Genomic DNA, 144,179 nt, shown 5'->3' with positions numbered 1-144,179 from the left:
TTTCATTGTAATAGGTTCATGTCACCATGCTATATGGAGATACAGAAGAACTTTCTGTGGTAAATATGCTCTGGAGGAGGAGAGGACCTCTGGGCTTAAGAATCATAGGATGTAGACCAGAGACAAGAACATGCAGGAGGAAGTACATTTAAGAAGGATTTTCAGCATGATTCTATACACAATTGCTTTTAAGTGTCTGTTCAGTGAGAGAGAGAGTGTTTTATTTGTGTGTGTTGGCCCTGCAGAGCTGTGGGTGACAGCACACCGGAGGGGGTGACAAGGGAGTGTATGCAGTGGGAGGGCTGGAAAGCATGTGAGTTGGGTTGGGTTTAAGACGGCTGCCCATCTTCTGGGGAGGTACCTGACTAAAGTGACCCCAAAGATTTTAAACCAGCATGCAAATGAGAGTTAATTAAGGAGCACAAACACTGTATGTCTGCTCAAGTCATATTACTTAAACTCAAGGTTACAAGCACTGAGGCATTTAAAGAAAAACAATTATTTAACAGATTTTATACCAACATGAGAAGCTCAGGCAATAAACAAGAGGAATTTCACACACCCATTTGTGAAAAGAAATTGGATATCATCAGGAGTAGCGAGAGCTGGTTGGAAGACCAAGATAGCGGGAGAGTCCAAATCACTGGCCATAGTCTCTGCAGGAATTTAAATTGGGAAGCCGGGCTGTGTGTATTTTGGGTGCTGTGGTAGGCTGGGAGGAACTCTCTGCATCAAAGTTTTAATTTGCACCCCACAGTGATTTATTTCTGAAAGGCTAAGAGCCTTTCAAAAGTGTTGTTGAAATGTGAGTGATCAAACTCAATTGCATTTGCTGATCCTAACTGGAAGACAGATATATCCAGCAATCTCTCTTCCTCTCTGCTCTAAAAAAGGATAATTCTCCAAAGACAAAATCATAATGAGAAAAACTGAAACACCAGAGTACAAACAGTAATAGAAAACTCTTCAAGAAAGGTTTATTAAATTTTAAGCCCCTGCAATTCAGCAATTGGGAAAAAACAGGCTACAACCTGCTGCAGATTAGAAGCGAGAACAGCGATTATATGTGAAACATGTATAAATGTTCGTGCACATCCCCATATAGCAAACTGGAATGTAAGCCTCCTAAACTTATCAGAAAATTTATAAAATAGGTGAAGACAGTGCTGAACAGCCTAAACCTCTTTGTTTTAAAGGGATTCTTTAAATATATGAGGAACAGATGAAACCTTAGCATTGGTACATGGAGAGTCATAGACAAGGATGATAAAATTACCAGCCTTGATACTAAAAACCTGGAATTTTTGTCACAATGATGCTGTTGAAGCCATGATATTTTGAAGATTTAGGTAAAGTAAATTTTGCAGGGAGTGATAAACTCTTTTATCAGACTTGCTGTCAGTATGATCAAAACTATCCATTAGCCTAATAAAGATATTATGTCTCCCTGAAAGCTTTGCCTCAGGTTGGTTCAATAATTGTTTGTTCTGTGGTCAGAAAGAAGCAGAATGATCGTTTCATGTCTAAGCGTGGTAATAAACACTTTCTCTTCTGTTCTTAATTAGGGAGGATGTTAAACAGCAACTATTGAATTGAAACATTTTAAAATCTCAGGACTATAGTACTTGTATCCAGAAGCATTGAAAGGATTGCCTGAGGATATTTATGAACTGCTTGCACTGATTTCTAGCAAGTCTTGGGGCACAAGGGCTGAAAAATGCCAGAGCTAATATTATGCCACAATTTAAAAGGGTAAACTGAATGACCCACCCAATTATAGACCAATTAATCTAGCAACTCTCTGGAGGAGACATCATGTAAAAACAGAAGAGGATCCATAAGTAATGAATTAAAAATAATAGCAGAAACGTTGCTATAGGTTAATGAAAAATCAGTATACTCAGCTTAATGATGTCAACACAATATATTTTGATTTCTGCAAAACAGTTGAAATCTGCCATCATGATGAAAACATTAGCAGTCTGCAAATATCATGGTGGGCCCTTACTAGGTGGATCATATGCCAATTAATCCACTAACTTGCAAAATGTAACGGTGAATGGAAAACTGGTATCAAAAGGAGGGGTCTCCACAAGAACTCACTCCAGTACCAGTTTAACACTTTAGCAACTACCAATCTAGTACTATTCAGCAATTTTATGAATGATTTGAGATAATCATCATTTACAGAGCTTGCAGTAGTGGGAAACCAGTGGAATGGTGAATAACGTTGGAGGGAAGACTAGCAGGCATGTGTCTAGGTGTTGTGTTAAGAGGGTTAATTTAGCAGAAGTTAAGCTCCCTTGCATCCCAGCTTGTCTTCAGTGTCTCACTGTGATGCCTGGTGCAGCTGAGCTGAACACCTGAGGGATGCCAAATTACATCAGATGACCTAAGTCACCACTACAAGTCCTATCATGCTCAACAGCCAGTCCAGTGTTATGTTGAATTCACATGATTTACGGATTCACTAACAGTGCAGGATAGTCGTGGCCATTGAATTTATGTGCCTCCACAGATTCATGAATACTATAATATATACTTGAAGTCTGAGCACATCCAGTGAGAAATTCTCACAACTAGATCCACAAATAATGAGGCTTATTAAAGCAATAGGTACATGTTCTTTCAGATTGCCATTGATAATACACATTGTATGCAGAAACACACTTTATTTGCAAAAATACACGTTAGTTGCAACAAATACGTATTCGTACCAAATATATCTAAGTTCTAAGATGACTATATAGTGCTACTACTATAATTACAAATACAAGCTTGAAATCTAAGTGTCCTGGGGAAACACTTGGTATAATTAAGTGCGCAAATCTTACCCAAAAGTGTCCTGATCCTCGAAGTCTGTTATGCTGTTCCCTTGACTTCTTAGTGATTCCCTATTGTTAGGGTATTTTATACTATTTTCTACGTTTCGGTGGAGCTTGACTGACTCTAGTCATACATATCTCTGTTGTTGATTTGTGTAAAAACTCTCACTTCCATTTTTAAGGTAAAAACTTCTCTGCGCTTGCTCACGAGTAATGGGTGTGTGCTGGAGATGTACAACTTTTGAGATGGAGGTGTGATTTGGTATTATAATGATATTACAATGAGCAAAGTTCATCCACAGGGCAAATTTTGACGCATATTCTGGCTCAAAACTAACATTTTGGATGGAATTGAATGTTTATATTTTTTAATTGACAGCAGCTATACCATCTAGTTCCTGTACCTGCTTTGCCCACAGGGCCTGGCTGTGGTATCTCCACACTGCTCCACTCCCCTGTACTCCTCAATGCCAGCACACTGGGCTCCCCCCATACTCTACCATCCAGGCCAGGTGGGAGCGTATCCTTGGTAATTAGTTTCAATAATTTGCCCCCTTGGTAATCATTCCATGCTAGGGAGGAAGTATGACGGGCATCTCATTAACAGCATTGCAACTTCCAATGAAATAACACCGAGATCTCGTCAGGACTTGTGGTGGAAGGTGCGTTGAACACGTGTGCCAGCCAGGCTGTTGGGGCAGAGCAGGTGGATGTGGTGCTTATGTGCAGGGAGGAGAGTCTGTTACGTGTGGATGGGGATGCAGCAGCAGTTCTCTGTGGAGCTGCAGCAATGTGGTTAACACTGCACTGCACCGCACCCTGTCCTGATATCCTGACTGCAAAGCACTGAGATATTGGAGAGGGTTAGGAAAAGAGCAACTAGATCACATGCAAGTCTGAAAACATGCCCTGAAGGTAGTAAACCTGCAGTGCAAGTGAGCTTCTAATCAGAAGGGCCCAATCAACTGCCATTAAACTTTTTTAAAAAAGAGGGATTAAAGTGTGGGTTTAAAAATTTATTTATTTTTAATTTTTCTTTTTATTAGGGTGTGTCTAGTTTATCTAAGCTAAAGATATGAACTGTTCTTTGCATAGGTCTACCCAAAGGAGAAGATGATGCTGGAAAAGACAGCTTTGTAATGCAGCAGGAAAAAAGAACAAGAATACAGATGGGAGAGATATTAAGAATGGACATAAATATATAAATAAGAACCCATGTAGGCGTCTTATGTTGGGGTCACTACACTGCTTGGACTTCTAACCACACTCAGTTACCTTTCCAGTGGACTCAGCACGAGTGCAACAGGACTGTAAGTTTGCTGCAGATGATGCTGGGTGAGCCTGTGCCGTGCAGACACCCCTGTCAGAATTGCCTTTCCTGGCCTTAAAATCTCAGAGGTGAGGGATGTCTCACTGGTTTGAATGAGCTGGGGCTTCAGCCTGAAGAGGTGAGTAAGCTCAGTTGGCAAAATAGTGGGAATCTGCTGGAAGGTTTGGGTTTAAGGGTGTCTGTACAGTGAAGGATTGGGCTCTTCCGAAGAAGCAGTTCATTTGTACTGCTGTTTGCAATGACAGAATCAATTCAATTGTTTTTTCCTCCAGAATTCTAATGATCCTGTACAGATTTGACTTTGACATTATGGGAAAGTGGTTCTTTCTTATGAACACAGTGCTCAGCTTGGAAATCTCAAACCACCTTTACAATCTCCATCTCTGCAATAAAAGTCTCCGGATGGCAAAACTGCAGAGCACCCATCTAGATTTTATGAAATCAAACCCTTAGGCAAAACTCATTAAAAAAAGGAGTTGGAAAGGCATGATTTTATTTTGAAGTACTTTCTGTTTTGCTATGCATTAAAATATATTTTGCTCTAATCTATTCCTATTTTTGCAAGTAGAATCTAAAAGGAGATAATATCATGCAAAGAGTGCAGTGACCCGATACATTTACTATTACCTTTTACTCATAGAAGCCAAATGAAATGAGAGTGTTTTCAATTCCATGTAAATAAATATGTATTTTAATAACAGTTAATGTCAGTTCATAAAGGGAAGCACACTAGGAGGGCTTTTTAAGAGAAGATTACACTCTTGGTGCAAAATTCTTTCCTAGAAAGTGATTGAAAAGATATATGAACTTACAAAATATCATCTCCAACACAGGAAAATCTCAGTTCCATTTTGTTCTTCCTCCCTTAGGAAAGTGAAAAGGCATTATTAGGGCATATCAATCAATTTTGGTAGCACCTTTATTGCCTAGTGTTATCACTGTGTACATACGGATAATTTCTCCGTATATTTTTGTTACATAGTACATCTTACCAGTCTCTGCTTCCTCCATGTAGAAGTTATCACAAAAAGTGCAGGTTTTGAATCATGCATGAGCACAAAGCCCTCAGTGATGCTTTAACATTATCCACCACTAGCAGAATCTGCAAGAAATATAAAGAGAAGGTCCCTTTCTTTTGGGTAGCATAACCACATAACATTAGTCCTAGTCAGTACTTCTCATTGGCTTTGCCTTCAAATTGTGTAAGTCTCTTTCAGGAGAAGCATGTCGTGCAGTGGTACACAAAGAGAAAAGTACAGGTGTAACTAGAAATTAAAAAACCCCTGTACATTATCACAGATCTGCTATCAGACACCTGTTTGAGCCAGAGTTCAGTACTGTTTGGATCTTGGGTTTTACCTCAGTTCATGACAGATGTAAAGTCAAGGTCTAAACTATGAGTGGTTGTCCCAGCATCTCCTTCAGCGCTCACATTTAATGCTTACTTAGCCTGAAATAACCTTGAGTGAGTCAATGCTACCATACAGGAAGGTGGGACTGCAAGGAACCAGCTGTGTCTTTACGACTGGTCCTTCACCAACGCAGACAACCATATTTTAGGCACTTTATTATAAAGAAATACTGAACACCTTTTGCATGTACCGTTCCTTTTCTCACCAGCTACAAAACTAACTGCAGAAATGTGGTAAGAGACTAAAATCTCCAAATGCAGTGCACCATAGGACAGTCGAGGATGCTTTCAGTGTCCCAAGTCTTGCAAAAGTGAAGTTTTAGTTGGAAAAACTCCCAGATTGTCATGAAGTAGCCCAGACCAAGAAAAAGATGTGAAACAAGGAAGCTAAAAGCAGTTAGCTGGGAAACAATGGTCATCGCAAACTGATCTGGAGAAACTTCACCCCTGCTCCGAAAGCAAAAGGAACTTTTAGGCTAATGGACCACTATGGTCACGCACACACCCCTTGGTTGACAGATAGGGGCTGTGACCAGTGAGATGCCTTGGTATGGACCACTACCATAAATGACCACAGCTCAGACTCAATTATGGTATAAATGGAGCCACCAGACACCCCTATTGAGCTTGTCTTCCTTGGAACAGGGGGTCTGCAGTTGGAGACTCTCCTCCTTAGTCTGGCCATCTAAGGAACATTCCCTGGGGGCTGAGACAGCATGCTGATCAGGTAAGCAATCATCTGGGTACCCTCAAGAGTTTTCAATTTGAAACAGAGTGGGAAGATGCACATTCTGAATCATCACTCTGGAGTTTTGGGATTTGATCCCCTTGAGTCTGAGTCAGCTGTGTAGTAATTGAGTGCTAGCCAGTATCCAAACCTGTGTTGTGAAATGTTACCAAAGTGCTGAATAATTTTGGATAAACCACATTTGTAGTCGATTTTCTGCTAAACAGTTCTAGTTAGAGTCAAGTTTGTTTGGAACTTGTTGCCTAAATTGACTTTTGGGGTGCCTCCATGACATGAATTTAAGCCTGAATGGATGAGGGAAATGCACCAGCTGGACACCTGGGACATTTTAGTATCACTGAGCACATGCTACATCATCTACGGTGGACAAGCTCTTATGTTTCAGTAGAAGGTAGAAAAAGCCCAGCTCTTCAGGAGCAAAAGACTCCCACATCCCATGTCCTAGTACTCTCAGAGTTGTGACATGTGTAAGTGCAGGACAAATGAAGCATGAGCAAGCACTGTTAACAAGCAAGCTCTGATCAGCTCCGAGCCCTGCAGATACTGGGAAATTGGAGGTCTCAGGACTGATACAACAATCCTATGTTTTAATCCCTTCTTTGTACAATCCCTTCCATAAATTTATCACCCTTATTTTTAAACAATTGGAGGTCAAAGCTCCCCCTATCTGCTTCAGTTTCATTTTTTGGTTAATCAGAATGAGTTCTCCAATTTCCATTCTAAATTTGTTCTTAATTCACTCATATCCATTTGATTTCATATCAGTATTATTCTTAATTATTCTTTCCTTGGTATGTAGTTTCAAATCCATTTATAAATAGTCATGATAATGGTGATGTCACCATGAAAACTCTACTGTCGAAGAATGGAATTGGGACAGCCCACATCTTTTGGCAATCAGTAGTAACTGTTGACTGACTGTGACTACTTCTGGAACTTAGATTTTTTGGCTAGTACTGCTGAAACACTCAAACCATCTCAACACAAACCTCCTGCAAGTTAGAGGTGAGAAGATGATATAAATAGGGCCAGGATTAGCATTTTGGAGACCTGGACTACATGCATAATCACAGTATCACAGTATGTTTGGGATTGGAAGGGACCTCAAAAGATCATCTAGTCCAATCCCCCTGCTGGAGCAGGAACGCCTAGGTGAGGTCGCACAGGAACATGTCCAGGTGGGTTTTGAATGTCTCCAGAGAAGGAGACTCCACAACCTCCCTGGGCAGCCTGTTCCAGTGCTCTGGCACCCTCACTGAGAAGAAGTTTTTTCTCAAATTTAAGTGGAACCTCTTGTGTTCCAGCTTGATCCCATTACCCCTTGTCCTATCATTGTTTGTCACCGAGAAGAGCCTGGCTCCATCCTCGTGGCACTCACTCTTTATGTATTTATAAACATTAATAAGGTCACCCCTCAGTCTCCTCTTCTCCAAACTAAAGAGACCCAGCTCCCTCAGCCTTTCTTCATAAGGGAGGTGCTCCACTCCCTTAATCATCTTTGTTGCCCTACGCTGGACCCTCTCCAGCAGTTCCCTGTCCTTCTGGGACTGAGAGGCCCAGAACTGGACACAATATTCCAGAAGTGGTCTCACCAGGGCGGAGTAGAGGGGAAGGAGAATCTCTCTTGATCTACTAACCACCCCCCTTCTAATACACCCCAGGATGCCATTGGCCTTCCTGGCCACAAGGGCACAGTGCTGGCTCATGGTCATCCTGTTGTCCACCATAATATCTGCATTAGCGTTTTAGAGCAGAGCCAGAACGTGTTCTGAAATTAATTTCCTGACCATCAATCCTCACTCCACTTTTGGTTACCACTGTGGAGTAGTCTTGGACCATGTGGACTTTTAAGAGCAAATTAGAGACATGCACCTAATGCCCTCTTCTAATATGGGTAGACTACCATGGGACCAGACTAGAAACAAATAATAGCAGAGACTATCCATGTGAATGTTGTGAACTGCATGTAAATATCATGGACCTCTGCTCTTTAAATATTCCTACTTTCAATTCCACTTCTCCTGTGCCGTGCTACCCGATAAGCCTGAGGTGTCCTGCATGACCACAGCAAAGGGTTTCAAGGATCTGTGCCCCACCCTTGCCATCTGTAAGACAGGGCTAACTTGTGTTTTTTCTTGAGGTTGTTAGAATTATCAGTGACTTCTGCTTCACACTTGCAACGGTGATCATAGAAATTCTTATATCCTCTTCCTTTTTGTGACAGCAGAAATTTGCCATTGCTGTTAATTAGCAACCAGCTGAGCAGAGGAAGGAAGAAAATTGCTGACAATTAATTTACTGACAAAACGATGATTTTTAAGAATTAAAACCAATTAAATGCTTGGTTTAACTTTATTAACTATTTTTTAAATGAAACAGTTTGTTTCAATATTTTATATTACTTGTAAAAATTTCCACAAGGCATGTTATTTTTCATATGAAATTAATACAATTTTTGTTTTTAAATGTAAACCTTGTTGTATAACAGAAGTGTATATCCAGAGCATTTGTTTTTAGGTCAAATGTGTATATATATATATATATATATATATATTTTTTTTTTTTTTTTACTTCAGCCAGTATGTATATTTTCTAGAGTTTTTCTTTATTGTTTTTCATATACAAGTGTAAATTCTGACCTGACCTGAAACAAATTTCTTAAAAGTTTTCAGATCAATCAAGAAATCAAGAAGAAGAAAAAAAGTCTATTTCCCAAGCTATCCAACAAAACACTGAAAACCAGCCAAATAAGCAAAGAGGGAGATTGCTTTAAACAGAAAAAATCCCCACATAACCTCAGTATGAGCCTCAGTATGTGTGAGCCTCCTGTGGTTACACTACATCACTGGAGTGCAGCTTTGCATCCTAGAACAACAGTCCTTGGTGCACTAATACATCATTAATGTGTCTGCTTTTGCCTCTGAGCTGGCAGAGCATCTCTGCTTGAGACCATGAGATGTACCCACTGGGGGAAGAGGGTTTGCAGCTTAATGCAACCCTGGCTTGGGTGAGTATCTGTCCTTCCCCAGCAGTCACCGTAAACAACCGGGTCTCACATGCAGATGTGCTGAATACATTCACACTTCTAAAGCATTCATCTTTGCACTGACTTAGACTTAGTTAACAACTTTAATGAACTCTCTTAGCACAGTTTGACAATAGTTCCAAATTAGGCCTTTTTTTTTTTTCCCCCCTTTCTGTCTCCTGGTGTTATGAAGCAAAGACTCTACATTTTTTTTTTTTTATTCTTATGTTTGTAACTTGAAATAATTAAATTCAGTAACTCCTCTCTACCCAGCAGTGAGAAAGACTTTCCATCAAACTCAAAAGTCATGTGAAAATCAACTGGTTTCTGGTTCCTGACTAGCTCCAGCAGGACTGTTTTTGAGATCTATTAGAGACTGCAAATCTTCAGCAGGAATTGAAAATGGAATAATTTAGCTGCCTCCAGAGCAGCACAAATTTCTGATGTCAGAATCTCATTGATTTGTTTCAAGATCATCAATAAAAGTCACATGGAAAGTATTCTAGGCTTGCATTTGTCTGAGCTTGCATGCAGGAGTTGGTGGAAATAGTCTTGATGCCAGTCCCTGTTAGATATTTTTTTATGTACCGGATTCTTTATTTCCTTGCAGTTTTTAGGCTCTCAGTGAGCTGAATGTAAAAGGCTGCCCAGATCTGGAAACCACAATTCCCCAACCTGCCTACAGGAATGGACACACTGATTAATCGTAGGGAGACAATTACTTAATACAAGATTTGATGCCATAGAGCATATATTCCAATAAGGACAGGCCAGTCACTTCACATTCTAGAAGAAATGCAATAATGTAATGTGTAGCAATATTTCCAAAATAAGACAATTTTTTTTTCCTGTGACCCTCCAATCAAACGGATCATAGAGAAGAGAGAGTTTTTTCAAAATTGTTTGGGCTCGGTATAGCCAGGGGGGACAGTGCTGGGTGGAGCTGGATGGCTCTCACTGCTATACTGCTTTGTGCCAGCATCAGTTATTTTTGTGCTTGTCCTTGAGGCAGCAAAACAGCTGAGGAGCCTTAAGGTAGCCCTGAGAAGAATATAATCTTTTAGTAACCTGGAAAGCATTATGTGCATACCTAACGGACAACGGGATTGTTTTGTCCTGATTTACACCAGGATTTAGGCAATGAGTTGCATAGATTTATTCCTTTGCAGGGTTAAGATTAACCCCCTACACGGATCATGTTGCCAGTGTGATACTCTGTATGTTCATATGATAAATCCTGTGTATCATGAAAGCTTTAATGATGAAGGATGTGAGGTAGGATGTCTTCATTGCTCTCACAAGATCAGTGTCAAAGGAAGAAAATATTGAGGGATAAACCCACATATGCTAAAAGTACATGAACAAAGCACACTTTACGTTGTAGGTATTTCTTCTCTCATTTAATGAAATGTGGCCACTGCTATTGCAATGAATCATTAGTCTATTGCAGGAAAGGCAACAAAATACAGTCATTCCATTTTGCACCCAGATTTTCCTATTACACAACAAAAGCCAGTTCATTCCTCAAAAAGCTTGTATGCTCTGTAACACTGCTTCTGAGAAGAAAGAAGTGTTTCCCAGGGCAGAGCCTCTGCTTACAGTTCTGGAGATGAGAGCTACAGCTCTGATGGGAGAAACCAGTCCATGGGAGCCCCCTCTTCCTCAGGGACTGACTTTTCCTTCTGTGGCCGTATTTTGCTGCTGCAGGCAACCTGGCTGCACATTTTTCTTGGAGCCTGATGGTTCATTGTTGTGGATCTGGTATGTTTGGTGCAAAAGAGATATTCTCCTGGCACCTTTCCCTTCTGGGTGTCAAAATGCACTGAAGAGTTGTGTAATTTGTTTTGCAGTGTATCTCCATTTTGGAACATATTATTACTTTTAATCTAGCAGTGTGGTGGGTGTTTGGGGTTCATGCTGAGCAGAATGCTTGCATACATGCTCTCCCTGAGATTTCACACAAATATGTCAACCTTTCCAAGAATAGCTCCGGGAACATGGTGGTGTTTAAAGTTTCATTTTGTGGGAGTTTTCCTGATGGTGGTTTAGTTTTCAGATTTTTTTTTCAAATTTTTCAAAGAAAGCATCTCTTTATATCATTGTCATTCATAAATAAAGTGTGAACTTGTCAGGGCAATATATGACACTAAAATGCTTGGTATTTTACTAGATAACGGTGGTACAGCTAGCAATTCAGAAATTTTATTTCTTTGATTATTACTTTTTCAAAATATAAACTTGTTTTCTTATTAAAGAAGATATGATACCAATTTCTCAGCATAATCGCTATATCTGATATCATTAAATCAATCAAGAGTAAATCTTCAGTGAACATCATTACTGCAGCTCTTTTAAACTGTTTACAAAACTCGTAACCTGGGCATCCACATTTGTCCAAGGACATATGAAAAAATACTTATTTCCTTGGTCTTCTGAAGGCAACTCTGAGGATCATCTTCCTCCAGAGGAGGAACTTAAGCTGTAGAGCATTTTGTAGGAGACACTGAGAACCTCAGAGAGCTGGCACCTAGACAGGAGTCATTGCCCCAGTATATCGCACTTGATCCCTCTATGCACATCATTGTCTTTTTATTGATATAAGTAGTTTCTTGTCCGCTAAATAGAAAAATCTGGAAATACATTAAAAAATCCTTGAAAACATACTGTAAATATTTACCAATGCACACAGAGAGAGGTGAAAGCACATCTATTACAGAGCTGGAAATAAACTAACCTATTTTTCTGAATTTCCTTCTTCATGAAATTCTTATTTGAGAGGGAGGAGAAAGAGCACAAAATCACATATTTGCAGCAGCAGGTGACAGATGATATATCAAGACAAATGTCTGCTTTTTTGCTGCAAGCAAATCTCTTCTGTAAGACTCCCATAAAGGTTCACTCGTGTGCAGCACTGTCTCCAGCTTCTCACCTAGTGTTAAGTACGTCCTCACTCCTGTCAGCCTCAACAGCATGGACAGTAGAAATGAAATCTGGGGGTCTTTAGCATAGCACTGGAGAAACTACAGCCCCAGTTGTGGTCAGTGATCTGGGTCTGCCTGTTTATGGCTTGCTTTTTTTTTTTCCCTATGCATCTTTCAGATGTTGTTGACATGCAGAGAGCAGCCAGTGCTGAGCACTGTGCTGGTAGATGGGATAAAATCAGTATCGCCTGCCTGTGCTGAGGTCCTCTAATGGGCTAGCAGGGCTGGCCATGAGTCAGGGCCAACCCCATGAGCATCCCCTGCAGTCCCCTCCCAGCCTTCCATGTCAAAATTGAATATACACTGTAGATACTGGGCATCTCAGTGCTTTCATGCAGGTGGGACCACAAAACTTCCCTTGCATACCCCATCCTCTCTCTAATGAGTTATGTCCCATGAGTGAGGAGCACAAGAGCAGCATGGAGAACATCACAGGCACCAGGGTGGAAGGAGCTGGCCTCTCTTATCCCTACCTGCATTTTTATCATGCTTTTTGAGATAAGCTTTCTGCTGTTGTCCTTAAGAAAGGAGTATTTCTCAGTATAGGCATGATGTAATGCTCCTTTTTCACCTCAGAAAGAAAATAGACATTACAGTCTGTACTTCAATAATATCTGTGCAGTTAAATAGCTCATTCAGCAGCTGTGTGTGGGAGCACGCTGCAGTGTCAGTCTCGGGGCAACTCATTTTTCAGGTGCAGCAGTGCTGAGGAGGAGACTCCCTGGCAGAGGGTTGACCTTGGATGGGGGGAGCAGCCAGCAGACAGTGCCATGCCTCAGGCTGCTTTGCCTGCTGTTTGCCATCTGGGAGCGGTGGCTGACTCAGGCAAAACCTCCCCCCAAAGCGTACTGTCAACTGAGGCAGAACCACACGTTGTGGCTCTGGGTCCCTGTGCTGGCCCGGTCTAGTGAGGCTCATTCCTCCTGCCTTGGGCTGTGTGGTTCTCTCCTGAACCTGAATATGCAGCAGGAGGGAGCTGTTGTCCCTGGCAGCTTGTGCCCTCTGCGGGGCATTTCAGACATCTCCCGAGGATGAAGCGGGTTGCAAAATGGTGGAGGGTGCCCTTCTCACCACCTTGCGACACTGAGGTACACGAAACACGGGCTGGAAACTTCAGCATCTCTCTGGGCAATGGGCATCACTGATAAGGTAAAATTTACCTTGATGTTCAGCAGCTTGAAACATTCTCATTGGCATCAGTGGCACGTTTTCTGTACACCAGGGCATGGATGAGCTGCCCATGCACCCTGATATTTCCAAGCAGGCTGGACATGCCCTTTGGGGTGCTGCTCGCACACCTCTTTGGGACTGTGCACCTCTGCCGTTTATGTATGGATTGCACCACGAGTCTGACGTTGCCACAGGGCAGGCCCATCATTTGTATGCCAGCGTTCCTGGCTGCAAGCTCTGCTGTATTCCCATAGGCAAAGTGTCTGATTTTGAGATTGTTCAGAAGTTTTCAGTCACTCAGAAACTTCTGTCAGCTCCTGCTGCTCAGCCCTGGTTTTCACGTCCTTCTCTGAGCCCAAGCCTCCAGCATAAAAGCCCATTGTATTGCCACAAAGCAAGACCAGAATTTATTAGTATTTTTATTATTTTACTAGCATGAAATGACTGTTGTGAAAGCCCATCACAATAAATTCCTCTGGGATGTGATGGCCTGAATCTGATCAAAGACGTTAGTGAAGCAGAGTGATGTACACGTATGCCAGGAGTGCTGCCGTCCCTGAGGACTGAAGTGGAGGAGAAAAAGAGGTGACCAGCAGTGTCCTGACACCAGCCAGCATGTGAGCGTTGCTACGGAAAAGTGATTGTGTTTCCTTTTTTTTTTTAATTTTTATTTTTTAAATGCCATACCTAAAAGCTTTGTAAGGTCAGAAGTTCTCCAGCATAATGAGCACATTTTTCTGAGGTGTGAAAGCATGAGATCTCCTAATCCATAGTGTTTTTTCCAACTGAACTGGTTAGCAACCAAAGAACTCCCTCCAGGTTCATGGTACCTTACTTTCCAAGAAGGAAGAATAAGACAGAGCTCAAAAGGGATGCCTGGCCTGAGCAGCTGCATAACCCACTAGGTCTTACTTCACAACCATCTCTAATGTGTCAGGACCTTAAGCCTCCGCAGAAAAATTTATTCTGTTTGTCCAAAACGGTTCAATGGTCAAGAGAAGCTCGACTGAACTTATGGAATGTATGTTGCAATGTGAAGACTATTGCCCTCGAAACTGAAAGCAATAAGTCAGGTGTATTTTTTTTTTTTTTAAAGTACCATGTGCACATTTTCATTAGGCTACAGAAAAATCTCACATTCTTCTATTAGATAAGCCAGAAAAAGCTAAGAGCAGAACAATTTTGGTCAAATTACTCTAAGGAAAGAAGCTTGGAGGAAGAGGAGAACAGTTTCTTCACCCTCAGTCATGGCAAGAGAAAGGGTTAACCAAGCAGTCCAGAAAAGCTTGGTGAAGCTGCAGGTGTGGGAAAGGAGAGAGCAGAAAGCAATACTCACTGCTCCAAGAAGAAAGCCTGAATTCCATTCCTGCCAGATGCATGGGTCAAGTCTAGCAAGCAGAGTGATGATGTTATAAATAACGCTGAAAGGTACAACAGAAACAGATATCAAGCAGCCATAGTAGCTAATGTCATCCCATTCATATGCTAAGCACTGGATGCTGTAGGAATCCAGGACAGCTGCTTTCTACTTTCAGAGAAAAGGGAAGCTTCTGAATTATTAATATGGATGGGTTGAGACTGGATATTCTATGCAACTGCAAGTTAATCACATTAAAAGGAATGGCTAAGAAACTGTGATAAAACATCACAAGTGCAAAAATAGCACATGGTCACAAAACCATGGTGCTGGGCTAGTGCAAGTGCATTGCACAAGCTCACCCTGTCCTGTGTCCCCACCAAGGCCAGCTGGCAAGACCCATTGAGCAGCAGGGACAGACCAGTGCCAGATCCACATCTCTGCCTGCAGGGCTTTCCTGGTAGAGAGAAAATATGCAAAGAGCTGGGGAATGTGCAAAGGGAAAAAATGCGTGTTCACAGCAATTACCCAGCAATTGGCATTTCTGCTTTCTGGAGCGGCTGCTTGGCGCTAGGAGCTTGGCTGGGCCACCTGTGGAGCACAGGGCACACATATCCAGCCTGTCTGGCCAGCTTGATTTTTTCTGATAGGGCTTTTAAAGCACAGAAGCTTTCTTTACGCTGGTATTGCTCTTATTAGCTGGTAAATGTCAGCCAATATCCTCTAAATAATGTGACAATCAGTTTTCTTAATTGCTAGCGTCTATACCTCTAAACCTAGCTCTTCTGCAGGTTTTAGTCTGTTTTTGCAAAAGTCCACCCCAAATCAGGACACAAATGCTTTCAGGGATCCTTTGGGCTTGGCTAAGGCTGCTTTTTCGAGTTCTTCATTTGATTCTCTCAAACAAATTGTCCCATCCGTCAGCCTCTTGCACACCCTCGAGAATGCTGACCAAGCTCAGGCTGAGTCCCTCGAACCTTCCTGCTAAGTTGTTGATGTGCTTGAGGAGTGCAGGCTGTTCCCATTAGAAGTGAAACATCTGCCCTAGAGCTGCGCTCTTAGAAAGGGAAAGAAAACCAGAGTGTGTTTGTATGTGCAGGGGAAGAGGGGAGGGAAATGCATATGTAGAAGGGAGGAAGACAATGTTGAAATGCTTCCTCTGATGAAAAGTCATCTCTGAAGTAAATGAAAACTGTCAGTATCTCTTTCACAGTGCCTCTCGTTTTTGAAGAGAATTTTATTGATTGCAATGTTTTTCTGTTTCAGACATTACTTTGTAACTCCCTAACTGGTGTCCCTTACAGGCAAGAAAAGTGCTGAGGTAAGAGTGAGATGGAAAGCATTGGTTCGAAGAGGTGTAACAGGGAGGGAAAGAGCAGAAGCAGAAAAGCAGATAAGGGGACATGTATGCCTTGAGAGGTGGTGGAGGAAAACAGGTAACTTGATTACAGAAGAGAAATGTGCTGCAGCTTGGGGAATGGGGAAAGAGGCACGACAAAACAGATCTGTAATGATGGCAGAGCTGTAGGCACACAGGTGCTGCCTGCTCCTTGTAACTGGCTGCTTTCTCCTGCTCTGAGCAAGTGCATGCTTTAACTTTTAAAATGCTACACATAGACAATACGTAGGCTTGGGATGGAAGTGGAGGTGCTATTCCCCCTCCTCCCAAAAAGCCAGGGTCAGCCCTCAAGAAGCTGTGAGGTTCAACTTGCTCCTGCAGAGCCCACAGATCACACCGTTGGGTAGTTACTGGTGTTCAAGCATCTTATTTTTGTGTCTTGGCTCTTAACAAGTAGCAAGAACAATGCGGTAGCAAAGCACAACATAAGTTTATTTCCCCAGCTCCATTCTTGCTCCCTTGCTCATCATACATATTTACATCAAACCTGCTGGGAAATTTTGCACCAGGATGAAGGAGCTCTGTGAAATGCCAGCTGGCTGCCCGCTCTCCTCCATGCAGCCCCCACTGTCTGCTCTGCTTTTACATCCCCGCAGTAGGTGGGACAATATATGCTCAATTATTTCACATGCTTTTCTCTGCAATTTACTCTCGTGTGGCACATGATCAAAAGCAATTCTGCAAAAGCGCTGAGGGCTTGCTCTCGTTTTGCAGCTCCTAACGTGCTGCCTGGGGAAAGTATGCCTTGCATATACATGTGTAAGTTTGTCACGCTGTGCAGCTCCAATGACCTCCAAGGAGTTAAGAAGAGGCTCGAGACACTCCACAGACACTGCTGTCATTGTTGATTTTGATGCTATTGCCCAGGAAGTAACAAGGGATGGAGTCCCAGCACGCCTGTTGCTGCAGACATGAGGTTAGAAAAGAGTTTACTCTCTTGCTAGTAGAAACATTTGTACTCTTTGTAGGCACAGGAACACCATGACAGTTGGCAAATGGAATGCTCATTGCAGACACGCTTTCTGGCAGTAGGAAGGGCTTGGTTAGAAATGGATCAGTTTCATGAAAACTGAAGGCAAAGATGGAGATAAATCCTGGAAGTGATGAGGCAGTGGGAGATTTGCATTAAACAATGGTGAAAGTGATGTTGGTGACGAAACAAGTTTTCTTATTGTATGTGCATAAATTTGGCTATAATTCAGCAGAGGAGCTCATATGGTTTGTTTCTAGGTAAGAATACAGATAAATCCCTGCCAGAAGTGATGACCAGCCCAGCTCCTTGGCTTTTGAGAGGACAGAAGATTTTGTGGGGTCTCTCCTGCCCTCTCGCTGCCTTTCAGCCCTTAAACTACCCTCTGCAGAGGGGAGGGTGCTTGCTTGGAGAGGCTGGGAACTGGGACACCCAGTTCGAATGCATCTTCCCTTTGCTCAGGCTTGCTTTCCTCTGATTTTTTCCATACTGTTAGAGGAGACAGAATCTCAGGTGCTCCTGTAGCCTGTTTGTCTCCTTTTTGGGACTTTGAGCTCAAAAAAGAATGTCTCAATCTCAGGTATTAAGCAGGAGTCTTCTGTCTTCTGGGGAAGAATTTTACGATACTTTTTTTTTTTTTTAATAGAATGTAGTTCTGGTGCTATTTTGTGATGCAGACCCTCAGACCCAAAAGGGCATATAAACAAATGTGTGTTAGGAATGGCTGGGGGTGATGGGGCAGGTGTGGGCAATTTTTCACAGGCGAACGGCAAGCATTCCCTCCTCAACATGCAATTCGCTGCAGTGCAGAGGGCCAGCACAACACTTACACATCATGTCAGCCCCGCTCTAAAGGTCATTTATTGTGGAAATAGTCCTTGTGGTGGTTCTCTGAAAAGGTATGAATATTAGCCTTGGTGCAGAGTGTTGCTTGCAGAAGACCCAGCTTAGAAAAATTAAATAATGTTTTTTTATGAGGCTTCTCAGTGCAATTCTTTTCAGTCTCCTCATAAGAATAATTTGTATAGTCTTATTATAAGTAAAAGAAATCTCATTCTTCCTGTTTTCCCCCTCCTTCCTCGACACTGTTTCTTCAGAGTTTGCCAGCATTAAAAAACGGATAAAGCCTTTGAAAGCCTCACTAGGACTGTCTCAGACAGCCATCTTCTCTTTGCTGCATGAAGAGCACAGCACATGGAACATTATGCTCCAATACCACCTGGTTTCTGCATGCAACCTTAATAAAATTGCTCTATTTCTGACATATAGCAAAAATTCTTGTTAGGTGCTCCATCTTCTTTTCCTGGGCTCCATCCATTCGTCTCTCCATCTCCCGCTTCCTCCTTTTCTCCCTCCTTCCCCCCCACTTTACTTTCATTTGTGATTCTCCCCACTCTGTTAGCAGTGAGTGCTTCTCCAGGCTTCCCTTCAAAAGCCTTTTTATTAATCTGGTCTTTGGGGGCGGGGGGGTGGGTGGAAAACCATGAGGGTAAGAAGGGCATTGCTGGGGCCTCATCTTTGTGTAAGTAAGTATTATTAGTAATTAAAATAGGGCAGAGGATCATATTGTCTCGTGCAAAAATAAACCCCTTCCCTGAAAGAGTTTTCTGATACTAAAGCAATGCTAAAACTCAAGCCTTCAAGGGAAGTCTCCCTGTGAATGTCCATGAATCCTGGCTACCTAATTCCTTAGGAAGATCTCTCTTTACATTCTTCACTATTGTAAACATGAAACTGTTAATTGGAACTTTGCAAGAGTGAGGAAAGTCCAAAAACTCGATGAGGAAGGAAACATGCTTTGTGTGCACAGCCTCAGCTCACTCACAGCCTTAAGCGTCACCATCTGTGTCTGCCAGGCAAGAGGACGCCAGACAGAGCACTGGCTTTGTCTCTTGCATATTGGAAAAGTGACACAGAATCTTTAATTATGAAAGAAGTAACCAGGAGCCACCTGGGCTACGACTCGCATGGGACCACTCACAGAAATAAAATAAAATAAATACATTTGTTAATGAATTATTCCTGAAGAGGAAACAAACTAAAAGATTCCTGTATTTTCCAGAAATTAGGTCAGACATAATTAGCTGCATAGTTAGTTGCCTGATTACTTAACTAGTTAACTGTTATTGACCTTTTTAAACTTGTGGTGACCAACGCATGCATGCCTCACAGGAGAGGTTCCACAGTGCTTTACTGACTGCAGCTCTGATGTGGTAAGTTCTGGGACACAGCTTAGCAATGATGATGCTGCCCTGTGATGCTACGTGGTACATGGAGGTTTACTTGAAGCAAGAAGGAAAGAGGCCAAATTGTAACCGCATATGTTGTGATTTGGCTGCCCTTCAAGGGCTCTTTGAGGTCTCTGAGCAACGATAAGGCTGTTCTGAACACAGGTTGCTTGTTTCCTCCCCAGTTTCACAAGACTTTACAGATGACTCTCTTCATGGACAAAAGCAGATCTCCTGCTGGCACTGGTGAACATCAAAACAGGACTAGCATCTACAATCAGGGCAGTCAAAACGAGAAGTCACTTTGGAGGGGCTGAGAAGGACAATGCTTGTGTGGTTCACACAGGTGCAGAAGGGACAGCAGAACCAAGACAAACACACTGCCATGCTGGTACCTTCATTAGCAGTGTGCTGTAGGACAGCACTGAAGCTGAGCATTAGTTATGACGGTGTCAAATGCATAGAAAAATTCTATAGACAGAATGATACCATGAGGTAAACAACACCTTTAATGTGAAAAAATAGAATACTGACTTGTTGAAAGCTTTTCCAGTGACTAATGAGGGTTTCAGTTGTGACTCCAGTGGAGTCATGCAAAAAGATGACACTGTCCATGGGAGGAAGGAAAACTGATACTAAAAGTGGTGGTGTGGGCGGTGGCAGTTGTTGAAGGAGGACAGAACAAGTCATCCAGGAGAAAGGTAATGTTGGGTAGCAGGAGATGCTGAAGTCACTGGAAAAAACCCCTAACCTTGGTGAAATCAATGTAGTGCAAATGCAGTGCCATGGATATGCCACTTCTAGAAGAAAGTCTAGTTCAACTCATTTGGTTTTTTAAAAAATTTTTATGTAAAAATCAGATTTTTTTTTTTCTCCAAAAAAGTCCAGGGAAGGTGCAGAAGGCATGGAGAGGGATCTGTGCATTTCATTCTAATTTATTGAAGTCAGCTGGCTCAAACATTGACTGTTTCAAAACAGAATGTTCTAAGCTTGGGAAAGGGCCAGTTATCCTCACAGCAGTCATTCAAACAAGTAACTAAAACAGGAGATAGATAGAAACTGGAAGGCAGCGTAAGAAGACATGGGCACCCTAGTACACAGAGAGCAACAAGCAGACTTCTGATCTTCCAACTGCTGGTTCATCAGGAAATATTTCTAAGGGATGGGGAATCTGTTCATATATGACTGCAGGTAAAAGCAGAGCATTTCTAAGCACAGGCAGCATGAACCATTATCAGGGAAAGGACCAAGATGGGGCAAAGCTGAGGCAATGAAGAAACAAGAATATATAAGTCCAATGGGCACATGCCTGTCTGTGCAGCATAGGCAAGAAAGAAGAAACTGGGAGCATATAAAGGTAATTAGGCATTTGTAGCTCACAACCAACACACAGAATTGCAATGCAAAGGTGACTGGTGATGGTGCAGTGTGGACATTGGATGTCCCCTGAAGAAGCTGCTGTCTCTTTTTCTGGAGATGGCATATGCACACTATTTCTATCAGTCTTCTGCTTTTTTGCTTTAACATAGTTCTTTAAAAATGAAATAAAAACCTGTGACTTGAACTTCCTTTTGAGTTTCTCCTGCCACAGGATTTTGCCATGGAAATTTCCATTGCTTGTTATCTGGGAACTGTACTTCAGCAAAAATGGCCCTTTTAATGCAGAATTTTTTCTCTGCATATTTCAATGACTCAACAAAAAGGCCCATATTGCTCCGTCCTGCCCTGCAATCTTCCACCCACTTATAAATACAGCATATGCCCATCTGTGCTCTGCTCTCGTTGTGATCTTGTTAATTTTTCCTGTTCTTTTTTGGTGTGGGTAAATTTTGCTGCAGGTGTCCTGGCTGGGGCAACAAAGATCCAGGTAACACATGGCAAAGCCTGCATGAGACAGAAAAAAGAAAATACAATATTTTAGTTACAACAAGGTTAAGTGAAGCATTCATCTGATGTGTTGGACCTGGAAACATATTTTTTGCCTCGCCCAGCATCATTTCTCTTGGAAAACCAATGCTTTACAACAGGTTTTTGATGGGTTTGTGGGGAGGGCGGGTATGGGGGGCAAAGAGTCCTCTGCAGTTTCTTAATGATTGAAATCCATTCCTGAGTACTTTCATCCCTAATTACAGGTCACCTACTGGCTCAAGAACAACTGTTAATGAAGAGTTTAATTATCTAGATGACAGCTATAAAATCTTGCTCCTGTGCTTGAATATTTTAAAGTAACAAGGCCCAGATTTTCGAATACGTGCTTGCAACCAATACTTAGACCAAAAACTCACTCTGAAGAAGAATGTGTATGTGCGATTCACATTTGCATGCACAATGGGAGATTACACATACCCATATTAAAGATGCAAATCTATGAGGAAGTTTCTATGTGCTTAATTGACCATTTGAACCAGACCCACCTTTCTTTTCTTTTTTTTTTTTCATTCAGGGAGGGGGAGGGATGGTTAAATTATTCCTTGAGGATAAATCATTTTGCATTATTAACTCTTCTTAACAACAAAGCTGCATAAATTAAATGTAAGATTATCTACTGTGTCCTCAGTGGAATGATTAGGATGGAATCAACAGGAAAGAAATGTGGTCAAATGATTTGAAGACTTGCTAAATGAGATGCAAAGCCTCATCTTGCATTCTTAACAAGCTCAAATGTAGATCTGCCTTCTAATGAGCAAAACCTGCTTGGCATATCTGTGCAACCCCAGAGCAATGTTGTAAAGAACATGACTTGGGGTTAATTTTCTCTTCTGAGTCAGGTTTTTACTTGTATTGATACTTTTGACCAGCTGCTCCCATTACTTTTACCTGTGGTGGCAATTTTCCTGAAGTGGCCTTTGTTCCACCAAGCCAAAGTGGCCCCATTTCTCACTTCCCATCACAACACCAGACAGGTATTTCTCGGGGAGGTCAGGTATGGGTTCCCCACAGGTACACGCCTGAAGGAGTGATGCAGATGAAGAAGTTATCATGTCCGCAAAGGCAGCAAATTCTGCCAGCACCGTCTCTTCATGTCACTCTGATGGTGTCACTGTAAGGGTGAAGACTGCTATAACTCTTTAACTGGGCATTTTTGGGGCTTGGTGGAGATCAAAATGCAAGGGCCCTGTAAGGGTAGGGAGGGAAACCAGAAGGCATTACAATATTGTTAAGTGTCAGATCGTCTCTGGAGTGAGCAAGCAATGGGCTGGCTCCAAGTTAGACTAACTCCAGGGTTTTTCCTGTGAGTCAGGGCTGTGCTTTGACTTGGTTTCCTTGTTACCTGTGGCCTTTCTCTCCCCAACACATGCGCACACACAGACACACACTTCTTTGTCTGAACAGAAAACTCAACAAAAGAGAGCTTCCAAGGCCTGCTATAAAAAAAGAAGACAATTAGGGTGCATCACATAAGAAGAGCCATTTATATATATATTAAAAAGGAGAAAAACTATAAAAGTTCTGTCAGTGGTTTATATCTTATTTAATTAGAAATGTGAATTGATAGAACAGCTTGGTTAAAACAAAGACAGGTCAGTGCTGCTACATTACCTGTTTAAGAGGTTTCAAACACAGCATTCTGTGCTTTGTTAACTCTCCAGGAGGCTACAGGAGGTTTTTCTTTGCAGAGTCTCTCATCAGTCGAGTTTCATCTGTAGGTCACAGTGACCTGACTGTGGAGGCTGTGCCGCATAAATGGAGCTCTCCAGATAAGCAGTAACATTTATTGCATACTTCGTCAGCATATCTCTGGCCATACACTTGTTCTCAAGGCACTTTGTTTTGATATTGGCTTTATTAGAATAGATTTCAGAAAGGGTAACGTAAAATAGTTTAAAGATTACACACACAAACATGTTGTTCGGTGCTGAGAAAATCCACACCAGACACAGGCGGCCTTTGTTACACTACAAGCATGAATAAAATGTATCCTGCATTTTTTTTTGTCTTATACTGTTTTCTTCAAAGAAAAAACACGGCTTTAAAAAATTGCTATAAATAGACTGATGTCCCACACAGGGAAAGATACAGGTCCTACAGTGCCCCTCACAACTTGGAAAATGCTTGAAATTAAAATCCAAAGAAGAGTGAAAGCCAAGGAGATCTGAGGACTACAAGAAGGAGTTTTTTTTGTTTTGGCATCAACATGGTCAGCCCCCCAGCTTTGGAGCTGCTGCCACCAGAGCTCCTGTGCAGCATGTGTGGGCAGGGTGACGTGTGCCTCATGGACTTCTGTGCTGTCCTTCTGCTAGGGTTGAGGTGAAGTGTAAGCTGTACTTGCTCTTCAATTATCACTCCTTGCCTCCTCTGGAGGAAGAGCCATGGGCTAGATGGCTTCATCCCCTGGACCCTGGTCTGACTCTGGCTACAAGACACAACCCTGCAAGCTCTCCTTTCATGGGTGTTTATTTGTCAAGCATATTTAACTGGGTCCTGATTCAGTGAATGTCTGGGCAATGATTTAGTATGACGTAGATGAGCTGGACCAAACTCATGTCCCTGACTTAGGTGTCAGAGAACTTACAAGACTGGCTTCTAGGCTATGCCTGAACTTTCCTGAACTGCCAGGTCTCATCCTATTGCCTTTGCAAATGGTCAGGACCCAGGCAAAAAAGGGGATTTGGCCTATTTATCAACCAAAATGGGCTGGTATTTGCCACAGAATGCCCCTCATTTTTGGCTCAAGAAGAGAATCAAGCTTTTTTTAAATGCAACTAGAATATTTGTCATTTTGGAACATCATCTTTCAGACACTTCCATCAGGATGTGTTTTAATGTCTGTACATCAGTACACTGTATATGACATAAAACATTTGTGAAGAAGTGATTCCTCTGAGCAGTCAGAACAGCTTCCCAGAGATGAACTGTGTCTCCTGTTTTGCTGTTTCATTATTCCTTCTTCTGGATCTCGGAGGGAGTGTTACTTGTGTTGAGTGATGAAATTTCCCCCCCAAAACCCTGTTTTATGCACTAGGAAGCTGGTACTTCCTTCCCTGGTTAGGACAAAACGAATAATCATCTCCTGTAGTTATTCACATTAGATTCAGATGTTGAAATGTGAAGCTGATGGCAGGAGAAATTATGGGTAGAAGCTTCAAGAATTATTACTGAAGTTTTAGGAGTTGCAGGCAGGAAATATCCAAAGCACATCACAATTAAATGTGAAGACTTCAAAGATTTATAAAATCTCATAGGGCAAACCTGTGAATTGTTTGTGAGGTGGGAATGAAGCCCAGGCTCCTGTATTGCTGTTTTCTTTATGCTCACATAAGGATTTTTTTCTTTTTTGTTATTTCAGCATATGCAGTATATGATTTTTTTCAGGTCTTTCAATCTAGACCATCTTCTGATGACATGCACGTGAAGGTTTTTTTTTAGAAGAGAAGGGGAAAGACAACTTTTGGGATTTTGGAAAACCTTTTGTTCATGTTTTCAGAAGCCATATCTGGATCCATTGTTCCTTACATAGCCCAGACAGAGCAATGCACTATTACTGCTGTATAGCAAACCTGCCTCATGTATCACGTTATGGCAGCCCATTGGCCCATCTTTCCATACTCAAGGGACCCAGCCACACAAAAGCGATTTTGACTCATCTTTGTGAGACCAACTTGAGAAAACATCCCTATTATTTTTAAGGGTTTCTCCTGCTCTTGGTCTTGCTATTTCTCACCTTGAAAACAGACCCCAAGCCAAACTCCTTGTTCTAAACCCAGATTAAATCTGGTTCTCTGAGCCTGCCAGTCTAGATGAACACAAATCCTATGCAAAATGACACTTTTGTGCAGAGTAAGACAAGTCCACGCAGTGTGGAACAGCAATTATCAACATAGCTGGAGTTGCCTCCTGCCCCTCTGCTGTGGTCAACAGAAATGGAAACAACACAAGATATTCTCGTTCTTGGTATGTCTGTGCTGAAGGAGGGCTTTAAGTTGGCCTTCTGTCTCCTGTAACCCCAGGGGATATGATTAATGAAAAGAGCTGATTATCTGTCATTGCTATAACATGCTTCACAGACAAAAAAATTAATTCCACTTATTTTTGTTTTCAACTGCATATAACCACTACTTAGTTCTCAATAAGCAGCTAACATCTTCCTAGAATGAAGGGAATCTCTGTCTGTATGGTGGGAATTACCAGTTTATGATCTTATTCATTTCTTGAGACAATTCGACAAGGACACTTTGGCACATACTGAAGTTTGGTTCTTTGTCCTTCAAGAACTGATGATGTATCATCTCTGATGGATGCTCATTGAACAAAAATAACAAAGCAGAAATATTTTTTTTTCTCATAAAAATAAGTTTACATATTATGCTAAAGTCATTATTCAAATTCACAGTTGAAAGTGATTATCACACTGCCTCAGACACAAATTCATGCAAGAATTTCAGTTCAAGTGATTCAGAGGAACCGATGAATAAATAGTCCCATCACTGTTTTTTGATGCAGGAGGGCAATGGCCATTTCTTGTGTGGAAATTATGAGCTGATGAGGACGTCTCTGTTCTGTAAATCTGGGCTTGCATTTCGCAGCAACCAAACTTGCTCAACAGAATGAAGAAATCCCTGCGGAAAGTCTTGGTGAAAATGGCATAGAGGAAAGGGTTAGCACAGGAATTGATGGGGTAAAACAAAACCAGAAGGATCTTGGATTTGGACACTGTGATGAGAGGAACCTTGAGTGAGGCTGATATTGCAAAAAAAGATATTGGTGCCATGCAGAGGAAGTCTGTAAAGATCAGTATGGCCATGCGCTTCGCAATCTTGGTGTCGCTGTTTGAAGAGATGACATTAGGGTTTCTTACAGTAAAGTAGATGCAGATGTAGCAGCCACATATGACCACAAATGCGAGTACATTCAACACTAAAAGAAATATAACATAAGCCTGAGAAAATGGTGTTTCTATATCCATGGGCAAACAGATGCTGACCTTCATGTAGCTACTGACACCAAATATAGGAAGAAGTGCCACTGTGAAAGCAAGCATCCAGCCAAAAATCATTATAATCACAGCATGACGAAATCGAACCTTGCGGTCCAGTTGCATGGCATAGGTGATGGTGTGCCACCTTTCCAGAGTTATCACAGTCAACGTGTAGACTGAGAGTTCACTTGCAAACACTGTGAAAAATCCTGCAGCATTGCATCCTGCCCCAGTTTGCCAGTCTATGGCATAGTTATAATACTGGCTTTTGGTCTGGATATCTACAGATGCAATAAACATGAGATATATACCTATGCAGAGGTCTGCAAATGCAAGATTGCACATTAGAAAACGAGGTACGGTGAGTTTGTATTGACTGCTTATTAAAATAATTAGGACAACAATGTTCCCAGTGATAGCTAAAATGCTGATAAACCATATCAGGACTCTCAGAATGTTGTATCCCATGATATCTTCACATGGATTGAAAGCATCGGGTTTAGGTGAACAAGCTACATTAACTATTTCATTGCATAAACCATAGTCAAATTCGCTGTCTGCTGGGTCAAATCCTATGCCATAGTTGGAAATATAATCGTCAGCTGCAGATCGTCTGTGTATCTTGTCGCCAGGCTGCTCATCGAGGTCTTGCTTGGCCTGAGATATGCTACATATTGGATGTAATTCAGTGCTGAAATAGTAAAAAGAGCAGCGTTGGAAACTAAGAGACATGGCACAAGGCATACAACAAACACAAAATCATTCCGTTTCCGTTAACAGCTCAATTTTTCTGTTTAGGTTAATACATGGACTGCCTCACAGCTTGAAGTTAATAGTCTGGCTGGTCCCTATTTATAAAATTTTACATGAAAGTGTAAATGATTTGGAAACATCATAAAATGTGATGGAAAGGAAAGCCTGATGTTTACTTCATTAGTAATAATGACACAGTCATCCACCTGGACATGTGCAGTCTGTAAGAATCTGTCCTTATTTCAACAAAATTTCTCACATAACCTGTCAGTGATAAGCTGATTCTTGCATGGAAGAAACATGTGATGATGAATTCCTACATAAGACTGAACTTTGAAGAATGAGTCAATTCAGCTGTGCCCGTAAGGAGTCTGTATAATCATAGTAATGCAACTGTCCCTTAGTATTACTCTCAAATTCCTTTTTTCCTAAAGTTTTTGGCAGTCAGTGTGCCATATTCAATCTTGTAACTCCTTCAGGGCACAGAACAGCTTCAGTTTGTGCCATCCATTTTGAGTATCTCGTATCATATTGCTAACTAGCCATTAACACAAATAAACAGCATAAACAAGTTCATGCAGTCTTCCAGTTAATTTCTAGAAGCCAGATGCCAACACACACACAAACACAAGGCATGGTAGAACATTTTGCTTAAAAGCTGTTTTTCAAAGAAAATAGATTTGAAACCAAGTGAAGTGAAGCAAAGCCAAAACAAATGAAATCACACCACACCGAACCAACCCAATATTTCTGTAGAATCAGTAGTTGCTTTTGTTTCTGTCAGAAAGTATTTTTTAAACATTTTGCATATTTTAGAAAAGGTAGATAAAGGAAATAAATGAAAAGAGTTTAAAGAAAAAAATGTCTTTGAAAGTGAAATTAATATTTTTTGCCAGTTTTGTGTTTATTTCCTAGAGGATTAACTCTATGCCCTTCTTCATGCATACACCAAAGTAAGAAACAGATGTTTTGGCTGAGAAGGATGATCAGCTCCATCAAATCAATAGATATCAAGGTGTGTTAACAAAATATAAATGATCAGACTTTATGAACTGCTTCTCCTAGGTCTCCTTTGAAAATAGGTGTCCCGGAAACTTGCATCTATAGCTTTACATAAAACGGATCCAAACCTAGTCCAAATTAGGGAATGAAACAGTTGACAATGTGTTGCAAAACCAGCATGATTCAGCTCTGTCTACTTTCATCTGCAGCCTAGACAGGAATTTAGTTGTATAACTTCTAGAATGGGACCCCAGCTTATCTTCCACCCTGACTTGTAGTACAGTTGAGAGAAGAGCTTTCTAGGCAAGTTAGGCTGAAATTGTTAAACAATTGGCAGCAGCTTAAAAGGGAAAATTCTTTCTCGTAACCTAATTTTACCCTTTGACTTTGTGCACTCACTACATCTTCCAAAAATCGAGTTTAAAAGGTCTGCAAGAAAGGAAAACTAATGAAGGCCCAGCACCAGAAGGTGAGGGACATTTCCTATGAGGTTCTGAGCATCCTCTGCTATTATCAATATTTTTTATCTTGCCTGTCAACTGAGGCAGAAAACTGATTTTCTGTGAGGTCATATATGCTCTATGGAGGTCACAATAGCAATAACAAGGCATTACATTTTACTCCCCTGTGTTCTGCTCACATAAGGATGAGTGAGGGGTCCAGTGTATTGATCAATATATCAACACTTTTCTAACTGAAAGGGAATATATGCTTCCAAGGAGCAATAATAGGAGTATAAGTCCCTTAATTTTGAGTGCAACAGACACGTGAAGGCACTGAAAGCTATTGTAATTGGTGATTCTTCTTTAATGAACTGAGAGAAATATTTTTATCTGGTCATTTCTCAGCCGTGAGTTAAAAATAAACCTTTTCCCAAATTACGGATGCGCTGCCTGGAGCTAAATCTGTCCCCTGATAAGACTGCTATGTAAGTCAAATTAGGTGTTTCCGATTATTACAATTTATTCATTCTTAAATTATTTTACAGCCAGCGGTCCCAAATAAATTCAGGTTCCCACAGAGCTGGCCGATCTGTTTTTCTCTGAGGATGGGTGGTGAGGAGTCTTCTGGCTGGTTACCTGTACCACGAGCAGATAAGATGGACAGCTGCAAACTCCAGAGGGAAAGAAGAGCCATCCTTTGGTACTGACTGCTTACCAGTTCTTTGCCTTGGGATATTTGCCCTTAGGGTTGTATAGTACATTCAGAACAACAAGTTAAAATATTTTTGGCAATGGATGCTTGCTTCCTTTTGAGAGAGTAGGTAGCATAGTTCATTTATTCAGTGTGTTTGTAACCCTCTGTTACCATTTAAAAGTGCTTTGCTGAAGTAAATCCTCTAAAAAACAAACCAGAGAAGGGACAATTTGAAGAATATCATTAAAATAGGCAGAGTGTTCTGAAAAAATTAGACAAAAATTACTACCTTCATACAAGAGGTTATTTTATGTTCTTTGTCTGGCTCTGGTGACAGCAAGATCTTATGTGAGAAACAGGCTCAGCAGGATAAACAGTCCTAATGTAGGTTCTGTATTGAGCCCTATCTCAAACCAATCATCCTCACTGAAAAGTGACTTCAAGTGAGTTGTGAGCAACTCATATTATGTTCTCATGAGACAAGGCCCAAATACAACTCCTGCTGATGCCACTTTTTTTTAAAAAATAGGATTTCAAGTGACAGCTCCTCCAAAGAATAATGATCAACTGGAAGGACAGAGTCATATCAATGTCATTCTTTTAGGCAGAAAGTGATCTTTATGTCAAAGAAAGCCAAAAGCTTGCTGGAGTTCATAATGGTCTCTGTCAAGGTGAAGGTTTTAACATCTAGCCTCTGCCCTACCCACACTTCAAGGATATTATTTTCCAGTCACAGAAAAACGTGAGTGAAGTTCAATCTACTGCACTGGGCTTGTCCTAAGAAATAAGTTTATCATCTGTAAGGCCAGCACCACAATATTCCAGTGTAATAAAACTACAGATCAATATTTATCATATAATCCTTCTTGGAATGGGAAACCAAACATTGTCTAAGCTTCAGTTTGTGTCTCAGTCTGGCAGAGCTGTGGTTGATGCAACATCCTCCAAAATTTAGGAAGCACTGTTGCTGTAACAGGCTTAAGCTTCCTATTATCACAACAGAGACTGTTTGCTGATGCAGATGGAAATTGGAGAGTTTATTGAGCATGATCCACTGTGTCAACTTATTTCACCTAAGGTTTTCAAGTGCTGCAAAAGTCTCCAGTGGGGGAAATCTTACATAAACAGGGCAACCACATAGGGGCCACACATCCTTCTATTAATTCCTTCCCAAATTTCCCACGTGAACGTAAACCGCTGCTGTGATACTTAGAAATGTGATTCTGAGAGTGAGAAGACATACTTTTCATCATCCCTGGATTACCTGGAAGTATTCTGAGACCCAAACAGGCATGGGAGAATGGCCCTCTCCTGTGGACGTGCATGGCAGGTGAGGTCACATCAGGCTTACCACCACAAGTAATGCCTGCTGCTCTGAACCGAGCACAGCTCTCACAGCTCTCACCAAAGAGATAATGCACATCATGTGATCAAGCACTGCAAAGTATTAATAACTCTTAAACAACCTGAGAAGTCTTCAATGCACATACAGCTTGTGCCAGCTGTCAAGAAAACTGCTTTGAAATGAAAGTGGGTGTAGCTACTGTATGTGTGACTAATCTCTGCTGAAGTATATGGTAATGCATTTGATATTCAAACTGAACTAAAATGCATCCATTTTCTTGCTTTAAGCTAGAGGCAGGACATTACTCTCCCACTAATTGCAGTACAAGACACATGACTGTATGAAAGAAATTGCCATTTTTAATTACATTTTAAAGCAGTTAACAGGAAGAGTTGATATAGATAATAGATTCTAATAGTTTTGCATTTATGCTTAATATTTTTAAAAGATGTGTCTGGTAAGTATTAAAGAAATTATAAATACATCCAAATTTGTTCTGTTGACCAGGATGATACAGTTCACATGCACATGTATTTCAGTAGTCATACATAATGTATCATAAAGAAGAGTATCTCCAACTTGCATTCTATTTCCTAGCCTTGCATCACACCTGATACTATAGGAGACTGTGAAATTGTGACCAGACTTGCTCCAGAAGCAGCCCCACTGCTGTGTGGTGCTCCAGCCCAGCTCGCTGGCCCTTGGTACTTGGGTTATGTGAGCTCTACACAGTTAATTGACATTTCTTTTCAAATTTGCACTTGTCCAGGCAGTGGAAAGAGCTAGCAGTGTCCTCCTTGGGTTCTTACCTGCTAGAGCAGAGGCATCCAAAAGTAGGGCTATACTAAGGGGCAGGGGAGTCCTGTGGGCTTTGGTTCCCTGAGCCAAGTATGATGTGAAAGTTATTTAAAGTCCAAATGAGGTGACTAGATACTCAGAGCTTACAGAACAGTAAGGGCCATTTCCTCTTTTACCTTTCCTTCAATAGCAACTCTTTCTCTGTTTTTGAAAAGTCCAGTTGCCTAATTTCTGGGATTTGGGTCTTGATTTGGCCCAAGGAGCTCAGAAGCCAAGTACCTTCAAAAATACAAACCATAATGATATCATGGTCCATTTGCAGATTCAGGGCTAAGCATTCTCCCATTGGACTCTTAAGCAAACACCGCTTTTCCACCAGTGCTGGAAGAACTGGATCCATTTCTACTTGGCAAGCTATCAAGCACTGCACCTGCATAAGCCTGCAGAAGTATGTGAAAATGTCTCTGGCTGATAAACTGTCCTATCAAAACTTTTAGCATTTTGGATCAAAAAGGGACAATGGGGGATGTATTCTGTCAGATACTTTCCTGCACTTTCCACCATCAGACTTGCACTCTTTCCACAGTTAATTTTGCAAACTCATGTAGGTGCTATTTATTAGCTATCAGCACAAGCAAGATCGCTTATCTTTCATAGCCTGGTAACAATACAATGCTAAAAGTAACATAAATGGCTATTATAACTATTCAAATAGAAGTAGTTTATGCTTTCTCTGCATAGTTCTGCTTTTCTTTGAAGTTTTAGGCAACTTCTGAAGACAACGTCTTGAATTATAACAATGATCTGCATTTTTTTTTTCTGCCATGGCAAATTCCAAGTCTTTGAGGACATCCAGTAAACGAAGAACTTCAAACAATAACCAGGGTTTCCGCAGGTACTGGTTCCTCATGTTTTCCAGTGGCACAAATTCAGAAGGTTCATTAGCTTGTTCATGTGTACATTTAAAGTCTATCTGAGCAGCCCAAAATACCCAATGAGAATCACTGATACCTGAAATCTCACAGCAACTTGCTAATGAAAAATAAACACAAGCATGAAAATTTATTTTGAGAGTCTAAAAAGACAGTCCACCCTCCCACCCCCTGCTGTTTATTTGGGTAAAAGGGTTAACCATTTCAGAAATCATGTCCAAAAACTTTTGTGTATGTAGACTGCACAGACCACGTGTCCGTAGCGCTTGGTTGGACAGTGTTCCAACATCAGTGTGGCTTTGTGAGAGAAGAGTTTAAGATCACTCAGCAGTCCTGTTACCCTCCTGAATTGACAGCCAAGGATTAACCAGCTTCTCTGCAAACACAGCTTTCCCTCCTGAAAGTTATCAGACTTTTCCTGTTGAAAGTCTTCAGTGTGGCTTCAGGATGATCCAGCATGACAGGTCCAAATGAAAGATGGACCTATGACAGGTAGGGGCTAGAGCTGGAGCTGGGAAAATTGCTGATGCTAACACAGTTATCAAAATATATTACTCCTGTGTGGCATGCATAAACCTGTATGTGTTATAAATTTATTTATTTATATCCATTTACTTACCTGCACTGAAGAGACCTTTTTCTATGCAGATTTTGAGGAACTTTAATTCACTATCAATTGTTGAGAAGCAGCAAAAAGAAAAAGAAATGAAATCACTTACTTTTGTCTTCTCCAGTTTGTAAATGCACAGCAATGGCTAGGATATGTGAAGTTTGCCTCAATCAGAGATCTAAACTTGCTTAAATCAGGAAGCTTTTTTAAATTGTATGTGGACCTTGCTCTTAGCTTCTTAATGAGTTCTAATCCATGACTTGGCAGGAAACTGATTCTCGTCCTTGAAATATCCCTTTAAGAAAACATATGAAAATCTCAGTTAAAAGAAACTTTACTGCTGCCAGATGGTGGACATGTGTTTTAGACTGTCCTGCTCCTTTTCAGAGTAGTGACTGGACAGAGATCAGCTGGAAATCAATGCTGAAAAGAGGTTTCAGGGATAAATTAGGTGTTCCTCCAGGAAACCTGATGTAATATTAATTGCAAACAACAATCAAGTGATGTTAGTTTGGTCAGAGAAAAAAGAAAAAAACCCCATAATTCTCTGGGTAAGAATTAGCAGGGACATAAACCATTAGTGCCATATGATTCTGGGTATAGTATTATAAATACCCGGTAATGCAACAGTCATCCCAGAACACTGTTACTACAGAACTGCTAAAAAGGCTGATGAAATCACAACAGAACTCTGCTATGTGAACATCACATCATGGAAAGGCTGCAGTGGAAAAGGCAGAGAGAAGCTCACAGGGCGGGTACAGATGTGAGGAGAGGTTTGGGATATCAGGTTTTGTACTCATTAGGAAGAAAAAGATTAAAGAGAGACAGGGGTGACATGGTTCAAACTGTGAGGAACAAAAATAACAAAACATTTCCAGAGGTAAAAAAACCAAAGAGAGCACAGACTGAAGTGAAGAAAGGGGCAAGATTACAGGAGGTTAGGAGAGAAGTATTTCTGTAGAAGGCAATTACTGTGTGGGACAGGCTATCAAAGGCAACGACGGAAGCAGCAGCTACTAATGTATTAAAGAGAGTATTAGCGGGGTTTTTAAAAGGAAACACATTGTGCAAACACTAAATCTTGACTTATGTCATGCAGGTGGGGAAAGGGAAGAGCCAAATGTGCTTCATCACAAGGCTAAGATATATTTAGGAACCCATCCCCATGGCTCCAAGGTGTAACAGCTGGGGCAAAATGTTCCCACATTTCCCTCACTGGGGCACAAACTGTGTCCTTCAGACTGTGAGAGCAGGAGCGCTCACTCCTTTCTCTTAAGAGCAATAGTAAAAATGAACTGCACAAAATCATCCTGTCCCCTCCCTTAGTCCCTGCGCTCTTATGGCCTGAGGTTTATACAGGATGCAGTGTTTGCTGAGGTTGCTCTGCTCTTTATTTGCTGACAAAATAAAGGAATTTTCCCTAATCAAGAAACAGGACTGACAATATTTGTCATTTTCTCCATGCTCCCTCCAAGGTACGGTTTCCAATTCATCTATAACAGTATGATGTCAGGACAACATGTTATTTGCTGTCTATTACCCAACATGCACAAATCGTTTTCATTATTGTATTAATACAGTATAGTGATACTATGTGAAGGGGAGACCAGGTTTTACCCATATGCAATAAAGTTGAGGCAGTTGCTGCATATCATATGCACATTTGCACCTCTGTTCTCCGTTCTAAGAAAAAAAATTAATACCACGAAATGACCCTGTTTGAACTCATGGCCTTTAGCTTAGAGTGGCCCAATCTAACAATTCATAGGCAGCTAATAAAGCAGTTGGTAGTGGGTAAAGATGACCTTCGTGTCCATTCTGTGCCCATCCTGTGCCCACAGCTGAGGCTTTGCATCCAGCCTCTGGAGGAATGTACCACCTTCAAAAACTGGACCGTGAACTGTGGCAGCAGAGGAGCAAACACAGATCCCACTCTGCTACCTGACTTCTACTGGAAGGGCAAGACAGACCAATGGAGTCAGAAATGCTTTGAACATCTGCAGGTCAGGCTGAGAGAAGCCATGCTGTGGTCCTGAGGTTGTTCTGGGCCTCAGCTGTTGCAGGAGCTAAAAAAAGCAGCCAGTGAAAAATTTTAGGCTACCGTTTTCTGACTTAGACACTCGAAGAGGTAATTAGGTTGCAGTGAGTAACCTTGATTGTTCCGTGGACTGACTATTGACCTTAGCATACTACCTAATGAAAACTGTCACCTAGAGTATCTACTCGTGACTGAACAACTAAAGAGCAATTTTTGGCCTAAGTCCACAGAAAGCATCACTCATGGCATCATTAAGACCCTGTGAAACTTCACAAGAGCTCATAATTCTGAACAAGAGCATGCAAAATGTTTTATTTGGCTTGTTAGATAAAATATTTACCAAGTCCAAACTGTTATTACATTCAGTGAAAATAACAAGTAAACAGGAATAGGAACATCACTTAAAAATTGCTAAAATCTTACTGGATCTCTGGGAATCTCCAAATAATTTCATTAATATTAAATATTTTTCCATGAAAATATTTTCTTTTTTTTTTTTTTGTTCTTTTTGTGCTCTTTATTGCACATAACAGAAGCAAATTAGGGAAAGTGCTTTGCATTTTTCTGCAGGGTTTTTTGCTATGTCTGGTAGGGATAGTTATCAATACACCACTGACTAGGTCCTGAACAGCAAACACAGACATTGTGCAGGTGGTTTAGTAACTTACTCCACTGAGTCGCCGCATGCAGACATCAGCGCAGAGGTTCTTTGGGCCATTGCTCTCAAGTTAGAGGCTTGATAAATTAAATAAGCACGATGAACAAGATGATAAAGTGGCACTAGAAAATCAAACCAGAAAGCATTGGTGACTGGAATACATGGTCTCATACTATTATTGCTTGGATGCTAGTCATCAGCCTTGACAGCAGCCAGTGCAGGAATAGGAAAAAGGAACCTGACTTCTCTTCCAGTCACTTCCCTTTCCCACTGGGAGGCTCTGTTGGATTAGTAAAAATGCTGGTCAGCTGATGGAGTTTGAAAGGTACACACAGAAATGGCAAGAAATGGCTGGAGGAGCAGCAATCAGAGAGGGGCAGACTGACTGGTGAGAACAATTTTCTCCTTTTATCTAAACGGATCTCTGGCTGCGCTTCAGGGACTCAGCTGTCAAGCTGGGGATCTACTGGAGTTCTCCTGTGGCCCCTATGTGTGGGTTTCCTGTTGAAGCCAAATTGCAAGGATAGGATGGACCAGAGCCATACCTCGCCCTGCATCCAAGTCAGGACATAGCCAGAGAACTCCTAAGGACTTCAGTAAAAACTGGTGCAAGCCACTACAGGTCTGCCAGCACCAGAAAATGATTAAATGAAACAATATGGCTGAAAACTGAAGCTATGAACCTCCAGGTTGGAAATACAGTGCATTTCTGTATAGAAGGGATGTTTATAAGTGTGGGAGTAAATAACCATTTGATTTAGTTGCCTACTGTCAGCACTGAAATCCTTTAACTCAAAACTTGAAGTCTTTCCAAAAGAGATATTTTAATTCTGCCAAGAGTTGTAAGCCTCAGAGAGGAAATGATTTGTGAAACTGTAGCCTGTACAAGGGCTAAGATTGCTGCTTTCTGACATTATAATTTGTGTTTGTGTTTCTTTCACATTATTGTAATATGCTGAGTTATAAAATAGAAGTTGTGTTAATTGACTCTAGAACATTGGTTCAGGAAGACCAAGAGTTAAAACATCCTGACATTCATTCTAATAAAATATTGAAGTCTGCAACACAGATTATATTGCAACAACACTATTTGTCCCATATGATTATGGGTCAATCATTTCCACAAGTGAAAGTGCATTCCTGGTGTACACTACAGTGATGGATGAGTGAGAAAGCTCTTCTTTCTTGACCTCAGTCAGGATAAAAAGGTAATTTCCCATCCATAAAATAATGGATGTATTGGTAATGGAACAGAAAACTTCTCACACAGATAAACTATCAAATGAACCTGAATTCAAGCCAAAGCAATTTGATAAACCTCCAGAATATTATTGTATCAGCTACAGCTTGCAGAGAAAATGAATTTACTTTTTGCTACAGGAAATAATGCTTTTTCAAAGAAACATCAATGATATTACTGCTGAAAAGATGCTCCACTGGCAGTCTTTTCTAAAGAAGGAAGACACTTTGAAGGAGTGATGGAAGAGCAGCAGAATGCAGTAACCCATACCATAGCTCTTCATATCACAGGTGCACTGTCCATCACAATGTGGAAAAAAGGCCTTCGGAAGAGCTCTCATCTGAACTCAAGGTTAACTCAAGTCATTTTTCTCCCTCTTTTTCAGATTTCTAACTAACATCTGTGTAAAATGTTCCTACATCTCCAATGACCTGTTTTCACCCTTTGTGGGTGACTCCTAGCCCTCTGTGGACATCCAGAGTAGATGGGAAGAGAAAAAGGCTCTAAAGAATTGGTAAGACAAAAAATTATTCCTGTGTGTCTGTTGCAGCTCTTATGTGTTGTGGTTTGTGTTCAGAAACACAAGCAGTTGTGCTCACTCACAGACATTTCCAGACTTCATGGCAAACCATGGTTTGAGGTAATGGTGACTGAGATTCAGGAGCGTCCTACTGCTGAATTATCTACTGCTGAGTTCTCCCTTTCCAGCTTATCACCCACCAAAAACATCCTGCTGTAGCTGCGTAATACATCTCACACTTTTCTCTACAGGTTATGGGACATCCCAGTCCCTGTCCCTGTAGGGTAGGGATTTTATCTTCAGAATTAAGCTCTAGAGATGCAGCAGCAGATCTTCAGTGGTAAGCAACTCAGATATAAGCACTGAGGATCCACTCAGCTATTCTTGATTTTGTTCAAACAAAAAACTAACAGCGTTTTTCTCCGGAAAATATGAAGCAGAATTACTCTCTTAAAGAGCTTAGCTGCAGAGAGAAATCTAGATCTAAATCTCTGGACAAAAATGCTCCCAAAAATTTGAGGAAAAAGTGAAAATGTGGATCTAGGCCGAAATTTCAGATATAGTTTCCAGTCTTTCTTTTTTTTTTTTTTTTTTTTTTTTTTAATATTTAGAAAAACACCTCCAGTTTTGAAATCCAAGATTTGTGAGATGTTGAAATCCAGACTGGCATTCACATGTTCCTCTTTGTTCTTTTCAAGGGGATTATTAATGATAAAATAATATCTGAATATTACTTACAAAACAACAGGCCCATTGGCTCCTTGGAAGACTTCATTTGGTAATTTTTCGAGGTTGTGATTATCACTTAGATTTCTGAAAGACACAACGATATCAATGCTAAAACAAAACGGGATTAAAAAAAATAGCTTGCAACCATTGCTACCTTGTAATAATTGCTTTTCAGAATAGTAAACAACAGAAATAGTTACAGCTCGTCCAGGTAGGTTCCATTAAATGCATGGTTTTCGATTTCCCGAATCCCATTTTTATTTAGCCATCTGCAATACAGAAAAAAAAAGAAAAAAAAACAACAACTTTGTTCTTATTCATGCTTCATAACTAAAATGTATGTAATTCAACAAATATAATTATTAAATGGGTATTAAAATGAATACCAGCTGGTAAGATCCCAATAGTTGGAGGAAGGCTTTGGAGAATACAGATGTGAATAGAGCACATGAGTGCTACCATCAGAGATGACATCTAGAGTGAGTTTCTGAAGCAAGGGCAGAGCTGATGCAGACACTGGTGCTGTTCATGTCCCCCCTGGGAAGGCTGCAGCAGAGTCAGTGAGGTTTTTCCAGGTTAATCCCAGGAGGGGTGAGACCAGAATCTTTCCTGCTGGTGCTGTCAGTGCTGATTAGGTTTACTTTTTTCAAGATGCTTAACCTTTGTCAGTTATTAGAGAAAAAGACCTCTCGCTGCCTGTGGTGGTGTCACGTCCTCATCAGGGCAGGCAGAGGAGGGAGGGTGACCATCCTCAAGTTGGGCAGGAAGGGGGTGGCAGTGATGCCAAACTGTCCAGGAAGCAGCTGATTCCTCCTGCATCTGCTACCTCGACAAATTCTGCTCCCTGTCTGCCCTGCTGCCCCAGCCTCACCTTCCTGGGATCTGTCCCCTGAGAGGAGACATGGGTAGTGAACCTGGGAATTGAAGCTCCTGAGGCTTTCTGCCAAGTTTTTATGCTGGTGCATTAACTAATTAATGTTTAACATCTTTCTCTCTCTTCCCTTCACAGTCCTAAAAATTTACATTTGGGTCAGTTATATTTATCATCTTTATGGTGCAATCTTTCATCTTGCTTTAGGTGTCATTTTGCATCTCGTGCCCTCTCCAACAGGCAACGGCAGGTCTGATTGATGACAAAAATGGCATGATTTAATTAAACTGTCAGCAAAACTGGATGTTTTGTTTCTAATTCACACTGAAAATTGAGCATGCAAGTGACCCACTTATCTAAGGTCTGAGGTGGTGAGATAAGGTCAGCATGGAAATCAGCTATGGGTCTGGTTGAAATGATTATGCTTTTGACCAATATAGGCAGATGTACATAGCTCCGTGTCTATAATGTCTGTCAGGTCGGATCAGGAGAACTGTCACCATCCCTTTCACTTGCAAGCACTATTAGACAGGAATGAGCAGGCACAGAGAGACATGTCCCTGCTTGCTGCATTTAAAACAGTTATTATCTCACATTGATCTTATCCATCCATACCTACCAGGCTGATACATATGCTTTTAATCACAGTATTAGCACTTACTGCATTCTCTCAATGAACATGATGCTAATGCAATGAGATACTAAGGTCATAAAATCAGAATCACTGATTTTCAGAGCCATACAGGGTAGACTTACACTCCTGACAACTGGTTATTCACATTCAAGTGGTAAGAAGAGCAAACAAAATTTTACCTAAATCCCAAGACCTCATTATATTTTATATAGACAAGTTTCTACTGAGACAAATTGTCCCCTCACTTCAACCAGCATCCTTACTGAAAATGGAGGCAGAGATCCAGAACCTGGACATATGGGCTTTTTACTCCCTATTTGGTGGCTGTAGTGGTATTTTTAAAACACGTTTTAAAATTCATGTGGCGCAGGACGCCACTGCCCCTGAAGTACTATTTACACCCTATTTCGGGGCAGAAAAGCTCTATCTTAGGCTCTAAGTGGCATGTTGACCTGGAAGCAAAGATAATTTCTTCTATAAATTTCTAGCACTTCTTTACCAAATGTATCCACAGTCTTGATCAGATCCAACCCAAATTACTGACTTAAACGTTCTTGGAGCCTGCCACAGTGAAACCTGCTAAAATTAGATGTCCCCAGAATGTGGAAGTTCAGTGGGTCCTAGATGTTTTTAATGCCATCTTAGCATGCCAGATTTCATAAAATTATTTTGCTGTAACAGTAACTTACATTGCATTGCATAGTGACTTCAGGTTTTTATAGGAAGGCAGAAAATTTGGGTCTAAAATGAGGCAAGGTCATCACAGCACAAGGAAAGCCTCATCAGGGACTCTCAAAGAGCACAAGCAGGGCCCTTTTCCCACGGGAGAACTGCAGCAGAGCCAGGGCATTGCCTGACCAGGCGAGTGGTGGCCAGGTCTGCTTGCTCCTGCACACACAGGTGGGCACACAGAGCCCACAGCCATGGGGCTGTTGCAGGGCAAAGCAGCTGGAAGAGGACACAATCCCCTCACAGGCCAATTTTACTAGCAAACCAGCAGCCTTAAGTCCTCAGAGAAGACTACCCTTCGACACCCAGGCAGTAATCATGTAAGCAATGGCTTACATCCTAGGGAGAAAGGGAAGCCAATTCCATGCTGCTCAAGTAGCACAGAGAGGTCAAATCACAGTAAAAATCAGATATTTATCTCACCCCTCAGTGGTATTATGGAAACAAGCTCTGAAAATACAAAGTCCCACCTGAGTAGCAAATACTATGATCACAGGAGAAAAGGTAAACTAGTACATTTAGGGTATCATGACTTGAACATATAAACTGAGAAAACTGTGTGTGTGTTTAAAACTTCAGGGAACTTGAGATACACAGAGGTTGTGCATAACTGGTGGAGACAAAGGTGAGATAACAGCTAAATGACTTGTTACTGGCCTCTTTTCAAACAATGATGGTCTGACCTTGCTACCATGAAAATAATGTGAGCCCAATCAGTCAATCAGATCTCGTTTGACTGCTTCAGCATGCGAGGTAAACTGCACACACTCTCTGGGAAATTTTTCCAGTCTGGGCACTGGCTAGATGAAATGAAGGCAGCTTGTTAGCAAGCAAACAGTACATTTTGATACAGCAACAGAAAGGATCAAAAAAGCCAGATAGTTCATTAAAAAACATGACTGTTCAAGTCAAATGTAGTCATCTAACCACGCAGTTTGAAACTGCATTGTGAACCGGCCTGTATCAATGCATTAACATTGTGTACAAATATACCACATTTTCACAAGATCTACATATATTTTGCCTGAGTAATAAACATCTTCAAATCATGTGTCTGACTGTAAATATTTATGAGTCATGCCATCCTTTTGAATACAATTTCTATTGCATGGAACTGTTGTTGTAGGTGGAATATGTTTAACCTTGGCATCAGTAATTACTAAATTTTCTCTGTGCTGTGCTTCTAAAATAAAGATCGGGATCTGAATACAGCAACAAAAAAACCCACAAAAGCTTTCATTTTTTCATGGCCAGAAAACAAAATACAGAGATTTCAGGAGAAGTCTAAAATCTCAAACTGAATTTGTAAGTGTATAAAATAGTCCCCATCTCCTGGTTTCCTTGACCCTAATCTGGAGAAGAAATGACCTAACGAGGAAAGTAATGGATTTGCTGTGTCTTACTCACAGAATCACACTTTCAGAACTCAGGCCCATGAATGAATTTCGTTCGATTGTACGTATATTGATGTTGTCTTGAATATCTCTGAAAAATAGAATATGACAGAAATTACATCTTCTTGTACATCTATGATTCTTTCAATTCAATATGTTATTTCAAATACAATATTTTTCCTAATAGACAGTCCAAGGAAGTATTGTATGCAGAGGTTGACTACTTAAGTTTTTAAGACATTTTGTCTGCAGAGCACAAATGTTATCATAAAGGTGGGACCATCCCCACACTTCCCTCCCAAATAAGCTGAAGCTATTAAAATGCATAAAGGCACAGATCTTATAAACCTGAGGTAGATTAAATAGTTCCTCCAGCAAATATACTACCCAGAAAATGCAAACTGAGGAGTTTTGAGGCCATCCCTTCTCACAGCCTCCCAACCAGAAGAAGGAAAATCCATTAGCCTTTTTGGCCTGATTCAGCAGGGTACCTACCAGCCCATGAATAATTCCCCTGCTGATGTCAATGGGGTTGCTTATAAGCTTTGTATGTGCTTAAGAACTTAAGACACGGGACTCTTGTCAATGTGGTTTGTTGAACTGACAAGTTCAGTCTTTCAGCAGTTTTGACTGATATGAGAAAAGGAACGGCAGATATACATTCTGTTGCTTGCTCAAAATAGACCTCAAAGAAGTTAAACAGTATTACTCATAATTTAGACTCAGGATATGGTTGCTTTCATGCTGTTTCTGTTGGAAAGCACAGAACAAAATTAATTATCTGCAAAGCTTGAAATTAGGCTTGGTTCCAAAATTATCTCATGCTGAGAGTTGAATATGGCCACAATTCTGTATTAACTGACACACAGAGGTCTCATTCTGCACAAGACCCATCAAGACCAAACTTTGAGTATTGGCACAACAGGAATTTTCTTATTGGCCTCGGTGGGGTCAGGGTTTGAAACAATGTCTAGTTTTGGACTTAAGCAGTATAAAGGGCTAGTTATTCTTGCAGAAAAGTGAGGCATTTCACCTGAATAAACCCAAACCTCTTGCTCATCAGGACATGGTAATTCAAATCTAGTTAAGACTGATGATGAACTTACAAGTATACAGGGGGAAGGCTCTGTAGCTCTATATCTGTTGCATTTGCTTGATAGTTTCAGGGACCCCTGAAATGCATTCCTCAAAATTACAGTTGTTAAATCTATTACAGCAATTTATTCCTTATGTTATAGGTATGCATGCTATATTCAGGCTTCCCTCTCTATGTTTTCTATGCATTTTTATTCATATCAATGGCCTTTGCTAAGACAATTGCAGGATTAAAGTTTCTGCACCTTGAAATCTTCTAATCAAAATTTGAGCATGCAGAACTTTGCCTGTGCATTAACAAATTCTTTTGTCCAATGGCAGGAAAGAAATAGTTGCTTATCTCCTGAGTTTTCTGCTTATCCTAAGAACTGGTTGAAAAATTTCTGTCCAGATTTTTTTCAGAAAAGAAAACCCAAACTTTTGCTGACATGCATTTTTTAAAGAAAAATGGAGCTTTTACAGGAAAAAAGTTCCTGTATTCACACAAGGTTTTACGTATTTTTTTTTCCCCTATTACCATTGACATTTTCCATAGAAAAATATATTTTGTTCTCTGGACAGTTTCTCATAAGCATGGCAGAGATATTTCCACAGCTCCAAGATCAGCAATTATTGCCATGCAAGCCAGAGAACTGTCAGCAGGTGGCAACAATTTTTCACTACCACCAGCCTGGTTTGGATTTCAGCCGGTGAGAGAGGAGTAAAAGTCTGTTTATCCATCCCCTGGGCCATCCAGGCACACACTTAGATGAAGAGTGGTCTGTAAAGTGCAAGCTACAACACTTTGTAGAAATAAGACCCAGGGAGAACTGAGATCTTTCAGGCCACATTATAATGGATGCCTACAAAATTACAACCCAAAATGCTACCATGAAGCTAATAAGTGAACACAAGGGGAATCAAATCTTGAAAGGTTTTGTTGGAGCTGGAAAACATTCAAAGGGATCTTTTAAAAAGTGAAAAGTGGACATTAAAACTTACAGTAAAACTTTCTGGAAAGAGTACACCTTATGAACAGCAGGTAAAAACCGAAGGCCAGTGTTTGATATTAACCTAAGTTGGAGAGAACAGACGAAGATTATTCACTCTTCCCCAGGAACAAAACAATAATTAATAAAGAGGAAAGAACATTGGACTTAAAATGGTAGCCACAAAAGGCAGAGTTTAGCCACATACAGGGGTTTTGCTCGTGGGAAACTTGGCATTGTAATGTAACAAGGGTTTTTGGCAAACCATGAGCCCCACTGAAACCAAGGGAGAAATCCTGCCCTGGATAATTACACAGTCCCTCCTGATGATCTCAGGAAACTGTCAATGTTAATTTCACAACCACATCCTAAGCAATCAACTGCACAGACACAGAATAATTATTTTCATAGTAGCTCTTTTAAGACAAAAGTATCAACTCACCACAATTTTAACTTTCTACTGCAATAAAGGATACGTTAATTCCACTGGAAATAACATTATTTCATGAAAATAAGGGAGAATTAGGAAGCTTTATTCCCCAGCACCTCCCATAGCAAGGAAGTAGATACATGGAAACATTTCAGCATCTTGCATGACTAGAAATGGGCCCAAGTCTCCGTGTTTAACTGCTTCCAGCCTCTCACCATGTTGAACATCACTGGCTTCTGCATTGCAGTTCCTGTCCGTGAAACACCATCCCCGGAATGATGACTCTGAAAGATAACTCTGTGCCTACAACCAGTGGGGAAACAGGGCCACGGGTATCCAGAGAGACGCGTTGTGTCCAATTTTAGCAAATGTTGTTACCCAGAGCAGTAACAAAGGCAGGACAAGCGTGATGCTGCCATGCAGCAGGAGGCAGCTGGTGGCTGCTGATGTCTGGGAGGGCTGAGCGCAGGAGGGAGGCAGAGCTGGGTCAGGCTGATGATACCAAACAAAGACGAAATTTGGTTTCTTGAAAGGATAGCTATCTCTTTGTATTTTTAATATGTCGGATGGTAGAGAAGGTAACATTTCATTGAGAATGTTGGAAAAACCTTAGTAGTACATGGAAAATATTTTTTATCCTGACACTTAAACAGAACAATGTTCTTTCACTACTGGATGTGATTTCTTTTTTCAAGATTAATTCCTGAATAATTGAATGATGAAGAAAAGCACTGTCTGAGACTGGAAAAAAGAACAGGATTCATTTGATGTTTATTATGAGCCTAGATTATTTCAGGAGAGTTGTAATCTTTTGAGTTTCACAAACTGAACTGAAGCTAAACACCTATACATGACAACCAGATCCTAAATTTGGGCACTGAGGGTGACACAGAAGTCATTCACTTGCATAGGTGTTGCTCTAATATCCCTGAGGTGGCATCTGGATATCCTCAATGTACACATTGCAAAGCCAGCTTGTCATCTGTCTCATACGCACAAAAAAAAGTAAAGTATAGTGAACATTCAAGAAGCCAATTTGGGAAAGTTGCTGAAATGTCATGGCTGTTTCATCTCAGGAGTCAGAGTAGTCTGACATTGCATTAGTTTAAAAATAACAGCTATTACATATGACCAAGAAAGCTCTACAAAACACATTTGAAAAATATTACATATAGTTAAATAGAAAGCATGATTAATGAAGTAGGTGGATTTCACAAGGCCCTTATTATTTAAAGTACTTCTGCACTTGTATTTCGTGAAAGGAAGCAACAAATGAAGAACCTGTAACTCCCTCCTTACAGTATTTTAAAGTACACTCTCTAAATTACTGGAGATATACAGGAATTTATTTGAAAGCTGCCTTTAATTTTAAATGAGTCATATGCTAAAAATTTATGCAATTCTTTCTACAAGCCACTTGTTAAACAGGAGTTATGCTATGCTTTTGCCTTAGTAGAAGCGAACTGCTGCCATGTCTTGTGTCGCTATTGCAGGACAGAGGAGAAGACATGAGAAGCTTTCCTTTCTACAGTACTTCGCCAAGAAAATCTCCAGCATCGTGCTGCAGTAATGAAAGACGCTGATACTCTAATATATGCTATTCAAATGCTGCCTCCAATGTAACTTACTCCCAATGTATAAAAATAACACACTGGTTAGCAGGGCTTTCACCATACATGTATGAAGAAACATATCCAAGATCTTTGGTTGATGCCATAGTCCTTATCTTTCCAGTAATCCAAAAGTGTTCAGTGCTCAATTTGTACCAGTGTCATCTGAGCAGTATGAGATGAAGAGCAAAGCATCTTTGACAAATTATTACGTTTTAAAGTAAATCTACAGGTGGCACAAAGCACTGATTGCACAGAGATACAGAACAGTGATTAGGAGCAGGAGAGGATGTTCTTTTAATTAATTGCAGAAAAAGAACTAAAAAGATATTTAGTTAGACTGCAGCCTAGATCCTCCCTCTCTTTTTATTCAACCAGCAAATCTCCAGAGGACTTTAAGTGGATAATCTTGTTAGGATGTAGATAATCCAATTTACTGAATATCTTTCCTGCAGGACAGTTTTGTCAATATATTTACCATATAACATATACATCCTTAGTAGCCTCAGTTTAAACAAGTGTCCTCTTTAATCTGTGTTATAACTGAGTCCCCCCTTGCCATGCATAAACAGCTCAGTAAGAACCTGTTTTTCAGACGGCTGATGGCTGCTTTCCAAAGCATTAATTGTCTTTCTGAAAAGGCTTACTGCAGTCAGCACTTAAGAAACCATAGCACCCTGATCAGCAGAGAAAAAAAAAATCTTTCAGGAACTAATTCCTAGAAGATTCTGGCTGCTTATCTCCAGATATAGCAACAAGCCTGCTCTTTTTAATGCCAAATTGGTTGGAACTACTCTGACAAAACTGGGAACACAGTTGACCTCATCAACTTATTGTGGGATTTGCTAAATTGCAATCCCGAAGTGGGCAGAGATAAATACAACATAACTCAGGAAGCATTATTTTTGTATCCCTTAATCATGCTGGTTACTTTATACTGCATGTGAGCCTGACTTCACCCAGAGATTCCTCTGACTCACGTGTACCAGCCTTGCAGGCTAAACTGAGACTATAATCTACAATGCTAACTCCTGGGGCAAAATCTTTAACTATGAGGCTGCCATGCAAAAGGAAGGAAAAGAGCATTGCTTCTTTTTATTGAAGAGGCAACTCCATGCAAAGGGTCAGATAGATACTCTGTGGACTTGAGTGCATTTGCCGCAAATACAGGTTTGGGTTTAGGAAGCATACCAGGAACATGTGTGTCAGGTCCTCCACAAAATAAGACCAGGTAGGTGCAAGCATCTGCAAGATCTGGAGTTGGGCTCTGTCCTCCACATGCAAACTATTTTGCAGGTAAAATACATGCTTTTGTGACCTAAATTTCCCTTCCCCTCCAACAATCCAACTGTATGCCCTCAAAATTGATCTGAAAATTGATCTTTCTATTTTAAGGTGAGATTGCTTAATGCAAGATGTCGACACATCCACTGTAAAAAAGAACCAAAGGACACAGATTACACATGAGAACTAATTCTGGAAAGAAAATAGGTTTGAAAAGCCATTATGACATTATTAAACAGACAATGCCACAGCTCTTCTTAATGAGAACCAGATAAATAATCTTGTACCCATGAAAAGGTCAATAAGTTACCATTTTGAAGCAGTCGGTGTCTTTGGCATATATCCAGGAAGACCAATTAAAAATTTTTTTCACTGCTTCTAAAAGACTGGTAAGAAATTTAAGGTTGTGTTTTTCTAGAAGATTTAGAGTATTTCAGCATTGCACTTTTTAGCATTTTTCTCTCAGTGTTTTTGCCATACTAGCAATGATGATGCAGGAGACAAAGGGAGTAGGCTAAGTGTGGAATCTGTACTCAAGCTGGCAGAGATAAAAGCCTATTAATGTTGGACAGCTAGTGGCTGTAATGAGCCTTTGAAGTTGATGAGAGGACTGACAAGGCTAGCCAGAGCTTCTTGCCTGCCTATAAATGAGACCTAGTAGCTATGCAACTATTTTTGAAGCAGCACAGAGAAATCCTTGCAAGCAACATGTTGCAAAGGTCATTAAACTGATGGGCTGTGGTGTCTGGGCTCAATCTCAGGCATTAATTCAGTTTTCTTTCTCTCTCTTTCTTTTTTTTTTTTTTTTTTTTAATCTGCCAGTAAATATATATTTTGCTGTGAGGCTTTCTGAACTCCAACAGTTCTGTCACAGCCATGACACTGTTGTGAGGAAGCAAACGGTGCATCTTATGTGCTGGCAGACTTCTACTACACCTTGAAACTTCAAGAGAACTAAATGAGCCCTGCAATGGGCAGGTTCTTGAGTCCCCTTGCTTTGGCATGCTGGTTGCAGCTGGGTCTCACGATACCTCTTTACACTGAGATACTGGTGTGTCTGTGCCAGCTGTTCTGCCTGGTAGTTCAGACTCGGAAGAGCTACAGAGGTCTATGGCAGGGTCTGCAGCAGAAGACTGGGCTAAGGACCTCTCTGAGTACAGGCCTCCATCTCCAGCTCTGCTGCCTTGATGTGGACTATTTGGGAAGCTGGCATGGATCCAGCTGGGGAGAAGGTACACCACATGGGCGACAGAAATATATCCCAGTGGGACCAGCGTCAGGTTTGCTTTTCCACTCACACGCGACGCTGTGTATGGTTGGACAGAATCTCCTAATCTGTTGTGTTACAAGCTATTTATGAAATCACTTGCTATTCCTTTCTAACTTCCAGCAGGTAATGGGAGAATTAAGCTGTGATGTACAGAGGTTTGTTAGTTTCCCTTCACAGTCTTAAAATTTTTATCATTTCTCAAATAGTTGTTAATAGCATTTCTATTTACAGAAACACTTAACCTCTTTTCTAAATTATTTTAAATTCTAGTCCCACATGTTTACAATATTTTACTTCTATATTGTGTAAAAAACAAACAAAAAAAACCCCAAAACACAACAACAACCAAAAACCAAACACAAACCCCATCAATCTGTTAACTTCCCTCGGTATCTTGCCTTATGTTTTCACTAACTGACCCTTCCTCATATTTCACGTGAAGGTGAATATCAGGACTGGGTTATTTCTACCAGCTCCCATTTTGCAGCCTTCCATCAAAGTTTCTGCTTTCTCATTAAATTAAGTCATATTCTTTCAAACAGCATAACTCTCTGCCTTTTAAAGGGGGATTTCTAAAAGGGGAAGCACCAGTGAGGGGGGGAGACGGAGGGGACGGAGAAAGTGGCAATCTTTCCTACAAAAATGTGCCAAGAGGGAGCATGAAGGTACAACTGAGTGACCTGAGCACAATGTCATTTGGCATCACATCTGGCTGAGTGCTACTTGGAAGGGTCCTACAGGGAGCTCTGGCTCCTGACCCCCATGGTGTGAATCAATGTAGCTCAACTGAAGCCAAAGGTGTCACACTGATTTATACCCCAAGCGTAGCTACCTCAAACCTTGTCCTTAGCATGAAAGACACATTCATCTGCTCAGATGCTCAGAGTCATGAAGCTTGCACCTGTTGTACTACATATAGTCAAGCAAGTTTTTTGTTTGTTTGTTGGTTGGTTTCATTTCGTTTTTCAAAAAACAACAGCACAGAAAGCATGCAGCATAAATCCATTAGTGGAGTAAACACCAAAGATGGACTTTATCAGTGTAAATTGGAGAAAAGCTTTAGCACAAGAATGAATCTGACGGAAGTGTCCACAAATAAAATTTGAGAAAATTTCCTAGCCACCAAATTATTGAGTTTCTGGAAAACCCTCCCCTGGAAAAAAGAGAGAAAGCAGGAAACAATGGAGAGCATAAAAAATTTCAATAAAGCACTTAATTACTGGGATTCATGGAGTGAAGCCAGTAAGAAACTGGATACAGTAGTCTGGGGAGTCTCCTCCTGTCCTGTGTGCCCACAAGATAGAATACCTTAAAAAGTACTCAAAATATATTTTCCTCTGATTTCAATCAGTGAGTAGAAATAGCTAAAGAGGAGAGGGGAATGGTTAGTTTGACAAGCAATCCTCCATATTTCTATTTTGTTGCTTCTATATGTAGAGCTGCTGCAGCTGAATTTTTATGCAGGTAGCATGTCTGAATATGTGAGCCAACATGTATGGGAGCATGTAATAGCAAATGTTCAAAAGAGGGAGCATCCACTAAAGTAATGAGAAAAACCTCCACTATTTCAGATATTTAAAGTGGGGATTTACTCTTTCCTTGCAACCTATAGTTCGTGTGTCCCACATTTAAAAAAATCACTGAAGTTAGTTTGCTTATCATGTGTTCACAATTCTTCTTGCTGTTCTTCAATTTTGTATGAGATAAATGTGCCCTCATTCTTTCTAACCATCTGTACACCTGACAACTGTACTACCCATAACAGCTTGTTCTGGGGATTTTACATGGAACAAACAAATGCTGTGTTTTTGTTCATAGGTAGCCAGAATTACTCAAAGACAGCAGTCGCCACTGAATGACTCAGGCTTGAAACCAAAGGAAAAAGTCATATGGTATCTTCTCATGACAATGCAAATTTAAAACTTTATTTCCCTTCTGCCAAGAGAAAAGTCTGTGTTCCAGTTATGGACATAAAAAATTAATCAAAGTGCCTGGTGAATTTGATAAAGTAGACTCTGGTAAAAATACTGGAAAGAACGATAATCCTACTGCAACTCTGGCCACTTATTCCAGTTCAATGAGGGTTTAAATTACAATGGTTTGTGTAGTGCTAAATACAACTTATCTCTTAAAGTCCAAACCTTAAATCTCAAATCTTAAAGTTCAAATTAAAACTGACACTTCTTGGCATTTTTGAGCTCAGAACCTGCCAGATGCTAGTGATTTTCAGAGACCTTAAATGCTCATTAGCTTACTGGGAGCTATGCTTATTAGACCACTGACCTGATTTCACCCCATCTTTAAGAAATATCTAACCAGACAATTAAGCACTTACTCTTACGTACTCAAATGTAGAAATTATGATCATGATTCTTGGATGAGTAAGGCTTCTTGTCTAAGTAAGGAAAACAAGGTTAGGTATATATGCTCAGGTGAACGGACACACAAAAGTTAAGCTAATATGCTGCTGGGTGTATATGTCATTGTTCAGCAAAGAACACTGTAGGAGGTTATTTAAGCTATGGCCATTAAGAACAATTACTGTTCAACAGAGTTCATTGGACTTCATTGGTGTATTATGCAGAGGAGAGATTATTAGTCATGTTAAGATCAGGCAGGCACTAAAAGCTGTGAAAATATTTTCGGGTAACAGTTTATTTCAAGGATGGATTCAATTATCACTGAATTGTGATGGCAACACCATGGGAGCAGATGTGGCAACCACAGTTGTGCAAGTGGCATTTTTGATGAGGCTGGCTAATGAAATAGAATCATACTATACACCCAAATGTTGGTATTCTAAGGTTTTAATCATCTCACAACAAGTGTTAATGAAAATCATTGCTATAGCACTGCCATTGCTAAAGAAAAGAGTATTTGAGAGCTTAATATAATGTGTATGAAGTATAACAGAAAGAAGAGCCACAGCAAAGAGAGATTTTGTCCCAAAGCTTTCAGGAGGAATTTCAACCTAAAGTTGTTTTTAAAGTCAGAAAAAAAAGGCCCAGCTCCTTTTCTCAACACTCAGTTTCAACCTTTTGCTTAGAAAGGCTCAAGGATCTTATGTGTGTGTGAATACTCCATGTAGGGTATTATCTTCAGCTTTCCTGAGGTCTGTATGCTGTTCTGGGGATGAAAATATGGATTCACAATGTACAACTAGCAGGGGGAGCGAGGGCATTATCCTGCTTTATGACCAGAAGTGGTCAGTACAGGTTGAACAGAAATATGCCTGCATCATTTAAAATTACTGTAGTACTTGCAAAGAACAAAAGATCTCACAAATATCTGAGGCTCGGAAGGTGTTGGAAGGCGTCTTGATCAATGTACACAAGGTTGTTGGCCTTCTCAATTCTTCTGCAAAGAAAAAACGAAACATCAGCAAAGTATATCAATATATTGATCTTAAAGTATCTGTGGTTGCCCCATGATGCAGTGGTACTATATGCTGATATTTTCTTTTTGACAGCAGAAGATCTGCATTATTTCAAATAGCAGTCTACCACCGACCAGCAGATACCACCACCTTTTGATATCAGCAATGGTTTGAAGATAAATTTCAGGCTGAGCAGGGAAAGAAAGAGACAGTTAGGTAAGAAGAAGAAAAAGACAAAGGAAGATTTCAAATGTTTCTTTATCACCATGAATTCTTCAGAGCTTACCTGAACCAAACAGTAAAACCTTTGATACTTGCCTATAATGAATCTTTATAATTGTCTCCTTTGAATTTAGATTGCTCGTTACTTACATTTCATGTAGTTTGGGAAGGCTGGAAAACACACTTGCTTCTATGACCTCCAAGGCATCATTCTGTGAGATCTCTCTGAAAAATAGTTTGAAAGTGATAGAATCATAGAATGGTTTGGGTTGGAAGGGACCTTAAAGATCATCTAGTTCCAACCCCACCTGCCATTGACATGGCCTTCAACACTTCCAGGGATGGAGCATGGACAACGTCTCTGGGAAACCTATTCCAGTGCCTCATCACCAAGTCAAGATATTTCAAGACATGGTGAAGCACAGAATGGACAAGTGAAAAATTCACAAGGGTCTTCTTCCTAGATTACTGATGAGTTTTATAAACAAGGTGGTTGTCAAGGAAGAGAACAGAGGTGCAGTCCTGCACCTCCTGCTGTCACCATTCCCTGTGTATTAGAAGGCAGCACCCGTCCATCATTGGCTATTGGATCTCTGACATCACTAATTACTGACAGAGTTAAATGAAAGCTTTTAATTCAGTGAAGAAAAGAGGATGTGAAAAGTGACTGAAATAGAGAAGAAAGCCAAAAAATTCCCAAGAAACATGACACAACTTCAGCAATAGGACATGATGTTGTCTTGACCTGACATAAATTACAGAAATTAAAATTTAGTCACCAGCAGACACATCCTTATTAGCAGGAGCTGGAGACCACAGGTATGAAAAAGTCTACCTTGGAGAAAACCTTATTTAATCTCTTTTGTATACAATTAATGTCCACTTCCAGCCATAGAACTGCCATGGAATAAAAATGACCATTTTTCTCTTATCAACAGAATGCATCTCCTGCTGGTCCAGAATACATATTTTTTTCCTCCCTTAATCTGCGAGATGGCAAAGAGATGGCTCAGGCTCATGTGTAATGCAGAACTCAGGAGTTCTCTTGGTGAATCAGAGGGTAATTACTGCAGTGCAACCTGCCCTGATTATATCCCTTATGCTGGCAGTGTCCAGGAAAGTTGAGGTAAAGACAGCTGTGCCAGAAGACTTAGAAATTGTGCAAAAATTCTATTTCCCAGGCTGAGGTCAGCTGTAGGAAATAAAATTTATAATATAGATATAACTCAGTGATAATGTGATGGTCTATTGGATTTTACTGGCAAAGTAATTCTGCACATCTTTGAAATGAAACCTTGGATAAATAGTCAGATTACAAACTGGCCAGCACTTGTTGCTGGATATCTTGTTCTTTTGAAATTATATTGATTGCAAATAGATTCTAACAGGCCTGAGGTAAAATAATAGATTGTAATGATAGGTACAAAGCCAAAAAAATAATCACAAAAATTATTACAAGCAATATAAAATGTCTTCTACTTCCTTCTCACAACTGAATCATACCTGACAAATTACCTGTCAATTTAAGATACACAAAAGCCTTGCAAAAGAAGTTAAGTTACTCATCTGACCTTTTCCGCTTTAAAAAATGCCTCAGTGGTTTGATATTTTTTTATTTTAATAAGAAGCTCTCCCTCCTGTTTCCTCAAGGTTTTTTACAGAAGAAATTCAGCTCTCCTTTGGTCTGGGAGCTCTACACTCACTGGAAAAAAAGAAAATAAAAGTACCTGAGGTTTGACAATAAGTAGGTAGGGTGCAAAGAGATCTGGGTGTGTTTAGCAGTGCTGAAGCACCAGCTCACAAGTGGACATGTTTCTCTTCATTATTTAGGTTTCCCCAGCAACAAAATACTTTGACTGAGACTGGGATTCCTTCGTGTCATGCAAGGTACATGGCCATTGCAAAGGATGTTTCAAAGACTTTTTATGGTCTTCCTGTTAAAAATAATCCATTATCAGATACACAGGAGAAGCAACCACTCCCTACACTGTACTTACAGGACAGTACAATTCATTTGCTTAACTACAGTCTAGAAGATGGGAGGCATTTCAGACTTTTAAAATTCAGATTAGTTTTGCTTGTGCTCTTTTTGGATGGTCAGCAGTATATTTGCCATTCCCCACAATTTAAAAAGCAGCTGTCTAGGAAAAAAAATCACAGGAAAAGCAAAACTTTTAATACCAACAAATCCATTTAGCTAGAAGAGATTTCATGCCACTGAACAGCTCAGAGGAAAATGTTGCAGATTTGTTGGCCTTATATGGGTAAAAAAAGTTTATTAAGAAACCATAATACAGTAGTGACCTCACCTGACAAATAGGGTAATCATTTTTTATGATCCAATCTGATATCTAACTTTGACTCAACTTAGATTATACTTCTCTTTTAATGGAATGATTAAAACTGAGTGTTTCTGCATCAGGAAAGTGTTTTGGCTTCCTAAGATTGGGGTGGGTTATGGGCTTTTTTTTGGTTTGGAAAATGGAAGATACTGATCCAATTAAAGTAGGGCACAAGCTGGCCGCGGCACTTTGGAAGGCTTGAAGAACGCGTGGTTAAGAAAGGAACGAAAGAGAGGCAGGAAGATATGAATCTCTACATGGTTTTTAAAAGAATTAAATGACACTTGTAGGAGGGGAGTGTTTCTGCAATTTGGGGAAATGCTTGGCTTTCATTCTAATATTCCTATTCACAGGTACAAAAGCTACAGAATTTTTTTTTTTCTGTCTATTTCAAATGATTTTTGCAGTCTTCCAGCTCAGGCAAACAACTACTGCAGCCATTGTGGTTATGGGCCACTCAAGACAAGTGAAGGGAACAAAAGGGAAACTCATCAATGGCAGAAGGCAGGAACCCTGCTGGTTTTGTGCTTTTTCTTCTGTGTTCAGGGGACAGCAGGGGATGAGGGAAAAGGACAAGACCCTCTCTTCCCAGCAATGAATTGTGCATCCTCTGCCACACTCTCCAGGAAATCCTGTTAGTGATGACCTTACTTATCACTGTTCTTCACAAATGAATCCCAGTTTACAGCACTAAAGTGTTGTTTTCTGACAGAAGGCCATGGCTATTCTTGTCCTTTGGGGTGTACACATACCTGTTACAGGCTGTCATTCAGGTAAGAAGGATAAATTAAAAAAAAAAAAGTTCAGTTCGGATCAGCCACAGACTGTGAACAGTGGGCAAGCACTAGTCGACATTTTGGTTGCACAGTTTGCACGAACAATTTATTCATACCTGGCAAAAAAATGCACACCCTGCTCATGGGAAACCAAAAGAACGTAAGCTTGGATGCAGCTGTCTCTGGTGTTAAAAGTACCAACCACTGCTGCTCACATCAAACAACCAATTCGTCAGACTCAGATCCTCTGTAGAGGACAACAAATAATACATGCAGCAGCAGGTACAAACAGTAAAAAGGAGATTGCTGGCTAGTATTTGTGCAAGTGATTTGTCTTACAGTATAAATACACACAGACAGATGATTGCTCATAATGCGTATCTTATTATATGTCATCACGAGACAAGATGGGACTGTTATTACATTGTTTGTTTGCAATGAATGATACTATTAGCTTTACTGCTAGCTTTCACAGCAAATACAGATCACAATTTAGGCATCATTTCTGATGCATGTAAGCCTTTGAATAGATGATATGCAAAACAATCAGGGACAATTTCTTAAAAAAAAACAAACCTCCAAAGCCCCAAACCACCCAGTGATTGCAAAGTGCTTGGGCATCTGCTAAACTTAGTTTCCACTCCCTGCACAGCTCTATTGAAGTGAACAGTGATCCTCAAAAGCATTAATTGTTTACTCAAATGCAACCTAAAAGAGGAAAATCTATTCAGTAAAAATGTTTTATATATGCATAAAGGATGATTGGTTTTATTTTTCTTCAAAAAGAATGTGAGACTTCAAGGTGTGACAACATCACATCACTAAGAAAATTCCACTAATTTGCCACTAACGTAACAAACTAATTGTTATTACTTAATCACAAGCATCTCACTACAGTGCAGCATTTCCGTGTGCAAGAGGCAGAGCCAGTGACAGTAGTGAGAGACAGAAAACAAAGAGGAGAAGGAAGGTGCTGCCTAGTGGCAGTACAGTCTCAGCTCAGCTCAGCCTGCAAAGCTGCCCTTAGGCAGGGCTGGGAGTACATCTTCATGACATCTGTGACAGAGCCCAGCTTGAAATGTAGGAAGTATTCCTCTTCAAACCAGCTGCATTCAAAGCGCGACCCATAAAAATCAAGATACATTGAAATGGCCTTTTAAACAATTCTATTAGCAAGGAATTTATAGTTCATGGCAGTTTCTTTGAAGTCCTCTAAGGAAAAAGTCTCTTAGACTAATCAAAGTCTTACAGCAAAAGCAAGACTGTATTAAACTCACAAACTAATGGTCTTGCAGCCAAGTGGTCTCACATTTCAAAATAATGAAAGAATAAAAGACTGGACATTTATATGTCTTTTATGATAAGAATTCCTTTCAGGATCAGAGCAGGGCACACAGACAGAGACAGAGTCACAGAATCACAGAATGTTAGGGATTGCTACAAAATGTATCTATTTAAAACAAATATGTGTGTATGTATGTGTGAATATATACGGATACAGAAGTTTAATATAGATGAATAAGTGGCAACTTGTGTCAAAGAAAAGCAAAGTATTCTCATTGCAGAAGACCACCTTAGAGGCAGATCACTAACTGTAATACTAGCAGCAGGAGTGGCACAGAGTAAGTGGTGCCCAACTGGTGAGCTTGGCTCTATGACAACTACAGCAAGTGTGATTTATGGTTTTCTGGATATTGTCTCCCTATGGCAGACTAGCAGAGGAGGTTGCCTGGTTTGTTGAGGTTTCTCAGGCACTTTTTTGGGGCATGCACCTTGCCCAAGACATAGCACCTGGTGCAAAGGGGAATTTCATTGCCCTCCTCTGTAGCACTGCGTGTGAACCCTCCCTGCAAACTCCTGCATCTTTCCTTAGATTCCCTTCCAGAGTAGATACGTACGTAAGCTATACACTTGATACATCCTAATTGGGCTTTTTGGCCTTTTATCATCAGCCTTTGGGACGATTTTTTTGTGGCATAAGTCTCCTGTGGATTCCTGTGAACTATTTTTGCTCTATAGGTACCTACAATTAGCAGTGATACTGGAGGTGTCAGGTACTGATTCCCAGAGCAGCTGGCCTCACTGGGCTCTCTGCAGTGCAACAAATCATTTGCATTGCTTTGCATTGATTTAAGGGAAAAAGTAAGAGGGGAAAAAAAAAAAAAAGTTCAAAAATTTTTATCTTCCTGCCACTTTCCTTAAATATAAATGCTCTTTAGAAAAATTTGCCACGTCAGTTTTACTTGATAGTTTGACTGATGCCACAATTTATGTCAAGCTTAAGAAGGAATTAGCAGTGGTGTGGTGTCACACAGGTAATCCTGCCCAGCATTCATTGGGTGAGCATCCCTGGGAACAGCCTGTGATGTGTCTGAACTGAAAAATTTAACACCTGGCTACCTCGGTCTCCATGTTGTAGATGGAGGAGCTCTTATTTCTTTCTATCTGATCAGAAACATGCCAGTTTGAAATCACGTTTTGAAAACTTCCCTCTAGAGTGACAGCCAAATGCTACTACATTGATTTAAGCAGGTTACAAAAGAAAAGCTATTTTTCTTAAAAGTATTAGAGACTTCTGACCTTTTTAAAGATAGATATTTGACACTTTCTCCTGCCACTTCCCTTGTGAACATGAAAAACATGTCTCCCTGTCATGATTTATTGAACACTAGGGAGTTACAGGCTAATATATCTTAGCAGTTATTGACATTTCAAAGATGAATTCAAGCACTGCCTCTTCTCATCATCTCTTTACTTTGCTGAAGATATATACACACGTTGTACTGACATGACTAAATAAGTGGGATAGTCATTTAACCAACTGAGTATTAATGGTGATTTCACACTTAGAGAAAAATAATGTATATGTAAGTCCTTGAAGGAGATTATCAGGAGGCTCCAATACTGTTTTTTCCTGCCTTCTCCAGAGGGCATGACACCGTATTCTCAAATAAATCAGTGCAGGCATGGGAAAAATAAAATGCAATTTTTCACAGAGCAGACAGAAACAAAGGAGATTTTACTTCTATTGGTGCTTTAGCACTATGCCAGAAATCCAGATGAAAGTCTGTTGATAGTTTGATTGCATCAAATTAATTGTCCATCTAACAGTTTTAAACTGGTCTCTCTAATCAGAAAAAGTGTGCTATTCGTTTGCAGAATTGGAATATTATAAAAACTGGATCCGATAGCAGAAGCTACATCATTATAAGAATTGATTTTATAATAAGTACAGTTCGGGGGGATAGATATGTTCTCATACTCTGGCACTAAGGGATGTATCATACTAGTTTTAGTTTATTGCCAGAAAAGTTGAAAAAGGTGGGAAGCTTTGTAGAGTCAAACAAGCAAGGACTGAATGTTTGGAGGAAATGGCAGCTTTCTGCAGAAAAGCTGGCTTCACGCAGGCAACCCAGAGAGATGGGTTTTTAATTCAGTGCCTTCCAGTCACTGGGGCAGATGTACCCTCTGCCCCCTGCATTCAGGCATCATGACATTTTACCTTTGACTATGAAAGCTTCTAGGGAAGGCAGAAAAATGTCTCTAAAATAAAGACACACAGCCTAGCAATGTCATTTCTTTCTCAGACATGATGGGTTCCAGAAGATCTTGAGATCATGCTGGCAGACAAAGATGGTTGTTCAGCCAAGGGGGGAACCTGCCAGTTCAAAGATGCTGACATAAGCTTCATGCCCACCTTGTAACTCCTTCCACGGAAATGGGCTAGAAGCATTTATTTCCACTTATCTTTTATTAGTACTCTCTTGGTTTTGATAGCCAGCTAATGATTAATAGTTTTATTCATATGAACTAGGGAGATGAGATTACATTTGGGATAATCGCTCAGACTGAAGGAGTAAATGGGAACCCTCAGTTCAGAGGAGACTGAATCCTGCCTGACCTGGATACTCTTCCTGGGGCAAAATGTGATTCAAACAAATTTCTGGGGAAAATGAATAGGCAAACTGTCTTGGAGTGGGAGAATGTATGTCTTCCAGGACCCAAAGTCTAGTGACAGACTTTGCAAAAAGACCATCTTGAAGCAGATGCTTCCAGACACTTCAACAGACAGTTATGGAATGCTTTAAGAAAGCCCACATGGGCAAGAGTTGCCTCTGGAGGACAGTTCATTACTAACCCCAATGTGTTACAAAAACGGGAAGATCCAGAATAACAAGTGCCTCAGATATGCATGATTAAACTATTTAGGTAAGAAGGAAAATTTTGAGAAAACCCCTCTCACTCCTCAGTTCTTGCATTAAAAATGTTCCCAGGTTTATGAGAGGACTCTGAGAATTCACCAGAGCAAATCATGCCTTATGTTACACGCACTTCAGTGAAAATAAATCCCCATGATTTGACTCATCATGAGAAAAAAATTAGCATTGCCTAATGTTAAACACAGTTACTAATAAAGACACCATCTTCCAGCTAACACCATCCAATACAACTTTCAAATGTGCTCCTGAAGGGATTTAAGCTTCTGTTATTTAACATTACCTTCTTTGTGTGAAATATCTTTTTCCAGCACAAAGATTTCCTTCTGTCTTTTTTTCTGTTTGCATTCATTCTTCTCTTCCATAACAACTACTTACTATTCTTGTGGTTTGTGTATAATTGAGGCCTTGACCCTACAAATTCTGATACTTGAGCTTTGACTCTTTTCTCAGCCAAGACCCCATTGCATAAATATTGGGTGATTGAGGTCCTCAGATATAACCTATCTGAGAAAGGGATCTTCTTTTATGCTTCTGAAGTTAAAACCAAACCTATTCCTTGTAGCAGACTGCTAGAGAAAACGCGAGCACTAGCAAGAAGATACTGAGCCAAGAGCCTTATAAAACAAGAGTGCAACGCTATGCTATTATAAGCAGAAAAACTTACCACTAAGCCCAAATCTGCAGGTTCTGTGTTGGAGGATGCATAGATGACATACTACAGAAACATGGGAATGACATACAATCCCTAATCTTTTTGCCAAGGGGCTAATGGCAACAATAAGGAGTTTGATTCAATATATCTAGAATCTCATTTGACAAATAACTAAACAGATCTCCCCTATGAAACCCTGGAAAATCACATGCTTCTACCTGAGTTTCCCTGAGAAAAGTAACCCTCTTGATCTGCAAAATCTGCAAGACTGCACACAGATAAGAAAGTCTTAATGGGGTGAATGGAACATGTCCTAATACTTGGGCCAAAATCTAACCCCTTAATATGTTTCTATGCTTGTGTGTGCATGCACACAGTATTGTAATAAAAGCAATGAAAACAATAGGCCTATGGCCACATGATGGTGCTTAGTCACTAACATCAATGAACAGCAGCCTTTCTGCACATCAGCTCCATTTACAAGGAAATTGCTCAAGTACTCCAAGAAGGGCTTCTGCCAGAACTGTGCTGTGTAACTCAGGCTTGTAGAAACACTACACAAACCCAGGTTTCCCACTGTCATCTACTGTTACAGTGCTTTTATATGAAAGGCCTCAGGCTGGAGCCAGCCCTTTGATGGAGAGGCTTCAGTACTGATTCCCCCAGAGGAGTCTCGGTAGGAATGAGGCAAAACCCTTGAGAACCTGAAGGCAATTCCTGGCCACATGGGAACAACCTGTTTCTCCCACATAAGAGCACTTTGATCTCCCTGGGAGCCTGTTTCCTCCATGCTATTCTGGGTCATATCTAACTGGGGACATAGGAAGAAGCTGGAGCTAGACAAGGTGCAAAAAACATTATCTGAAGTAGTTCTTCCTTCTTCATCAAGTGAAAAGAGGAATCTTCATCCTCAGCCACACCACTTGAAGAAGGAGGCTGAACAAGAAACGTGGTTTGAATAAAAAACCATGATGTTTTATTTAGAAGTTGCTCTGTCTATTCCTTTGCTCTACTGCACTGCATATACTTACGATATTCTTCTGTCTGGCCTCCTCTATTGATGTAAATAAACTGGAACAGACAGTGTTTTTACAGTACACAAGGCTAGCAAAACCTTTTTTGTTTCCAGTAAAGCACTTGGAAAAACACTACTGACAAGGGGGGGGGTAAAAAATGCTGAAGAGATCCCAAACCACAAAAATCATCATTTGGAAAAGTCATGCTGATGAAATACTCCTAAAAAATTTTAAAAAATAAAATTAAATCCATCATTTCTCATTACTACCATTACTTTAGTTGAGACTGAAAGAGATCTCAGACTTTGCAGCAGAAAGCATGGAAATCCATTGTTTTTATTTCATATATTAGATCTTCAATTCCATTAACATTCTACATTTTAGAGGAGTGTATATTATCCTGTAATTTTAAATAAGTATTGTCACTAGAAAGCACATAGCTCAATACTCAAAAGGACGCAGAAGTATACAAGAGCAATTTAGTTTTCAGATTTACAGTTTTGTGTATATGTTAAATACTGAATTTAAAATTAAAAGACAATTGCTATACTCTTTCTTCCATCAGACTGAAAACAAAACATGTGGTTTTGGATTATTTTAATGGGAAAACGAAGACACAAATATAACACATAGTGTGGAACAATATCAGAGCTCCCTCTGAAAGATGTTCTATCTTGAACTTCCTGAAACCCCTAAGGTTTTGGCCTGGAGCACTGGACAGGAGTGTGTTTTTCTTACATACAGAAAGGTACACCATAGAGAAAGCAACCAGCAGTGCTAGCACACACCTCATTTTTCTACACAAAGGTAACAAGGTTTCAGTATACTCTTGCTATTATCTCTGCAGGCTCTGCAGGACAGCTCTGGTTAAGAAATTCCCCAGGTGAATCCCTTGTGCCCCATGGGACCCTTTGGTGAGGACAGATTAGGCAGCAGCTAGGTAGAAGTGCTTTTAATTTGTGTTTCCCCTGGGGGATGAATTACTAGTAGCATTAAGTGAGTGCTGCAAAATAGCAGGCTCAGGACTTGTCTCTACAGGAGTAACACAAAGCCCCAGACCAGATGCTTTGGTTTTATTGCTGGAGTAACTTTATTCTGATTTAGTTAATCCTAATCCATTTAAGCACTTTTTTTTTTTTTCTTCTTTTTTTTTCCTTTAAATGGTACTTCGTAATTTCTAATCAATTTTATATCTTTTTTTTTTTCAGTTAAACTAACACAACTCTGTAAGCATACAAGTCCCAAGAAGTCATAGGGAGCACACTCCATTTATTTATGAGACCTGTTAAAAGAGAATCATGCTACACAGTGGCTGCATTTCTGCTCTCTTTGTGTGCTGCTAAATGCAATTTAGGGACATTCTTCCAGTGAAGACTGAGAGGGGCAGAGAAACTCACGTTCACACAGATATGACCTGAATTCAACACACTCCTATCTCTCATCTAGTCCTGTGACTCTCCTAGATACATTTTGCCTCATCATTCAACCGTGCAGAAAGCCAGCAACAAGATGCATACTCTTATATCCTCCTCCTCCTTAAAGTTGTGCAGATAGAGAATCATTAGGAGAGCTGAGAATTTTGTGTGACATGACTAGTTAGTAGGGTGCCAAAGCAGGAGAAGGAAGAACCCTATTAAACAGGGAAGAGTGCCGTTCATTTTCCTTAGGGTCACATTTAGTTAAAAATAAGGTGAAAAAACTCTATTAGAATTCACTGGCAAGATCTTCCATTTATCCACAGATGAGGCTGGGGGCAGGCTCTGCTGGAGCAACCATGAAACGGTGGAGTTCAGAATCCTGGTGGAAGAAGCAGGACAGTAAGTAGGATTGCAACCATGGACTTCAGCAGGGTGAACTTTGGCCTCTTCGGTGTCCTACTTGGAAGAATCCCATGGGATAGGGCTCTAGAAGGTAGGAGGGTCCAAGAGAGATGGCTAATATTCAAACATCACTTCCTCCAAGCTCAAGACCGATGCATTCCTATGAGCAAGAAATCAAGTAAAGGAAGTAGCAGGCCAGCATGGATGAATAAAGAGCTCCTGTTGAAACTCAGGTGGAAGAACAATTTTTATGTAGTGTGGAAAAAGGGAAGACCACCTGGGAGGAATATAAGGAGACTGTTAAAATATACAGGGATGTGGTGAGGAAGGCTAAGTGTCACTTGGAATTAAATCTGTCCAGGAATATCAAGGACAACAAGAATGGCTTCTTCAAATACATCAGCAGGAAAAGGAAGGTTAGGGAAAATGTAGGTCCACTGCTCAATGAGGTGGGTGCCCTGGTGATGGATGATACAGAGGAGGCAGAGTTACTGAATGCCTTCTTCACTTCCATCTTTACCACTAAGACTGGCCCTCAGGTATCTCAGACCCTGGAGGTAAGAGAGAAAGTCTGGCAAAAGGAAGACTTCCCCTTGGTTGAGGAGGATCAGATTAGAGATCATTTAGGCAAACTGGACATCTACAAATCCATGGGCCTTGATGGGATGCACCCATGAGTGCTGAGAGAGCTGGCAGATGTTTTGCTAATCTGCTCTGCATCATCTTTGAAAGGTTGTGGAGAACAAGAGAGGTGCCTGAGGACTAGAAGAAAGACAACATCACTCCAGTCTTCAAAAAGGACAAGAAGGACAACCAAGAAAACTACAGGCCAGTCAGCTTCACCTCCAACCCTGGAAAGGTGATTGAACAGCTCATTTTGGATGTCAACTCCAAGCATGGGGAGGAAAAGAAGGTTATCAGCAGTAGACAGCATGGGTTCACCAAGGGGAAATCATGTTTGACGAATCTGATAGCCTTCTACGATGGTATGATTGGCTGGGTAGATGAGGCAAGACCAATGAGTGTTGTCTACCTTGACTTCAGTAAGGCTTTTGATACCATCTCTTGCAACATCTTAATAAGTAAGCTCAGAAAATGTGGGTTGGATGAGTGCGCAGTGAGATGGATCATGAACTGGCTGGATGGCAGAGCTCAGAGGGTTGTGATCAACAGTGCAGAGTCTAGTTGGAGGCCTGTAGTTAGTGGGGTTCACCTGGGGTCAGTACTGGGTCCAGTCTTGTTCAGCCTGTTCATCAATGACCCGAATGAAGAGACTAAGTGCACCCTCAGCAAGTTTGCTAATGGTACCAAAGTGGGAGGAAGGGCTGACACACCAGAAGGCTGTGCTGCCATTCAGTAAGACCTGGACAGGCTGGAGGATTGGGTAGAGAAGAACCTGATGAAATTCAGCAAGGGCAAGCTTAGAAATAACCTCAGGCACCAGTAGAGTTTAGGGGTAGACCTGCTGGAAAGCAGCACTGCAGAGAGGGACTTGGGAGTTCTGGTTTACAACAGGTTGACCATGAGTCAACAATGTGCCCTTGTGACCAAGAAGGTCAATGGTATCCTAGGGTGCATCAAGAAAAATGTGACCAGCAGGTCAAGGGACTCTGCTCTGGTGAGGCCACATATGGAGTACTGTGTCCAGTTCTGGGCTTCCCAGTTTAACAAAGACAAGGAATTACTGGAGAGAGTCCAGCGGAGAGCTATGAGGATGATTAGGGGTCTGGAGCATCTTTCTTATGAGGAAAGACTGAGAGAGCTGAGTCTGAGAAGAGAGGGCTGAGAGAGGATCTTATGCTTACAAATGTCTCAAGGGCAGGTGTCAAGAGGATGGGACCAGACTCTTTTTAGTGGTGCTCAACAATAGGATGAGAGGCAACAGGTACAGACTGAAGCATAAGAGGTTCCATCTGAATATGAGGAGAAAATTCTTTATTTTGAGGGTTCCAGAACACTGGAACAGTCTGCCCAGAGATGTTGTGGAGTCTCCTTCTCTGGAGACATTAAAAACCCGCCTGGATGTGTTCCTGTGTGATCTAGGTGAACCTGCTTTAGCAGTGGGGTTGTACTAGATGATCTCAAGAGGTTTCTTCCAACCCAAACCATTCTGTAATTCTGTGAGGCACAGCAAAGACAAAGCCATCCAGCCTTCCTATAGTGCCCCACAATGGAGCATCGTCACCCACTTAGACATCAGCTCCATTGCAGAGCCATTTTAAAGTCTGGCCAAAAGAGGCTGCTGCCAAAAGCCAGCTGTAGTTGCTCTAGCTTGCAATGAATCACCATCTCCTGAGGGCACAGGCTGAGATCACAGTCTCATGACATGCAAGCCATCAACCTACCCGTGTGAAAAGAAACCTTTCAACACACACATGTGGACAGGATATGAACAAGTGACCTAGAAATTTGGGGTGTTTCAACCCTCCTCCTCAGTCATTCTTCTGCCACATGAAGCTTGTTGTGACATATTTTGTGTGGGCTGTGTGGTGGGGGATGTGGAGAACAACCCAAAGTCTACTTTGTCATTTAGTCCTAAAATTATGCATAATTCACCCAACAGAGAAATAAAAGAACAAAATGACTATGAAAGAGGAAAATGTGGTAGCAAGGGTAAAACTTTTTTGCTACATATTGTATCTTCATTTGAATTCCAGAATAAATCTGAATGAATTATATTTTTTAATTTGTTTAACTATGCTAATAGTCACCATGCACTAGTGGTTTTAGCAGTGTTTTCTCTTTATATGTATGACTCAAGAATTACCATAGCAACTTGCTTCCTAATTAGCCTACAGTTACTAACAATCAATACGATCAGACAAGGTCAGTGCTGGAGTAAACTCTATTTGAAAAGGCTCCTGAGAGTCAATAATGGCAAGAAGAAGAGGAGCAGGCTCCTGGACAATCTTCCCTAAAGGATGGTAACTGTTCTGCAATTACTCATAGAAATGAACAAAAGAGGCCATGGCAAATGAGAGCTTTGCCACTCACCCAGATTGCAGAAAGCTTTCAACCTACTAACAAATTCACAAAATGTGGAGAACAGAAGCATCCTTAGATCTGCATATAAAAAGAGACCTTACTTTCACATTTCTGGGACTGATGTTGACTACACACCGTCACAATCAACAATAAATATGTTATAGTTTTTATCAATGTAGCTACATCTACAATCAATCTTGCTGTGTAGGAGTGATCCCTGAAACCTCAATTAAGGTGAGACTGGACAGTTCATGGAAGATGCTCTCTGGGATTTAAGCCTGTGCAGCGCTTAGCTGAGATCCCATTAGGAGTCCTCCCTCCAGAGACCTGAGCAATTGCCCGTTGGTGGCACTAATTTCCCCTCATTTTTACAGCCTGTTCCAGTAACCTATTATCTCTTACCCTGAAAGCACAGTGCATGGCAGCACAGTAGGATGAAGACACAATGTGCTATTCAGAGATACTCTGAATCCTGGCAATACAAAACAGGCTCTGGTACTCATCAGTAGCAACAGATGAAAGCTCATGAGAAGCCACTTGCTAGCACATTTAAGTCTGCTACCAAGTAACACAGGCAAAACCAAGCTTATTTTAAAATAAACAGTGTGCGTTGTCAATTATGCCCAAGCACGTGGCTGTCACATATGAACTGTGTTCTATTTACTTGCCTCTGTAAAAATGTACTGCCCCTTGTGTCTCTCCTCTGTTCCCTGCCGGAGGTTACATCTCCACTAGACCTGTGCTTTCAGCCTCTGCTCGTCCCAGCTCGCAGTGCTGGGTGCCCAAACAGTGGGCTGGGCTTGGGGAATGGAGGAATCACGACACAGTACACAGGGAAAATGTAATGAGACAGTCTGGATAGTGCCGTACGATGGCACTTTAGGCCTAGAGGTTTGAGGCAATATGTCTAGATCTTCCTCTGTACAGAATGCCCCAAAGAAGGAAAAAATGAATTTCAAACTCAAAAAATACATTTTCTATCAGAATATAAACTAGGACAAATAGCTTAAAGCAGAAAAAATGCAAAGGAAATTGGTTAGATGGAAGGGAATGAAGAAGACTTTATACCCACTCTTCCCTGACATTCAGTGCCTTTGGAGGAGGTTTGGAGTTCCTCAGTGACTTATTTTGAGTTGCAGTAAGCTCTGACCAGATCTCCTGCAAAACCCCATTCACCACCTCCGGGGCTGCTCCCTGCTCCCCAGCACAGTCTCAGAGTGGCACATATTCTTCTCTGGCCTGCAAACCTCCTGCCACTTGTAGCACCTCAAAGTTGGTCCCCTCTGAACATGCTCATTAGCCCACAAAGGCAGTACCCAGTCCCACTTCCTCCAGGGAGCTCTAATGCTGCCAGTTTTCCTAAAGAGCATTAGCTAATTGCCAACAGAAGAAATAAATAAGGAAATCCTTTTCACCATATTGTGCTTGCCCCTTCTCACAGCACAGATGGGAAAAGCCAAAATCTTAAAAATCCAGCACACAAGTATTAAAAACATGGAAAATAAAGCTGGGAAACATTTCATCATAAAATCTTATTCTAAATAAAAGATAAGATTGATGAAAGGATTAGGCATATCTAATGAGAACCTTCACTTCGTAATCACAGTAGAAAGGATGAACATTTCCAGATACAGATTTAAATCTTTATGTTCTTGAGCAGACAAGCAAGACAACAAACGATCCTTCCAAATAACAAAGACTAGTTTAATTCAGTCCACAAGTGAAATTCTGCATTATTCCTTGTTTTAGTGGAAAAACTTAACAGCACAAAGGCAACACGGAGAGACCATTCTAAGAGTTTGTGTTGAACAGGCTGTTATTAGGTGCATTCCTCCTCAGAGGAGGAGAACACCCTATGAGACGGACAAAATAAATTCTCCATATTGATTAGCTGTTCCATAACTGTTTCAGAAATGTTCACTTGAATGTCCTCCTTCAACAACTGGAACCAGCAGCTCTCATGGATGAGGTCCTGAACCAGGAGAGCCACCAACCTGTCCCTCTTCTCAGCTTCTAATCCTTTGCTGACTGCATTGGCAAATGCACAGACACCAACAGTTTTTCAGCAGTCTGCATTTCTCTCACAATCATTTGTTATTTCCATCTGTGGTGTTGGCTCCCCAAGCATTTGAAACATTTTATGGCTTAGTATCTGTCTTCCATTCTAAATTCAAGCAATTTAAATCTTTTCCAGACTACTCTATATGTATGTATACACATATGCATGTGTGCATGTATGTATATATACATACACATTCTACCATGCAGTAAGCAGCTAACTCACAGAGGGTACACCACTCTTATTTGCTAAGAATCAAGCACGTATCTGGAACTCTTCATCAAAAACACGTTCCTGCTTGAGAAATCAAAACAATTACTGACATTATTTTGTGACCAAATTGTTCTTGGCTTGGTCACAAAACAAACAATGGGCACAACAAATCTCTAGTTTTACACCTGGGATGGATTTGGGCCAGCAGTGTCTTTGATAGAAAAATCAAAATGCAGCTCACTAATAATGATAAAATGCTCAACTGCCTCTCCACTGAGCAAAGCAGCCATCAAAATAATGATTAAATCCACATCAATCATTTCGCATAATAAAAATAAAGGCCATGGAGCAATAATGTCAGAGAATCAACATCTCCTGCTTAGAAAATAAATGTCTTGACTTCATCTCAACATTTGTTTCCCATAAATGCTGAGGTTTGTACTAGCATTTGTATAGAGACAGGAAACAATTCTTCATTGCGACATGCCAATTCCACTAACATTATTTCTAAAATAAACAGAAAAGCTGAATAAAATTAATATGGGAAGGTGTTTCTGAAATCCTCCTGAAATTGAATTACCATTTCCAATCTGGTGCCAGCCTTCCTCCTTCTAACAAACAATATTTAGTAGCAGCAACAATAAATATTGAGGAAAATCCCATTTAGAGCAAATCGGGCACAATTTCAAGTAGGTCATACATTTTGCACTCAGTCACTGGTACAGATAGATATACACAGAAGATTAATAGAAAAAAAAATCCTATAAAACCCCATTTTCTCATGAAAAAAAGAACTTTCCCTTCTAATTATTATTATTTTTTTTTTTTTCCTCCGTATTAAAGCAAAGGCAGAAGATAGATGTATTCAATACCCCTCGGGATATGCTGTCACCTGAATTCCCATCGACTCACACCAGCACAGCACCACAGTGCATCAGGAGACACGGACCCTAACTAGCCTGCCTGGCAGGTGGTGGAGGTGAAGGTGTTATATATTTGAGCTGAACAACCAAGTAAAGTGCAACCACTGTAATTCTGAATGCGTGTGTTTCCTCTCAGAATTGCTTTGTTATTCGATTTTACACAAGAAAGCAGACTTTTTTTTTTTTTAAGAAAGAAGCTCTTTCAAAATAATCCTCTTACAACTCTTAAAAAAATTGTTGACTTTACTGCTACTTAATTTATTTAGTTTTAATCTTGTGTTTTCAATTCCCTGCATTTTCAAGTCAATACATTTTATTTTACATTCTTTCCAGAAATTTCAGTGTTAATATCTAATTAATATACATTTTTTATTTTTTTGTATATTAGAACCAAATATCCTTATTTTAACAAGAAAAAGGTAATTATTTTAATCAGAGCCATATTCTGAAACACCACGAGAAGAAACAACTTTTGCCTTGTATGACCTACGAATTACATTTGAAAACATAAAACATAATTAGAATCACCAATTTTGAGTTCTGATTTCATTTTCTGATATACATATATAAGTTTAATAAATGTATTGTTCACCCAGCATAAGAACTGGTTTATGTTTCTTAGCAAAGGTGTACTTTTATATTTAGAAAGTAATTTACAATGTCACTGATTCTACTTTGAAATTACAAGAATCTCAAAATAAACCACAACTTAAAACTTCCTTTACTTCAAACTAGAGTGAAGCTCTTGGAAGGAAGAGATGGAACCTGAAGAAGTGAAGTGGCACTTTTTTTAGGAAAAAAAATTGACTGGGCCGGCAGCCATCTTACATTTTACAAAACCAGTTCTGGCTCCTCTTGAAACAAGAAAATCACTACAAAACCCTTGAGATTAATCTCAGAAATTTGGCCAGTTAGCAAACACATCAGCCTCTTCAGTATGCATAAAACGTATCTCGCAGGAGAAAAGAAGAAAGATTATAGTATTAATTCTGCACCACAGGATGACTGTCAATTCTGAGGCTCCCTGCTACATTTGTGAGTTGCAATAATCAGCTTCATGCTTCTGATGCAAGGACCTGGAGTGAGGCTGCCTTCCAAAACTGAATGGAGAAAGTAAATACCTCTGCATGAACAGCCACAGCATGCCAAACCTGAAGTCCATCCAGCCCAGGTGTCTTGCTCTGATGGTGGTAGGGGAGGCCCAGTGCAAGAGCAGGGCAGGCCTATTGATAAAGCTCCTCTAAATACTCAGTCAACTTTTTTTTGTGATTTACAGCTCAAGGCTTTGTGTTTAGTATGTAAGTAGGCTAGACACATTTTCTTCCCCTGATTTTACGAGGAAGACTCTTGATATCAACAAGGTCTTGAAGCAGAGTTCCCTTGCTGAACCATGCGTTGTGTGAAGAAGTATCGCCTTCAGGTTTTTTTTATTTATCACTTACTAGTTTTATCTGAAATCCTGTTCTCTGGTAATAGCATTGGGAAGGGCATGAATAGTCATTGCTGTCCACCTTCCCCATACTAAACCTGACTGTACAGACCACATCAATATCACCTGTCAAAGGTCTTCCATCCAGACGGAGGAGTCTTGTCCTGCTCCATTATTCCTCTGGTGGAAAACAGTATGTATTCATCTGGGTGGATAGTTCCTGTTTTTTTCCCCATGCTTTTTAAAATAATCCCTACCATTTCCATTTGGAGACATTTTTTGATCATGGTGTTAAGACATTTTCTTTTCAAAAACGTTCATTTGACCCTCAAATCTCATTTTGAATTAATGGGACTAGTTTGGAGCCCACATTTAGATACACAAAAGAGCTATGTTCATTTAAGCCTGCACTTAATTGTATCTGGTTTGTTTGTGTAGAGGAAGGCAGAAGAACATTGGGTCAAAGTTTCCTCCTAAAGAAGAGTGGGAACTCACACAAGCATTTGCCCACTTTTCATCTTTCATGAATTCAGGTAATGAGCAGTGAGTTGCTGATGTGGATAATAAATGTCTACTTCACATTGTTGTAATTGCACAGTAACTGTGAGTTGAAGATCTCTTCCACAGATAAGATTTGGCAGGCAAAAGGAGAATGCCAGATGATGATGCAGGAAAACATTTATAGATTATAATAAAACCACCTAGTCTTTGTTCATTACTAATTACATTTAGAACATGCTGCATAGCTTCTACTTGCAGGAAATGAATTAAGAACACACCAGGCTTCCTATGTATTCATACCAAACACTTTAGCTTGCTGTCCAAGGGATGATATTTGCAAAGGCTGTAGAAGAGTCATCTGAAGTTATTCCAGTCCTTTGAGAAAAAGATGTACCCAAGCTGCTTATGGCCATATGGACATACAGCAGCACAAAGCAGTGCTTTGCCCAACTCCTCCACTGACAAGGTCTTAGGGAACACCTTGGAGAAGCTCGCATAGCTGTTTGCATTTCAAATCCCATTTGTGGCAACCCATTTCAAAGGGCAGAGTGTAGCAATGGGCAAATGAAGACTGGCACCCTGATGCTGTTGGGCTAAGGAATGTGTATGGCACATATAGCAGAGGATGAACTTTCTCACATGATTTTACTGCTGAACCAGAGGCTTGAAGTGCAAACAACCCCTCTAGTATAGAAAAGAGCCAGTTCAAAACCACTGACCTCTATCAAACATGGACAGTCAGGAGGGACATGAGCATTTTGGACCTGGTGAGTCCACTCAGAGGAACCAGGAAGCCTCCTGTGGTTGCTCAGTGTCCAACAACCAGCCCGCAATGCCTGGGCAGCCTTTAGTGCCTGCTGGCTTGCATAGGGTTAGACCAGGCAGACAGAGAGTGAGGAAAGTCCTGTATCATAACAGTGGCTCCATTAAAACATTTATTCTTTGTTATGTCAGCCTGAACTTCGAATTTCTTTGCTAGTGCTGGTTACTTGCCTTAATGTTTTTGAACTGTAGTCCTCTATTCCCTGAGAGAAAATGCATACTTAGACTAATTTAAATGCATTAAGTAGCATACTTATTTTCATGTCCTGCCCTTAAGATGCAGAATGTTACACATAACTTCCTATAATATAAATTAGAATTTAATATCCATGGAGTTGCACCTTGAGAATAGGCCCTGGAGTATTTATTACCAAAGTATGATTGTTACCTGATAGAGTACATATTTTTGTACACAGAATGCACCATGCCCCCCTTTCACCTTAGGGATGTAAATAAATATTTTTGTAAACCTGCACTATTTAACTTATCTATCACAGCAGATCCTGCAAATCCATATTTTGCTTCTTGAAAAAAAAAAAAAAAAAAAAAAAAAAAGCAGACTTATCCAAATGATGCAGCCAAAGATAGAAAGTATCTCCTGCCTAGAACCATTTCCCAAATGTCTTGGTTACACTGAATCCTAACCATTTTCTCAAAATAACTTTTATTATCTTATTTAATCACATCCTTTTCATACTAAGTGAGGCATCATGTGATACAATGTGCAAGAAAAATTGGAGAAGCTGCAAAATACTGACCAGCCTTCTTGGTAGTAGAAGGCACAGACTGCTCATCCTTAAATGATGATGGGATTTCTACTTCTCCCTCTTCCTTCCCATATTTTTGGGCCATATACTGCCATGTGTTACAGAATCACATGCTGGAGCTGAAAGAGACTACTTTCAGGAGCACATGGGATGATGGACATCCCTTAGCCATTTGCTAGCCCAGGCAGCTTTGATGGCTACTGCTGAAGAGGTCTGGATGGTGAATCTGCCAATTTGTCAGGTTGCTAAAACTTGCTAAATAAAGTGAAGACTTCCCATTATGCCAAATTTTCCTGATGAGATTTTTACAGTCAAACCAAGAATCTTGCTCCTTGAATTAGCCTTGAATTAGCAATGTATTTTAGCACATGCCTCAAAATATTCTATTGATCAGTCTCCAATGTCCTTAAAGTACCACAACTCAGTTTAGATGAAACATAAAATGTAAGTCAGTCTGACCTAACTAAGTCAAAGTAAAGTGTGACCTGCTTTTTAGCATACAGGGGCAAACGGGATAGCTTTTAGCATCATATATCAGGTAGACTGCTGTATATGAAATAAGCTGGTGCTCATGTATCTAGGTCACAGACCAGCAGCTTTTCTTCATGTGAACTGTCACTGGATTAACAGCCTTAGCAAGAAAAACATAAAAGTTTGAATGAACTGAGTGATTAAGTAAATACATGATTCAAAGCTATTTTCTCTTGAAATTAATGATGTAACTATAGACAGCTGGTGCACGTATTCCTACTGTCTTCCACAGACAGAAGACTTCAGTTTCCAGGAGTGTCAACTCTGTCAGATTCCCTCAACCCAAAAAGTTTTAACTTTCCAGGATTTTCAGAGCTTATCAAGGATTTAGCTCACCAAGCTCTGTTAACCACAGCATGGTTCATGTTTTTAAAATGTATCTTTGCCAAAATATGTTAAAGAAATGTCCTTCTCCTATTACTCCAAAATACAAAACAAGGACAATAATGGTGGGATTTTTTTGTCGTTATATCTACTAGTTCAAGAAATGCTTCATTCATGTGGTTGAATTTCCTTGGGCCATACACAGATTAGAGAGTGAATGATGAAACAAAGCATTATGTTTTAGTTTAAACTCTTGAAAAGAATAAATAACTGATGATGAATTTTCAAGGGGACTGTGCCTCAGGGTACAAATGTGAAGCCTCTTTGGCTTGCATCGGGTAAAACAATCAGACCAAACTGCCTGTAAATACAAAGCCCTGATCAGGTCTTGTTAGACCAACATTCGCAGATCTAGTTTGCTATCTTGTAGTAACAAGAGGCAACTTAACAAAAGAAAAAGAGAGGCATAATATTGCGTCAGACAGTCTCTCCTCCAAATTAAGCATTTTTAGTGCAGGGTGAAGATGACAGAGCAGCTGTAGAGCATGTTTAATTGATTTTTGCCTGATATGTGCCCACATGGCACTGCTTTTTACTTTAGTAACTGAAGCATTAATTAGTTCTGGGAATGTAAACAGGTTGGTTAAACAGAAGTCCAGATGAGCTGCCATGTTCCAGTTGTATAAGACTTAGAAGCGGGCTAACCATGTTTTGAGAATAACTAATCTGCTGAATAACTATTTGTTAAATTAACATGAAGTCAAAGCTGCTAAAAAGTTGGAGACCAACTAGTAATAAGCTGGTTAGGCTGTTCCTCAGATCTGTGGGTTTCTGAAGTAGTTTTCTATAAGAACATTCAAGTTGCACCTTTAGTAGGAGAAAGCTCAGATGACTAGAGCCTGTCAGTTTATTCCGTAACTTTAAACATTTCATCTAAGAAGCAAAGAAGTTCTTTCTGCTAGATCATATGTGAGGAAAGTTGTTTCTCTACATGAAAGTCTGCAGAATGGACATTTAATAGTTTTCCAGTAACTTAAAGGATTTAGATGGGTGACAAGCTAGAGATGGGCTCTCATTCTTTCAAAAATTCAGAATGGCTAAAATATTCCAGTGACAATTTTATTCTTCTCCCTATGTGTGTATTTGGCCAAAATCGACAAAAAACCAAAAGATTTTGGCTTGGTATCTAAAACTGGACATTCACAAGGGAGGGCAGATTAGGTAGCCCATGATGACATTTCCAGGTCACACTATGGTTTTCCATAGGAGTCATGGTCACCGCTGCGCATTTTGGAAAGTCCTTTGACAGTCCAAATGGAAAACAAACAGGATCTTTCCTGACTACCATGACTGAGTCTGACTGGAAGTATCAGACTAGAAGTATTTGATATTTTGTGGCAAAGGACATTTGTTCAAAGCTCTCGACTATTCAGGTGCTTAAGAAGAAACTAAAATGTATCCAGAAAGCAGGAACACTGAAAAACGTTATTGAATGATTTTTCTTTCAAAACTAGAAATTTTTGGTCACTGTATTCAAAAGTTTTCCTTCACTTTTAATGTAAATACAAGAGAACTGAGATTCTCATGGAAGACTCATCTCTGGTTTAACTTGTATTGAAACAGCTCATCCTAAATGAATGATGCCGAAGACCATGATTCCTTGAAACTTTTGTGATTTAAAACCTACCCCTTTCTCAGAAACACAATTAGAAATGATCTAGTAATGATTAAAATAATGTGTACAGATATGTTGAACTATATAAGATACTGGTTTTCTTCTGTAATACACTCGGGAAATTTTGTCACTCTCTTAATCTTTAGTCTATTTAGCTCTAGGTGAGTACATACGTATACTTACACTGAAGTATCTCATTTGTATACTTCAGGCTACCCACATTTTACCATATGGAGGTACCACATTATTATTAGATGTTTTCTTTAAATAGACTACAGTTTACTTTAATCTTCTTTCTGTGCATGATCTTGCAAGATTAAAAAGGCTTTCATATAAAGGCTGTGTTTTTATATGCAAATCTATCATTTGATTACACATTTTTGTCCCTACATTATCATGAATATTTCTGATGAATGTTTTATGGGTTAGGTTTAGGATTTGTGAGCTATTTCAAATTTTATCTGTTTGCCATGTCATCTGCAAATACCGAAACTTTGTTGATGTTTATTGGTCTCATTTACATATTTATCACACTTGTATTTTCAAGGATGTTTTGCTATAAACTATATCCCCATTTCTCCTCCGTGTACTAATAGTACATAGATACATTTTCAAACCAAGCTAATTTCCATAAATACTTTTTTTTGGTTGTCAGTAAATCACCACTTAGAGACATCCTGTTCACTGCAACCGCTACCTTCATACGTATCTGACATATGGTTTCTGAGTAATTAAAGGTAATAGGAGAAGTTTACAATGGACTTTTGCAACCCACTTCATAGTCCACAAAGCTCAATGATTTTCCACAAGAACTAGGCTACAATAAAACCTGCGGGACTGGGGAGAAGCAAGTGTCAACAAAAGTTGTGGACTAAGAGCTGATCTTATTCCTCACTGGTAACTCTTGGCCACAAAACAAACAAACCAAGCAAAACCAAAACAAAACAACCAAACCAACAATAACAACGAAAACCCAAACCAACCAACCAACCAACCAAAACTCTACAAAACCAAACCCAAACCAAACTGAAACAAAACCAACAAACTTTGTTTTCTCAAGAAAAATGACTGTTCACAGTGGTGCTTGGTGGGGTTATGAGGGTCCAGATCCATGAGTGGGATACAGCAACTAGAGGCTTTTTAGTGTGTACCATGTGCCAATAGGAGACTCTTGAGCCTACGGCGATGCCCTGAAATGGATCTCATGCTTCAGAAAAAGTCAGGTGCCATGTGAGCTTTACCACTTGCTGCTGACCAGCAGCTCTTCAATCCTTCTTGCACGTTCACTGCTTGTTCTTCATCCATCCGTACTTCTCTAGGTTCAAAGTCCTTGTCCTTTCCTCACCATACCTTCTGGTGTATTCACCTTATTGCTAAATTCTTTACTTATGCAAGAGTATGAAGGAAAAGGGTAGAAATGATGTAGAGAAATGTCAGCAATCAATTCCTTTTTAGTTTTGCCATTATACTCAGAGCACTAAAAAAGGCACTGATGTTAAAATACTTTTTCCCACTCAGAATTGTCTTGGATGAACAGCCTGTTAGTGACCCTCTCCTGTCACGGTGCAAGTCCTGGGTGTGCTTCTGAACAAAATACTGTGATTTCCTTATACACAAAATAATTTAGAAGAAGTGTACATGCCCCTGAATTGGACAGTGACATTTATCATTTCTGGTGCTAGCACCAGTTAACGGATGAATTTTATGTGACTAAAGAATAGTAGGAAACACTTTACTAAGGATTTTCCCTTCTAGTGATGGAGGGCTACAATACATTCACAATAGTATACTAATGAATACATGATACATCTGTTCATCAAAGGTGCTCATAATTACATCTCCAGGCTTATTGCTAAAATTCACAGATATTAAATGCTTACACCCTTTATGTGCTAAGATTTTCAGGCCTATCACCCTTAAGAAACTTCTGTCATACATCATGCTAGCCGACTCTGAACATGCAAAAAACAATCTTATTTCTTCATTAGTGAAAAAAGATTTAGCTGCCCTTTTACCAACAGCAGCATTTTCCTCCCTGATCTTCCACTGGCTTATTAAGATCTATTATGAAGTTCTCAAAATAATCATTTTTCCGTGATCTTTTGTTATGGCACTTTATTTATTAATTGCAACGAGACTCCATGCTGAACAAAATCTTTGATCAAGGACTGTCTGCTTGCTGATATAGAAATATGTTTATGACAAAAGTGGTTTGGAACATGTTCTTAAAAAAAGGTTTCAAATTTTTTAAACAGAAATATGATGAAGCTCAGAAATAGGGGCTTGCTCACAGGCAGTAAAAGGAGCTACAATAAGAAACTGCTGTTTCGAGTAAAATATAATAGTTGCTTCCTAGTAAATATTGACACAATACGTACATTTTCTCTAGGTCACCCAGTCCTGTGAAGGCTCCTTTTGGAATGACTCTTATCTTGGTGAGGACAAATCTCCTGAAAAAAAAAGAGAAAATGGGGTGATTATTCACTATTTACAACATTGGACTGTGTGGCAGCTTTGTCAGCACAGGAGAAGCCATTATCACTGGTACAAGCATAGTTTCCAGCCTGAAGGCTTTGGCGTCTCAATACAGCTGTCAAGTTCAAAGGCTTCATGGGACTCCAACTGCCTGCCCAGACTGAAATTACAGCGCAGCGTTGGGCTGCTCAGCATCTGCGGCTGCTCAGGGGAAAAAGCATCTGTCAGGAGTTGCAATTTCCCTGTTTGCTTCAATAAGAAATCCAGCCCCGATTACCACAGCTTTGCTGCATGCTGGGAGGAGACAGCATCTTTCTCATCTCGACCTCTCTTTTGAGAGATACTCAAGCACAGGGTGAAGCAGCCCTGTGGAGCCAGGCTGGGGTGAGCTGCTTACACAAGGCTGTAAGCTGGCACATGCATGCTCATGCAAGATAAGGCTTAACCTGCTGCACAGATAATTTAAGGAGTCAGTTACTATCTCCCATCAGTGCAACTTTAATACCTTTTATTGCTTCTCAGTCTCTCTTCAAATTATTTCATAATGTGCCATAAATTAGGACTTCGGAATACACAACTCGATCATGCAACAAGACAACATTGTAATCATTTTTAAAGGTCACAGAATATGCTTTATGAAAAAAATGTTTAAAATATCATATAAATATTTTTGTTAACCTGGATTCATCTTCTTCTATTACAATAAACAAACAGGATGAGAGAACTTCTGATGGCACTCAGAAGATCAAAGGGAGGATATCTACTACTCCTTGGAGAAATAAAGTGTTATCTGGGTAATCATTTTCTTTCACAAATGTAATCATTCATAGGCAGTGAGCACAAACAATTTCATGTATTAATGTGATCTGCTGATCATGATACATGCTTCATATGATATGATTAGATGCCAGGTCAAGAAAGTGGAACTGAGACATAAGAAAGCCCATGGAGATTTTGTGGGGAGAAATACCGTATTTTTATATTTGTTGCTGAGAATAAAGGCAATATTTAAACTTCACAGTATTAAACATGAAGCAGATAAAATAAGCAAGACATCAGATAATACTGGTTGTATTGAACAATAGCTGTTAAAAAAGAGTTTGTTTGTTTTTTATAAAAAAACAACACCTGTGTTACATACATGAATATCACCCTGTGGTTCAGTTTCTTAGTCTATTTTCCCATGGTGATGAAAATGAATTGTTTACTGAATTACTACAGAAGTCTCTTTTTTTTTAAGTGAGCATGCCTGCTAGGGCATCCCTCATTTTTGTCACTCATAAAAGGTGTTGCATGGCTACTTGGGATTGCCTTTCAGCTCGTGTTTGTTCTGCCTTATTATAAGGTGTGCAGGAAGACAGAGATGTTAAGTCAAACTGGTTTTACCTGCTGTGTAGTCCTGCAATTTTTAACTGAATATCTCAAAACTAGAGACTTACTTTCTTACCATTCACATGAAGTATTCATACAATCCTCACCTATTTTTATTACAGCTGACAAGTTTAGTATTTTCATGAGATTATCACGTTCTAATTCAATTCATAGGGAAAAAAGTATTATTCTGATAGAATAACACTGCGAAAAGTTACTGTTTTTTAATTGTAGGTCTTTAGGAGAAATACCACCTCATTGAGATTCCCAAATATGAGTTAATATATACTTAAGTGGGAAATAGTCATGCATGCCTCACCTAGCTCTACAGATAAAACCACTGATTACACCAGAATTGAATTTGGCCCCATGCTTTTTTAAACATCGAAAATGATGATATTCTCAGTCCTGAAAGATGATAAAGTCAATTTGATATTTCATTATTCTTAGACTGTCATTAATGTAAGCCAGAAAGAGCTTCAACACACTATCATACAAGAATTACAGTATTGAAATCATTATGCAAATGTTAGAAGGATTAAAGAGCTTCCAGGAGAGGCTGAACCTGGATTAGGTGATTTGTAAAATCCTACTGAAAACACAGCCAGGGTAACGCATGCAAAACTGTGGCTGTGCTTTCAGAACGCAGACAGGTACAATGAATCCTTGCAGAACACCCAGCAGGCTTAGTATGACAAAGCTGAACCACCAGGAAACCCTTTAACTTTGATCTGCTTTGAAACATTCCCTAAACCTTCCTTTGTGGAAATGCAAACCTAATTTTGGAGCCCTAGAAAGCAGGCTCTGTCTGAAAATCCACCTACTTTTTTTTTTTTTTTTTTTTAATGGCAATGTTCTAAAATGAATTCTCTCTCTACAGGTGAAGATCATGAGGAGGTTTGCAATTCTTTAATTAAACACTGGCCTATGCCACACTTCACCACAACAAGTATTTACAGCCTGATCCTTAATTACAAGAACGGATTCTCATTCAAAATTGATGTTACATATATGAGGAAAGCCACAAGTGCATGGAAGTAAAAATCAAACCTTTATTGAATATCCTGCTATCCTGCACTAATTAGGTACCAGAATTCAGAAGCCACATGTCTAATGCCCTGGAGCAGTTAAAGCAGAATTGAAGTTTAATAGCTGAAATATCACATTCCACTTTAAAAAATTAAGGTTAACTGTTTTTAAACATCCCTGAGTAGGCTAATAAAATCGGCTTTAATGGTATAACGAACACTGAAAATTAGAATCAGCTACTTGTTGAATTATCAATTGTATATTGAATAGGAGTCTATTATAACTAGGCAAATGCTGTATTGTCAATAAATCTTACCAATTAGGCTCCAAGAATCAATCTGTACTTAACCTGAGATACTGGCTGTTCAGTACCAATTCTTTCTGAGACACATGGAGAAATAATTGAAAAGTATTTCTTTGGTTTTGTTGCTGGAACTATTTTAGAGTCAAAGAGATGAATACAGCCCACTGTCATTCAAGTATCTTTCATGTCAAGACAAGCCAGTAAAGAAAAGAATCCTTTCTAAAAACATGTGCTTAATGGACAGATGTAGTATTTGATGCTAAAAAATCATGTTAGCACATAGACACCAGCAAGGAAAGCACTGAAAAACCTAACCACTCAGTTCATGGTGTGGAATTGAAAATCCAGAGCCAGGTGCCTGACCTAAGTTTCAAGAAAGGTTAGACTGAAGGTTAGGTGACCCAAAAATCTCTGCACAGAGCTAGCGTCCAGGAAACGCCAAGTCTCATCTCCCAGAGCTTTCAGCTCTGCATCAGAGTTGGAGGGGTAGCATCAACCTCAAAACACACAGGGTGTGCCCACTGGCAGCAGCCTTTGCTGGGAGAGAGGAAGACATCATGGTCATCAGCATCATGGTCATCAGCAACCCACATACATCTTGTTTCTGTATGGCTGTGTCTAATAGAAATATCATAATGCCGAATTAATCTCAAAGCCTATAGATTGAAGAATGCAAACAACAGAAATTAGTATGTACTGATAAAATGTTCCTAAATAAACCTCTAACATTTCCAGTTATGAAGAGATTTACTGAACTTTTCCTAAAATTGTGTCTTCTGCAGCTATTTTTTGTAATTCAGACAGACAGAGTGTAAGACATGAAGGGAAAAAAACCCTCCAGAAAAATAAATATTCTTCCATCTAGCCCCACATGAATCCCATGACAGAAATCAGACAGAGCTGATCACTAAGGGATGGAGGGCTGGATGGAGTTATTCAGGTATCTGGGGACCAAGGTACAGGTGATTAAAAAGACTTGGTAAGTTACAAGTTAAAAAAAAGTAGACCCATACAGGTAATTTCTGCTAAATATCTCTCAAGAAATGTGCATAGGAAACACGTGAAGTGTGCGTATTGAGAAAACCAGTGTAAATACACCATGTTTGTGAGGTTAGCCATTTATGTGCGAGATGATGTATTTTGCATATTCATCAAATGAGTTCGCAGGCCCTGGTCCCACAAGCTTTTTCATGTACAATTATGAAGATGCTCTTTGGCATAAATTCTTCACCAGAACTTACTCCAGCACTATGCCCCCTCCTTCCAGACCCCTTCTTTGGCAAACGCCCACCACCACCAGCAATAACCTTACACAACAAAGGACTCCACTGATTATCAGAAATTAGACTAGTTAAGAAAAAAAGTAATTTTTGCTTCATAAAGCACGGCTGAATTTATATCTTTCAAAACAGTCTTTAAAGCTCGTTTCTGAGATCTACTTAAGTCACACACAGTTAATCAGAAAGTGTGTGCATTGTACAATTATCTTCCCAGGCTCATGTAAATTGCAAATTCATGATGTTAAAATGAACTATATGAGGCAGATACTATAAACTTTATAACTTAAGGACCACAAGAAAATAAAATAAAAAGGAAAAAAGATTTGGTAACTGTAATGCTAAATCAACCAAATTCAGTTCCAAAAACATAAATGTGATAGGATTTCGAAGAACATTTTACTTTCATCTCAGAGCTAACAGACTGATGTTATCACCTTCTAATCTTCTGCAGTAAAGTGTATTTTGTCAATCAAAGATTTACAGTGAAATTTAATTTACTCTTTGTAAGTTTTTTGGTTGTTTCTTTGTATTTGCTTCTTACTTTGGAGGTATGCTGGTGGTTCCAGAACAGGAAACAAATGAGTCTTTGCTTTACATCAGGAGAAAACAAAGCGATGCCATGACCTATTTAGTGTGTTCTCGATTAAATGCAAACCTGCTCCCTGTTTGTTTTGTTTTGTTTTGTTTTGCTTTGTTTTTTGTTTTGTTTTGTTTTTACTTTTTTTACTTGATTAATCAATGCAACAGTGAAGGACTATTTTGCTTTTCATGTTGTAACAGGAGACAAAAAAATATTACAGGCGTGTCCTAGCTGGTATAATTCAATCAAGTTGTGTCATTTTGGCCCTAAACTTTTGTCCTAATTCTCACTGGAATGAATAATGAGATTTCTTTGAGCTAAATGCAATTTAATTTAAATTTATGAAGGACATTTGCAAGGCTTGAGGTCATTGAAATGGGTTCACATTGCCATACGACTTCACTATGACTAGTGCAGTGGTGTCAAAGTAATTTTCACCTGAGGCCATATCAGCCTCACGTTTGCCTTCAAACAGTCAAATGGCATTATACAGCTGTATAAGCGTAGGAGTAGTTACATTTATACAGTCATAAAATGCCATTCGGCCCTTTGAAGACAACTGCAAAGCTGATGTGGCCTCGGGTGAAAATGAGTTTGACACCCATGGACCAGAATCTTGTACTAGGAAACATCTCACTAGGAAGGGGCATATGCAGATATACATGAAAATGAAAATACTTTTCCTAATCAGCTGCCTACGTGGAAGATCTCTGTAATCTATTAAGCAGCTTGTAGCTGCTTTCAGACATCGCTATGGTTTCCCTTTCCTAACAGCAGGTGGAAAGGAGTCCAAAACTCATAAGTCAGATGCTAAAGCATGAGGCTTCCAAAATCATCCAGATAAATGCAAAAAGAATGCATTTATTTGCTTTTTGGTTTTAAAGTCTTTAGAGTGAATTCATAGGCTGCAAAGCTGTTTTTCAACACTCAGAACGCTTTAACTTAAAAACAGAGGATGATTTATATTAATTGCCTCAATTCCAGGAGGTGCTGAGGTTGGGACTTCATAAGGCTGACAGGATCATGAAGAATGGCACTGGTAGTGCCGAAACACCACTCCCACCATCCTCCTGCCTTGTCTTTTCAGAGATCTATGCCAATACCTTAAGTGTAAACCAAAGCCAAGCAGAATATTTTTCCAATAGTAACTGTAACTACAGATCCATTTCAAAAAGGTACTCTGATGATACAGGCATACTTGAATAACAGAAGAAGAGCTTTGCAATTCATTTTTTCAACCAAGATACGATCCATGCATTTGACAGTATGAGAGCCTCTACTTTACATGCATGTAAATGGACTTAGAGAGTCTGTAATCACTTGCTAATATGCACAATCTGTCTGGAAGCATCTAATCACTGTATTCACTTAATATGTTTAAATTAGCTGCTCATCCCCCTCAAATGTTTGTGAAATGACATGTTATCTAGACTGTGCAGCTGGTTTATTCTTTTTGTGGGATAATAAAAGCAGGTAAAGGTGAGTATTCTGAGGAAAAATTAGGCAATATACATTTTATGGGGAAGACAGAAAACAAAGACCCCTCCTGTCCTGGGCCTGGCTAGGAGAGTGTTAATTTTGTCGTGGCAGCTCCTATGGTGCTGTGGTTTTGATTTTTGACCAAACCCATAATGGTAACACTCTAGTCTTCTAGTTTTCACTGAACAGTGTTTGTACAGCATCAAGACCACCTCTATCTCTTGCTTTGAGCAGCAAATAGACTAGGGGGTGGGCTATAGGCTGGGGGGGACACAACTGGTCTGGTGACCTGAACTAACCAGGGAGATTATTCTATACCATCTAACGTCATGCCCAGCAATACAAGGGAAATCCATTCCATCTGACTAGAAAATGCAGGATAGCTCTGGGAGGGAGCATGTCCTTCTTTCAGGTATGCTACTTGGGGATCTCTCAGGTCTGGGAGTGGTGTCAGCAACTTCTCTGAGAAAGAAAATATTTTGGTTTGTGTCTTGTTAAAAAAAAAGCAGTTCAGAGACAAAGTAAATACCGTAAGAACTGTGATGATAAAGTTATTAGCGATACCCATCCTCTTTGCAGGTCTGAATCTAAAAGGCAATATGCACAGGAGCTCATGAAGAATCACTCCTTAATCCTTACCAGTGGCCTCCCTTAAAAATTAATTTCCTTTTCTTATTTGAGTTAGATTAAAAGGATAATGAACAATACTGATGTCATTCCTATTCTAAATTTAGTGAATACTTGCTCAGCTTAATAATGCCATCCAGCCACAAAAAGCTGAAGGGAAGCATTTTAAGATCACACAGCTGATGTCCTGCTGGCATTTCACTTGTAAAGTGCCCACAATACCATAACATGGATAACAAAATGCCTATTTCCCCAACAGAGCTGTGAAGTTGCTCACACAGGCACACAGCAAAGTTGCTGTGGGGTTTGTTTTTCCCCCAGGACCTTGCTTATGTCAACTAATAAGTTGCACACAGTACCTCTCAACAGCTAACAGCTGATAAGGAGAGATAAGGAAGGACAGAAAAGTGTTGTGAGGGGAAAAAAAAAGCATCTAAAAGACTGCAAAAGTGGTCAAGCAACAGTCTTGTAAAGCTTATTCTCCCTCCCCTCTGCCTTAGTTTTCCAAAACGATAGTATGTTTAGTCTCAGCATTGATACATTTTCATTTCTGGACAAAGCATATACTGTCCTCAGTAACACTGCACACCCCCCACGATGTTGCAGATGGCTTCTTTCCGAGGTCACATGTGCAGGCAGTTAAAAATAAAGGTCCAAGATGCTTTTTAATACCTCTGCTTGAATAGGGTGGGATGAATCTTGAGATAGGGGAGTAAAAAAGAGAGAAAGAAAAAAAATGACAACAAAAAACCCAACAAACCACCAAGATGGAGGGGAAAAAAAAAGATAAGACTGCAAAATTCCCAGTCAGAAAAAGAGATGAAACACCAGGACTTTTACTCTACCTGAGGTGTTTAATGATCTACACTTCTTGCAATTATTTCATTGTACTTAGTCTGGGTTGCTCTACGCTGAGATAAAGCTGCAGAGAAATGGAGTTGTGACTATTCAGACCCGTTGTCTGTGTGCGTTAACTCTTTTTGCAATGTGTCTGACAAACAATTTCATTGAAGATTTAGGTGCAAGTAGCAGTAACATACAAGATATGTAACAAATACAAAAGACATCTGCCCTGAGCAGACCTGCTGCAAAGCACCCCGTGACATAAGGATATTGGTCCCTTTAGGGGATCCAGGTGGCTGCAAGTCAAAGGGCAAAGTTTGCATCCTGTATCCTTGCAGCAGACAGCAAAGCAATGTAGGAAGGATCTCCTCCTTTGTTTAAGCTTGCCCAGAGCTTGAGCAAAGCAAAGCAAAGCTGGAGCTCTGGATTCCTCTCCAGCACATGTACACAGAGAAAAAGGTTTGCCACTGAACACAAATTGCAACGACAAACAAGTCCTCTTTAGCTCTATGTGCAGAATCATAGTTGTCCCGTTCGCATCCAGGAAGAGTTTAACTGCCAGGAACAAGTTACCTACCAAAAAAGGCCAGTGGTAGGCTTGAAAGCATGGTTAAAATTGCTTCTATTAATGTCAAAGGCAAGCTGTGAAAAGTGTCTTGTGTAAGATAAATAACACAAGTGAACAAAGTTATCCTGTCTTGGTTACAGAAAGCTAGAAAATAGTGATTGCTTTATTTTTACAAGTAGCTATCCTTTATTAGTATAGATTATCCTGTAAGACACTACCTTACATTTAGAAGAGCACATCCTCGTTCCTCACAGCTACTCACACAGGACATTGAGAAATGCACAGTATGTGAAAAATGTGCAGGTTCCTTAAAATCTGACCTTGATATCTGCAACCATCTTTATGGTCAGGAGCCATTGAAAGTTCATTCACTCTGACCACACTCTCAGCATTGCATCTATTTTTATTAATATCTCTGCATACTTTCCTAACAAAAGGAGTATTGTACAAGTATTTTGTTCTTGCACAAAGAGCATTTTACTTTGTGTTCTTTCCCATGGGCAACTTGTCAAGACAAATAGGGTTATGGAAAATGGTCACAGTCCAACCATATGGGGGGCTTTTTAGATATTGTCTTCAAAACTTACTTCCCCTCTTTTGATTCAGAGCAAGAATAGCTGTCCTGCTCACACACAGCCAGTGACTTCAACTCTTCTCCTGTCTCAAGAATGTATCAAAAAAGATCTTATTCCACAGCAGGGAGAGAACAGTGGTTTCTTCGCTGCCTGAGGTCATATCAGAAAGGTGACAAGTGTTCTTTGTGTGTAGTGTTTCTACCCCTAGGACCCCAGGACTTTCAGCGTTGGCAGGCCCTCCATTCTTTGTGCTATTTTTAGTGACTCTGACAAATTGTCTAGGAACAAAATTCCTTAATTTCTATGCTGGATGCCTTAGTGAAGGTAAAAGAGAACGTCAAACTTTCCTGCAAATTGTCTTGCTGAACTATCACTACTGATAGTTGAAATAACAGAAACACCAAATAACTTCCCTCTGTCACTTTAACTTGCTTGACAAATTCATTAGAAAGAGCTAGTATGCTTTTGACCTCCTTTCTCGTGCATATCCTCATAGGCACTATACGTACATTGCTTCATGGGACACAACTGAAACATGACAAAATATTAATAAAATGAAAGATACTCCCTAATTCCCTAATTAGCACACAGCCTAATAAGTAACAGGGTTCCCATTAAATATTTGGATTAATCTGGATACATCCAAAGGTTTGTTTGAAGTTCTAATGAGATCTTTGATGCTCCTTGATGCCAGAGCGGTCAGAAACCATTTAAGAAACAGCACTTGGAGACTTGATCATACTATTTTTTTTCCCTCCAGATCTGAGTATGAGCTTTGTAAAACTAAATATTATCTTCGCTATCTGATACCTCCTGTATTTTCCAAAGAGCAGCACGAGTGCCAAACACAGCTAACTCATCTGGCAGTCTAGGGAAAGCAGCATCTCCCAAAGTGGGGGTCTTGGATGCAAATAGCATGTACCCCACTGTTCTGAGGGCACCAGCTAGACTAGTGCTGACATAACTATGCTGAAATACAGAAATATGCTAGGCTTATGCCATATGGTCCCACTTTTTCATTGTGGTGAGTGGAGCATTTCCTTGCTTTTGCATACTGAAGTGCACATTTAAATTTTAAATATTTATGTTTTGAAATAACAGTAAAAGTGACAAAGGTGAAAAATCCCCATCTTTTGTTACTCTAGCATCATGCAAAGTAAAATGTCCTGTTTATCCCTTCTGGTCACACCTTCCTCTAATCTGAATATCTCCACTGGCTGTTCCCAGGGGGACAGGAGCTGGCTTCTGGAATTGATGCTGCCTGTGCAAGAGAATGAACCACAGAGCACACTGAGAATGGGAGTACCCATGAGATTAATGTGAGCAGCAGGCTCCCATGTGTGTAATAGGGCTCACAATATAATGCACCTTGTGCATTGTATTCAAGTCCTGTAAACATTGCTGTTTACTGCCATTGCTTACCATGCATCTGTGTGTTACTGATGCTCTTCCTAGCCACACAGTTTCCACATCAAGAATTTTCTCAGATCATCTATTAGTGATTGCTGAGGGAAACATTCACAGGTATATGAATTTCAGGAGGATGGACTCTTTCAATTTCATCCTGTGCTCTCCTGAGAGCATCTCTTCTCCCTCACAGTATTTCTCTGTTATTGAGATCTCTTCCCCACAGACAAAACCAATTTGACAGAAAGGAAAAGACAAAGCAAGGAATCCTTATTACTTATCCTTGCACTAAAGAAGAAAAAAAAAAATCCCTAGTATTTTATCAAGAATTAGCTTGCCACCCCAAATGCTTAGTTTATCTGTCTACCTGCCAGTAACCATGGATTTACTGTCATGTGTTAAAGTGATGTTCCTGAGTAAATAAAGCAAGACAGCTAGTGCACCAAGTATTCTTAAAAATACTGACTGTACTGACTGTCCTTTAAGATTAACAGGTCTCTTCCCAGTAACACACAGGACAAAGCTTGCACTCGTGTCAAGCAAGGATCCTTAATGCATTTGAAAGTTAATATTATTGTTTCAGAAAGATGCTAGCTTGATCACAGTGACAACTGAAACACTAGCTTATGTTCAGAATAAAGATGTGCTTAATGCTTTAACCTTCAGAGTGCTTCTCAAAAGTGAACCCCCTATGGACCACTTAAAAATAATACACATAGTCCTCTTAAAAAGGGTGACCGAACAGTGAAAGAGAGACTGGAGAAACTTGCCCTGCTCATGGTACAACTGCAGGTTATGAAAGAGCTCAGCGGTTACACCTGGGCAAATAAACCTTTTGCAACCTCCAACCCCAGAGGACGAAACCTTGGACTTCTACCCCATTCCTACACACCCTTCCATCAGCTCCCTTGAACTGACTGTGTCATCAGCTCTCTAAATTACTGTGATGATAGGCATCTTCTTCTGCAAAATTGGATTAAAGATGACAGGAAGAAACAAGAATAGATATACCAGTCATTTGAGTGAAGAAAGGTCATGAATAGCATCCCACGGAGACCTGCACAGGGCCTGCATACCATAGTCTTAAGCAATCTGGAAGGTGAGTGAGGAGTAAGGTGACATGTACCATGAACAGGGTAGTAAGACAACAGCTGTATGAGAAGATTTGCGAAGCAGAAGGAGTTCAGTCTTCATGCAGCATGTAGTTCAACAATGCAACTCCTTGCTACAGGACATTGTGGATGGTAGACATTCTAGAAGGAATGGACAAACACATGAAAGCAAAATATGTGAAGAGGATTGACTACTGAGATATTACTTAAGACGTGTTTGAGCCAGACAGAGCTGGAGAGGCACAGGTCTCTGCTGAGACCGACATCAGAGCAGCAAAGTTCCTGCACTGCTGCCAGCCTGAGACAGTTCTGCCAAAATGAGGAGGCAAACTCATATCAGCACAAGCAAACACCAATGATTTTGGCAGTCTTTGAAACAACTGATCTCTGTCTTGATTGGAATGTTGAAACGCTCAACATTTACAGCTAGCGTAAGGTTTTGTACATTGTGGAAGAAAGGGCTGCTCCTTTGGATGAAACAATTCAAGGATTAGTCCCCTCCCTCTGCCAGAAAATCAAAGAGTAAAACTGAAACAGGAGTAATGTTTTCAGTGATGAATTCAGACTCCTATTTCACTGCACAGAATTGTCTTTGCTAGACATTTCCAAACATAAATGTGACAAGAAGTCTCCAGGCCTATTTAACAATAAAAATATTAACATAATGTTTTGGCTCTTCACAAATTCTTTTCTAGGTCATTTTGATAATCTTTGTAAAATAAGGAGAAATGTGCTGCCACTGCAAAATCTCAAGTTGTCCCTTACTGTCTGCCCTACCCCCACTTTGGAATGTGGACGACAAAGCAGACTCAGGCTCATAATACTCTAAATGCTTAACAGTTTTGTGTCACTTGTTTGCTGCCTTCTTTTTCTAAAATCTTCCTCCCGCCTCTCTATGGTAAAAAAGAACAGTGGTTCCCATAGTCTTCGAATAGAGGGTGCAGTTCTGATCCCTTTCATCTCAAAAAAGCTAGATGAGTTTTGGGAAAGGTAAAAAGGAGGGCAATAAGGCTGATCAAAGTCACAATATGGCTTCCATAAGAGAAATAGCCAATTTGTCTGTGACTTTCATTGTGGAAAGCCTAAGGGGGTGCTAGAGGTCCACAATATGTCTCAGAGAAGGTGGGCAAGGACTGATGTTTTATCAGCTCTTCCATTACAAAATCTTAAAGGTGAAGACAGAGGCTTTGAAGCAAACAAGAGGACCTGGATCTTCACATGGTGCACATGGGCTACCAGAACTCCTTCATGCAGCCTGCCTGGGCGCAAGAAGCTGATGTGAGCTCACGGGTAGAACGCACGACTAATTTGAGGAGAGATAAATTAGGGTTACTAAACACATAACAAGAATTTCAGGCAGACCCCTAGGTTGGAGTTAGTTGGAGGCTGGAGGAGTATTGTGGTAATAGATTGTGAATGTTCGCCCTATTCTTACTCTACCCTTAGCTGCTCTTAAGAATCCCTGTTGTACACACGATACTTGGTCCGCCTTACCATAGCCATGGCTTATATTGCAGGGAGAGAGAAGGCAAGGGAGCAGCTCCCTTCCTAGAGAGGGAAATCTGATTGTCATCTGCCTCTGCCTGGAGGTCTGGGGGCAAGACAGGGCATTATGTAAAGAGGATCTAGCATGCCCTTGTTGGTACTGGTGGGCCAAATTTGAGCCACTGACCACTTGCAGAAGATGACCACTTGCTGGGCTACACAACATCTCTGTGAAGCCTTAGAGCAGGATACACTATAAGCAAGCTGAAAGGCTTCACTTTCTTACAGTATCTGGACAGCTGAGGCTCTGCTTAAACGTTACTTGTAGCAAGTATCCAATCAATACTCTACCTGTGGTTCTCAAGTCAAAACAAAGACAGCTTTCTACTGTACTACATAAGGCATTTCTAACCTACAAATAAATATCCATCTTTCAGTGTCCATATGGTTTGTGAAGTAAAGCATAACACTTTTAAAAACAGACCAGGGCTTTGGAGGCTGTCACCCTATACCTGTTTTCTTTATGATGATATCAAGCCTCATGTTTTGCCTGATTGATTCCAGCTGATAGTTATGACATATTGCAGAAGGAATCATAGGCTTTAGACTGTCAGCAAGACCAAGCAGACCACAGGATAAATTAGGAACGAACTGATTTTTTTTACCATGGAAAGAATATGTTACAGTGGCAAACACAGAGAGATGCAGTAGACACAATATGCAGTCCCTGTGTAACCGAGACACACAGAGAGCTTTTAACCATCTGAAAAATTTGAAGGTTGAAGATTTAAACAATTATGTTAAACTAAGGGAAAAAAGACTACAATGAGATCACCAGCAAAATGCATGGACACTAAATAAATACCACTAAATCACTAAATGCTGATCCTTGGTCAGACTCAAATCCAGCTTGGTGCTGAAAGGTGCCTAGCTCTTTAAAGCTTTATTTTTTATCTGTTTTTAATAGCAAGGGATTTATTTGATTTCTCTAAGTCTGAAAAAAAAAGATATTTATTTTTTGAGAACTATCCCCAGGCCCTTAGACAAACCTGTGCTTCCCAGGAAGAAGTGGTGAAAGGATTTCCTCTGCTGGGCCTTAATTCAGGAACAGGGTAAGTCCTGTTAACTCCAGTATGGCAAGATGAGTGCATTTAAGCAAATACTCAGATTTGTTTTCTAGCATAAAGGTAGTGCTTTGATTTAAGACAATAGAGAACAATACACAGCGGGCCACCATCTGAGGAAAAACCTGCAAGAATAGGAGCCAGGTAAACCTTCCTGAGCTGACTTCATATATCAGAAAAATGAATCTAGACCCCCCCGCTCTCACTGCAGGTGAGAAATTAAAGGTCTTTTTTTTTATTCAGAGAGCAGCAGAGGACAGAAAAAAAAATAATGAAACACAGAACAGAACTCTGCTTGAAAACAGAGTGAAAATAAATCAGCGGTGAATGGATTAGCTTCAGATCAGACTGCCTGGAGCAGCCTGATCTGGAACAGCAGAGGACTCAGGGCTTGTGTTTTTTTAAATTAGTTTTAATAAATAGAATCAATAGCTCAAATTATGGAGAAGGACAAAAGCACAGATCACATCGATCAAGGCTGTAGCTTATCATTATCAGCCAAAGGGTGTCTTCTCTTGTCTGAAAGAGATAAGGTGGCACAAGAATCCACTTGCAAGCTTTTAAGTATCTCTCCCAGAACAGCTGTATGTGGAGTTGGATACAGAGCCTGAAAATGCTCCTGGTTATCCAGTCTCCCTCTTTCTTTTTTCCTTTTCCCAGAGGGAAAAAACAAACAAAACACACACATACACACACACAAAACCAACCAATCAACCAAACAACCAAACAACACAACCAAAACCACCTATATATAAAAATAAATCAGCAAATTTATTCTTTTTTTTTTCTGAAGATTCAGGAATTTACAGGGAGGATTCTATGATTCTATGATGGAACGAAATAGACAAACAAGCACAAAGTATGCATTACACATGGAATTTAATGCTCAGTTGAAGAGATTCTTGTTCAAATCACTTGAAAAGTGTCTTTCCACTTATTAGGTTAGGAAGAGGTGTTGGAGAGCATTCAGGAGTCCTCTCTACCCAAAATAGTCAACCAAGGATTATCCACTGGAGGGCAGCAAGGGGAACAGCGTTAACTGCAACCAGGCTTTTGGCAATGGGAAGGGACATTTGCATACAGGCATCTTGTTTTCCTCCTTATTTTTGTTTGTTTTGTTTATTTGTTTGTTATTTTGTTTTGTTTTTCCCAGGAGGACTTTGCTCTGGCAAAGCTGTAGTGTCTCAGTGCAAGGCTGGCTGCTCTAAGAGGGGCCAGGAGCGGATACCTGCTCTGCACGAGGTGCCTTCCCTGGGCACACAGCTGCATGGGCGCTCACAGCAAGAGAGGGTTTCCAGGTCTGTCATGGCAATGTAAGGGACAGAACACAGACTCTTCATCTACATACCACCTACAAGGGTAGGAGAAAAAGGAGAAGCCCAGCTGCCTTCTTACTTGGGATATTAGGGTGATGACCCTACTTCGGTTAAGCTCATTTCAATTAATAGTGGCCTCTTCCCCCAATAATGAAACCCTGGAAAATCATATTGCAGCTCCAAACAGCTTTTCAAGTCTCAGTTGGACCCCAGGTCACCAGCCCCCGGTCTGCATGTAGAATGCTTGAACATTTCACCAAGACATCACCATGAGCTCCTCTTTAATCTCAGGGGTTTTATCCCAAACACCCCAAGCATCAGCTCTGGAACACAATTGCTGCAAAGGAAAATAAATCACTGAAAAACTCCTTCACCCCCGCCCCCCTCCAATACAACTTTCTTATATAATATTAAGCCAAATACAAACTACCAGCCCTGAATATATTTCATCAAATACAGTGGAACTGAAGAGGTTTTTGGCATACCACATGACACCCTAGAGGTGTGAGAACAATGCACAGTGCTGATAACCTCTGCTAACTCCCATTCATTTTCAGGTTGAAAAGCTGGCATCAGTTATGTGGGCTTTGTGCCCACATGTAGCACATAAGAGTCTTTTCCATTGTTGCGGTTGAATTATAGATAAACAGCCAAAGAGGAATAATAATCTCATAATAATAGAATATATGGCAGATGTACTACTGAAAGTCATTCACACGCTCCAGTGATGAGCATAGTTCACAACCTATCTGGAATAGCCTTCCATCTTGCTAATAAATATACAAAGACTTTTTAATCTTCAAGGACATAATATCGAACATCTGACAGAAAATTCAGTATAGATCCCTAAGCAGTTTTTATTACTTTTCAATTGGAATTAGATTTCAGAATGTTTTATAGCAAGTAGTGCCTTTGCCAGAAGACACAGAACTATCTTGGCCGAAGTAGTCAGCAGTTAACTGCAAGTCCAACAAAAGAAACAAAATACCAATTATGATTCAAGTATAATGTAAGTTATTTTTTATTCAGTGAGGAAGAATTGATTTTCCCAGCAGTGTCACTTACACTGCAATGATTATTGCACGTAAGACAACTTAAGAAAATGATGCAAAAACAAATTAGATGGGCTGCAGATCATTGGCTTATCTTGACTGCTCACCTTGAGGACAGAGTTAGGGAAACATAATATACAGTACCGATTGTCAGGGTGTTGAAAACTCTGCTATTCTTCCACCTCCTTGATATTTCATATTAAAGTTTCGAAACAGAAATATATATTTCTAGCAGGGGTAAAGTATGAAGCAGCACACCTTGCCAGTCTAAGGACATTTGCTTAATTAAAAACAATGATAACTTGCTGTGATGGAAGATAATTAAAGAGGTATAAGTTATATAAGAATTCATCTTTGTCCAATGCTCTCATTTTATATACACATCTATTCAAGAGTCATATGAGAAAAATTTTGCCCCAGGTCCATGGCTTCTGTTAGCTGACACTTCAGTACAGATCACTGAGTGCTAAAGCAATGCCGTGAAAGACTGGGCAAAATATTATGGCACAATCTAATGAAAATCAACAGGAATTCTTCCACTGACTTTTCAATATATATTGGATGTAGCTTTTATCACACACGTAGGCCTGAAGAATGGGAACAGAGGTTAACCAATCAGTGACGTAATGATAATTGCTTGATATGGAGATGGAATCATCTGAATCAGAATTTGCAACAAAAAGAAATTTGGCCTCACATTCTTCTCTGGCGACATCCACAATCAACCAAAGTACTGTACATTAACTGCTGCATGTCCTATCTAGCTGATAAAATTTGCTGCAGGAGGCTTGGTTAACCATGTTTGGTTTTGCTTTAGTGCCAGTAAAAATGACAGTCCGTGTCAACACTGAACCTGAAATATCATTGAGAAGTTTCACACATATCCTTCCAGAATAATTTAGTTTTTCTTCAGATTAATTTCAAAGGTCTGCATCATTACTTTAACATCTCCTCTAATTGCAACTTCCTTGCAGGATCTCCCACTCTTTACTCTGTTTTACATGGTTAAAAGTCTCTTAAGATTTAAAAATGAATATGCCTTCCAAAAAATGAGAGAATGCATGAATTTTGTGGTTGATTACTTTGTCAAGAAAATGCGCCCCTACTTTATGTTCCTTGAGCTGTCAGGGTAGATTTAGTGCTTGGTATTTCAGTGCTTTTGATTTTTTCATCTCGCTATGCAGCCACTTTTTTTCTTTCCTTTCTCTTTGTAAACATAACATCTGTATCTATTCTTGCAAATGGATTGTTCAAACAGTAGTCATGATACCAGCCATTCTGTCTCACTTTCTCAGATAAAGGCACACTTTTGGCAATGAGAAAATGAACTCTTGCTCCAAGTTCGACAGTTGTAAAAGATGTTTATTTCCTAGGGCTTTGTGTATAAGACTGCAATGTTTAATGGATTATTTTATGCTGCTTTTGGCAAAAATCACAGTACTACTGTTATTATTGTTCACCAAAACAATATTTAGGACATATGCATTGGGTTGCAGAAAAGCAAATAATATGCAAGGAAAGTATAGAAAGACATGACCAACTTACTCTCTGCCTTTGTGTATGCTTTTTGATTTTCCTGCCTCCTTCTTTCAAGGGTAACTGTGAAACACACAGATGTTTCAGCTGATTATCCCTTTATCTGGCAGAAGTAGCCTCTAACATACTGAGCATTGCTATTTCAGCATTGAGATAGCAAGGAATGGTTAGTGATCAGTTTGACACCTTTTTTTTTTTTTCCCCCAGAAAGTACTTTCCATCATCACCTCTTCAATAAGGTCAACAAAAGGGAAGAACATTTGGATAACCATGCAAACCAAGTATGACTTGGAAGCACGCCGTAAGGCAGGCTAGCAGAGGAAGCATGGCCATTGGGTTCTGTTACAGCAGCTACTGAAATACAGATACTGATGCTGGCAAAGGACTTTCCAACTGGTGAAACTCAACATCATGGAAACGCCTACAGTGACACTATGCTTGACAGTGCAGGCGAAATTTAGATCTCCATGTAGTCTAGGTGCACCGTCTTCCTTCTTTGGAAGGTTTTAAGAAAAGCAGTTGATGTCATATTCAAAATTAAGGCTTCTGGGACTTGTGGGCTTCTAGGATAGAGAGTCAACCTGAATCAGTTGAGCTCAGACTAGCAAAACTACGAGTATTTCTATGCAACAGAGGCTGATGCCCAAAGTTCTTCATAAATTAGGATACTAGCATAAGGTGCTTTATAGAAATGTATTACCTCCTTTATATGATGAACATCATAAAGATGTACTCTAGCCAACAAATCTGGCACCACTAATAAAAACAGCAACCTGCCATCCCTCCAAAGCAGACGTTAACAAGCTTTCTGTGGAATGCAGAAAATCTTCAAGGAGACGCAAGCAGGAACTTCTGAAGCACTAACTGCCTCATTCCCTATTTTAGCTGATAACCAACCCCTATGCGTGCTCAGCCTGGAGGACATTAAACAGATGAATCTATACCTAGAACCAAGGCCGCCTCTTGGCAGCCTGAGGGGAAAAAAAAGTCTTTCAAAGCCTTGAACAAAGAGCCAGTGTCCCCATTCCCTAACGCCACCAGAGCGTTTCTTCCAGACAGCATTTGCACCTTTGATGGCCAGAAAAATGCCAAGCCCTAGCTGCTGCTGGTTCACACCCCTGAAGCTACAAGGCTGCCCTCGCTGGACCAGGACACCAGTATGTCCAAGGGCAATCACTCCTTGGCAGACGCTTTGTGGAAATTCACATTTTTGTGTCCAGCCCTTGCAGTGCTCCTCTAAAGCCCTGGATGGACGGGCTCCAACTTTTAGAGTAAAGTGCTCAAAAAAACAACCTGATTTCTGGGGTGTGGACCCACGCTGAGCTGCACCAGTGTAACATAGCAATAACACATAAGGAAATTAAGGAATCCAGAGTTATATTGTTTGCTACATAAATACTGAATATATAAAAAAAAGATCCTGTAGGCACATCATTCTTATATTTATGAAAGACTTTAGCTAAGGAGACATATACAGACAGTAGCTAAACTTATAAAAGGGTGAAACCTTCCAATGAGTGCTCCATAGGCAGTCCTACTGACCGCTTCCTCAAACCACTCTAATTCCTCATAGAGAGAATTGTTCTGTTGAGGCATTTCTTGTTTGGTTCCCATTTTCTGACACAGTCTGTACTTCTTTTGTGATTCTCCACTTGCCAAAAAAAAAAAACCAACAAACCCCAAAAATTTCCATAGTTGCTCTGTTGGCCAAAGAAAACTTTGGGGATATGGCAGGTTTTTTAGCATCAACCCACTGTTTTCCCATAGCAGAGTGGTTTATAGCCTCTCTTCTTAGACCTTGCTTGTTCAGAAATTCCTCTGTATCTATAACCATTTCTACTGAGATACTGGACTCTGAGGAAATACTCAGTAGTTAATAAGAATTAAAAAATGAATTTGACTTCCCTGTGCTCCTGTGGTTTTTTTGCAGCGGTGAAGAGATTGCAAACTCCAGAGAAAGCAACACAGGCAGCATTTCTGCTGCTGGAGTCAGATTTACTTTCTGATCTCAGTGAGTGTCTGTGGCTGTCACAGACACAAGTGCTTCCCATTGAACAGGGTGCCCTTTGACAGTCCTTGAACACCTTTACTGGGCTACTTGAAGGCAATAGCCTAATATATTTGTATCAAGTGATGGTACAAGTGAATAAAGAAATCAAAACTTAACCCTGATGTTTGCACTAAAATACAAACCTTTTAAAACCAAGGGTAGAAAGAATGTTATACCAGGGATCATTTCTAAGCACAAAGCATGGCACAGAATTAAAAAGAAAGCCTCCAAAAAATCCCAAACAAACAAACAAAAGCCATTAAAAGTCTTTCAGAAGTTGTGTGAAGAAAACCATAATAATCCTCAGACTGCCTACATGACAATCATTTGCAGTGAAGAAAACTGAGCTCAAATAACTACTTCCTATCCCATGCTCCTGATTTTGGAAAAAGAGACAGGCAGACAGTCCCTTCTTCCACTGCTACTCTGTCCCAGCTGAGCCTTGGCCTTTTTATCAGTTACAGCTACATATACATGTTTCCGCTTTTTATTCTCATCTTCTGGAGCTGAACCAGTGGAGGAAGAGGCTAAACACACAGACACTCCAAGCATGTGTGCAGGTGTGTGCACACATGCTGTTCCCTTCACGTCTTTGGAGTAAGGGTGAAAGGAGGCTGCTTTATGGGCATCCCACTGCATCTCGCTGTTCTATGTTCAGGTCACAAATATAGGACACCAGAAAGTCTCCTGAGAAAACGAGCACCACTTTCTCTTCCAGTCTTCAGACAGTCAATCCAGTTCTTCTTTACACACTACTATTTCAAACGAAAAAACCAAAAGAAAATCTGCTGACTGTCATTTGAAAGCATATTCCCTCCTCACTCCAATCTCAAACAAAAGATCAATCAAACAAACATTGAAAACTTGGAAGTTTCCCCCACTGAATGTTTATACACATCATTTTTTTGGAAAACCACTACAGATTCATAGATTTATTACAAATAAATATTTACCAATTAATTCCCATTAACTGACTGTATTTGGACAAGGATTCGTATCAGAAAGTACATCCTCTTATGTACTATGGGGAAACTTTCTGTCAGTATGACCATTACAAGAACAATGTTCCACAAGTGTTAAGAAAACAGGTTTTCCAGGAATATACTAAAATGCTGACTAGTAACTGCATTCTGGTGTAGAGAAGGGAGAAGGCAGAGGTTAAAGCTTCAGTCCATGGCTCGAACAGCCAGTACGTGCTTAAAGTTGAGGCTGCCCTGTCTATAGCAAGTGTCGAATATGCTATATTCAAGGATATAGCATTATTTAGCTAATCAAAGCAAAGATAGAGGCTCAGGAAGCTAAATGTAATTATGAAAAACAAAGACTTTCACACTGAATTGGGCTGAATACTGTTTTCATTTCACTCAGAAATATATATCACTCTGCATATAATAGCAGTTTCTAAATTCTTTACCTAGCCAGGAGCAAATACATCTGAGTGGCTTGATAAGGTAATGGAAGATAAGAAGCATCCATACCTTCAAGGCTGAGCTTCCAGAACGCCTAAGGAAAACATTAAGCAAAAGCAAAAAAATCACAAGCTTTCCTGACCCTGGACCCCCAAAATCAAGGAAGCTGTAAATAAGTAAAGCCAGAAATAGGGCTCATTATTGCACTGTATTCAAGACAATTAGAAGAAATAATTTTCTGTACTCTTATATGAAATCCAGGCTTAACTCTGACCTATAATTTGAAATAAACTTCATTTTAATGAGTTAAATTTCACTGCTAATAAGATCAGTCCAATCAAACTACAGGCAAAGAGTGTGAAATAATTTACAGGTTTTGTCTGAAAAGGTCAAGGTCTTAAACAAAGAAAAGCGGCTTTTCCTACAAAAAGTGCTTGCCTCTTGCTGTGTAAAACTAACAGACTACTATGAAAAAGAATACCTGTCTTTTATGCCCAAACTGTCTTGTTTACCAAACACATGTACATATTAATTACCAATCAGCTGCTGACAAAATGAACAACACATGGCTGACAGAGGTCCCAGTTGCCAGACAGTGAAAATGAACTTGGTTCTTTCCACTGAAGTTAATGAAGCTATGACAATTTAAATTAGCTGTGAACCTACCCCAATTATCTTTTAGCTTGCCTGCACAAGGACACTCAGTAAAGTTAAGCAGAACTAACTAAAAAGCCGTCAAGTTAGAAGAAAGTGAGGCATGTTGAACTTTGCATGGATTTCTTTTGCTCCTCTGTTGGGTTTTTAAAAGGTTTGTTTATTTTTATTTTCTGTCCTAGATAATTTGGTTTAGCTTTGCAGGACCCCTTCCTCCATACAAACTGCTGACGCTTAGAGCAGCTGTCCCCTTTGGGATGTATATTCACTTGGCATCACTCTTCTGTGCAACTGTTCTCTCTGTTCTTCTGGCATTTCTCATCCGCCTTCCATTTTCATTCTTGTTAAGGTCTCCACGCATCCAGTATTTTCAGTGATACACCAGCCCAGTGAGACCCCCTGGCACCTGTGAAGGAAACCTTTGAGCTGCACAGCAGACTTTCTTCTGCTGGTTTATCAGGGGACACATTTTGTGTGCGATATTCTTCTAGAAGAATTAAATTTGGAGCTTTTAAAAACATCTTCTGCTGGAGGTCTCTTCTCCATTACATCTCAGAAATGCTGCTGGGAACAACAAGTTTTATTATTATTATTGTTATTATTATTACTTAAATTTAAATTTAAGGGACATGGCCTGCATTTTGAGGGAGATAATGAGCTTTATTCTTCAGGACTGCCATGCTGATATGACTTTGCTATGGGCCAGATGCAGAAAACGACTAACTCATATTCCTAAGCAATCATTTATAAACTGGAGTGAGGAGCTGAAGGCATATGGCATGGACAAATGCAGATACAAGGATAATGGATGAGTTGTCCTGGCTTTGTGGCTCTTACAGTATAGCAGCTTGTACCCTGCTGGGTCAGAGCATAAGGGGCACACACAGACACTTCTGCACCCCCCTCATGCGTAAATACCCTGAGCTCCCTGTACAAGTGATGGGAGAGCAACTCAGTGAAGCTGAACAACTGTAACAGAAACAGGTAAGCACTTTAATGTCTTTCAAACTCATAAAAGCACTTTTCAGAACTTCTCCCTAGAGCTCTGACTGTGCTCTGCTCTCCCAGATAGTGATAGTCACATCTGAGTATCAAGGGGATTGCCTGGGCCAAAGTGTCTTGGCCTCCCTGGGCGAGATGAGTGACAAAGTTAATACATTTTAATATTAGAAAAGAGAAAACAACCAGCATTTTAATTCTGTGTGGTGAAAACTGATGAGTTGTGAGAAGCTGTAGTAAGGCGAGTAAATGAAGCTAGGAAATCATCCACACTGTTGAAGGGTTTAGTGTGACATATCATTCAGAGAAAAGGAAATTAACTGCTGCATGACACTGGTGAATTCATCATTCCTCAAATCTGTTTTATGATACATGTTCTTGTTGGAGAAGAGCTAGACCTTCATCCTATATTTAATGTCCCCTAGACTTACCAACTTCTCAATTTTAAACACATTTTAGTTTAAAACTACTTATTTCTGACCTAACCAGAGATTTTCTCTCTTGCTGTCCCTCTACACAAAACCTTGGTATTTTCTAGTTTGCATCTCATGAATAACATTACTGTCAAACTCTCCTAGGTTATATTTATATGAAAAAATATTTGAATGGAGAGGCACCCAAGATAAAGGCAAATTATTCAAGATAAGACAATGTAACACCTACGAATGACTAGTTTAATCTTCCAAACACTTTAGAAAAACATTGACGATAATCTCATTCAATAGGCAATTTTGATTTTCTGTAGGAGGTGAAGCAAGATGTACCTATAATGTCTAACAGAGAGGCTTTATTTTGGGATCTAGAGCTGATCAGACCCAGGAACCCATTTCACCTGGTATCAGGTATGTGGGGACGTGACCCGGGCTCTCTCAGGTTTTTTTTGTGTATGTCTGTGAGACAGAGGTTGCCAGAAAATCAAAAGTGGTACATGGGGAGAATCTGTCTGCAGCTGACTCCAGTGAAGGCCATCAGCCAGCATGAACCTTGCTACCTTCTCAATGCCACCAGCAAACAAAATCAAGTCTTGCTTTTCACTGTGTTTCCCTGGAAAATCTTAGTGATTTAACAAGTCATATACTTGCCATTACATTTTAAGAGAATACACATTCATTTGAAAGATACATTAGATATATATAGACACATTTATACATCTTCAGACTCGATGATGCATCTGTCATAGATGCATCGAGCTGTAGCCGTTATAAGTCAGGTGAAAGTCATACATATATATTTATTGCCACAGTATCATGAAAAAGTCAGCAGAGAGTACTGCCCTGCAAAGTAACTCCTATTGTGTGCAGCAGACCTCCTTGTGTTGAAAAGCTCCTGAAGCTTTGGAAACTGCATGTTTCTATAGAGATATATACTTGGTAGCTGAGGATCTACCCTGCAGAGTTTATTATCCTTTATTGTCACCTTCTTCCTTTTCTTTTTTCCATCTTATGCTCTGCCTATTTCTTTTCATCCTACCAATGAAAATGTCAAATGCAGAATCCAGCCAGTGGTTGTACAGTAACTTCTCTAGCTTTCTGCTTCAAAATATGAACTGATAATAAATCTAGGAAGAGAACAACATAACATTAACTGCAGACTTTTTTCTACCCTAGCAGAAAAAAAGCAAGTTTAAATTTAAAAAAAAAGTAAATGTTTTAGATAGCATGTAATATGTTCCCAATATGCTCTGTTGTGCAAATATTCTCATCCCTTTCTGATAATATGTGGGTTTATTGATTAACTATATGATTAATGACAGTAACAAATGGACTTGAAAGTTTCATGGGTCTTCATTTTGTTAGCTTACTTTATCCTTTTCACATTGTCTGTCTTAGATGAAGGTCAGCCCACCAGTACAAACACCTGAGCAAGAACTGTGATTGTTTGCAGGTTTCACTGTAGTTTCAACTTTAAGTGTGAAAGCATAAAAAAATCCTAATTGCAGCTGTCAATAACAGTGTTGCAGCTACTGTTCACATCATTTGCAGCTTCTGTCACAGGGAAGCACATCTGACTCACTCAGTACTTAACATAGAACTTGCTATTTCAAGGCAGCAACTGTTTTAGTGGTTAGATATCTACTCAGCCTTGACTTGATAATCTAAAATAAATAACCTTGAGCGATTGTACAAAAACACCTATGCAGAGAGCAAGTGAAAACCCCCCACTATTTATAGCTTCCAGATGCTTGGGAGAAAACACTCTATATAACGTACCTCTGAACCGCTCTGACAATGGCTAAACTGGCTAATGAAGTGAGAGAATGGTTTTTAACATACAAAAGACCACATGATCAACTCTAGGCCTTATTTATTTTATCTGCAGTTTCCTCTTAGGTAACACCTTGACAGATGGGTGGAAATGATGGACCGTCTCTGTTGTCAATTATTTCAGTCATCTCAGTTGCTCCATTCTAAAACTGGCACCACTCTCCCACTGAAGCCTCTGGCACGCTAACACGTTAAATAATTCCTTTTAATTAGCTGAGTCACAGATCCAAGTTTGCAATTTCCATTCTCAGGAAATGTTTCTTAAATTGTCTTCATGATGTAGAAACAGTCAGGCAAAGGGAACCAACCAGTCAACATGCTTCAGCGTGTATGCCAGATACGGAGGGCTAAACAGTAAGGGGGGAAGGTTTAGGAGCAGGAGAAAATTAGGAAAGTAAGTGAGTTGAAGGCAGTTCCTCTTCAAAACAAATACAATATGATCCAATTTGATTTCCTGATACCTTTTTTATCACAGTATTAGTTACAGTATGTAGGTAAAATGCCTATATTAACATTTCTCTCACATAATTCTGCAGGATTGCAAGCAGAATTGGACCAAACAGCCTTTTTTCACCCCCCTTTTTAAGCTGCCTTTTACTCTTGCTTTACTTTGTCAAATCAGAGGTATAGTCCACTGCCCAAATGGTTGTGCCTAGCTGTAGGGGTACAGCTCTCTATTTCCCTGGGATACTGTAAGAGTGATTTCAAGTACTGCTGAGAAAAGAAACCCAAAAGCAAGGAAGGGTGCTGTAAGAGAATGGCATTTCTAGCTGTATTCCCAGTTGATATTTATATGTTTCTGCTTAAAGTAGTTTGCTAAAACTTAAGAAGGATCCCTTCTATTCTGAGAGCAAGTTATTTCTGTTTGCATTACTTTCTTAAAGCAAGATCTCTGATTAAATTAAATCTTAGTGAATATTAAGGATGGATTACAAAACTTGACACTGAATTTTAAAACTGTTTTAAATCTGCAAGAATTAAACTGCAACTCAGGGACTACTGAGTTGCTCCCCCTCTTACACTCTGTGAGGCAATTAATAGTTAATACTTTGACACAAATGATCGTATGTTTCCCATCTGAAATTTTGGCCTCTGCTTTCTCATGGATTACCTCCAGAGTTCTAAGTTAGAGCCATCTACATTTCTCAAAGGCATTTTGGTATCTATAAAAAAATGCCAATAATTCTTCTATCCAACTCCTCTTCCAGGCAAAGATTATAATGTAAAACAGCTAATACACACAATTTCGTTAGCAAACACCCAAGACATGCCAGCTGCAGAGTGCTTGTAAATCTGCAAAAAGCAACATACAAACCAAGCTGTAACTGTCCTCTTGTAAGATTTTGGCCTGTAAGTGAAAAAGTAGATGTGGTAGCAAAAAGAGTAATGAAAACCCATGGTTTCTAATCCCTGCTCTGTTTCCACATGGCAAGTATAAACTGAGATCCCTCACCATAAGTGGCTGTCAGCCCTCCCGTTTGCAACACCCTTGCTAAAGCAGATGAGAATCCAACCAGGAGCAAAGCCCTGGCTCTTGTACCGTGCCACAGAGCTCATGTTCACTGTGGAGCATAAGCTCTCACTGTTGGGAAACCAACCACAAAGAAACCCATCATTGGCAGCAGTGTCAGCAGTCAGCCCTTGAAAAATAAAAGATAATAACAATAATTTAGAAAATCAGCTACGGCAAAAGTAGAGATAATGGTTCTTGAGGGCAATATTTTTACCTTTATCCTGAATTTTTTTACCAAGTAACAGAGCAGGCTGCCACATGCCAGCATCACAACTTAAGAAACAGCTGTAGTGGAACAGAAACACACAGCAACCGGAGAAGTGTTTGAGGCTTTTGTTCTCCCTCCAAAGCTTTCACCAGCCTGTTATTCAACATGTAAAAGGCCCTAGGAAAGGACACTAGGATAGCTTAGGAAAACTTTCAAGGCCACATAAGAGAGGTGAAGAGTTCCAAGTGTACTGAAGAAAACCCCCTCCTTTATGTGAAACAAAATGAGACAACATCCTGCACTCCCAGAACGCGCTTTTAAGTGAAAAAATACCTTGCAGGAGCTGTGCTTGTGTCCTATACAGGGTCCTTAGACACGGTGGCCATCTATGTTCAAGATGCTACACCAATTTTAAAACCCTTTTGACTCATTGAGGCTTTTTGAAGAAACATAAAGCAAGCTTATTTGGTTACCTGGAGCAGCAAAGTCTATTGTAGCCACCTGAATCACCCCACTAGGCACTCAGCAGAGAGGTGCATAGGAAGACACCTTTCTAGAGTCCCCCTGCTTTGATCTTAAAGTTTATCTATCACTTAATAGCTCTCCAGCTAATGTATCTGGCTTTAGTAACTTCAACATTCTGTATGCTCAAAGCAACTCTACAGAGTTTTCATGGACACATTCTCAAGCTGTGCTGAAATCAATCCCAGGTCTATACTACTTTAACAGGACCTTCAAGGAACCAAAAGCTGGCATAAATGAGAGGAGACTCAAGTCGAGAGATTCTAACACATGTATTTGTATGATGCCACCAGAAGAAAGGATTCACTTGCTGGTTTTGAACACATCAACATTGCGGTCATCCTGTTTCAGAGAATACAGACTCATGCTGAGGAACCCACAAATTAGCATCGTCAACAAACCCTTGAGAAGTTAACAAGGATTTACTGCAAACAATTTCGCTAACAGGTGCTTTTTGGCGATATAAAACTCTACTTCTTTGCAGAAATAATTATAAACTTCTTTTGCTTAATCCCTAGAAGGCAGACCTTAACTGTGTAATCTAAAGAAACAATCAAAGCAAAATTAAACAAAATTAGCACTAGATGCCTGGAGCACAGTTCACTCAGGATTTAGATGACCTAAATCACAGATGGATTATTTTTCCTTCTAGTTGCGAGAATGATTTAAACTTTTGCTGACCTTCTGTGGTTAATTCAGACATTTTTGTCAAGTTTTCACCACAGTCCTCTAATTCAGTGAGCATAACAACTCCTCTTTCTGAATGAAACAAAACTTCTGCCCTAGGAAAACTGTAGGGTAGTAACCACAGATACATTGTGGTGTGTAAAATTAAGATAGGCACCTATTTACCCAACTAGTGATAAATTATTCTTCTTTGTATCCTCCCTCCAAACTTGCCACTCCAGCTATTAATCAAAGGGTTTATCCAGGACAACTCCTTTCATTTTTGCTTTAGTTCATAACAATGTCAGACAGCTGTGCGTATAGGCAAGGGGTGATATAACTTTCTTAAAAAAAAAATAAAAATGAAAACAATCACTTGCATTGTTACATACACGTCAGTGTGTAAGCTCTTCTGCTTGCCTGTGGTACTGACACAAAAACCAGCTGTCATTCGGTATTGCTAAGATTGCTTTATGGAAAACAAAAGAAGCTTTAAGATAGATAAAACTCTTTCTAGAGTAACACAGTATGGTATCTTTACATGGTTCACTCTCTCCAACTGCAGTTATGCTGCTCCTCTGATAAAGGAGGTTCGCTGTCTGAACGTTTATCAGAGACCTTTCTGTAAAGCCTTCATGATTTCAGCAAGAAAACATTAAGTTTCTTCTTGGCAAACAAGCACAAACCTTTGGAAAGCTCCCGCAGTACAAACACAAACGCCCATCATCAAGTTGTTTTGGGGCAGACAAGTTGCGCTACGTGTTTCGACAGAGCCGAAGCAAGCTGTAAAGGAAGCTTAGACTTTATGCTTCAAATTGCTGTCACAGCATCAAGGAGGCTTGTTTAAAATTTAGTCTGCACTTTGCATTATAATGTACATATCTTTTCTTAACAGAGATCTTAAAATGAGCACGATCGGAGTAACGGAGAGGAGCTTCAAGAAGTAATTAAGCGAGTGTCAGAGGAAGGGCTGCGCTTTCCAAACAGCTGGCGTAAGCCTCCTGAGCGACTCATTCCAAACCTGACCCTTGCCTTGCCATGCAGCAGTTTGTTTTGAGAGCCGGCAACCGGGCTGCTGCTCACAACCGTCCCCTCTCCCTACTTACAGTTCGGTGGTGTTGGTGGGGATGTCCCGGGGAACCTGGACCACCTTGCTCTCTTGACAAATGAAGACCCTGCCCATGCAGTGACAGGTGTGGTGCGGACATCCCGAGCTGCCCGCCAGGAACATCAGCAAACACGCAAGGACCAGAGACATCTCTGTCTTCACATCTGTGCCTGTCTCCTTCATGTCCAAGGGAGAAATGCAGAGACCTCCTAGCCCAACTCCCTGAATGGAAGATCCGCCCTATGGGCTGGGATGAACCACGTGGCTTTTTGGGGGATGAATTCTCAGCAAGATGCGGTTCATGGCCCCAAGATCCTTTATGGCCTTAAAGTAGGGATGGAGATGAGCAATGCTGATTTTCCATGACATAAATATTTTATATTTAAAGTGGTGTTGAAATCACTGGCCTCAGCTTAAGTAACCAGGGCACTTTTGACACACTGGGTTTCTGCACCAGAAAAAGGTCCTTCATTCTCAGCTGTGTTATTTTGTATGCTTTGCTTGGTGAGACCAAGGGACAGCAAAGCATTTTTAGTTTCTACAGCCCAGGCACTTTTGTCCCTGAAGGAGAAAACCATTTATGCTCCCCTTCATGGATCCAGGAGCCCTTGCTTTTGTGTTGCTTGTAGGCAAAGGAAATGTATTATTTTTTATAGGGTATATAATCTATTTGATGGGTTAAAAGCTATACACTTCTAAAGCCAGGGCTAAATAACACACCTTTATTTTCAAATGTAATTATTCTTCATGGACTTTATGATTCATCTCTTTTCCTTGGCACCTTTATAGGAATCCAAACAGGAGAAAATGCCATGTATCCAATGATCCCTGATCCCTAGGGACTTGTAAGATAATTTTGTCATCTAGAAAAAAAAAAAACAGAAATAAACAGAATGGCTATTTGTGGCACAACGGGAGGAAAACAGCATCAAGAATATAATCATAAGGCCTGGACATTGAATCTTCTTTGTTTTGTTCACCTTTTGACTGTGCTAAAATATCTTTCTTTTTACAAATCTTAATTCTTGGGAATGGGACTCTTGAGGAACGGACTCTTAGTCATGCTGCAGCAGGCTCTTATGTGGAACCAGGGCTTGTCCACAAGACAGGTAAAATGAGAATTTTGGGATACAAAGTGATTATTTTTTCTTTCTCCTTTTAAACTGTAAATAGGTGTTTCAGACACACAGAGCTTTTAAGTCACATATATTTTAAGTGAGTACTGGAGCTGGATTGCCATGGGTAGTTTTGCTGAACTTAACTCGTATTCAATCCTTCACATTGCTCAGAAGGGTTTTAATTTTGTTAAAAGTAGTTGCTAGTTTTTGTTGTTGTTGTTGTTTGTTTTATTTTTTTTTTAATTCTGCCATAATAAAAAAGCATATGAGAATGTAATGAGACACACTACAGCATCTTTTCTGTGAAGTTTGCTGGCTGAAAGATTCTACCATTCTCACCTTTAAAATAAGCATAAAAATGGTGATGTTTCTGAAAAGAACTTATTAGGATTTTCAAAATGAAGTCAAATGATTCTTTAAGTTTCCTGAAGAGTTACCCTAATTTTGACAAATGTCACCAAATATTTGTTATTTTTCCCCACTCACATAAACCTACTGAAGATGAGAACAGTGATATTTATTTACATTAAAAAGGTAAAGAAAAATCATGACAGTCTCTTCCTAACAAAGACAGGCTTATAATGAATGGTAAGAGTATTTATTTAGCTATATGTATAAAAGAGTCTGTTTTGCTAAGGTGTTGAATGAGTTTCATAAGGATGACAGTGACTGCCAAAAAAAATATTTTCTAGAATATTAATATTTTCTTCTTTTTTATATATACTATTTCCTTTGAAATACCTTAGACCTACAAAATCTTCTGAATTCCACCTTTGTTTTTCTTCATACTCAATAGGACAAAAACTGCAGAAGTCCTATGGTCAAAGAAATTCCCACATAGTAAAAAATTGCTATAGTCTACTGCATGTTGGACTAACTATATACTTCAGGATTTAAACAAATGCCAGGAAGACAACTCATTCGAGGCTTTTCTCATTTTGTCTTTTCAATAACAAGTCTCTACTTTCTACAGCTGTAACTGAAGTAGGCTGTAACCCCCCCCAAAGCATAAGGTAAAGCCTGAGGGATATGCAGGGCACTATAACATTTGGTTACAAATGCTCATAATCCATATCTCTTCATCCTGAAATACATCAATGTAAATTGTTATGTTATATTGATCAAATGGATATTAATAATTATGACATAGTTTAAAATGTGGTAACATTTTCTGAATGTCAAAATAATTTTCTCTGATATGAAGACATTTCAACGTTATTAACTTTGAGTTCCATATATCAAACTACAAACAGTAGTACTAACAGTTCTCCTACACGCAAAAGTCTGGAGGTTAAAAAATATCACTAGGGCTACCAGAGGTCTTTCCAATTATTAGTGGCTTTCAAGCCTATGCCAAGTATGCTTTATTTTAACACAACTAGTAAAACAGATGTTTCAAAACATCAGGTCAGACTCATGAGCAAATCATGAGCATAATGAAGAAAGTCTGAAGGGAGATTAACTCCTTCCTGGTTTTGTTTGGTGAGGCCATTTTAGCAGTACAGTACTCATTTTTCTGCTTTCATTTACAATAATTAATAGTGAGATGCTGATTATCAAGTAGTAGTAAAAAACAACAAATATTTTTAAAAATCAAATCCCAAGATTCTCCTGAAATCCTGTAGAGATAATATTTCTAGGGAAATATCCAGCTAAATCCATTAAATTCAAAAAATCAGAATAGTATTCCAAATGCAACTGACATTTCATTCATAATAGAGCAAACACTAATTCAAGACCACACTAAAACTATCTCAGGATAAATGGAGATTCAAAAGGATTTTCAAGTTCTTTTGTCTATGTGATCTAAGGTCTTGAAGAATAGACTCTGGTGTTTATTAATTTTGTGAAATGTGAAATGTGAATCTTTCTCCTGATTTCTGTTCACAGCCACACCACTACAGTCCCCTGGATGGATTAATCGACTGATGCTTGTCTTAACTGTGTTGTAAGTTCAGGAACACAACAGTCTCCTCTCGGGAAAAAATCTATGTAAAGGAAGGGAAAAAATGCCAAGATAACTCCTGGTCTCTTCCTGGGAGGTTGCACTCAGACGGCCTTCTTGAGAACCAGGTCAGAGCTACTATCATGCTTGAAAACCCAGAGGACCTGTTGCAGGGGATCTGTGAGACCTACTTAAAGCTAGTCATAAATCTGCCCCACAGATTGCCCCTGCCATCACAGGGTTTCATACTTTTCCTCAGTAGCTTGTTCAAAGCAACACAGGAGGTAAACTTATGCCTCCATAGACCTGCACCAGGTACATGCTCTGCCACCTTCAGAGCATCATGTGCTAGGAGTAAGGACCTGTCTTGTGGAGATGGCTGACTGTAATGCACTGTCATGGACATGCATACTGTTGAAAGTACAAATGCAGAGATAATGGTGCTTTCAGATATTTATAAGAGCCTTATCTTTGCATCCCTTTGCAAAAGCACTATGTTCCAGCTGGCAAATTGGTCTTGAGAGTGTTAACTGTTTTCCTGAGTAAGGAAACAGAAATTTCCCCAAATTGAAGCACTGCAGCAGCAGACATGCAATTAAGTGAATTATGACAGAAACTCAACAATGATATTATAGATTGTGTAACTCAGTGACTTCTGGGATAGACAATTAATTCAAGGTTATGTGTTCACCGAGGGATCTTTTTTAAGATAATAGTAAAGGAGTCTGGTTGATAGAACTGGCCTCTTAAATTAGCAGTGGTCTAATTCTGTGAGCATTGAGCCAGAGGAACTGAGGTGTTCTGCAGATCCCATTCTCTGACCAAGCAGCAGTGCCTGTCATGGGCCACACTGTCATTTGGATTTCTGGGGAAACAGTGGGAATGAACCACCCCAGCTCTCTGCCTCTTGCCCCCATTAAACTTGCTCCAAATATACTGTAGTGACTAATCCTTCCACCATGGTGCAGACCTGGTTGGCTCAGCATCTAAATCCGGCTGTTGGAGCTGTGGGAACAGCTCTTTTCTGTAAGACAGGAAGCTTACCAGGTGTTGGAGAGTATCAATCCACAGGCAAGCAAGTTTGCAACAGTTTCTGCTTGTGTTTGTCTCTTTTGAAGAAAATATGACAGCTAATTAAATAAATATTGTTTCTGCTGATGTTTCTCAGGCTCAGAATAATGTTTAATTACTGGATGCCACTGTAAGACTGGCTTTGCTTAACCAAAAGGGTTCTATAAAAATGTGTAGACAGATAAATTGACTTCATCCACACATGACATACAAACCACATCCAAAATATTTATCCTTCTAAGAGTGGAGATTTCTCTCTCTGTTGGTGATATCCAGCACATAGGTTTTTCCTAGGACTTTACAGGCAGCAGTAGCATCTATTGTCCTACCATGCTATGATCAGAAAAAGGTGTTTTCTTTTCCAGAAAAGCTTGCAGTGTGAGACAACAGATAGACGCCTAAGAGGAAATTAATAGGGGAGTTTGACACATCATTGATTCACTGTTTATGAATCACCAGCTTGGGTTTTAAAACACCACAGCACTAACGCCAACAGAGCATCTACCTGACAAAAATACAGTGTTTCAGGCTTCTTTCCAGAAATAGTCTTTATTTCTGAACAGATTTTTTTTCCAGCTTCATCATTTTCCATGAACAGGGATTATTTTTAAATACATTTGAATGGCCAGACTTTATGTGTGCCTTCACTGTTGAGAACAGAAAACATCAAACCAGCCTAATAAAAGCAGTGGCTTATTGCTATCTCAGTTCTTTTAGCCAGCTGCTCACATGAAACCTTAACTCTAAAAAAGTGAAATGGCAAAAGTAAATTAGCCACCAGAGGGAGCGCACTCACTCGAGAAAACACGCTGTTATATAAGGAAAGGTTTAAACATTGTGTGGAATTACACTCATGCAGATTTCCTGTGACTGATTTTTGACTTCAAAACTTGGCTGTGGTTAGTCTCTGTATTAAATAGCACCTCTACAGACCGCAGAGCAGCACGCCGCACAGCATTATGTTGAATGCAGCAATAGCTGACCAGAGTGTCTCCCGCTTCCCTCCTGTTATCCATCCCCATTCCTTAAAACCTTATTAGCATCTGTCTATTTGTTTGACTAGGGAAGGACACTGCACAGCATGGAAGGGCCTCAGACCCTTCTAAAATTTTTGCTGACTCTTCTCAGCTGTGAGCATCTGTTCGTGTTACGATCTGGAGGAGCAGGGGAGTTATGACTTTCTTTATTTCACTCTGCCCCAGTGCTTTTGTGGCTTTGATGGCTGACAAGCTTCCACTCAGGCCTTTATCTACACGATTTTTCAGAGGCAGTCTGAGGATACAAGCACCTCATGTATTTTAGGACCACAGATGTATGCAAGAGGAAACACTGAGAATAGTCCTTGCCGCCCCATCTAGTTCTGCTCCTCAGGTTCAGGTCTGTTCATCCCCTGTTGATAATAAAAGACGCAGCCCATCTGCTAGGTTTCTATCACACGTCTGTAAAAGCACAGTTATAGAAGTACTTTTTCTTTGCACTGTCCGCGAGTGGGCTTGACTAGACCAAAATAATGCACAAGAGACACTGAAGCCTGCCTAGAATCTCATTTAGCTTCATACATTCTTCCCGAGTGCTTTGCCCAGACAGCAAATCATATCTTAAGGCCAGAGATATAAGGCAAGAGAAGCCTTGCCTCACTGTAGGGTTAAGTAGACCCCTGCCTATGGACAACAATAACCATCCACTAGTCATTTTAACACCAGCAGAGCAATAGTTAAAATGGGAAGACATCAGAACACTTGTGTATGCAAATCACATTAAAAACCCACAAGAATTAAGAATCTGATTTCCAGTTTCCAGGGAGCCTAGACACACTGGAAGACCGGTCTGATGAGAGCCTCATGAAATCCAACAGTGACAAATACAAGCCCCTCTCAAAGGAGGAGGAACCCCTTGCAGTGATACAAGGCTGTGCACTGCCAGGCCAGGGAGCAGCCCTGCCAGTGAACTGAAAGAAGTGATTATTCCCCTTTACTCAGCACTTGCTAGACTACATCGACAGTACTGCACCCAGTATGGGACCCCCAACAGAAGGGGGACATCATGTAGCTGGAGGGAGTTCAGGGAAGGCCACCAAGGTGGTCAGGGCAGGACCTCTTGCCATGTGAGATGAAGCTGTGAGACCATGGCTTTTTCAGCCTGGGGAAGGCATGACCTGGAGGGACCCAACAACACTTTTGAGGAGGTAATCAAAAGGTGTACCCAGTCTTCTTGCAGAGGTGTGGGATGGGAGAACAAGAGGAAACAGGTTGAAACAAGCTGACATTCAGACTGGCTACAAAGAGATAATTTTCACCTTGAGGACAGTCAAGAAGTGGCACAGTTTGCTTAAAGAGGTGGTGCTGTCTTCTTTCACAGAGGTTCAAAAGACCAGGTTGAATAAGCCCCTGAGCAACCAGATCTGACCTCACAGCTGACCTCACTTTAAGCAGGAGAGGGAACCACATACCTCCCAAGGTCCCTTTTCCACCTGAATTTTGTGATTCTACTTATGGCTCAGAAAACAAAACAAAACAAAATAACAAAAAAAACCCAACAACTTCCTAGAATTTTTAAAATAGAAACTATTCACACTTTTCCCAAACCTATACTGTCAGTTGCTTTTGAGCATCGTTACAATATATTACTCAGATATTAGTCTTTAATCCATAAATAAAGGAGAAATTATTGTCAGCATGAAAAAATGTCAGCATGAAGAAACTTTAATGATGCCTCCACAACCTGTCACATCAGTAGCATCTCGTATGAAAGAAAGAGAGCAGTCTGGTAGAGAATACATGAGGAGTTTCAAGGATTGAAGTGCAGAGATATCTGTAAAGCAAAAACTTGCTTAACCCCTCTTGTACTTACAACCTGTCCATAGAAAGAGATAACGATCTGTTCTGTGGCCAGAGCAACTAAGTTTGCTGAAATCCATTCAGATTGGAGAGCATTTCAGGCATTGAAATGCGTTAAAGAGATGTGAAATGGAAATATCTTGACACCATACCACAGATTACCTAACTTTCTACTTCTATGTCTTTATTTTCAAGGTACTCTGCAATACGTAAAACTATACCTTCTATTTTCTGGACCTCATACAGCTGAGGAGAAACCATCCCTACGTAAGAAAAGGAAGAGCTCAGCCCTGATTGATACATGAAAGGTACTAAATATCCTTCCAGGAAATTAATTTTGTTCTGACATTTAATGAAAAAAAAATGGAGAGGTACAGAATTACAAATCAACTTTTGTTAAGGCCTCTAAAGAAGATGCAAATGACTAACTAGTCCCTGTAGCAGATTGAAGAAAAAGGAGGAAAAAAAAGAAAGTATTGTGTAAGTAGTGTAGGTCATTAATACTGATAGAAGAAGGCTAAAAAAGTTGCTCAATTACTTTGCAAGAGTTACAGTGTGTTGTATACTTCTTACCTTCATGACAGGTAGGCTAAATAAGCTGCCTGAGGTGATAATTAGGAACCAGAGTCACTGAGTCTTTTTTTTAACGCTGTACATCGAGAATGAATATTTCACCTTTGTTTTAAAGTATCCTTACAAGGGCATCCCAGGTTTTTCCTACTCTTGCTGAAGCTTTTACAGCAAAAAAAAAAAAAAAAAATATATATATATATATATTATACTGCATTTATTGACTGATATGAAGCTGCATTAAAACCTGAGTATTGAAGCCATATCTGACAGCTGTTTTCCTCTTCTGCTCTTCCCTCCTTTTCCTGCTGGGACACCACTGCTGCTGTGGAACAGTACTGTTCTCCACAAACAGATCCACTAAAGTTAATAAGATTATTTGTGGAACAAGGTTCTATCAAAACTGACTAAAAATTCAGAATCTATCCCTTAGCATATAAAAGTTATGAAGAGTGACATATACACTTAAATGTGATCAAATGACCATTGAAAGGAAGGCTGGGCATGTCTAAGTGTTTATGCAGCTGGAGTCCTGGCAAAATTAAAAAGGATCTGATGCCAGTTGCTTCAGAAATCTTGATTTGGTGCTATAGAACTGCCCAGTGATATATTACTCCTTGGAATAGTTATTCTTTGACACTTTTTCTGCCAGGAAGCGGGTTATTTTGCATGGAAAGTGACAAAGAGAAGTCTCTGATTTTTGACCTGACTGCAAGTGCTCTCAGCACACAGGGATCAGGTAAGCCACAGCTCTCTGCAAAAGGAGAAGTCCTGCCATTGCTCTTAAAGCAAAGAAAGAAAAGGCAGGAAGAGTAATGAAATTCTGCAGATGATGAAAAGGAAGGTTCTCCATCTCTCTCAGGTACTTCATAGTCCTCACTACTGTGTTGTCAAAGCGCCTTTCAATTCTAATAGCCATTTTTGTCCCCACTTACATAGCACAGAAAGACCCCTAGCATCATTTTACAGATGCTGCTGGTTAAGCATCAGGAAAAATATTGATACATCTACAGATTGGTGATGTGTGCATCCACCAAGGTGCAGAGCAGAGATCCCCAGAGCCAGGTCCCTGGGAGGTTCAGTTCTGCGTAATACAAGCATGTCCCCACTGTGATGTGCCCAAGACAGGAAGCTGCGCTTTGGGGCCTCGCACTGTAAACCCAAACACAGAACTCCTGACCTCTGCCTGGCCCACCTGCAGCCACTTCTGGCACCTGCACTTTGCTGCTCTGCACATCCAACTCTTACAGGGCAATGTTGAAGCAATGCTGCTGCCTGTGCCCTGGGCAACTCACCAGCAGCCTTCGGGGGATGCCTGAGGAAGGACAGAGATGCACCGAGTTTCCCCCTCACATCCCAGACAACACCTCAGTTTCCCTTCGTCTCTAAAACATCATCACAGCCGACATTTACATTGGATTTACTTGCTATTCAAAGGATTCAAACAAACTTCACAGCCACACTTGAAGTTCCAGCAGATGTATATCTACCCAAATTGAAACCTGACAAGTGTACCAGAAAATCCTGACCTGTGTATGGAAAAAAAGTGCTAACGGATTTGGGTTAGCCTGCCTACCTGCACACCCTGACAGATTGATTACATGTCTTCCACTCAGAAAGGCTCTTCTGGCTGCTGCCACCCTTATGATGGTACTGGGATATGGTTCACTGATGGTTTAGGGGAGAAAAGTGTTAGATATCCAAAAGAGATATAAATCTATTGAACACTGTAAACTCAAAGCAGAAAGAAAAGCCATATTCCACCAACATATTTCATTTTTCTTACCTCTGCTACAATTTTCCTTTTGACTCACATGACGTGGTTTAGCATGATACAATTTATCAACAAATGACACATCCTATTGTATTACATCTGTCTGAGATGAAAAAAAAAGTACTTTTTGGACTAAGCTGACAACAATACAGGCACAACAACCCAAGCTGCCCGTGGGAGGCTGCAAGACTATTTTACCTTTCATGATCACATTTCTTTGCCTTTTTTTAGGATGGACCACAAAGGCAAAGCACAATCTGTTAAATGCTGCCGAATCAAGTGATGAAGACCAAACCTTGGCTGATTATTGCTAGCCTAGGTGAAGTTCAAAGTGTCTGGAGACCAAAGTTCTCACAGGTGAGGTTTTGTACTCTGTCTCTTAAAAAGTATCTACATGGTATTTTACAAGCCTGTTCTGCATGTGTTCCAAGCTGAGCAGTTATCTCATTAGGACTCATTAGTTCACGCTCAGTGCTAACCAGTCTTACTCACATAACTCCTGATTAGCCTGGCATGTGTGTAGTGTGACATTGCCCCTCCTCGCAAAATAATGTGTGTTGTTCCCCTGGAGGAAGAGAGTTGAGTTGCCAGCCCTCAGGGAGATCACTGTTGCTTGTCTTAATACAAAGTAAAAGAAAATTAAATTGCACCCTCCCAAACCACAGCAGCTTTGTGAAGTAGAAAGAAGGCTCTGAACCGCATATGGATGCCCTCTTACAGAATGCAGGAAGGCTGGAAATTTCCTCATAGACTCCCCACCTCAGCATAATCTGTTAAACATGGGCTTGCAGTGCTGTCCTAAGGAGCCAGTTATGTTCACCACTCTGCATGAGCAAAGCAGTTTCTGTCTGCTCAAAATGTAGGGTTACTGTTGGAACCAATTTAAGCCGTCCATCCCTTCCATGCGTGACAGTATAACCATAAGGGTCAGTAAAGATTTATTCCCAAACTGTGCTGACATTCACCAAACTCTCCAGGTTTTCTATTTTTGTGCTCTCACAGCCCCTTTAAACATTTCATTGTCTATGCAAAACCATGAAACAAACTTGATTCCAACAACGGATCCATTGAGTTAATATAGACACATTATTTGCTCCAGATGAAGATGAATGTGACAATAGAAGAAGTGGAGAAGTACCAATAAGATATAGCTAATATTGTGGAATATGAAGGAATATAAGTGAGAAGGAGCCAGGCCATATTTCCCTTGACTTCAGTACAGCTATGCCAGAGCACTGCTGCTGCAGATTTGGCCTGCAACAGTCTGGATAAACAGCTAAGCCTCTGGATCAGACATCGAATAGGCAACAAATCTTAGAGAATGGTGATATGGATATGCTGCTTGGCTCTAATATAATCAGCTTTTATGGAGAGCTTTCCATTGCTTGCTCTTATGGCCTAATTGCAAGGCATTATCTGGCCAAACAGTGGATGGAAGTAGCACGTAATAATGATTGCCTGCAAGAACCTCAGATAGTGCAGCACATAAAATGAGGAGTTATTCTTACCTCACTTATTACCCAGGAGCTGATTCAAGGAGTAGTTACAGTTGAGCCATTAAGCCACTGGTCACCCTAATACATCTCAATTCAAATTCATTATAGGAGTGATTTTACCAAATGCTAGCAGTGACACTGAACTGTGGGAAGAGGATTGAATTTTGAATAAAGAAGAAAATGAGTAAAAAAGGTTCTCTTGGGGAAAAGAACTCCTTAAGAAACTAAAATCTTTAGCCTCTGCATGGTTGTGATGCAAACCTACCATACTGCTATAACAGGAGGAAAAGCCTATGCTTAAGAAAAAGGAACAATAACAATCTAAGTACCTGAGGGACTATAAAGGTGTACAAATTTTGGGGGGGAAACAGAAACCCAGCCCAAATGTATCCTTCAGACAGGATGCTTGGCCAGTTCTAAAGCTAGCACCAGCTGACAAAGCAACAAAAAGTCATCCAACTTCTGGGCAAAAAAGCATGCCAGCTCCAGCAGGAAAAAGTTCTCAAGGCTGATCATGGCCAATATTCACACATTCACATCCTACTACAAACTCTGGCTTTCATCACTGACAGTCCACAGCTGTCATAGGGAGCATTCTCCAACATGCGTAGGAGAAGGTGACGTTTCTGCCATGTATGAAGGTGACAGCACCAAATTTAAGCATTGCATCTGTTTCATCTTTTTTCTTATTTTTGTCCAACTGGTCTGTCAGAGGGCAATGTGGTACCTTTCTACCAGAAGGGCAATGCCACTGTTTGCGCCTTCATAGTCTTCAGATCCCATGATGAGACTACAGTGCCAGACTCATTAAAAAAACACAAACATTTATCAGATACAAAACTCTGAATCCATGCCATTTGGCAAAAATCTTGAATCAATAGATCCCCTAGTCCCAATTGTACTTGGCTACTCAGCTCAGCCTAATTCTGAAGCCAGAAGCAACCTTTAAAGGGAACTGACTCTGGCACAGCATGGGATAGAGGTAGGCCAGATATCAAGAAAGGTTCAGCATTCAGCTTTTCTTCTATCTAGTTTTAAACGCTTCTTTCCAGGAAGAGGATGAGGAGAGGCTTGTAGAGGATGGTTAGCTCCAGAAACATGGTTAGAAAAGGCAGAGAATGAAATCATCACACTGTGCCACATCCATGGACCATTTTAGATAAAGATATCCCTTAGGAAGCATATCTGTCACTGACTGCCCTACGAGGCTAGTGAGAGTGACTGCTCTGTGCTCAGAGGAATCAGAGACACAGTAAGGGCAGAAAATATGAGTGTACCGGTTAACCTGAGCTCCTGATAAGTGGTAGTCTCTTGCAAAAAACTAAAAGGTCACCCAGGAAGTCTATGAGAACTTCTAAGTCAAGTAGTTCAGTTACTAATGGCAATATGTAACCATATTAACCACTTAAAACATCCTCCAATCTAAAGAAGGGGTGTCATGTCAGGCCTTAAAAAAAGGTCCCAGGGAGACCTGGGGAATCAGAGGCCTGTAATCGTGATGGCAACACTGAATGAACTAACATACAGAAACAGAGGCAGCTACAGAGTATGGGGAAATGTTAGGCTTGTAAGGAACTGCAAAAGGAAATCCTGCCTTAGGGATCCTCTCAGCAAGGAAAGATCTAGTTGATATAATCTGTTTGTATTTCCAAAAGGCTTTTGATAAAGTCCTTCATCAAAGGATAAAAGGAAGCCAAATCGCTGTGGGACAATTCTGACCTGGACAAAAAACTAGCTAGGACACAGCAACCAAAGTGAAAAGGCTGGTAAAAACAAACAAACAAACAAACAAGTGGATTTCAAAGAAATCTACAAATCTACAAAATAAGGAGTGGCATGAAGGTGATGTATGGTAATAAAATTTTTACCATATGTTTTGTTCCAAGAACTACGGAACATCAAATGAAGCCGAAGCTAAACCAGAAGAGCAACAGATAGCAGACCTGTGTAATTCCTTCTTAAAGCATATTGTAGGTGCAAGAGTGGACACTGATTGAAGGAAAGACTGGATGACTATTTGGAAGAGAGATGATTTATGGTTGCTAAACAGACAAGCAACAGGAGACTTAGGGAATCCCCAGAACTCTAGAAAGCTGGAGGCTGAGAGAATATTGGGGGAAAGGATGACATGAGTTTGCCTACTCTTCCAATTCTTAAGTGTCCATTTACGATCACTCCTGGAGACAGAATAGCAGACCTTTGGTATGATCATTGTGACCATTTCAGACATGGGAAACCCTACAATGGCCAATCAAGACTTAAAAAGAACTAGCTTTCTACAGTAGCCAAGGACCTTCTACCATGTTAATTGGAATTCTTTACGTTAATCTGCTAAGTTTTCTCCCTGACATACTCACTATCCTATAGAGAAGTCATAACACTGAAATATGTTGGTACTGGTAACTCTAGGAATGGGAAAAACTTTCTAGTAGTTACCTCTTGAGTCATAGATGACTACTGTCTCCAGATTCACATAAACACAGTGGTTCATTACTAAGAGGTGAAATCACTGTTTGTCAAGTACATATCTAATTTTATGTGTATTGAAATGACAACTCATCCTTAAACTTGGATACTTGCTTGACAATATTCCTTGGTTAGGGGCTTCCACTGGCAAGGGAGAGCTTCCTCTGTTTTGAAGAAATGAATCAAAGTGGTTTTTTTCCTTCTCCTTTGTTAAGCTCATCTACTTCTGAGCATCTAAAACTGAAGGACCACCTCTGGTCTCTTGGTGCACAGGGTAAACAATAGAAGAAAGATGTTTGTCTGATTGTTCACTTCAAGTTTGCTTGTAGAAAAAGGAAGCTAGACTACCTGAATTAAGATGTGGAACAACCACAGCCCTGCCTTAAGCATTATTACTAGCAAATTATCACCGGCATAGAAATCATCAGAGCAAACTTAATCTATGAAACATATCATTATATATGTCCCCTGCTCTGGGTTCTTTTACAGAAACACAATGCCATAGGACATTTCATGGTCTTTTGATGGTTTCTCTTTTCAGACTGGTATAGAAATGAATTTCACATTTCTGTTCAGTGAAATATTGAGATAAAATGCAAAAAAGATATGCTTTTTTTTTTTTTTTTCCAGAACTAGTTTGTCTTAAAAGCAGGATGTGGTCGTGAAAAGGAGAGATATATTTTTAGGAACTGTAGAGTTTCCTGAAAGAAAAAGGCATAGCAAGTAGAATGACTAGAGGCAAATGCCTCAATCCAGTACTTCTGAAGTATTTTAACTTCATGCTTTTTATCCTTTGATAATGATTCACTGAATTTTAGTAGTTCTGCAAAATAATGAACTGATAGCAATCTGTATAGAAACACTATGTGAACTTCCGCATTTTCCTACAGAGCTCTGCATCTGACTCAGTCCTGCTATGTTAGGGACCAACTACTGTGATAGACTATGGAATTTTTTCATTAATATTTACCCTACTTTTTGTTTTGTTTTGTTTTGTTGTAGCCTAATTTATTTTGTAAATAAATGCTGATGGTACTTTTCATATGTGGCACTCCTTGCCATTGTGTATCTAACAACTGTATGAGCAAAACAGTATCTGTCCACAGTCTCTGGGAAACTCTGTAAAAGCAAGTGTGCACATAAAATCCTACCCTTTCTAGGGGCCCTGCAGCTTCTAGAAGACTCTCTTAACTTTGATATATCAAGCTCTTACCAATGAGGTGGTTTTACTCCCTAAGGCCAAGGTACCCAAATCTTGCCACTGGAAATAAAAAGTTTCAGTTCAGTGCAGCTGCACAACCTCCTAAGTGTACTGCATTAATTTATTTTGCATAGGCCTACACTTATTTTTCCTAGGGCTGTAATGCCCTCTGCCACAAGCTGGCTCACATTAAAGCATGCTAGGCACCATAAGCAATGTCACTGCTGGTGGGAGACATCAGCAAAAAGCTGATGCAGGCCACATAGTACATCCTCTGCTGAACATGTCATTTTCAACTATGTTTTATGACCCTGTAAGGAGACAGGACTTGAAGAGACCTTTGGAGGGAGGAGAGACGATGTCTTCCCTGGGGATGATCTGGGTACGTTCCAGGAGAGAAAGCTGCATCCATGCATGGTCTGGCAGGAGCAGCAGCAGGAAAGCAGCACAGCCTCAGGCAGGAGGCCTGCAGCACACACATGGGCTGGGCAGAGCTTGCTGCTGTTTATAAAGTAACAGAAACCAAGCCTAGAAAAACAGATCAATATGTAAGGGCATAGGGCATGGAAAAACTATATACAAAACTTAGTCTTTTCTGTCTGTCCTATTTACTTTGGTGTTTCTCTACTAAATATACTTTAATTTCTAATAAAATCTGCCTTTTACATATTTTTTGATTGTTGTTTCCACCTCCTTTGAGACATTCTCACTACTACAGATGCTCAAAGCCCTGGCCATCTAGGGTTTCTGTTGCCCAGAGGCTGCAGGTTATCTGTTTAAGGAGATAATACACAGATGTGTGCACAGCCTCTGGCTTTGTCAGCTCTCTGTCACCTGCTTATGGAAGGTCTGTATCCAAGCAGGTTCATTTTGGGGCATTTTACTCCTGAGCTCTGCATACTCAACATTTTTGCTCCTATAGGATGCCCCTCCAGAGATGCCTTAGACATCTGTCAGATTATGGAGCATGAATCAAAACAGTTTCTGCATGCTGGATGCAGGGCTTGATGGACAATCACATAATGAAGGAACGTGATCAAAAAATGAACACATTTGATAGGCAGAAAGAAGAAGAATGATGGCGGCAAAAGTTAATGTTCAGACTCCTCAAAATAAATACATCATCAGGGTTAGCAGCTTCTAATGAATTTGGTGATCCTATTTAGGAGTGGAAATGCTGTTTGCTGCTTGGCATTTCAGTACTTACATAATTTATAGTCTATTATTTGATAATATGTTGGAGCAAGTTGTTGTCTCTGGCACCATCAAAGCTGTCTGCTAATTCACTGCTTGACCTTCTCTACATGCATGTAAAATGCAAAGGAAATGGCTGCACACTGCAGCAGTTCCAAAAATGGCTTAGTGTTCAGACACTTTGATTTGGATGAACTTCACCATCAAACTATAGTTTTATTTATATATGTTTAGAAAAAAGTAGCAAACAGTTGGTAACACAATATTTTAAAAGACTGACACATTTCTGTTCCATTTGGCTTCTCAGCCAAGTATTGTTTTATAACCAAGGCAGTACAAGTGTCCTGGCATTAGGGTGTAATTAGACACATCATTCTAGTACCCTGTGTCTATGAGCCACCTATGTAGCCAAAGGTCTCTTGTCCTGGGTGTTTAAAGGTGTTCATCCTTGAACATGAGAGGACATATGCTAACAGCCAGCTCACATAATGAAGAAGGATTCTGCTTTTATATAGGAACATTTACAGAAGTATTTCAGCTTCTGTATGTGGAACATAAAGAGTTTGCATCCAGTTTTCAGAGAAGGTAAAAACATTAGTTGTAAGGCATCTGCAGATGATCCAAAGCACCATGTAAACCAGACAAAAATATCATTCTGGAGAATGCTTTGCTTCATTGCATTCACTGTAATGGAGAGAACAGAAAGTATTGTTAGATCATGACAGATGGAAGAAAACTGTAATTCTGTCCATAGATGGGGGCTCCACGGTGGTGACAAGGTTCTCAGCATACTCTACAGTAAGCAGCTGGGAAACAATTTGTGTGTGCCACAAGGTCACAGTTCAAATAAGAAGAATCAATTTTTGATCATCAGTAGATCCCCACCAACTTCAGTTTGGACTGCAAGACTATGGACCCCATCTGCAGAGAGAGGCAAAAATTATTAATACCTACATAACTCTGCTGATGCAGGCTCACAGAAAGGAGCATATGGAAGTTTTCATGAGGTGACCCATCCCTCCCAGACTTCACCCTACAGTCCACAGCTACACCCACTGCTCATCAGCTGCCTCAAATTGAAGCTGCATTCCATGTTTTTGTTCCTTTTTCATTTCAATTTTGTGTCTAATCTGATAGAAGCATAAGTAGAGCAATGTACTGAGAGAGGGAAGGAAAATTTAAATAACTTGTCAGTGCCAAATTTATTGAAAGGGTTATTCAATCGGAGATGCCTGTTGGGGGCATAAGATAGAGAAGGCTACATTGTGGCAGGGTTTTCTTGATGATCTTTTTCCCAAGTCTGACTTCTCTTTTCCCCTGTGAGTCACTTTTATGTTTTAGAGAAACAGTTGTGAGCCACAAATACGTGTTAACTGGAATTGATCAAGGACAAAATGAATAATTTACTATCTGAAGAAGAGATCAACTATATTGGTACAGACTTTTTAGTGAAGATTTTTTTTCCCTGATGTTACAACCATTCTGTTTCAGCTGCATTTACATGTAGCAAGAGTGCTGCTTTGTTTCTAAACTGGCACATCCCAGCAGAATTCCCCACCTTTTTTTCTTTCAACACTTCTCATCTTAAAGAGCATGAATTATTCACAAAGAATTCCATATATCTTCAAAACTTTTCTGTTAAATAAAACTGAATATTTAATTTTTTCCCTGTTGATTATCCACAATGAGGAATAATGATTTGAATTTTTGAAAACTATTAATCCCAAGCATCTCTCTACATATGGCTACACCCACTCTCCTGCTTTTTGCCAGACCTGGGAACAGGTCTGACAGTTTGTGTCACTTTGGCACAACAACTTACATTTTTCTAGATTTCTCTATTACATCTATTTCTGTGATAGCAGTATCAGAAGTTTTTAAGAGTCAAAACAACAACAAATAAAACCCACAGAGTAAAAGATTGAATAAGACACAAGAATTCTTCAAGCAACCAAATAGTTGCAAATAACTAAGCACAGGCAACCTAATTGATCACAAAATGTATACAAGTGTAGTCAAAATGTCAACTTGAACTCTGCCATTTTTTGTTGAGCCTTTTAAAAAGTTCTTGTTTTAAAATATACATAAAATCTACATTCATAATGAAGCTCCAACCTCATCTGGAAAACTTGCCCCTCCTCAGTCTAGGTTGACTTTTTTCAGTCTATGCAGTCTATTTTATACAATGCCAGAGGGACCAGTATTGAGACTTAGCTACTCTTGTAGCCAAAGAATACAACCAGCTAATCCAAACTACTTACAATAGAAAAGGCGGACAATGATATCTGGGAATCACCTTACAGAGGAGATCTAGTGAGTGGTGGGGATTCATGTCTTGGACTAGGTCACTGAAATTCTACAGCAGCTCTATGGACTGAATCTTACATTCCAGTCCAGCATCCAGACTCCATTTCACCAAACAGATTTTAAAATCCTATTCCTGTTAAAAAGTTGGGTATTTTTACAGTGGGTGTGAAAAGAGAGGGAGCATCTTCCCAGAAAAGAAAAATTACACATAGCAGTCACACAACTCTAGGGGCACACTTGCACTGATGTGATATTCATCAGGATCTGTCTGGCATTGACTCGGACTGCTTTCCTGGTGCATAGTGAACAGCCTTTCCTAGAAAGAGTAAGCATGCTGTTTGCGAAAGTACTAAACACTTATAGAAAATAGAGCTTATAAACGACTTTCTCTGTCCCAGAGATATTCTCTCTGTTAAGACCTGAGGTGAATAAAACACAAAAAGGAAGAACTTAAGGGAAGAACCATAACATCAACCTATATATTTTAGGTGGAGCCTATGCTGCATTTGCAGCACGTCTGAAGTAAGCCGTTAAATAAAGAGCAACTTAGATTTACCAGCATGAAACTGTAGTTTTATGAGTCAACATGTGTTATGTGAAATGTGGTGGAGGCAGTCTAGTGAGACACACAGCAAGGCAGGGAAGGTGATTAGCATAAAGTGGCTGGCCATGCTGAATATCTAACAAATAATCTGGAACACAAATTTGGGGGAAACAAAGTCTACATGCAGAACTACTGATAGCTGCTAAAAGATAATCAAACACAAGGGGGGGGCAGTGTTAGCCGTCACATTGGGAAGGAAAAAAAAGATAAACATCATTGCCAAGAAAAATAACTGGAACAATAGGCATCTGATAGAAGCATTGAATAAGCATTGTGAACCCAAACAGACTAAGGCAGAAGTGACCTACCGTGTACTTACACAAAAATAAGTAGCAGGGATTTTAAACCTCAGAAGTGAAAACTTGTTCATTTACCTGTAGTTTTGGAAATGACTCATTACCAACCTAGAATACCAGCTACAGGAGAGTTGGTGGAGAGAGCAAAGCTTTCCCTTTGAAGAGGCTCCTCCAAATACTGCCATCCCACTTGGACCACCTGACCCTTTAGAGAAAACAGCAAACCCACAGTGTGAGGGGAAACCAAAACAAAACGAAACCAAATAAAACAGAACACAAAACCCAAACCCTATGCAAAGAAATAGGTTTAAGCTAAAGACAACCATGGACAGGAGAGGTGAGAGAGAGGGGAAAGGAGGATGTGAAATGGGAGCCATCTGCAATCCCCAGTGCTGCAGCTGTTTCAGGAAGAAAGGAGTGAGCAGGCCATACACAGACCAAGGACGCAGAAGGCTTTGGTTCAGAGGATGGTGTCTGCAGTGCAATTTCAGTGAAAGCAAGGACTCTCAAAGAGTATGCACAGCCAAAGGCAGTCACCTATAATTCATCTGCCGTATTTACAGCTATACTATTACGTGAATGACTGTTTTCATTCCAGCTGGATTGTGGTGCCAGATGCAATGTCATTAAAAAAACAATGATGAGCCACAATCTTAGACTGGGCAAGTGTGACCAACTGCAGGTGATGGGAAATAAGTCTTCTGAGGCCAGCTGGCAGGAACAGGATGTGGCTAAATGCTGCACAAAATAAAATATGATATTGTTTAGAGTTTACGTTAGCTTACAGAAGCGTTGTGTAGAGCAATCAGCTTGCTACATAGGTGTCAATGACTGGGAGATGCTGTGTGCAGATGTCAGGTCTGGTCCAAGTAGCTGCTCAAACCAAGGGCAAAAGGGAAATTGCAGTGGGACTGGTGTATATGAGGCAGCTCTGGACTCCGGGCCGCAGTGGAGGCTTTAGGACTGCAGTATACCTGACGCAAATATTTAAGTGAACGTCACCAGTGGCAAGAAAATATGGAAGAACTTTAATTTGGAAGTAAGAATTACTACAAAAGGATTTGAACAATCCAGAGGACCAACAAGACACTGCCAAAGGACTAGGCAGTGTCCCTACCCACTTACTGTATGAAAGTGCCTGCTGCCATCACTGGCTTAAGTGACACTGGGATGTGGTTGTGTGCCAAAATGTCTGTGTCCATAGTGCAGCCTAGGAACGAACCGGTAATCTTCATGTCAGCGATTAGGAAAAGGCAGGGAACAACTCCTCTAAAATTTAGAAAGATTTCTATGGGGAAAAAATAAGTAGCATAGAATGGAAAGTGTTCCAACTGCTTGCTGCAGAAGAATTTCTTGGAGGCACCAGGAAAGGCACCAGAGCCATTCCTAGGCTGACTTACTACAGTTATGGCACCTTTACAAACAGATTTCTTCACAAACAACCCATTTAGTTTTAAAAGCCTACAGATCATTTGACAGCTAAATAGCGTGGGAGTGCTCACTGCTGGTACTGCACATGCATCGTGCATGAAGGCAGCATCATTCTGCAGTGTATCTTTCACTGGTACTAAATCCTTCTTACAGTGGAAGAAGATGTAATCTTAACACAATCCCAGAGCTTTAAAAGTTTTATTGTTATATTTATTGACAATTCATAACAAAGTGTCTTCTACTATTACTGCCTCACTTTTGCATTATAAATGCAGAAATTTTTTGCTTTTTTGTTTTAATTATTTATTTTCAGATTTATTTCTTAGTTGTTTAATAACCACAGGGACTGCATACATTAGAAAAAAAAATAAACTTCAGAACTTTCACAGAATGCTTAATTAAGGGATACATTAATTAAATCACAAATGCATGTGGGATCTAATACGGAGTCATCGAAGGAGGATGGTGAAATACTTCACTGATTGTGTGGCAACAGTCTAGTAAGTACAAGCATAAATGATGATATCAGTTTGCTATAGGATCTTCACAATTCCCAAAGCAGCCCATTCTGGTGTCACTTTTAGTATAGTTCATAAACTTGTAGGTATCTTTCAAGACAGCCAGTTAAGCACATTCATATAAGAACATTCATGAGTTTTCTTTGTTAATGTGTTTGAATTTAAATCCTTTTAACTTTGGCTTTACATCACATTTCATGTTTGCATACCAAATTGCAGGCTCTTGTACTTAATCATTACATCATCACAATAAAGCAATGCTGGATGCCACCCTTTTTTCCTTGAGAGATTTCAGTGAACATGTGAAACCAAGACTCTCACAGAAACCTATTTCACTCTGCAGTGACTTTGAACTCCTCCTCATGGTGTAACATGTGGTTCTCATTACCATGCAGTAATTTGTTTATAGTAGTTATAACAGAAACATCTTTAAAATTCAGTTTCCAAGAGCTATCATTCCTAGCTGAACACAGAGACCTCCAATGACTGAGCATTAGCATAATGTAGAATTCAAATATATATGAAACAACAATATAACCTAAATATATATATTTATAGTGATATCCTACTACCCATGGGGTTTTTCTGCAAGGAGACCTAGGACTTCTCCTGGTTCATAAACAGTAAGGATGCCATTGACAAACACATTTACTCTCGCACTGTTCCTGGGAGCTCGGTATGTCTCATTAACCATCACAACAAAGCAGATAAAGAATAATACATGTTAACCATTAAAAAAAAAACCAAACCACAACTCTTTTACTTTTCTCAACCATTACATTTCTTTCCTGCCAGGAATACATTTAAGTGGTTATCTGAAGATGTCTTTTATCACAAAAATACAAACCGGATCAGATGGAGTGAAGGGGAATATAATCAGGCTTCCTTTGTGCTAATGAAATTCATTATCGCTAAAAAGTAAGGTACTAAAGGTTTGGATTCTCATACAAACCTCCTGGATATGTGGTCTGCATCTGTATTGCCGTTCCCAAGCCACAACCATGTCATGTCAGGGTTTGGACACAATTGGTTTTCCTAAGCAAGCCTGATTGTCCTTGTGTGTGTTTGCAAATATTTTTCAGGTACTTTGGAAGAAAATACATTAGAAGAGGACTTGTGCTTAAACTTTGAGGCCTTTTGCTTTGACTGTTTGATACTCCCTAAGTTGGTGTGGTATGAAAAATAAAATTATGTGACTCCTAGTATAAATAAATATTTGGTATATGGTCCCCTGTGTTTTATAAGATTTGTAAATGTTCCAACTGGACAAGGTTATGCAGGGAATGGCATATTAATAATAACTTTAATTCATGCTGATTATTTAGGGAAAAAACACTGAAAAATCAGATGTTAGGAAAAAAAAAAAGAAAACCTAAATATTTTGGTTTTCTGATCAATGCAAAGACAGAGAATATTCTGATACATTTCTCTATATTGACAGAACCTTCTACCAATCACCACCTTTTTCAGAATAGAGAAATCAGATCCCTTCCTGGGGACAGCAAAATAGGATATAAAAAAATAAACTCCTATATCTCAAGAACAAAGTGTTTTATTCCCTTTCACTTCAAGAACACTAACAATATATTCAATTTGAGATTTCTTTTTCCCAAAGTGCTGGGTAAGCACATTAAGGAGGAGTTATTTCATTAGGCTGTGGAAAGCAACATCTTTTTCAACTGAGGAGGCACCACCCCCCACAGAGCTACATAACAAGGCAACACAGAACCACTGAACTGTCATCTCCCCCACCACTAGAGAATCCTGCTGCATCAAATTTTTCTCCCAGGTGACATAAAAAGATAGAACTATTTTTCCAGTCCATTTATTTTGGGATTTTTTTTAACACCAGTGAAATGCTTTCTGTAACCACAGGTTGTAAGCAGATCCTCGTGGTGCATCCACGCTGGTAACAACTGTTCATCAAGCTCTGTCACAGAAATCGTTTTCCTTAGGGCTGAATCAGAGTGAAGACAGGCTCTAGGCTCTGATACATGAACCTTGCTTACCCAATGTGTCACACAAATGTCCCCCTAATTAAAAGGGACCAACCAGAAGCAGGGATGGCTCAGCAAGGTGTGTCTATATCACAGCAGCACTGATTTATTAACTTACTGAGGATTTTAAAGTCCCAACTTAAAGCTGTGCAGTAGTGCAAGAAATGCAAGTTTGAGATGTCTAAGTCACACTGCCCTAGCACCATGGCTACAGAATTCAGGTGTGCCAGGAGCATCTTGCAGAGATACAGCTGCATTTGCTGGAGGATGCTTTTCATAGAGCTCACTTGCCATATACTCCAAAAGTAACCTCTTCTCCTTCCTCCTTTTCCTGTCTAAGTCAATGGTGACAAGCTGCCAAGACCATCACAAAGAATGGGATGTAATAAACTTCACAGAGATCTCTCACAACCATTAACAGGGATATTCTGATACAGATCTAATATAAAAGCTATTCTATAGGACATTCTGCAAGATGGCATGTGTATGTACATATATTACTTTGCTTATCCTTGTATTTTCACTTGTTAATTAATTTGCTCTGAATCTTGCTGATACTTTTCATAAATCTTTGCAATTTACAAATTCAAAATTCAAATACAAATATATTCTCAATATATACCAAATTCCTAGTCTTGAATACAATCCTTTTATGGGAGAAATATAGCCATAAATTGAGATTATTGGCATATGGGGTGGTCTTACAAAGAAATAAAGTGGCTGACTTCTTCCTTTTAATTAAAACAACAAAGCAATGAGAAAAATGCTTTTAATAGCTCTTAATATTCTTCTACCTTGTCCCTTAAAAAAAAAAAAACCAAACAGGTTTTGAACACCATATGCTGAGCTGACAAAATAGAAAAATCTGTTTGATAAATTGCTGGTGAGCAGTGACACAGAACACATTCATAACTTTTTTTTTTTTAAATTATATGACTGCAGTATGGCACTCTGGTGGTTTCAATGGTAAGATATTAAAAAACCAGGACAATTGAAAGAACCACTCATTCTCTTCCTGGAAGATCATATTTTCTATGCACTTGCTTCTATACCTTAATAGACAAGTGTGAAATACAATTACCCTTATAATGTAGTCAGAATGTAATCATTGCTTTGGTCTTTGTGACAAGATGTTATTTAGCAGTGTGCTGTGTGCACTCTATGGCAGGTGTCAAAGACAAAGGAAAAGCACTTGTGAAAATTATAAAAATTGGATGTGCTTGTACTCCTCCTGTCTCACCTTCCCCTCCCCTCACTGCCTCACTGCCCTTATACTGGTCACTGCCCTAGTCCATGAAGACGCCCTTCCTCTGAGGAGCAGAGGATGCTTCAGTAGCCAGAATTCCTGCTGGCCTGAGCCCTGTGGTGCCACTGACTGACAGGTGTGTCACAAGTCACTCCACATACTGCTGCTCTGACGGTGGTGGTGGCCTTCTCTCTCCATCTGCTGATGGTGCTTGTGTGTGACTTCTCCCCCCACACCATGCTCCTCCCTCCCCATTTTCGAGCGTGCCTTCAAATCGCAGTTGCCCTAATAAGCCAAATCTATCTGGTCTTCTCTGAGGCACATGCAGCAATACCTAATGATGGTTTGTTATATCTTTCAACCTGGATGACAGGAATTGTGGGGTCTCAAGTCTTTCATTTTTCATTTCCTGCAGCCATGACAAAGACCATAAGGACTTTGGGAAGCAAACTTAGGGTCAACTTGCAATATTTGTGCTACTAATGAATCAGAACACCCTCAATAATTCTATAGCAGTGTTGAAGTGAAACAGACACAATTATTAAGGTTGCTATAGAAGTTTACAGACATGGCAAAGATATGCTTGCAGAGACAGTTTTACCAAGAAATAAATATTGATTTCGATGGAGCTTACATAACTATTTAATTGCACAGATTTTGTAGATGACTTTTTCTGAGTGAGGGAGAACCATAGACTATCATGTAACAGGATGTCCTCACATATAGAGAAAGTAAGTTTGATAGGCAACTTTGAAACCATTTAAAATGTTAATACCTATATAAAAATACACATTTTAACTCAATATGTTATGGTGTTAAACTAAGATGATGATAACAGGAATATTGAAGTCTGATCTCTAGAAATTTTACAATGAAGAGTAGGATTGCAAATTTTGTAGCAACTTGTCTCTCTATCCCATTCACACAATCCTTACAAGTAGATATTCTCAGACACACACAGTATGCAGTGATGAATGCTTACCGAAGGTACAGTACATAAGTACTTCTATAGTACAAAAATCTCATAATTTACCTATCAAAGGTACAAAAAGTTATTGCTTCAATTAAAAAAAGTATTACAGTACTCCTCAGATGGAGTTAGGACTCTATAAAGAATTATCTGAAGAATGTTATTTTTAAGGTTTATCTACTGTGCATCACCCATTTTTTACCGTGCTTTGCAGTTTTAGCGAGGTGTGGAACAGCACATCCTGAAAAATGCTCTACAGATGCTCTTGTTCCCCACAGGCAGACTGTCTATTAAATAGTCTGCGTCTCTACCAACTGAAATACCACATAGCTGAATCAGAGATAGCCGGACTGATTCAGCTTAAAATGAAAATACATCCTAACTTTGCTCTGGAGCTTGGAAACCTAATGTCATTTCTCAGTCTCTGGTGAGGGCTCACCTTGGCATTTGCAGAATTGTTTGATTTCGGCCCTGACTTAAAGATGAACTACCTTGCCACAGGCTATTGGTGTTGTGTTTCAGATGAGGCTGGGATGAGGAAAAACCTGAGCCTGGTCTCCTGCAGGTTTTATTCCAAGCTTTAGACAAAGGAAGAGAGGGCCCATGGAGGGCCTGTTCCCCTCCCTCCAGAGCGAGAGCAGCACCAACTGATCCATGATGCTCAAGTACCCCACTGCCAGCAGGGAAGGCAGCTCAGCCTTCAGGCTGTGCTCCCAGCCCTGTTCTGGCCATTTTGAAGCTGACTTGATAAATTAAGATGAAGTACAAAGCAGCCAAAATAGGGCCCAGAGATGCAAGTTTCTAGGTGAAAGCATGCCTGGTGATAAATGGTACACCTCGCCTTGGCAAGGCAAGCTACCAGAGTGCCAAGGAGTTCCTCGAAAAGGCAAAGAAGTTGAACATGCATTTATGTGCAGAGTTTGGATGGCAGGGTATGAATCAGCTAAATGTATCACTGTTATTATAAAGAAACCTGTTCTCACTGATGATAACACAATCCCCTGCATTTAATAAAAAGTCTGAGAAATCTCAACTTTTTCACAAAAGCTCAGTGAATTCTACCTTTTACAAACTTTAACTGCTTGTACAGATCTCATAGACAAACAATTCAATACAGGATAGTAGTCTACTCCACTGCTTGTTTTCTAAGCAATTACTGAGGTTTTCCAGAGCCAAATTGAAGACGGCTATCTCAGATGATCTTTTAATAACCCTTACACAGCATATATCCCACAATGTTCTGGAAGCCATCCCTTCAGAAGTGTTTGCTGCAGATACTGCTTTTGGAATAAGTATCAACAACTTACGTCATCTGCAAAGTCATTGCAGGGTCTTTGCTACACCACACTTTCATCAAAATAAACGAGTATTCCTTGACATGTTCTGGTGTGTGCTACATAACTCATATAGAGTACTTGCATTTTCTATATTCTAATCTAAATATGACATAAAAAAATTTATAGTCAAACATTTCATTTTTACTATCCCTTAGCGACATTCTGCTTGTCTAGTTCCAACTGCCCATATGTCCAGTGAGACCAATCATTCTCTACTGACAGATCTGCTTTTAGAAAGAAATGAGAAAATCTTTCATATGCCACGCGATATAGCCACATCGAAAAAGTTTCATCGCAATGACAATCTTTCTGTCTTCAGCATGCAAGTGCTCAAGGAAATAGGTTCCATCTTAAATTGCTACCTTGGACTGAGCTGGGTCCAGAAGCAAAAACGTAATCTTATTTTCAAGGCAGCTTGGTGTACTGCACAGGAGCTGACACTGGGAAGCCCTGCAACCCCATGTCCCCAACTGGGTGACCTCTCCAAGTTAGTGGTGCAGAAAGGCCATGATTTCGAAACTTACATCAGTGAAAGAAAAATTATCAATGTAATAGTTGATGTATATATTTAGAATTTCTTATTTTGCTTAACATAACCACTACAGGCAAGGCCCCATAGGTTGAACTAACTTAAGCTATATTTCAAAGCATTAGTCAATGCAGATGTATTACCTGCTTCCTCAACCAGAGCCCATCCTTACAACCTCTAAGACTATACTGGGAATTAAAAAAAAACACAACAAAACACAGATCCTTCTTCTCTTTCCACATACATAGAAAAGACCGGTTTCTGCTGATAGCTAACTTCCTACAACACAAGTGTGACACGTACTTATCTAGTCCAGCCAAGTGGAGAGTCAGGACACATGAATGGCAAGAGGACTCAGTGCAGAGGGTCCACAGCCATCTGTTTTTCAGCTCTATCTTCTTATTACCCACCTGGGTAATATGTCACCTGAAGTATGTTAAAAAATTTTGCCTTGTGAATTCTTTGGGGTATTTTAAGAGTCTGGTGGAGTGCATGTGCATTAGTGGGGCAGAGGAAGGAATTCAGAGAAAAATGTTTTAGTACTCTAAACTTTTTCTTTAGTCAAAAAGAAAAAAAAAGATTTAGTCTTGTCAATCTTTAGATAGAAAGCATAAAGCCTTACCTAATAAAAATGCATTACAATTTCGAGTCATAGAATCATAGAATGTCCTGAGTTGGAAGGGACCCACAAGGATCATCGAGTCCAACTCCTGTCCATGCATTGCACAACCCCACAGTTCACACCATGTGTCTGAGGGTGTTGTCCAGTCTCTTCTTGAACACTGTCAGGCTTGGGGCCGTGACACCTCCCTGGGGAGCCTGTTCCAGTGCTCCACCACCCTCTGGGTGAAGAACCTTTTCCTCATGTCCAACCTAAACCTCCCCTGGCACATCTTCCTTCTGTTCCCTTGGGTCCTATCATTGGTCAATAGAGAGAAGAGATCAGTGACTGCCCCTCCTCTTCCTTCCTTTGTGAGGAAGCTGTAGACCACGATGAGGTTTCCCCTCAGTCTCCTCTTCTCCGGGCTGAACAAACCAACTGACTTTAGCTGCTCACCATACAGTTTCCTCTCCAAACCCTTCACCAACTTCACAGCCCTCTTCTGGGCACTCTCCAGTAGCTTTATATCCTTTTTATTCTGTGGCTCCCAGAACTGCACACAGTGCTCCAGGTGAGGCCGCACCAGTGCAGAGCAGAGCAGGACAATCACCTTCCTCGCCCAGCTGGCAATGCTGTGCTCGATGTATCCACAGTTGGCCCTCTTGGCTGCCAGGGACACTGTTAGATCATGTTCGACTTGCCGTCGACCAGAACCGCCAGATCCCTCTGTATGGAGCTGCTTTCCAGCATCTCGTCCCCCAGGTCTGTATGTACAGCCAGGGTTGCCATGTCCCAGCTGCAAAATCCAGCACTTGCCCTTGTTGAACTTCATGCAGCTGGTGATTGCCCAGTTCTCCAATTTGCCCAGATCCCTCTGCAGGGCCTCTCTGCCCTCGAGAGTGTCAACAGCTCCTCCTAATTTTGTGTCATTGGTGATCTTAGTATTCTCTCAAGTCCTATGTCCCAGTCATTTATGAAGACATTGAAGAGTGATGGCCCTCAGATGGATCTCTGCAGAATCCTGCTAGTCACTGTGTTCGGGAAGTGTCTTGCCTTTCATAATTTCCAAGGAGCATTTAATTGACTTCCTGGGACAGGTAATTCACTGCATGCCCAAAATTTGACAACACACAAAAATGAACATATCCAAAGTGAGAGAGAAACAGGTAGATAGAGATGTACTTTTAAAATAAAATCCAATGCTCCCAAAACTCTTTGTTTGCCTGCCAAGACTGGCATTCACCAAAGCCCTGATGACATCAAAACAGAGAGAAGGTGATGGCTGCCAGCTGAGCTGGGTTTTAGCAGTGTCATCGACTGCTCATTTGTGAGCAGTACAGGAGCCTGAACTCAGTTCTGGCTGAATGCTGAAGTTCACTTTTTGTTTAACCTGCAAAGCAAATAGATTATTAGGCTACAGACATTATGAGCAAGGGGAAAAACAGGAATATTACCATTATCCTTGAAATTTTGAAAAAATTACAACATCTATAGAGTCTTATTTAGAAGAAGAAACTTCTCCAGATGTAGTGAAAAACAATATAAAGATTCTAGCTTTGATACCTGAGAATGAATCTGTCTCTGTAAGACAAGTAATGTTTCACAACAGCAGATGCAGCAGAAAATAAAATGAAGGAAAAAACATGATTGGACAGAACAAGATCTCAACAACTCTCTGTATTCGTTGCTGGATGCTGAATCCTGTTGTATCACTGAGTGTTTAAGAATAAGTCCTTATACACACTCTGTAATTGAATGTCAAGAAAAATGAAAATATATTGTTTTATTGCTACTGTTCATTGATTTATTGAAGTGATTTATTGTCATTGGACATAAGACCAACAAATCATTTTGCTGACACCATCAGCTGCCTTAACTAGATTGTCAGATCACGACATTAAAGGTAATGGATGGTGATTATTTTACTGTAATGGGTTTAATCAGTGCTTTGAATGACTTAGCAGTCATGTCATAGTATAGCCAACTCATCATTCATCAAGGCAGCATTTTGTTTACCAACATCATCTATAATTCATTTGATTGTTGACAATCATCAGCAAATACCTCTCAGGCTAAGTTTTATCAGAAATGAAAATCTGCACAGCTGCAGCATACTAACCAACCCCACAGTTTACAGCCAGAGGAGAAACACTGGAAGTTGTTTGGACCTTCTCTCTGAGATGAGAAACTGTCAAGCCCAAAGAGGCACTTGCCAGCCTTGGTTACATTCCCATGGGCTGCTTTTCAGTCCAGCACTAAGATTAAGATCTCCGAAATACATAATGCTTGTTCTGTTTTATGCAAATGCGCTGAAAACTACTTGATTTCAACATTAAGCACATATTTTGTCTTATTTGACAAAAAAAAGAAGTGCAAACAGCCTTCTCTGTATTCTTAATAAGGCAAAAAGTGTAAGCATAACCTGTTTGATTTTCTTTCCCTGAATGGGGTTGAATCCTACACTTTTTGGTGTTATGATTAAGTTAATTGTAGAGAACTCCAGATTCACAAAATTGCCTGTTAACTTTATGTAAAAGGGCACAGTACTAGAAACATTGCTGTGGTATCATCTTAAGACAGGCCTTTAAATCATTACTTGTATTATTTCTTTTATGAATAAGGGACAAGAAGCAAATAGCTAAAAATATTTCATATTAAGCTGACAGGTTAACAGCTTAATTATGCACAATGGTAGATTATGAATACAAATCGATGGAAATTTGCTACAGCTCCAGTACCTTTTATACTAGCTTTTAGTACAAATTTTGCTCTGACATTTATATCACAGTTCTCAACAGTGATATACTTCTACTGATCTACTGGTGCACAGGCAGAGAGCTACTTTAGATGTAGCAAAAGAAGACTATCAAAGTTCTGCCTTTCAGACCTGAGAAAAATCCTGGCTGAGTAAAACACAAGCAGTAGCTGTTCCAAATACCATGATATAAAAGGAAAGTATTTCAAAGTTTTGAGAGAATCTTCTATCTTTCAAAGCCATATTTGATTATTGTTTATAAATATGTGAGAGATCTGCAGAAATGGAGTTTAAAGGAAAGACGTTTGAAAAGAATATTCAATCAAAGTAGGAATAATCTCCCCTCCCTTACTCCATACTTGATGTATGGCCTTACTATGAGAAAAGAATGCGTTTTGCGAATAGGTGGACCAAATTTTGAAGATGCAAGTAGGATACAATAGCTTACAAGGAACAAAAGTTATCTTCAAGGTCAACAACAAGCACAGACGAGTATTTCAGTCCAAAAACTACACTTGAACTGGGTGGAAAAAAGCAGAAATAGAAAATATTAAATGACACCCTGCTTGTTCAGAAGAAAATGTAAAACCAGATCTATAAGAATCCATAATCACTTTGTCATCACATTCATGAAAAGATAACAGTGAAATAATCACAGCAACACATAGCATTAGGAATAAGGTATCATGCATAGTAGTAATATCCTGGTAATAATTTCCTAGACTGGAATATCCATGGATTAGAGATGGTCTGCAGTAGGGAAATTACTTTTATTACAGTTGAAAGGAGATTAAATAACCTATTAGAGATTTCTTCCAACTCTAATAGCCTTTCCCATGAAAGTGAAACTAAAGTGAATAGGTTGAACTGGTAAAGACTGATACATACCCTAACAAATATCACTAGTATAAAGTGGAAAGGTATCAACACCAATGCAAAACCAAGGCTACAGAAACCTTACTTATTAAGGATTGTTTAACTATTTTAAAAGAGATTGATATGAGTGTCAGACAGAAAGAACAAGTTAAACTGTATGGGAATACAGTGGAAGATTTGGCGAGGAGGTTAGTTAAATGTAAATATGCTCAAGTGACTTGCACCTGTCTGTAGAAAAAGCACATACATCACACTAATTGTTTTACTGACCTTGTGTGCTTGATGAGTAGAACCTCTGTGTTAGATAACATAGGTCTGTGAGAAACCCTAGGCACCTTATCACTATGTCTGAGATTCCTGCTTTGTTGTGAGAAAGAAGTTCAGCAGGCCTGGTGATCTTCCAGCAGGGCTGAACTGACCAGCGCCTGCATCCCCACCTGTGTCACCTCTGCCTGGGAGCTCAGGTGCTACTTCGGAGATCCCCCAGTAGAGAGGTAACTAAAATAAAACTTGCTCTTTGCAATGCATTTGTGGCCTCTGGCTCTTCTTGCGATGGGCTTAGAAAATTCCAAATCCACAGTCATTAAATATTTAGTATTTTCACAGAAAAAGATCTTGAAATCTCAGATACTACACTTATTTAGCATCATGGCAGTTATATATGATTTCATTAGCAAGTAGTCCTAATTCGGTCACACCTTATGTTATTACAAGCTTTACAAAACTGGTTCCCAAAAAGCCTTGTTCAGCATAGCAAGATTCTGGAAGCAGACATCTTCATGGAAAGGTGGTTTTTTTTCCCCTCAAAGTTTAGTTTGCATTAAAAATACCCTATACATTTCTTCACAGCTTAACAATATGTGTGTTTATTGAACCTTAGGAATATTTCTCTATGCAGATATAGTTGCTATATTTAGTATACGAAACTGAAGTTTAAACCTGTTTTTTAAATGTTGTGAGTTAAAAACATGGCTCATACATTCCAGACTTGGGCTGACTTGGCAGGGTACCTCATCAGAAAGATGTTAGGACATTCACCAGAATATACTGTCTGAAAAGCAGTTGTTAACTCTTACAGCAGGCAAAGGAAACCTTAAATGCATGCACGGAGAGCAATCCATTCAGAGATTCTTGATATTAGCCCTAGCCTTAAATATTTTCTTGATGAAATGTGGTTTGGGGTGAAATCTTTGGTAGCTTGTTTGTTTGTTTGTTTGTTTTGTTTGTTTGTTTTGGGGGGTTGTGTGTTGGTTTGGTTTGGTTTGGTTTGGGTTTTTTGTGTGTGTGTGGTTTGCTTTTTGTTTTGTTTTGGTTTTTCTTTGTTTTTTTCTAACTTTTTTTTCCATTAACTGGTTGTGGGTCTAAACTCAAGTCTGCTTCCTACCAACAAAATCTCCATTACCTTTCCTCCTTTCAGCCCCCGTCACTCGTCACTACTCTTGCACACTCTGACCAAGATATTCATAGGGTCTCACCTTCTCAAAACTGAAGTACAAACCATCTGTACAGTCAGAGTGTGCCTACAGTTTTCCCCTTAATCATTTCCAAGATGGTAAACAAGTTTGCAGAATCTCCTTTTAAAGAGGTATTTTCTTTGCAAGAAGTTTCACTGGTGTCAGTAGCAGCACTGGGCCTATTAATAAAAAAGTTCTGTTGTAGGTAATGCTGAGCAATGCCTGCACTGCAGGCAGGTGGGAAGCAGCACATTTCAATCTACCCACCTCCAGTAGCTCCACCACCGTAGATACAGCAGCACGGGTTGCAGCCAGCAAGGCATTAGCAGTGTACTGAAACCCATGCTGCTGTGTCTTCATTTATCCTCACGTTTCATCAAGTCTCCAGAGAGCAGCCGAGGAGCTGAAATCCCTCAGCGCAGGATTGATTCGAGTGTCTTGAGGAGATAATTCACATGTCAATATTGTTAACCATTTCATTTTTTCTTGTGAAGGAAGAGAAGGAGGATGACAAATCACATTGGAAGCGACGTCCATGCTTCCAAATTCAGCAAATTAAGAACTGGAAGCTATATTCAGCTGAAGAAAATGATGAAAATGAAGAAGATCATAATATGGATAGTAAAAAAAGATTTTAAAGATCAAACTACAAAAAGCAGGGTTTTTTTTAGTTTTTTTTCAGTTTTGTGGGGTTTTTTTTGTTTGTTTGTTTTTGGTTTTGTTTTTTCCAAGAGAATATATGAATAGTGGTGTGTCTGCCAAAGAGCAATTAGCAACAACAGGGAAAAAAGATTATGCCTTATCAGAGAACTGAAATAAACTATTTCAGTGTTTGTTAAGAAATAATTAAGAGAGGTGGCACATAATTTCTTTACAGGAGAAAAGTCAGAGTGATTACCTCAAACCAAAATGCAAATAAAGAAGGTTTAAGATGAGAAGAGTAAGTGGTAATATTCCAGTGACAGTCCTGAAAGAAATCACACATGAAAGTACTCCTCACTTAAGCAGGCTTCCATAGAGACACACAGACATCTGAGTTGCTCTTTAAGGGACTAAAGTAAAAGTGGGGAAAGTTCAGACCAGCAAATCTGACTAAGTGTATGTCACGGTCCATTCGGTGATAGACTTGTGATGGTTCGTTTACCTTGATCTCGAAGTGCAAAATTAAGGCAACCAAAATGCCAAGGGGTTATAATTCAATCAAACAGTGTTACTTTATTATTTTGTCTGTAAAGTGGCACATGATAGAGAAAGTAGAGAAAAAGGGGAAAAAAAAGAAAAGGGTGAAAGAGGGTTGGTTACCACCACGAGTCCAAAGGCGTCCCTATGGTCCCAGGTCCCAAACAGCGTCCTGCCGGTCCTCTGTCATGATCTATGATCCTTTGGTGGGGAGATCTCAACAGTGTCCACTTGGGAGTCATCTCTTATGCTTCTTCACCCCTCCCTTGCTCCCATTGTTTGAGGCCAGACTCTGCCTTTGTTTCGCAACCCAGGCTTAAACTGCGCAGGCTAGGAAAGTCCTTGCATCTCTTGCCAGGACCCGTCTGCGCTTGCGTGACCTTCATTCAGGGGTCTCTCTCTGGTCCACTGGGTGACCTCAGGACCCTTGGTGAGCTTCTGGGCATGCTCTTCTTCGTTGGCCTTTGTCTGAGGCAGGAGTTGGGGGATAAGCTGTGACTGAGGCTGCAGGTGAGAACCCATCTTCTGGACGGCAGCTATTGTCCCTGGGTCGAAAAGACCTGCACAACAATCCCTTTTAGGAGGCGGGGGCTAGTTTGGCTGAGGCAGCAGGCGAAGTCCATACAACAGCCATTGTAAGCAGTAGACCCCCGGATCGGGGAAACCAGTGCAACACAATGCTTCTCCTCAGGCCTCTCTCCAAGTCATTGTCCATGTGTTCTTTCTGTCAGGGCCTCAGTTCTCTTAGCTCCTGATGATGATGTTTCAGGCAAATATTGCCCATCTTGAGAACGACTCTTAGAGTGTATTGATAAAAACTGTAATAAAGAAGTAGCAGACAGACAAATAAATATAACACAGAAAAGCCAAGACACAAAATCATGTCTCGTGAGGGTATTCAGGCTCTCTGAAAGAGATTATAAATAGGGATGAGGCCATTTCAATTGATCTTCTGTACTTGGAATTCCAATAAGGTTTTGACAAGGTTTCTTACCAAAGGCTCTTAAAAAAATTGAACTCAATGAAACTACAAAGTCATTCCTTTACAGGAGAAATTACTTATTGAAAGGTAGAATGTAAAGTATAAGAATAAATAGTCATTTTTCATAACATAGGAAATTTAAACTGTAGGCCCATATGGATCCTCTTCAATACATTTAAAGCTCAGGAAAGGAATGAATAGTGAGGTGACAAAGTATCTCCATGCTTCAAAATCATTCAGGGTACTAAAAATGAAATCTAACTGCGACAAGTAGCAGAATGTTCTCACAATACTGAATGATGCGATTATCCATCAATGTCAGATAAAATTTAAAGCGTAGCATTTTGGAAAAAAAAACTGTTTAAATGTATGTATTTATTGATGTACTCTAAATTATCTCTCAACATTCAGGAAAGATCTTGGAGTCATTACGGGTAGTTCTTTGAAAACATTAGTTCGTGGCTCAAGGCCAAGAGTGAGCAAGAAAAACAGAATGGTAGGAATAATTTTAAAAGTATGAAAAGAACAGTAAAAACAACATTTTATAAATTTATATAACAACTCTTCATAAACCCATGGTGTTCTCACAGCTTGAACACCGCATGCCTTTCTAGGCACCCCACCTCTAAAAGGAGAGCTTTGGATCTTTTTTTCTTTTTACTAACATTGCTTTGTTTTGTCTTCTCTGTATTTAGACTTCTGTATCTCATTAATTTTGTACTCTGGATGTATAAAATAGAACACTGTTCTTCGTTACTTTCATCTGTGTTCTGATGTATTCTCTATTGTATTTAGGCCTCATACTTCTGAGAAGTTGCACCTTCTTATGCTAAGTCTGAATTTGCCTGAGTAAGCTCTGGCAGCTGGATACAGCCTCCAGGATAAAGGTCCCCTAAAAACGAGGAGTTTTTAATGGGCCATCTCTCAAGATTACAAAAATCTGCTCAAAACTGTTCAGTGTTTGGAGAGGACTTGCAAACTGAAATCTCTCACATTCTCATCCTATCATGGCATCGTAAAACACCTGTTTCCTATATAATAGGCCTAAAGCACTTTGCTCTCACTTAGGTCTTTCCTTCTGCAATTATAAAAAACTAAATTATAAACTGCCCAGTTTATGATTGAACAATCCAAGAAGTATAGGGATTGAAACCTGACTTTAACCTATAAATCTGACTAAAATAGTAAATCATTTTGACAAAAAAGAAGATGTCAAAGTGGTACTCACCTATAAGATTCTCTGCATGTTGTTCTATTTGCCTGAAGCTACTCATAATACACATATAAAGTATGAAAAGAAAAATAATAAATATTCTTTTGTATCCTTTGGTGTCTTCTACACAGAACAAGTTTCTTAACCCTGTTAAGAAGATACGCCTGAAAAAAATGAATCATAAGTTTAAACCTCTTCCTGTGTTTTAATATATGTAATTTTGCAGTATTTACTTGACTACATTAATGTGAAGAAACCCTGAAGGTCCAACAGGACCCAAAAAATATCTACTACAATGTAACTCATCCTAACGTACACGGTGGGGCAGAGATTCTTTAGTTATCCTAGTGCCTTTGGAGACTGTACTGCACTTGGTTTAGTGACTAGTTCAAGAGAGGAGAATGATGGTATTTTTTTCTCCCCACAGAACTTCATCCATTCAAGTTCAGTGAAGGCTCAAACAGAATGAGGACAAATTGAACTGAAAAAACAAAGGATACCTGTAAAACAATTGAAGGAAGCTTCAACTCCATTCTTAATGGAAATTGCTCTTTTTCCTCATTTACCTGAACCTGGCTACACTGACGGCTCCAAATCTGTAAGCAGCTCTGCCTGGTTTTATAAGAATACACTGGCAAAAAGAAACACATTCTTGCTCTGGTTTCTGTTGCCTGCAAAATGTCATGAGAGTTTCAAATTCAAGCAATCAGTATGAAGGAGAATAGATTATAAAAGCAAGAATTATTGCCTCAGAAATAGCTCTACTTTCACTATCATTCAATAATGAGGCAAAAACTTTATGGAAGATACCACAGTGTTCAGTATGGACTAAAGGAGAAAGAAACAGATAAATGGCTTGATATCAGAAAAAATGATTATATTTTACACAGTGTGCAAGAGAGAGCTAGAAAGAGGGGCCTCTGCTTCACAAATAGCACTTTTAAGTTTATTTATGCAAAGAATGTAGGATATGTCTTTTAAAATTTGATCTTAATGCTTCCATTCTGCACTGAGAAAATGAAATGCAACTACCAGAGAAAAGTGCAAAAAGTCAAATGTATTCCTGAAAAAATGCAGTGTGTAAATTGCATGCAAATGAGTTGTCATTTTCTAAGAGCACATCTCCTCCCATTGGAAAAGGAAAACTTAAGTCCAAAGCATGCTGTTCACACGCTGTTTATAAGCTACTAAGGTAAAACGAAAGACATGCTCTGCAAATTCTATTTTCACCTGTTTCTTGCTGATGAAATGCAGCTGAAGACCTATTTTAAAACACACTTCACTATGAAGCAGAGTGAAATTCTGGGGTGTCTTTGATCATGAAGACACATTTTGTTGTGAAACCTATGCCAGATGCTTAGATTCAGAGTGAATTGTTTTTTTTTAGTCAAACTCTGTCACTAAAATATATTTTCTTTATTTTGATCATTTTAGAATGTCTGTTATTGAATTCCTTTAGCAATTATTTCAAATGCATTGGTGCTAGTTCAGATATTTTATTTTTAATTTTACATTATTACATATATGTCAAAATTATATCAAACTCAGCTAGACTAGTAAAGCAAATTTCTCATTTTATCTACTTTAGAAATG

The 144,179-nt window shown here is 39.9% G+C and overlaps 1 protein-coding gene across 1 annotated transcript; it reads right to left on the bottom strand.

Annotated features, from left to right (window-relative positions):
- Nucleotides 1-25,823: 25,823 nt before the first annotated feature.
- FSHR (follicle stimulating hormone receptor) lies at nucleotides 25,824-106,802 on the bottom strand (the record flags this gene model as incomplete). Its single annotated transcript, XM_082049420.1, has 10 exons — nucleotides 25,824-27,051; nucleotides 33,047-33,232; nucleotides 38,135-38,209; nucleotides 38,326-38,394; nucleotides 41,767-41,844; nucleotides 43,830-43,901; nucleotides 51,693-51,767; nucleotides 52,159-52,233; nucleotides 77,442-77,513; nucleotides 106,618-106,802. The coding sequence occupies 10 exons, from the start codon at nucleotides 106,800-106,802 to the stop codon at nucleotides 25,824-25,826; spliced, it is 2,115 nt and encodes a 704-aa protein (XP_081905546.1).
- Nucleotides 106,803-144,179: the final 37,377 nt, after the last annotated feature.

This window comes from Streptopelia decaocto, assembly GCF_964273445.1.
Source record: "Streptopelia decaocto genome assembly, chromosome: 3".
Taxonomy (NCBI): domain Eukaryota; kingdom Metazoa; phylum Chordata; class Aves; order Columbiformes; family Columbidae; genus Streptopelia; species Streptopelia decaocto.
This window is presented reverse-complemented; position numbering and strand designations above follow the sequence as displayed.